Genomic DNA, 144,179 nt, shown 5'->3' on the forward strand with positions numbered 1-144,179 from the left:
TACATACTCTGTGTACAGAACAACTCCATGTAGCCATATTGCAATGCATTCTAAGAAAAATTACAATGGCTGCAGATTTAAAAGGAAAGGTAATTTTTAATAACATTCAATTACAATATGATTAGTGTCACAATTATATGTGCTATATTATTATTTCTTTATTTGCTATTTTTTTCCCCCCACAAAAGCGGAGCTCCAGTCCCCGGATTCCGATAAGCCCCCCGCCCGCAGACCCCGACAACCAATGACCAGGGTTGTCGGGAAGAGGCCCTTGTCCTCATCAACATGGGGACAAGGTGCTTTGGGGTGGGGGGGGGCGCTCGTCCCCACCCCCTTTCCTGGCCGGCCGGGTAGCGTGCTCGGATAAGGGTCTGGTGTGGATCTGGGGGGGACCCCCACGCCGTTTTTTTTGGCGTAGGGGGTTCCCCTTGGAATCCATGCCAGACCTAAGGGCCTGGTATGCTCTTGGAGGGGGAACCCACGCCACATTTTTTTCATAAATTTGCCGTGGAGTTCCCTCTTCAGAGCTCATTGGCCACGGCAAAAGTCGCCTGGCCTGGGGCGACTTGTAAGTCGCCCCAGGTCATGTCTAAAAGTTGCGTTCAAGTCATCTCCAAGTTGCCTCACAAAGTCGTCCTGAAGTCGTGTCGCCCCTGTGTGAACCGAGCCTTAGGGCTTACAATCTAAAAGGGAGGGTATAATGAGCACATACAGTATATATTATAAAATTATACAAATACAGTAAATGTCTTAAAGTCCACCTGGGATTTGCCAAATTCACCAGAATATGTGCTTTACAGAGTAAAAGTCCATGTATAAGCATTCCTAATCCAGGCCTATATAGTTAAAAGGTAAGTGCTTAGTGTACTTACCCTTAGTGGGCCCCAAGGACCGTCCCTGGCAGCCGGGTCCTCCTGAAAGCTACAAATCTGACCTACAGACTTATCTTCAGTCTTGTTGTACAGCTCCTCTCTCTGTACTAAACATGATTACTTTGATTTCCACTGCACACTGTGAGCTGTGACCATGTGAGCTAGTGTGCATTAGAAGCATCAGAAAATGAGAAAGAGGCTGCCTCATTTTCTGGCAGGAAATGTCCATCATCATCCAGCCCCCTTCCTCCCCCGCTAAACTGCCCCTAGCCCAATTTTTTTTTTTTTTGCATTTCAGTTCTTTCAAAAATAGAAGCTCATCATTACATGTGGCAATTACCTAAGACAGTCTGCATGCAAATGCAACTTGCCTAGGATCACCCACTACTCCAAACATACCTCCACCCATTAAGACATTTGGATATTTTCCAAACTCTTCCCAAATGTCACACTTCTGTACACATCGATGCAGAGCTTTTGTCTCCTGTCTGAGTTTCTCTGGTTCCTGCCTATTGCGCCCTAAGTCTGTGCACCTGTGTGTTAGTGTTTGAACAACGTGTCTTCACATGGAAGCCGGACCCCTCTGTTCCTGTGTTTTTTGCCGCCGCCTGAATATTCCCATATTCTGTGTGTTGTTTGATCCTGTCTTTGTTCTCAGTGTTTTCCCCCTGGCTGTGCAGTTATTTGTCCTTGGTTTCTGTCAGTGGATCTCTTTATTTCCTGTTGGTGTGTGTGTCTTACTCAGCATTGCTTCTTGTTGTTTGCTTGCAGCCCTTTACAGCTTGCTGAGTCTCTCTCTCTCTCTCTCTTTATGCACCGTTCCTCAGCATCCCCTTCTCTCCTACACTGCATGGTTGTGCTAGAGAGCTGCAACTTGTTGGCTGCCTTGCAACACAACATCCACACCTCCAGTGGCTCTTGGGAAGACTGGGCGGCTGCATGCAGTCACACTACTCCTGCATCTGTGAGGACCAGGTAACCTGTTCAGTTGTCTCATTGGCCTGTAAGATCTTGAGTTTACAGTCCCAGGTGGTCTTACCCTCTGATTGTGACACCAAGAACCAGTCCACTTGTTGCATAAGACTTAAGAGAAGGGCTGAGGCAGGATTCTCTGATGTTTTCAGGAAGCTATGTACAGCACCCTGAAGCCACCCTCACCTCCTCCCCTCACAAGCCATAATCTGCTTGAATTGCATAAAGAAGCAGAGCAATGAAATGATGACATCACCGAATCTCAAATAAGATATGCAATGAAAGCAGAAAGTATTTTTCAAAAAATGGCATGAGCATGAGGACTTCATGCACATAGGAACCAATGATGGACATGTCCTAAACGTGCTCTGCACCTCTCTGGAACCATAAGGGTCATATACCACATCGGATGCATTATCTCACTCCCAAACCACCGTCACTACCTACCCATACTATCTGACACTGCACTATACCTTTCCAAGAGGTGATGCCAGCCTACTGTAAAGTTTCTTCTCAGAGATGATGATGCTGAAAGCAGATCAGGTTTTCCATTTCCCAAGTGGTAATCCACAGCACACTAAGAGCTCCTGCGGAGAATCAATCATGTGCTGCACAAATCCCTGCAAGCTACATCAAAACAAATTACTGACAATCTTACCTGGGAAATACTCAAACTAGGCCAAACAACTGCCAAACAAATCTAGAACCCAGCATGGATGACAACTCAACAGTGATGGAGGGCCATGACAAAGACAATGAAGCCCTTAAAGACAATAACAAAACACAATTTGCTAAATTTGAGGACCTGGATAACAGATACCAGTGGTTGAATTTCTGCATTTGAAGGATCCCCAGATGTTTCTGTGAAATAACTGGAATTGGGACAAAACCCAAAAGGCCACCTTTGTTTAAAGCAAAGCCTTGCAGCAAGAAAAAAGTTTGGTATTAACTCGATGGCAGCTAAAAGAGCCTGCTAACCTCAAATCAATCAGAAAATGAAAATAAAGACCAAAACGACCCCAGTACTAGGAACTAATAATCATAATTACAGTTTCTTAACAGACCCTAATCTCTGCCAATGCAGTTTGTCCACTATGTTTTCCATACATACATCAGCTTCCAATTCACTGGCACTGTGGTTGCCCTGTACTCCCCATCCTCTTGGTATAGTAAGAAGGCTGGCTTCACCAAAAGCTCTCTATTTGACACTTATAAGCCTGCCGGCCATAGTAAAAATACGTTTAGTACATTATAGTTTAAAAAAAAAATCATCTTGGGTGACTCTGCACATAAATACACCAATTTAAAACCAACATGATTTGCTTAAAAAACCCATAGTAGCAGCAAATCCAAACCATATTCCATATTCCTAACTTTATTAAATACGGAAAAAATAAACAAAACCAATAAACATTCTCTTTAACAATTGATATTCAAAATAAAATGTGCCTAATTTGGCTTCTTCCTGTTGTACATATAACATCAAAGTCAAAGATTGTTGATTGTCAGCCCCAAAGATATTAAACCACTATGCACTGTTGTTACTTACCTAAGCAATATATTTATGTGCAACATTTTATTTGCAATACAAAACATAAAATCAATGGCAATGTTAATCACAACATGTAGCAACTAAAGATACCTTATTGTATTAACATATGAAACAATCCTTCATCAAGAATGAACATAGCCTGTCCCTGAAGAAAAGTAATATTCTTTTCTCACTTCAGTCTAAGGATGCCCATAAATTTAAAAATGCTGTTCAATGATATGCTGGCTACATAGATACCTTCAGTTTCTACAACTAAGTTCTAGTGTACATGCACACAGCAACTGTTCAATGATTAGATTGGAACCATGGACCAGTCAATGTGAAGTACCAAAGTTTCAGAGCAGTTGACAACTACAGAAAAGCTTGTTCTTTAATGATTCACCCAGACATAATTAAACACGGAGTGTGCAAATGTTTAATTAACTTGGAGCTATGTGTCCTTTATTGTTCTCTTACCAGATTTTACTGATAGTAACCCAGAGGGAAATTCTAAATCATTGGTTGAATAATATTTAATTTAATGTTTTTCATTTCATCAACTTTTTATTGTTATAATTTTATTTCCCAGACTGGCAAATCATTCACACATTATCTAATTGTTAAAAAAGAAAATGGTAAAGGGACACAATGAAAAGGTAATCAGACAGAGATTTCACAGATTAACTATATTTAAATTGTATTAAGTGAAATGGAATCTTCATGATACTAAACAAGCTTGTCACACATGTCTGTCCATTTGAGTCATGTTCTTGATAATAAATGCTGTGCTTGCTTCTTCTTTCATAACTGTTCATTATCATGACAAAAATATTTTTATGAATTAAAATATATGTATAGTCAAAACTTTATTTTAGTTTTGGATACACTAGAAAAGATCACATCCACCTGTCAAGTTCAATCTGTCTATTTGTCTTGGTGACTACTGGCTGAGATAAAACATTTTAAGTTTTTTGCTAGAACAAGGGGTAGGGGCAAATCTTCCCTGTCTTACTTATTCTGGTGACCACTGTATCAGAGTAGAATTCCTTTCATGTGCAGAGATTTTCTTTCATATCCTGTTGCATCTATTATCAGACCAGGGCCGATCCTAGGGTCACCGACGCCTGAGTGCAGAAATATTTCTGGTGCCCCCACATGGGCGTGGTCATCTTACTGACTCCTCCCCATTACAAATTTTTCTATGTCAATGACTCAAACACAGATGTTCCCCTAAGCAGTCTTCTTTACCCTGGGATCCTTCCATGATCTCTTAACAATAAACAAATTACAGGAGGAGAGTACACTAATGGGACCTGGAGGGGGTCTCTCTAACAGACAAAGAGAGGACTTCTGTTAGAGAGTCTGGTAGAAAGAGCCAACAGACATACTACAGACATAGTACAGGAGATGGTCAGAGACTGCAGACATGAAAACAATAAATGGTCAGAGACTGCAGACATACTACGGGAGATGGCCAGAGACTACAGACATAATACAAGTAATGGTCAGAGACTGCAGACATACTACGGGAGATGGTCAGAGACTGCAGACATACTACGGGAGATGGTCAGAGACTGCAGACATGATGATACAAGAAATTGTCAGAGACTGCAGATATGATACAAGAGATTATCAGAGACTGCAGATATGATACAAGAGATGGTCAGAGACTGCATACATAGTACAGGAGATGGTCAGAGACTGCAGAAATGATACAAGAGATGGTCAGAGACTTCAAACTTAACCCAGGACTTTTTTTCTTCTCAGAGAATAGGTGCAGGTACTCACCCCCCATATAGCACAGAGCACAGGGTTCAGGGGTGTGCACAGGGCTTAGGATTATGCATTGCACAGGCTGCAGGGCACAGTAGTGCATATCGCACAGAGCACAGGAGTGTGTGTTTGAAGAATATTATTAATATCTAATATTCTAGTATCTCAAGGGCGTTTCCAGATAGCATTGATAGTCTGACTGACTTAAAACGAAGTGTGAGTTTATTGTCACACAGTTGGCATCATAAACACAGTGTAAAAAGTACAATAGTTCAGTTCAGTATTGGTAAAAATATATGAAATAGAATAAATAGTTATAAAGCTGTAATAAGCTTATGAAAGCATGTGTGCTTCATGGCTGCTGGCTTCTGTCTTCCGTCACCAAAAATAAGCAGGAAATTACATTCTGATAGAATTCAGCTGTCCCAACTTATCAGTCTCTTTGTGTGAATATGTCAGTTTCATCTCTGTATTAGGTGTGTGTGCCTGTCTCCTTTCAATATCGAAGCGTTGGCTTTATATGTTACATGTGAATGTCATAACCTCACAAAAACGTAGAACCAGGGGCGTAACTATAGGGGGTGCAGCAGTCGCGACCGCAACTGGGCCCTGTGATGCAGGTGGCCCATGCAGCCCCCTCTACATATGGCCGGCAGCAGCATAGGCACCATGCACACGGGTGGCTGGAGATGGAGGGTGACTAGCAGAGCTCCATGCTCGACTATCGCACTGGCTGCTCTTTAGTTGTGCATTCCCCACATGACCTGTGTCCTCGGCCGGCTCCTCAGAGTACCCCTCTCCTGCTCCATGCATTGCCTCTCAGTCCGATGTCTGTTCTCCCCAGCCAGAGTCCCCCCCCCCCCCCCCCCCGAGTCCGGCCCACACTGCACTGCATACTTCTCCCGGGTAAACAAACTTTAAGCACACAGATGCAGTGCAGCCCTATGAGAGACGGCTCCCCGGAGGACACTGCAGGCTTGTCTGCCAGCCCCCCTCCTCCCCCATCATACACAGATGATGAAAGGTCTTTTTGGTAGATATGCTTGATTGTCTGTCCAGGACACTGGATGGAGCCCATGCCAACATGGATGAGTGCGCGGCCTGCAGCTTGGTCATGGTGAGTGAGAGGACCCCACACACCATTGCATACCCCCTCCATCTCCCCCTGGGAACAGGGACCCCTTCTCACCTGGGGGTAGTAACTTCATTTGCCCTGGAGAAAGGACCTCATCTCTTCTGGGGACGGGGACCCCATCCTGCCTAGGGACAGTCCCCCAATGGGGCACCTAACATATTTTTTTTTAAATAATAAAAAAAAAACTACTGACACCAGTGGTGGAACTACAGGGCTCACAAAGGTCATACCTGTGACCACGCCCTGGAGTTCCACCGCCAGACTCGGAGGGAAGGGCCCTGGCTGGGGTTCAGGGGGGCCCTTCATGGTTTCTTGCATCGGGGCCCTGAAGGTTCTAGTTATGCCACTGCGTAGAACCTTGTATGACACACATTCATTTCTGCTAACTTCAGCAATATGCTATACAAAAGTAGATACTAACTCAGAGAGTCATATGGAGCTTGATTCACAAGCCCACATGTACTCACAGATGGCACAGGAGTGTAATACTTACAGACGGCACAGGAATATGATATTCACAGATGGCACAAGGGTTTGATAAGCACAGGCAGCACAGGAGTGCGATACTCACAGATGACCCAGGAGTGTGATACTCACAGATGGCACAGGAGTGCAATACACAGACAGCACGCTCGATACTCAGAGAGCACACTCACAGATAGCACAGGAGTGCGATACACACAGACAGCAGAGAATTCAGGAATGCGTATTGTATGGATGTTGGGCTGATGTTTAATTGTTTTCCTGGGCTGAGGAGTGCAAGGAGTAGAGGGTTCAAGTGTGTGTTTCAGACAGTGCTCAGGAGTGTGCTCAGGAGCCCACATGTACTAACAGATGGCACAGGAGTGTGATATTCACAGAAAGCACAGGAGTGTGATACTCACAGATGGCACAGGAGTGCAATAAGCACAGATGGCACAGGAGTACGATACTCACTGATGGCACAGGAGTGAGATACTCACAGATGGCACAGGAGTGCGATACTCACAGATGGCACAGAAGTGCAATAAGCACAGATGACACAGGACTGCGATACTCACAGATGGCACAGGAGTGTGATACTCACAGACGGCACAGGAGTGCGATACTCACAGATGGCACAGGAGTGCGATACAGACAGCACAGGAGTGTGATACGCACAGACAGCAAAGGGTTCAGGAATGCATATTGTATGGGTGTTGGGCTGAGGTTTGATTGTTTTGCTGGACTGAGGAGTGCATGGAGCAGAGGGTTCAAGTGTGTGTTTCAGACAGTGCTCAGGAGTGTGCCATGCACTTAGCACAGAGGTAACACACTGCCCAGTGTACAACAAATATTACCCCCCTCCCCATTCCCAGTACAGACTATCTCCTTAACCAGTTGCCGACCGCCGCACGCCGATGTACGTCGGTACAATGGCACGGGCAGGCATAAGGACATACATGTACGTCCCTTGCCTCCCGCGGGTCGGGGGCCCGATCGGGCCCCCGCCCGGTGCCTGCGGCGGTCGGTATTCGTACGGGAGCGATCCCGGACGAGGGGACGGCCATTCATTCATGGCCACCCCCTCGCGATCGCTCCCGACGAATAGAAATCCCCGGTGACATCACTTCCTCTCCTGTAATGTAAACACAGGAGAGGAAGTGATGTATTCTCTCCTCCGTGTCGGTATTTTTCGTTCCGACACGGAGGAGAGCGGATCAGTAAGTTGCACCAACACTCACACACACAGTAGAACATGCCAGGCACACTCACACCCCCCCTTTACCCCCCGATCACCCCCCCAATTACCCCTGCCCCCCAGTCACAGTGACACCAATGTCATTTTTTATTTTTTTTTGCATTGGTGTCATTTGTGACTGTAATAACTGTTAGGGCAGTTAGAGTTAGCCCCCTTTAGTTCTAATGTACCCCCCTAACCCCCCCAATAAAGGTTTAACCCCGTGATCACCCCCCGTCGCCAGTGTCACTAAGGCTGGGTTCACATTGCAGCGGTTTATGAGAACGAATGTGATTCGCACCGCACTGCAGTGCAAATCACATCCGATCTCTGTGCGATTCGAGTTCAGCCATTCGCCGCACCCGCCGCACCCGCCACACCCGCCGCACCCGCCGCAAATTCGCACGGGACCCTTTTTTTGGCCCGCAGCAGAATCGGATCGCATGGGTGTTCACACCATGCGATCCGAGTTTGCAGATCGCACTGCGATATGCGAACTGATCTGGGGGTGTCAGTAACATTTCACTGACACTCCCAGCAGTTCGCATAGGGCAGTGTGAACTGCCGCCGGGAGGCATGCGATGCGGGAACCCGCCGCGCATTCGTGGCGTTCCCGCATCGCTCCAGTGTGAACCCAGCCTAATAAGCGATCGTTTTTCTGATCGCCGTATTAGTGTCACAGGTGACGCTAGTTAGGCAGGTAGGTATTTAGGTTCGCTGCAGCTTTTTATAGCGCCAGGGACCCCCATATACTACCGCATAAAGCCCCCTAATTGCCCCCTAGTTAACCCTTTCACCAGTGATCACCATATAACTGTTACAGGTGACGCTGGTTGGTTAGTTATTTTTTTATAGTTTCAGGGCACCCGCCATTTATTACCTAGTCTCACTAGTGTACCCCTAAATTTAGGGGTGTCTACTTTCCAAAATGGGGTCATTTGGGGGGGGGTTTGTGCCATCTTGGCATTTTATGGCCTTCAAAACTGTAACGCCCTTAGAAAGCCTGAAGGCGGTGCTTGGTTTTCGGGGCCCCGTACGCGGCTAGGCTCCCAAAAAGTCCCACATATGTGGTATCCCCATACTCAGGAGAAGCAGCAGAATTTATTTTGGGGTGTCATTTCACATATGCCCATGGCATGCGTGAGCAATATATCATTTAGTGACAACTTTGTGAAAAAAAAAAAAGTTTGTAATTTTCCCGCAACTTGTGGCAAAATATAAAATATTCCATGAACTCAACATGCCTCTCAGCAAATAGCTTGGGGTGTCTACTTTCTAAAATGGGGTCATTTGTGGGGGTTTTGTGCCATCTTGGCATTTTATGGCCTTCAAAACTGTAATAGGTAGTGAGAAGTGAACTCAAAAATTTACGCCCTTAGAAAGCCTGAAGGCGGTGCTTGGTTTTCGGGGCCCCGTACGCGGCTAGGCTCCCAAAAAGTCCCACATATGTGGTATCCCCATACTCAGGAGAAGCAGCAGAATTTATTTTGGGGTGTCATTTCACATACGCCCATAGCATGTGTGAGCAATATATCATTTAGTGACAACTTTGTGTAAAAAAAAAAAAAAATTTTTTTTTTTGTCATTATTCAATCGCTTGAGGCAAAAAAATAAAATATTCAATGGGCTCAACATGCCTCTTATCAATTTCCTTAGGGGGTCTACTTTCCAAAATGGGGTCATTTGGGGGGGTTTTGTACTGCCCTGCCATTTTAGCACCTCAAGAAATGAGATAGGCAGTCGTAAACTAAAAGCTGCGTAAATTCCAGAAAACGTACCTTAGTTTGTAGATGTGACAACTTTTGCGCAAACCAATAAATATACAATTATTGACTTTTTTTTTACCAAAGACATGTGGCTGAATACATTTTGGCCTAAATGTATGACTAAAATTGAGTTTATTGGATTTTTCTAATAACAAAAAGTAGAAAATATCATTTTTTTTCAAAATTTGCGGTCTTTTTACGTTTATATCGCAAAAAATAAAAATCGCAGAGGCAATCAAATACCATCAAAAGAAAGCTCTATTTGTGGGAAGAAAAGGACGCAAATTTTGTTTGGGTACAACATTGCATGACCGCGCAATTACCAGTTAAAGCAGCGCAGTGCCAAAGTGTAAAAAGACCTCTGGTCATTTACCAGCAAAATGGTCCGGTCTGAAAGTGGTTAAATTACCCCAAAAGAGACCTTTCTCTACTCCTGGCTCTCCCTCAATACTGCAGAGATGGTATAGCATGCTGTGTGTGACTTACTTCTTAAACCCCAATGTCTGTAAGGGGGGAGTGTAAGGTGGACAAGCTGAGTGACTTGCTTATGTGTCAGCCTACTGCTCACCCCTTACAGACTTCTACATTAATGGTAAGGGTGACCAAGTCAGGGGGAAGTCAGTGAGGAGCTCAGGTATGTTCATTCTCCCCATCCCCTTTCATGTTCATGGACTGTTCTGAGCAGCCTGCAGTGTACACAGACATTCTATCCTGCTGCTGGCTGCTGCTAACTGATAACGTAACAGGCTCACTCACCTGTCCCTCCCCCTGCACATACCTGCAATCACTGGGCACAGCAGAGGAAGCCTCCCTTTACACTTTACAGACTTCTTTGCAGATTTTCCAGGATTACATGTCCCATGATGCACTGCTAGCATCATCTGATTGGCCCTCCACTGTGGTGAATGTGGACGGAAGCAAATCGAGCACCAAGCTGAGCAGCTAACAAGATGAGAGCTGCACTCTGTTGACAGGAGAAGGGGGGCGAATGGGTCGATATGCTGACATCCCACAGCTCGCCTCCCCCTTGTCACAGCACGGCCGCTTGTGTTCACTGGTGGACTGCACTGAGGCTGCCTTCCCTATAGCGACACTACTAAACAGAAGAAGGAGAGGAGGAGGGAGCCAGGAGGTGAGCACTCTGTCACTTCAGCGCCCCCCTTCTGCATCGCTCGGGTGCAGAGCACCCTGCGCACCCGCCCAGGATCAGCCCTGTGTCAGATTCACTTTTCGAAAGTGGAAACTTTTCCTCTGCTTTCTACCCCTTCTTCATTGACAGAAGCTGTACTATCAGTTACTGCAATACAAAGTGCTCTATGAATGGAGAACAGGCTTTTCATTCTGAAAACTGATAGCACAACTTCTGGAAATGAAGGGGTTTAAAGAGCAGACCTGCTTAGCACTTTTCATGAGTGCATATGATAGGTGGAGCCACTTATAATAACTCTGGCATGGTTGCAGGGGTACTTGGGGGTAGAGGAATGAACATTTCAAAGAACAGAGCAGCTACCAGTAGTGATGAGCTTCGAGTTCAAGTCGAACCCATGTTCGACTCAAACATTGGCTGTTTGACCATTCATCGAATTGCGAAAGTTATGGGCTGTTCGTGCCAAATTCGAGTGGCGCGTCATGGCCCATAATTCACTGTGGCATCACAGTGCATTGCTGGCTGATGACTGGCCAAGCATGCACTGGCCAATAACAGCACCATCTGTACAGTGAGCTGTAATTGGCCAAAGCAAATTTCCCTGCCCCAGCTGCTGCACCGCTGAAAGAAGTTCACTCCCAGCCATCCACATGCTCAGCGGTTGAATGCTAGCTTGGCTAAATTGCCACTTCAACTGCTGTCTTTTCAGTTGGTAGACTCTGCCCCCTTCCGTGAGTTTGTGGAATGTGCGGTTCCTCAGTGGCAGGTTCCCAAATGCCACTTTTTCGCACTGAAGGCAATTCCGGCTCTCTACCGACATGTGGAAGGCAATGTCTTGGCCTCACTGGACAGGCCGGTCAGTGGTAAGGTGCATATTACCGCTGACTCACGGTCCAGCAGGCATGGACAGGGATGTTACCTATCTTTCATGGAGCATTGGGTGACTCTGCTGGCAGCTGGGAAGGATGTAGGACAAGATGCAGTAGTGTTGGAGGTTGTTCCGCCACCACGGCTCCAAAATGCTACTACTGGTGATTCTAACCCACCTCTCTCCCTTATCCCTCCTCTTCTTCTTCCTTCATGGCCTCTTCCTGTGCTTTGTCCTCTGAACCAGCGGTTCTCCGTAGGCGTTCAAGGGGCTACGCAAGTACGTAGGCAAAAAGATGCCATGCCGTATTTGCTCTGGTGTGCTTGGGGGACAGGAACCACACTGGGGCAGAGATTCTGTCAGCTCTGCAGAGGCAGGCTGAGAGGTGGTTGACGCCATGCCAGCTTAAGCCAGGAATGGTGGTTTGCAACAATGGCACCAACTTCCTCTCCGCCCTCCGACAGGGACACCTGACCCATGTGCCCTGTTTGGCTCACGTCCTTAACTTGGTGGTGCGGCAGTTCTTGGGCAGGTATTCGGGCTTACAGGATGTCCTGAGGCAGGCCAGGAAAGTCTGTGTGCATTTCTGCCGGTCATATGATGTCAGTGCTCAGCTGGCTGACCTCCAAAAGGAATTTAACCTGCCCAAAAACCGCCTAATCTGTAACATGCCCGCCAGGTGGAACTCAACGTTGGCCATGCTGCAGCGGCTGCATACGCAGCAGAGGGCCATCAATGAGCATCTGTGTGACTATGGCACCAGGACAGGGTCAGGGGAGCTTGGTTTTTTCCCCACAAATGCCTCAGCTAACCTATGCTGCATGGCCTCCCTGATCCTGAAAAGCCTGCGGAAGGATCCTCGTATTCGTGGGATCAAGGAGGGGGATCATTACTGGCTGGCAAACCTCCTTGATCCACATTACAAGGGTAAGGTTGCAGACCTTTTCTTGCCATCGCAGAGGGAGCAGAGGATGAAACATCTTCGGGAGCCCTTGTAGAAAGCCTTCCAGAAAGGTCTGTACAACGCGTTTCCAGAGGCTGGGAGGTTACAAATTCCTGTTCCTGGACAATGTGTTGCTGAGGCTTCGGTCAGTCAAAAAAGGAGAGGTGGAGAAGGTGGCCTTCTGACCGATGCGTTCAGACAATGTTTTAGTCCGCAGCCCCAAGGTATGATCGGTTCTAGCAACTATCGTCAGCATCTTTTTTACAGATCTGTTTGGTGCAGGAATACCTAGGGGCAAGATCAGACTTGGACACCTTTCCCACCAAAAATCCTCTGGGTTACTGGGTCTTGAGGATGGATCACTGGCCAGAGCTTGCACAGTAAGCAATTGAGCTGCTGGCCTGTCCTGCATCCAGCGTTCTTTCGGAACACACATTCAGTGCTGCTGGAGGCTTTGTAACAGATCAGAGGGTGCGCCTGTCCACCGACTCGGTGGACCATCATAAAAATGAATCAGTCTTGGATCACCAGCAGCTACCAAGCACCTGATGCTCATGTAACCAAATAATTTTTTTGGAAATGTCAGATCCCTTCAAGACTGCTTATGCTGATGCCGAGTGACTATCCTGTTAGGCTGAGTGACTATCCTTTTCCTTCTCAATGATCATGCTTATAGCTTGTAAGAACATTTTTGGTTCTGGGCACCACCACCAGTGGCTAAGGCCCAATTTTTCAGCCCCTGTTTAACAGGGGTATGTAATTACAATTTTTGATGCAATACTTTGCAGCATGGCTCATTCCTGGGCTCCAACTAGAGTATCTGTGAAGGGTTGCAGTGTTGTGGAACCAGCACCAGTGCCTAAGGCCCAATTTTTCAGCCCCTGTTTAACAGGGGTGTGTAATTACTATTCTTGATATAATATTTCACAGCAGGGCCTGTTCCAGCGCCCACCAAGAGTAACTGTGAGCACTTACAGTGTTGTGGCACCAGCACCACCACCAAAGACCCAATTTTTTTACCACTGTTCAACAATGGCATGTAGTTACAATTCTAGATAGTTCTCATCAAGGCGTTCCAGCGCCCACCAAGAGTAACTGTGAGGGCTTATAGTGATGTGACAACGCCAACACCTTAGGCCCAAATTTCTGCAGAGCATATAGGGCAGGCCCCTACTTTCAAGCATCCAACTTACAAATGACTCCTACTTCCTACTTGCAAACGGAAGGAGACAGCAGGAAGTGAGATGAAATCTCCCCCTGGGAAGGGAAATTCTCTCCTGTAAGAGTTGATATAGGAAAAATGTGTCTCCTCTCCACTGATGCTTTACTGATGCTTTATCACCAATCCTTCTTTCACTAAAAATGTTCTAAAAACATTTGTCATTGTGACAGAAAGTCAGGTGAAATTTTCTGAAGCAGTGCACAGACAGCAAAACAAATGTTACAGGGGTGATAACCCTTCCCTATGTTTTCCTAAAAGCTTAAAAATAGATTTTTTGGCTGGAGCTACACTTTAAAAATATACCAGTTCAAAATTACAAACAGATTCTACTTAACAACAAACCTGCACAGTCCCTGCCTTGTTTGCACCGCCTGTATACTGCTGTTCAGAGTATATAGGGCCTAGGGGCCCCACGCCTTTCCTTTTTTCAATTTGGGTGCAGGGTTTCTCTTAATATCTATACAAGACCCAAAGGGCCTGGTAATGGACTGGGGGGGTACCCATGCCGTTTTTCTCACTGATTTTAATCCATATTGCCGGGACCAGACATTACATTAAAGCCGCCAGCAGTTTTAAATGACTTGTATTCCTTTAAAAATGTAATTTTGTGCAGGGACTGTTCTAAGCACGGGAAAAAAACACGTGCCACTTTACAGGCATACTATAGATAACCCCCAGGTACGATATTTAAAGGAATATTTCACTTTTTTTCACTTTAAGCATCATTAAAATCAGTGTTCCCAAAAAAAGTCAGTTTTTAAAACTTTTTTTTGCATTGACATATGTTCCCTGCAGAAGGACCTGGGTTCCCAAACCCTTTTTAGGACAATAACTTGCATATTAGCTTTTAAAATGAGCACTTTTGATTTTGAACGTTTGAATCCCATGGACAGGGTTCTAACGTTTGCGCAAATTTTCAGCCCGTTCGCAGGTTCTGGTGCAAACCAAACTGGGGGTGTTCAGCTCATCCCTAGCTACCAGCACTAGTAACATTATAGGTGGCACTGATAGGCGGCACTGATAGGTGGCACTGATGGTCACTGATTGGCAGCACTGATGGGCACTGAATGGCAGCACTGATGAGCACTGATTGGCAGCACTGGTGGGCACTGATTGGCAGCACTGTTGGGACTGCACTGATGAGGACACTTATACTCAGTGCCCTGGTTATTCGTGTCAATGTCAATTTAATACGAGTCAGTTATCATCTTACTTTTTCTCTCCTCAAGCTGTCAGCATGAGGAAAGAAAGAGACAATAACCGGTTTGTGTTTAGTTCCGTGACCAGCTGTCATTGGACACATCTGATCATGTGGTAAAGGGCCACTGTGATTGGTCCTGTACATCGATCTGTAAATAGCTGATTCCAAAGGATTCAGCAATCACAGAATGTTCCGCCCACGTGACACAAGGGGCGCACACAGGAAGCACGATCATGGGATGAAGTCCATGTATGTCCTGCCGCCAAACTAAGCCTGTGCCTTGTGCATCCTGTGCCTTGTCCATCTTTTTGCTATAGCGCAGGCGTGAACCTGTTCAATATTGATGCAGATACTTGCAGGCACCACAAGTGGCCTTTTTTTTGCCTACTTGCGAGCTCTTGGCATGTTGAACTTGAAAGAAAAGTGTATCATATTTTAAGCATATTCATATTTTGAGTATAGTGGTTCTGTACATAATTTTTTTTTTTTTTTTTTTTTTTTTTAAACATTTTATTGGGGGAAACAAGGGAAGTAACATAGGTATACAGGAAAGTACAGGACATTCCATCATATCTTATGGGAACACATATCTAGAGGCCGTAAAGCAACAAAAAAACATGAACAGTTATCAAAGTTAACAAATGAACACTTACATGCACAATCGAAACAAAAAAGAACAGACCTCAATTACCTAGTAGGTGCGGTGTAGCAAGATCATGTGTAGTACTCGGTGAGGGGAGAGTCTAATCTCCTTACGTAGTTGGAATATCTTCCCCAGACAACTTTCAAAGAACCCCTGGCTAATGGTGACGGGTAAAGAGTACATAGTATCATGGTATAGAGTACACTACCTAAACTACACCTGATAGGCTATCACCTTAGATTTCTTCAGACGTACTTAATATAGAAATGTATCCAGTTTCCGTATTTTCCACGGTAAGATGTACGTTTCCATATTCTCAGGAACGACCAAGTGTGGGATAGGTGAAGGGAGGGGGTAAGCAAGGGATTGGAGGTAGAAGAGGGGAGAAAAGAGAAGAGGGGGAAAAAAAAAAAAAAAAAAAGGGAAGGGGGAGGGAGGAGGCCTGCACGCACTCAGGGGTAAACATAAAAAAGTAGGATGTTACAACCTTAAATTGTGGAGGAGAATGTCGCTTTCTGCTACACCATCAATTCTGCCACTTCCCCCATCCCAGAGGCTGCTTTGATAAGTTCGTGGAATAAACCAAGAAATGGAACCTAATTATAATCTTATTGGTGCCATAACTTCAGTGTATCTTGGGGTGGAAGTGAAATGTTTCCAGCAGGACCAGATCATGTTAAATTTTGGAGTTGTATCTCTGGAGATGTGAATCAGTTCTTCCATATTGGCAATTTTGTTGATCTTATTAAACCAGTCTTTCAGTGTGGGAACCCTAGGGGAGCCCCATAGTATGGGAATGCATTGTTTCGCAGCATTAAGCATAAACATTGCCAGTGATTTATGGTATGTGCGATGTGATAGGGGTGTCAGGTGAAGCAAACATTGGGCTGGAGTAGCGTCTATCTGGTATGTCGTCACCTGGGAAGTAATTTGACAAATATCTTTCCAGAAAGCCTGGATCAACGGACACTCCCACCAAATGTGCAGAAAGGTTCCAATGTCGTTCCGGCATCTCCAGCAGGTGTCAGAGGCCGAAGGGTAAAATTTTTTAATGAGAGCGGGCGTGCGATACCACCGAACCTGAATCTTGAACCCGTTTTCTTGCGTGTTCACATTGAGTGAACCTGAGTGTATATGCTTAAATATGTGTTCCCATTGATCATCCGTCACCGTTATAGAAAGATCATAATTTTGTACTTTCCTTACTATGGGCAGCATAAAAAATACCACTTTTAAATATGAAATACTGTTTATTCATTTTTTAATTTTCCTTTTGAATGAGTAAATTTAACTATGGGATCCTTTTTACTTATTCAGTATCTTTGTTTGATATTTTGATTAGGATCAAGTGTTGGATGTGACCTAAAGAGATGCACCACTTCTTGAGTTTCCTGTATGTGAATCATCAAGGGGCAAGTGACTGATGCTGTGTTTAAATAACTCAGCTGACACCTCCATGCCTGATGCTGGAGCTATGGCAGGAATAGCTGTGGACAAGGAGGCAGGTTTAGCCACTCTGGCAGCTGCAGTGGACTGCGCACTAGTCTTGGGTGATGGAGGATGAGGAGGATGAGGATGGTATAGTAAGCCAGTCCACTGCCTCCTCTGCATGCTGTGGCATGCTGTGGCTGGATAGCACAGGCAACATAAGTAAACAGAGGAAATGATGCCCCGCCATAGGACTGACCACGTCCACCTTTGCCTGTGGACACATATGGTGCTGGCCCCCTCATAGTGCCATCAGAACATCTGCCTCTCCTTGTTGTCCTTCCAGACATGATGGGGGTTGCTTATTAACAAAATATAATAAAGTTGTGGAAATGTGTTCGTGGATGCACTTTAATCAATGGAAAGTGGTGCTTGTGCACTTTAACTTGAGTAATCACTACACAGACACACTCCAATAACACTATAATATACTGCAGAAAAACGGATGCACTGCAATATACTGCATCAAACATGCAGTAACTCACAGAAATATACCGCATTTAACTTGCAGTAACACACTGAAATATACGTTGTTAAACTTGCAGTAATACACTGAAATATGCTGCATTAAATGTACACGAACGCACAGGAATATACTGCGTTAAATTGCACTAATATAAATATATGGTGTTAAACTTGCAGTGGCACAATGAAATATACAGCCTTAAACTTGCAGGAACACACTGAAATATACTACGTTAAATGCACACTAAAGCACAGAAATATACTACATTAAATGGCAAATAACGCGCTGAAATATACCGTTGTAAACTTGCAGTAACGCACTGAAATATGATGTGTTAAAAGGTCACTAAACTCACACTGCCTGAACTATCACTAGATTAACCTCCCTAGCGGTAGTCCCGAGTCTGGCTCGGGTTGGGATTTCACTAACAGGAGAGGTAACCCCGAGCCAGACTCGGGATCGTATCGCTGGATGCAGGGGAGGACACAGGGAGAGTTACTTACCTTGTCCCCTGGATCCAGCGATGTCCCCCGCGCTGTGTGAGCGAGCTGTCCTCCGCTCGATTCACAGTGCCGAATGCCACTGAGCTCCGTTCCCTGCGACGTTACGGCGCACGGGAGCGGAGAACGGCGGCAAATTAAAAAAAGTAAAAAGACACAAAACACACACAGTACTGTAATCTTACAGATTACAGTGCTGTATTAAAAAATGATACACACCCTTTGTCCCTAGTGGTCTGTGCAGTGCCCTGCATGCACTTTTATATTATAAATACTGTTTTTTCTGCCTGGAATTTGGAGATTGTCCATAGCAACCAAAAAGTGTCCCTTTTTCAGTGTTTTAGGATTTGATTACATTATTGAATAATTTTTATTATTCTTTATTATATTATAAACTTTATCATACCCGGGATGTCTGCTAGACTCTGGTTTGAAGAGATTTAAGAGCGTTTTTCCTAAGAATTACAGGACTACAATATAAAACGCCAGATTTCCATGCAAAATAATTGTACCGCTTTTAGCACCTAATTCCAGACTGAATCATACCGCCAGGGAGGTTAAAACATTGTGTCGTCCTAAAGTCAAAATGAATGGTCACTCATTACACTCATTGACTGAACTGACTGAACAGATCTTAATGTAAAGATGAATGGTAGTAGTCACAAAAACTTATATTCTACACGGACAATAGAATCATAATAGCACAGTATAGTACACTAACTGTCCAATAGCACTGAACAGAGCCCTGTTCTATCTCTCTCAATGCCAATATCACACTACAAATGTCCGTTATTGAAAGAATACTCTTTCTTTAGTGTGGGGTGGGACTAAAAGCAATGAGCCATGATTGGATAGAGTCATCATGACAGTGTCCAATCTTGGCTCTGACAGTGTTCTGTGCCCTGATTGGGCAAAGCTTTCATTGCTTCAGTCAATCAGGGATTCCAATGCACTATGCAATGGCTCAATGCATTGTGGTCATTCGGCAGGCCGAACAAATGGTTAAACTCCCCGATAATTTGGCTGTTCATCGAATGGGTGAACAGCCAATGGTCAGCCCAAACTCATGCTCGGGCCAAACCATTCGCCCATCCCTAATTGTAAAGCCTCATTTTTTTTTCAATAAAAATAATAAACATGTTATACTTACCTTCTCTGTGCGGTGGATTTGCACAGAACAGCCGGGATCCTCCTCTTATCAGTTCCTGTTCTGTGCTCCTGGCCCCTCCCTCCTGTCGAGTGCCCCCACAGCAAGCAGCTTGCTTTGGGGACACCCGAGACAAGTCACAGCTCCCTGTATCCATTTAGATACGGAGCTGCGACTTGGCCCTGCTGCCTCTCTCTCCTGATTTGCTGACTGACTTTGACAGCAGTGGCAGCCAAGGGCACCACTGTTGTCTCTCAGCCAATCAGGAGGGAGAGTCTTGGACACTTGTGGACATCGCTGGACAGAGATGGGGCTCAGGTAAATATTAGGGGGCACTGGGGAGGCTGCTACACACAGAAGGCTGTTTATCTTAATGCATAGTACGCATTAAGATAAAAAAAAAAAACATTCTGACTTTACAACCCCTTTAACAAATATTGGCATAAGATGTCCACTACAGATTAATGAATGAGTACATGGTCGTCGCCTGACTTAAACATTTGTATGTGCACCTATGACATCACCTGGCATAACAATCAACACATCACAGCAAATCCAATCTAAGGTTAAGTCCACACAAACTTCTGTGCTCCAGCTGAAGACAACTGAGGTATGTTAAGATTTATGTAAAGTTTTGCTTTTTTTTCAGAACCTCTACAAAGAACAATAGCCATTTTATTTTCAATGAGCCCTTACTTTTATTTAAAACCATGTTTTTCTTCAGTAAAAGTCTCTAGCACAGCCTTGTACTGTCTCCCTATTCTGTCTAAACAGATTAATATGATGACCTTGTTTTAATCATACTAGTCTATCTTTGATATCATTCAGAGCTAATTATTTGTTATGCAAAGGGCACATTTATATTCTATAGCACATTTACAGTCACTTACAGTTTACTGAAAAATGAATAAATATCCCAAATAATCACCAAAGAGAACCACTGTCTCCTGGAATAAGTAATTAATGGGTAGATTATCCAGATGTACTAACACATTACAAGAGCCTTCACTTAATCTCTTGTCTTAAAGTAAAAAGTATAAATGAGGCCTTTAGGACCATTAAGTAGAATTATCACATGTTGTTTTCCCTAAATGAATCAGGTTTGCTTCTGATGGTTTTATTATTGGGTTGGCCTTGTACTATAAAAAGTTACAGTACTTTTTTCCAACCATAATACATTATATAAAACTGTAATGGTAACAATGGTAACACGTCCACTCAAACCCAGCTGTGTCAAGCTCATTAGCAATAACATGACTTAAAGAGGAAGTAAAGTCTTCCTTTTTAATTGTACCTGCAGGTAAGCCTATAATAAGGCTTACCTATAGGTACTATAAATATAGCCTAAACTTGCAACGCGTAGGAGATATTTACTATATGCCCTGACACCAATGTCATTGGCGCATGCTCTCTGAAGAAACGACCGCCATGCCGTTTCTTCTGGGCACTGTGCTATGGCCAGTGGCTCCTGTGTGCATGCGTGGCAGTGATGTAATGATTTTGGCCAATCACAGCGCCGGAGCCCGCAAACCTGGAAGAAACTCTGGGGAAAATGTCAGTCAGAGAGGTGTTCTCTTCACAGATAAATCCCGGTTTTCACTGTACAGGGCAGATGGCAGACAGCACTGTGTGGGTGAGCGGTTTGCTGATGTCAATGCTGATGGAATTTTGAAAGCACAGAGATATCGTGACGAGATCCTGAGGCCCATTGTTGGGCCATTCATCCACGACCATCACCTCATGTTGCAGTTTGTTAATGCAGAGCCCCATGTTGCAAGGATCTGTACACAATTCCTGGAGCTGAAAACATCCCAGTTCTTGCATAACCAGCATGCTCACTGAACATGTCACCCATTAAGCATGTTTGGGATGCTCTGGATCGGCAGATATGACAGTGTGTTCCAGTTCCTGGCAATATCCAGCAACTTTGTACAGCCATTGAAGAGGAATGGACCAACATTCCACATACCACAATCAACAACCCGATCAACTCTATGTGAAGTAGATGTGCTGAACTGCGTGAGGAAAATGGTGGTCACACCACATACTGACTGGTTTTTGGACCCCCTAATACAGTAAAACTGCACATTTTAGAGTGGCCTTTTATTGTGGCCAGCCTAAGACCCCTTTCACACCGAGCTGCCCCGGGCATCAGTGGTAAAGCTGCCCTATTTTAGGTCCCGCTTTACCGTCGTTTTAGCGGCGTTATTCGGCTGCTAGCGGGGCAGTTTTAACCCCCTGCTAGCGGCTGAAAAGGAGTTAAATATGCCCACAAAATGGGCTTTCACACTGGAGTGCATGGAGTAGCTGTTTTGGGGCAGTTTGCAGGTACTATTTTTAATGCTATGGCACCTGCAAAATGATCCAGTGTGAAAGGGGTCTAAGGTACACCTGTGCAATAATCAAGCTGTTTAATCAGCATCTTGATATTACACACCTGTGAGGTGGATGGATTATCTTGGCAAAGGAGAAGTGCTCACTACCACAGATTTGGACATATTTGTGAACAATATTTGAGATAAATAGGCTTTTTGTGTATACAGAAAAAGTTGTAGATCTTTAAGTTTAGCTCATGATAAATAGGGGCAAACACAAAAGTGTTGCGTTAATAATTTTGCTCAGTGTATATGCAGTTTTGCCCAGGGTCATTTTTTTAAAAACCACAATGCACTGTATGGCTTTTAAACTATCACGAGCATGCTTAGAGGGACCTTGGAAGGCAGTTTTATATCAGGCCAGCCTCCTCACTATAAATGGAGGGCACAGCATAGCCATACTGTCAGGGAATAGGAAGTTGTTGTATTTCATGCTAAATATGCTTTCTAACAAAATTTACCGCCACAAATGGATTCTCAGTTCTCATATTGTTTCTGGCAATACAAAATCTATGGCCAGTCCATACTCTGCTCTGCAAACTGTAAATGCTCCAGTGGATAGAGTGCCAATATGCAGATAGGCACCAAGTTGCAGGAGAGCTACAAGGTTCAGGTCTGGCCACTGACCTGCACTGCAATTAAAGTAGGATATACAGTACCTGTGCTCAAATCCCAATAGCTTCTACATGTATATTTAAGCACTAAAGGGGTGTGACCACATGTTAATAGCAAAATTCTGGAAGAAACGTTATATACCGTATTTATCGTGTATACCACGCACTTTTTTCCCCCTAAAATCAGGGGGAAATCGGGGGTGCGTGTTATACACCGATCCGCCGCTGTTTCTAAACCTTTCTGCCGTTCTCTGCGGCTTCCGGATATTTTCGGCCGCACTCGGTCATTCTCGGCTATCTTCGGCCATTCACGGCTATTTTCAGCCGCACTCGACCGTTCTCGGTGGCTTTTGGAAGCCGAAAGCTGCCGTGAACGACCGAGTGTGCCCGCAGAGAATGGCTGATAAATAGCCGAAAACGGCCGAGTGCGGCCGAAAATACCCGAAAGCCGTCCAAGAATGGCCGAAAACTACCGAGCACCGCTGAGATACACAGGACATCTGCTCTGTATCTCGGTGGTGCCATTTTTAAATGGAAAAGACGCTGACAAGGCTGCAAATGATTATCAAAGCTAAATGGAAGGCTGCAAATGACTGACAAGGCTAAATGGAAGGCTGCAAATGACTGACAAGGGTAAATGGAAGGCTGCAAGTGACTGACAAGGCTAAATGGAAGGCTGCAAATGACTGACAAGGCTGCAATGCAAGGCTGCAAATGACACTGATAAGGCTGCATTGATGGGCATTTAAATGTAAGTTTTTTTCCTTAAACTTCCCTCCTAAAAGTTTCTTTCTTTTAAATTCCCTCCTAAACTTGGGGTGCGTGTTATACACCGATAAATACGGTACATTGCCTTCAAAAAGTATTCATACTCCTTGAAATGTTCCACATTTTGTCATGTTACAACCAAAAACCTAAATGTATGTTATTGGGATTTTATGTGATAGACCAACATAAATGGTTTTCTATTTTTGTTTACAAATCAATATCTGTAAAGTGTGGCGTGCATTAGCATTCGGCCCCCTTTACTCTGATACCCCTAACTAAAATCTAGTGGAACGAATTGCCTTCAGAAATCACCTAATGATTAAATAGAGTCCACCTGTGTGTAATTTAATCTCAGTAAAAATACAGCTGTTCTGTGAAGCCCTCAGAGGATTGTTAAAGGACCTTAGTGAACAAACAGCATTATGAAGACCAATAAACACACCAGACGGGTCAGGGATAAAGTTGTGGAGAAGTTTAAAGCAGGGTTATGTTATAAAAAAATATCCCAAGCTTTGAACATCTCACAGCGCACTGTTTAATCCATCATCTGAAAATAGAAAGAGTATGGCACAACTGCAAATCTACCAAGACATGGCTGTCGATCTAAACTTGACAGGCCGTCAAGGAGAGCATTAATCAGAGAAGTAGCCAAGAGGCCCGCTGTAACTCTGGAGGAGCTGCGGAGATGCACAGCTCAGGTGGGAGAATCTGTCCAACTATCGTGCACTTCATAAATCTGGCCTTTATGGAAGAGTGGCAAGAAGAAAGCCATTGTTGAAAGAAAGCCATAAGAAGTCCTGTTTGCAGTTTGCAAGAAACTATGTGGGGAACACAGCAAACATGTGGAAGAAAGTGCACTGGTCAAATGAGAACAACATAAAATTTTTGGGCCTAAAAGAAAAATGATATGTGTGTCAGAAAATGAACACTGTGCATTACCCTGAACACACCATGCCCACCATGAAACATGGTGGTGGCAACATCATGTTGTGTGGATGCTTTTCTTCAGCGGGGACAGGGAAGCTGGTCAGAGTTGATGCTAAGATGGATGGAGCCAAGTACCGAGCAATCTTAGAAAAAAACCTTTTAGATTCTGCAAAAGACTTGAGACTGGGGTGGAGGTTCACCTTCCAGCAGGACAGTGACCCTAAACATACAGCCAGAGCTAAAATGGAATGATTTAAATCAAAGCATATTCATGTGTTAGAATAGCCCAGTCAAAATCCAGACCTAAATCCAATTGAGAATCGGTGGCAAGACTTGAAAATGTCTGTTAACAGACGCTCTCCATCCAATCTGACAGACCTTGAGCTAATTTGCAAAGAGGAACTGCAAAAATGTCACATCTAGATATGCAAACCTGGTAGAGACATCCCCAAAAAGACTTGCAGCTGTAATTGCAGTGAAAGGTGGTTCTACAAAGTATCGACTCGGGGGGGGGGGGGGGGGGCTGAATACAAATGCATCCCACACTTTTCACATATTTCTTTGTAAAAAGTGTTGAAAACCATTTAGCATTTTCCTTCCACTTTTATGTGCCACGTTGTGTTGGTCTATCACATAAAATCCAACAAATTTACATTTTGGTTGCAATATGACAAAATGGGATATAAATACTGCTTTAATGCACTGTTGCAGTATGCAGAGGGTTGATCCAGGATTGTTAGTGTTAACATGTGGTCACAACCCTTTAGCACCTAATAGATTATATACATGTAGAAGGTGTTGGGATTTGAGCAAAGGTATATCTTTTTTAACTTCTATGTGCCATATACTGTATATGCATCAATCGCAACCAGGTCTTCTATGCTGAGAGGGTATTTTGTGTGTTCCCAGCACAGTGACCAGTAATTGGGAACTGGCAGGATTGGCTCACAATTTTGTGACCACTGTGACAGTAAAACACAATGATTACGGGTTCAGGCAGCCCTTTTTCTCCTACTGATGTTAAAACCCATCTAAACGTCTGCTGGGGGCAGTGGAAAGGGGTTAAAGAATGCAAATAACATGGTATATTAGGAATATTTATGTAACATGTAGTATTTTGTGATGTTGCATTTTTTAAGGTTTCTTTGCAATAAAAACAAATATTTTTATATTTTATTTTTAGTGATTTACTGGTTTTGTAAGTACCATAAAAAAGATTTCTATACTAGTAAAAAAATGTCTGTACGTAAGTAAAATAAACTGGTTAAAGTACAAAAGGCAAAAGATGTAAAAGAAACTAGCTCAAAACAGGCTAAAGTTAGCAATTATTTATCACAGGGATTGGTGTTGGGCCCTGTTCCTTTCAGTCTTTAATAATGATCTGGAGGATGAAACAGAATATGCTACTATTTTTGCTGATGACACAAATTATGTAGAAGTATAAATATCCAGAAGAATGTACAGACGGATTTTAAAATATGAGCTGTTTAATGGCAATTCTAGAAAATGACATGTCGTCCAACTAAGCCATAGTAGCACAGTAATAGTAATGGCAGTAATCCAATTTAAATTAAAAAACAAAAAAAAAAAAAACTGAGGATTTCCTTAAAATTAGTTATTTGAGAATATCTTTTAATCAGAAATCTGATGTATTTGTCCCCCAACCCTCCAGGCCATGGACCAATACCAATGGCCTGTTAGACATGGAGCTGCACAGCAGGAGCAAAGAGGCTTGTTGTTTTTATATTACAGCAGCACTTGGCAGGGATCAGAGAGGCTTGTTGTTTATTACAGTGGCACTCGCATCACCGACTCCTGTTAGCCCCTGTGAGGGTCTGCCTCCTGTTTGATCAGTGGCGCATTCGATTCTCATGGGTGGAGAGCCCTACTGTCCACAATGCAATTGTAGGTTTCCCGATTCTTTAAAATCTAATGCCAGAAGCTTTCTGATCTGAGGGCTGGGGCAGTAGCACTGGGGAAAGGCTACATAGACATATACAGACATAGAGGTTTCTGCATAAAGAAAATCCTGACAAAACTGCATCTGATGGTAGGCCATAGTGGTAAGTGATAAGCTGCATCTGGTGGCAGGCTACAGTGGTAGGCGACAAGCTGCATCTGGTGGCAGGCTATAGAGGCAAGTGACATGCTTCATCTAGTGCCAGTCTTGAGTGGTAACTGATAAGCTGCATCTAGTGACAGGCTAGAGTGGTACATTATAAGCTGCATCTGCTGGCAATCTAGAGTGGTAAGTGATAAGCTGCATCTGGTGCCAGGCTAGAGTGGTATGTGATAAGCTGCATCTGATGGCAAGCTAGAGTGGTAAGTCATAAACTGCATCTGGTGGCAGGCTACAGTGACAAAGCTGCATCTAATGGAAAACAAGCTCCCACTGATTCTGCATTATGGTTAGCTGAATTATTTCATTATATACTGCATTACAATGCAATTACAATGCAATAATGGGAATATTAGAAATAATAGAAATAATGTAATGCACTTCAATAATCCCGACACCATACACCATATCATCAACAATACCCCCTCGCCATTACTTTTTATTGGTAACGTGTAATGTTTGAAGAATTTTATGCTATAGTTCCATAAATTGTAAATAAAACACTATTGACTAAACCCCATGATACACAGGCCCTCTGTGCAGGACATCCAAGTACTGATTAATATTTCAGGCATTTGTCAAATCAGATTGATTTGTGTTCTAAATATTAATTGTCTTTGTGGGGACATGACGGAGTTAGGCCCCTTTTACACATGCGGACCGTTCAGGTCTGCATGTCAGTTTTTTCAGGCGGACCTGAACGGACATTCCATGCATCTCAATGTCCGCTGACATCCGTTCCGATCCACTAAATCTAGACGGATGGTAGTCCTATTTTCCATCCGTCTGGCAGATCGTATTTAAAAACGAACAGGTGGTCCATTTTCGGACCTCTCCATAGAGGAGAGCAGAGATCTGACAGGTCCATCTCTGCACAGTGAGTGGAGACAGAGATCAGCGGAGATGGACCTGTCATCCGCCGGCTCAGCGGTGATCAGTGGAGAGATCCCTGTCGAGCAAGCGAAGTCCGTGAGAATGGATCCGCATATGTGAAAGGGGTCTAAGACAAAAATAGTTCAGATTTACCCTGGGAATTTGTATTATATTCCTCTGGGTCTGAAATTCTGCAGTTGTGAAACACTGAATTTGATGTAAGATATCTATTGTAATTGTATTGTAAAAGGGACAATTTTATGTAGTTTTGGCTGATATTTAATTACATTTTTTTCTTTTTTTCTTTTTTTATTATTGTAATGTATTTAAAGTGCACCTGTGTTCAGAATAAAGACATAAAACAACTTACATATTCTTAATAAGCAGTAAAAAACAAACTATAAAACAAGCCATCCCTGACCTTCTATTTTTTTCTTTTTTTGACAATGCCTATAGACATATAAATAAATGAGGGCTTGTTTTAAAGTGCTTATATTGCTTTTTCAGAATATGTAAATACTTGTGCACATGATTTGGGCAAGTGTTCACTTCACATGCAGTTTTTCTAGTGTTTTACTTCTTTGTTTTACGAATAAAGATTTAGAGCCACACATAGGCATGGCACTGAGAAACAGAATTTTGAGTAAAGAGAGAGTGCTGCAGTAATTGTCTGATTTTTGATTGTTTTTAAGTCTTGTATGGCGCCAAAGAGAGAGGTAAATGAAAAAAGTAATTATGAGTGGCCTGATAAACAAACACACAGTCTAGTGCTCCACTCACGGGCTGAGAATCATAAACATAATTCATAAATACCAATAATGACATTTTTTTTAAATTAATTTTTTAGTCCTCAACAAAATAAATAAAAAATTACCCAAATACACAATATATTACTTTTAAGTATGTAATTATGTGTGACCCATGGCAATTATGTTCTTTCATTCTTTCAGTGGTTAAGTGTGTTAAAATGATGATGATCCAAGCTCTGAGAATTGTTTTATTTCATTATAGTCACAGTGATCGATGTTCATCCCTACCTTAGAGGGTTCCCCAAGACTTCTTTTCATTACCTGGGAGTAATCCATTCTATACAAATAGTGGCCTCATGCTGGTGTGGATGTCCAAACTACTTGGGAAACAAATAAAGTGCCAAAAATAACATAGGACACTTTTCAGCCAAGATGGTCTAAGATAAAACCTCTCTCTGAAATAATCTGGCCATGTATGGGCAACTGTATGATGGTGGCATAGTACTTTAAATCTGAGCAAGTTATTCATATAGGGAGTATAAAATGTTGTTAAATAAATATTTTTATAACTAAGCCAAGGACTTTATTTGTCCTGTCCAATGGTTCTATGATAACCCTTTATAATGTGTCATTCATAGTGTTCAGACAGCATGGACATAACATAATTTAGTCTGTTCCTACTTACACAATTACACTTCATAGTCAGTCTCTGAATATTTCCCTGTAATTGCTGTTCTGGAACATTTCATACATTGGGGCTGGCTCCAGCACAAGTAAAACTTTCTGTCCTCTCAGTTTTGGTTTGGTGGTTGCAAAGGGTGGAGGAGCATTTGGGGCTAGCTGGAGACGCATAAATCCTCTCCTTTGCACTTTTTCTGACATAATCCTTGTTTAAAGTCTTAAAATGATCAATTTACTGTCTGTCCTGAGAAATGCAAGCTTAAGGTATTTATTTGGAGATTTAAGTCACTTCAAAGATTTTTTTTCCCAAATGTCCAATGTCAGAGATTTCAAAGGTTGTGTGATAGACCGCACAAAAAATCCTTTAGCATCTAAATGATTGTGTCTTAAAAAGGGTCAGGGCAAACATTTTAGCTGTGACTTGAAACACTGCAAGCTTATAGACACAGTCCCTGAAAGTTAAAATGCGGCTTTTAGACTGAAAAAAAATAAACTATACAAATGTCAGGGGCAGTTGTCACAGACAGGGAAAATGGGAAACTTTGTGATACAGTATTGTACATATCTACCATAGCACACGAGAGCAGGTCTAATACTATATATACTTATTTATGTATTTTGTTCACAGGAAATTATTGATTAGAAAGCATAGAGAAGCCCTGAGCAACAATAGAAGTTCACATTCTGTATACTTAAATGCTGATATATATACAGTGGTGTGAAAAAGTGTTTGCCCCCTTCCTCATTTCCTGTTCCTTTGCATGTTTGTCACACTTAAGTGTTTCGGAACATCAAACCAATTTAAACAATAGTCAAGGACAACACAAGTAAACACAAAATGCAATTTGTAAATGAAGGTGTTTATTATTAAAGGTGAAAAAAAATCCAAACCATCATGGCCCTGTGTGAAAAAGTGATTGCCCCCCTTGTTAAAACATACTATAACTGTGGTTGTCCACACCTGAGTTCAATTTCTCTAGCCACACCCAGGCCTGATTATTGCCACACCTGTTCACAATCAAGGCATCACTTAAATAGGAGCTGCTTGACACAGTAAGGTCCACCAGAAGATCCTTAAAAGCTACACATCATGCCGAGACCCAAAGAAATTCAGGAACAATTGAGAAAGAAAGTAATTGAGATCTATCAGTCTGGAAAGGGTTATAAAGCCATTTCCAAAGCTTTGGGAATCCAGCGAACCACAGTGAGAGCCATTATCCACAAATGGCGAAGACATGGAACAGTGGTGAACCTTCCCAGGAGTGGCCAGCCGCCCAAAATTACCCCAAGAGCGCAGCGACGACTCATCCAAGAGGTCACAAAAGACCCCACAACAATGTCCAAGGAACTGCAGGCCTCACTTGCCTCAGTTAAGGTCAGCGTTCATGCCTCCACCATCAGGAAAAGACTGGGCAAAAATGGCCTGCATGGCAGAGTTCCAAGGAGAAAACCACTGCTGAGCAAAAAGAACATCAAAGCTCGTCTCAATTTCTCCACAACACATCTTGATGATCCCCAAGACTTTTGGGACAACATTCTGTGGACCGATGAGACAAAAGTGGAACTCTTTGGAAGGTGTGTGTCCAAGTATATCTGGCGTAGAAGGAACACTGCATTTCATAAAAAGAACATTATACCAACAGTAAAATATGGTGGTGGTAGTGTGATGGTCTGGGGCTGTTTTGCTGCTTCAGGACCTGGAAGACTTGCCGTGATAAAAGGAACTATGAATTCTGCTGTCTACCAAGAGATCCTGAAGGAGAATGTCCGACCATCTGTTCGTGTACTCAAGCTGAAACGAACTTGGGTTCTGCAGCAGGACAATGATCCTAAACACACCAGCAAGTCCACCACCGAATGGCTGAAGAAAAACAAAATGAAGACTTTGGAGTGGCCTAGCCAAAGTCCTGACCTGAATCCTATTGAGATGTTGTGGTATGACCTTAAAAAGGCCGTTCATGCTCGAAAACCCTCTAATGTAACTGAATTAGGACAATTCTGCAAAGATGAGTGGGCCAAAATTCCTCCAGGACGCTGTAAAAGCCTCATTGCACGTTATCGCAAACGCTTGGTTGCAGTTGTTGCTGCTAAGGGTGGCCCAACCAGTTATTAGGTTTAGGGGGCAATCACTTTTTCACACAGGGCCATGATGGTTTGGATTTTTTTTCACCTTTAATAATAAACACCTTCATTTACAAATTGCATTTTGTGTTTACTTGTGTTGTCCTTGACTATTGTTTAAATTGGTTTGATGTTCCGAAACACTTAAGTGTGACAAACATGCAAAGGAACAGGAAATGAGGAAGGGGGCAAACACTTTTTCACACCACTGTATATATATATATATATATATATATACTGTATATATATATACAGTACATAGTATAACTATAAAAAATATAAATACTGTATAAATGTCTGCAACTCTTTGCCACAGTCCTGCTGCCTTCTGACTGAATATCTAGTAGGGATGGGTCAAATGGACCCCTGTTCGGTCCGCACCAGAACTTCCGAACACTGCAAAAGTTCAGACCCAAATAACGAACCCTGTTAAAGTCAATGGGACCTGAATGTCAAAAATCAAAAGTGCCCATTTTGAAGGCTGATATGCAAGTAATTGGGCATTCAATGGTTATAGGGATCTGGGTCCTGCCCTAGGGGACATGTATCAATAAAAAAACATAATCTTTAAATGGGCAGTGATTTTTGATTTTTAAAGTGAAAGCATAAAAATGAAAAATTCCTTCCAATATAGTGCCTGGGGGGTCCCCTTAGTCTACCTGTAAAGTGGCAGATCTGTACCATGTCTAGAATCTGCTGCAGCAATAATTGCATTTATAAAGCTAAAAAAAATTGCATTTTCCCTGCAAGCTGCCTTTATTTTGCTCAGCTGGGGAGCCAGTGTGTATGATAAGGCCACAATGTAGTGCACTGGGCACAAGATTAGAGATTTTTTGGATACATTCTGGTGTCACTTTGACTTTGAATAGAAGTACTGGGTGCGTAAAAATTGGTCTTTGGGTGTCGGTGGCGCCTTCCCATTGTAACCCTACAGAGGTCATCTTGATAAAAGCAAGAATTGGTCTTGCTGTAAAAAAAACTGCAAAGATATGTACCTGTCAAACAGGTGCAGAAATATTACTCTTTGGGTGTCGGGGGCGCCTTCCCACTGTAACCCTACAGAGGTCATCTTGATGAAAGCAAGAATTGGCCTTGCTGTAAAAAATTGCAATGATATGCACCTGTCAAACAGGTGCAGAAAAATTGGTCTTTGGGTGTTGGTGCTGCCTTCCCACCGTAACCATATAGAGGTACTCTTGATGAAAACAAGAATTGGCCTTGCTGTAAAGAATTGCAACTATATGCACATGTCAAACAGGTGCAGAAAAGTTACTCTTTGGGTGTTGGTGGTGCCTTCCCACCGTAACACTATAGAGGTACTCTTGATGTCAAATAGGTGCTCAAGGGTTGCCAACCAGTAATCATCCTTCTCCTTTATGCTACGTATTCTTAGGTCCTTTTGCAGGCTTTGAAGCATGAGGTTGCCCATGAGCCTCAAATTTGCTGAGGCTTGAGACGCAGACTCCTCAGGATCACTTAGGATGACAACATCTGGAACTTCCTCCTGCCAGCCATGTGCTACTCCCAAGGGTCCTGGGGTTGGAAATCCATCACTTTCAAATTGACGCATATCTTCCTCTTCTTTGAAGCCTATGAAAGTTCCAGAATCCTCCTCCTCATCCTCCTCCCCTCTCTCCTCCTGTGTGTTCTGTGATATAGGAATGATGGTGTCTGGATAAAGTGAGCCTTGAGAGGAAAGGAAGTCCTCTTCTTCCTCCAGCTGCTCTGCCTCCAGTGCCCTGTCCATAATGCCACGCAGAGTCTGCTCCAGCAGGAACACAACAGGGATTGGGTCACTGATGCATGCACTGTCATGGCTCAACATCCTTGTGACCTCCTGAAATGGTGACAATACAGTGCATGCATCCTTAAAGATCAGCCATTGGTGTGGGGAAAAAAAGCAGAGGAGTCCTGAGCCGTCGTGCCATACTGGCACAGGTACTCGTTGATGGCCCTCTGCTGCATGTATAACATTCCCTTCTATGTGATGGTAGAGAGATGGAACGGCTTTACATGAAAAGTAGTAGCCACTGGGAACCTGCCATTGTGGTACAGCACATTGTGCGAATTCACGGAAGGGGACTGAATCCACCAGGCTGAAAGGCAGACGTTGGAGAGCCAACAGCTTTGACAAGCTTGCATTCAGACGCTGGGCATGTGGGTGGCAGAACTGTATTTTCTTTTCTGCTGCAGCAGATGGGGCAGATACATTTTCTGGCTACAGTCTACAGCTGGTGGTGTGCTGCTGGCAGATGTGCTGCTAGGACCTGGGACACCATGTACTATACCATCATCCCCGTCAGTGGAGGTTGTTGAGAGGTAATGACTTGGTATCGCAGGGGCAGACTGAAGTGGGTAAGAAGGAGGAGGAGGGACAGATTTGTGCCCCTTTTGTGTGGCTTTTAGGTGCTCTTGCCAATGGGCTGAGTGGTTGGACGTTAAATGCCTTGTTAAGCATGTGGTACCCAAATGGTTGGTGTTTTTGCCACGTTTGATGTACTTGAGACACGGTTTGCAGATAGCAACAGTGCGTTCTGCTACAGATGTGCTGAAAAGGGCCCAGACAGCTAAGCTTTGGGAAGTGGGCTGGGAGATGACAGCTGCAGAATGTGATGGAATAGGGTGGCTGCCCTCTACTCTTTCTTGATGTTGGCCTCCTTGGGGTTGTTCCACCTCACCTTCAGTTTCCTCCTCTGCTCTATCTGGCACCCAAGTGGCATCAGTGACCTCATCATCATCATCTCCATCTCCTTCATCATTACCACCGGAGACAGCTTGGCAATATGCTGCGCTTTGGGGAACATGAATGTAAATTTGTCTACCAGTGTTCCTCTCTCTAGGCTCATGTTCCTGTCATCCTCAACCTCAGAACCAACAACTGAATCCAGTAATGGCTGGGAATCATCAAGGTCCAAATGGCTGATGCTGTGGTTAAATAACTCCTCAATGGCTGATGTTGGGGCTATGGCAGGAATAGATGTGGGCAAGGAGGCAGTTTTATCCACTCTGGCAACCGCAGGGGACTGGAGACTTGTCTCTGCTTGTGTGACAGAGGAGGATGAAGAAGGTTTAGTAAGCCAGTCCACCAAATCCTCTGCATGCTGTGGCTGGATAGCATGGGCAAACTCACAAAACAGAGACGCACAGAACTATATGGCATTGAACTGGCAGTAACACACACAAAACGATATAGTGTTAAACTGGCAGTAACGCACACAGAACTATATGAGGTTAAACTGGCAGTAACGCACACAAAACGATATGGCATTAAACTGGCAGTAAAGTACACAGAAGTAAATGGCATTAAACTGGCAGTAACACACAAAACTATATGGCGTTAAACTTGCATTAATGCACACAGAACTGTATGGCGTTAAACTGGCAGTAACGCACACAAAACAATATGGTGTTAAACTGGCAGAAACGCGTACAGAAGTAAATGGCGTTAAACTTGCAGTAACGCATAAAACTATATGGCGTTAAACTGGCAGTAATGCACACAGAAGTAAATGGCATTAAACTGGCAGTAACGCACAAAACTATATGGTGTTAAACTGGCAGTAAAGCACAAAGAACTATATGGCGTTAATCTGGCAGTATCACATGCACAGAACTATATGGCGTTAAACTGCCAGTAATGCACACAAAACGATATGGTGTTAAACTGCCAGAGAGAAGTAAATGGAGTTAAGGTGGCAGTAATGCACACATAAGTAAATAGCGTTAAACTGGCAGTAACGCAGTCAAATAGACGGTGGTTAACCGTCACTACATCACTACGTCACTAGCTATACACTAATGTCAAGATTACTGACATGGTCTCACTACACTACACTGAAACTATGTGAGCTGTCTCTACTCTACACTAATGTATGTATGAATGACATGGTCTCACTATACTACAGTGAAACTATCTGAGCTGTCCCTACTGTAGCTGCACACTATGCAAAGCTGAATGATGGTCCTCCTCACTACACTCACACTATCCCTAGACTGATACTAAACTAATATTCTACACTGACAATTGAAGCAAAATAGAACAATATAGCACACTAACTAACTAATAACACTGAACAGAGCCCTGTTCTATCCCTCTCCACACAGACATCACACTGAAAATGGCTGCCATTGAAAGAATACTTTTATACTGTGGGGCGCGATTGAGCCATGATTGGATAGAGTCATGATGACAGTGTCCAATCATGACTCTGACAGTGCTCTGTGCCCTGATTGGCTGAAGTTTCACTGCTTCAGCCAATCAGGGATTGCAATGCACTGTTCAACACCGCAATGCATTGTGGTTGTTTTTGGGGGGCAAACAAATGATCAAATGACCCGTTTGTTTGGCAGTTCGCCGAACGGTGGAACAATGAAAGTTATGGCTGAACTTATGCTTGGGCCTAACTGTTTCGCCCATCTCTAATATCTAGTACTGGCAACAGCAATCCTGAATATTTTTTTCTTCCTCAAACTCATGTAAGTGTATGGGTGTATTCCATAAAAGCCTTGCTTTTTTAAAGTGTTTTGATGTTTTTCATGGTCTCTTCTAGAATATGGCACACAGGGATTTTCTGTGTCATATTATCTGCCTGAGACTGTTGAATGTGCTCTAGAATTCTGCGATGGGGTGCGATACAGGAAGTTCTGCCTGTCTTGTGCATTTGTCAACCCCTGGTAAATGCGTCACCAGTGGCTTGGGCCAGTTTTAAAAAAAACAGCTGGGGCTTATTCTAGAAGTGTCCTTAGCTGAGGGAAGTTTTCCTAGTGATCAGGCTGTCTGCTTTTTAGGAGGCCCCAGTGCTGGGGCCCAGGCCTACAGGGTTTTCGCTCTTGCAGGCTTTCTGCCTAGTGTAGATAACCTGGATTAGTCATATACTAATGTGAAAGGGCTGAAACAGAGTAACAGAATAACCTCTTGATTTGTAGCTGCATTGCTCAAGTGGTAGCTGTAAACTAATGGATACTGGATGCTGGGACCTTCCCAGCAACCTTTAGCCAGAGAAGCTGTAGAAGCCCTTTATTAACCACTTGCTGACCAGCGCACGATGATGTACGTCGACAGAATGGCACGGGCAGGCAAATGGGCGTACATGTATGTCCCTTTAAATTTGCAGCCCTCCCGCGCTGGTCGGGACCCCCGTAAGTCCGGTTGCGGGACCCGCTGACTCGATCGCCGCGGGCATCCCCGCGATCGTCTCACGGAGCGGCCGAATGGAGAAGTGCCGTTGTAAACAACATTTCTCCATTCTGCCTAGCAACTAGTGACGCTGATCTCTGCTCCATGTGATTGGAGCAGAGATCAGTGTTCACTAAATGAAAGCCCAACCCCCCCACAGTTAGTAACACGCCCCTAGGAACACTTAACCCCCTACACTGCCACCCACTGGTTAACCCCTTCACTGCCAGTGTCATTTACACAGGAATCACTGCATTTATATAGCAGTGATTACTGTATAAATGACAATGGTCCCAAAAATGTGTCAAAAATGTCCGATGGGTCCCCCACAATGTCGCAGTCACAATAAAAATCGCTGATCGCGGCCATTACTAGTAAAAAACAAATAATAAAAAATTATTAATAAAAATGCTATAAAACTATCCCTATTTTGTAAACGCTATAACTTTTGCGTAAACCAATCAATAATCGCTTATTGCGATTTTTTTTACCAAAAATATGTAGAAGAATACGTATCGGCCTAAACTGAGGGAAAAAAATGTTTTTTTTATATATTTTTGGGGGATATTTATTATAACAAAAGGTAAAAAATAATGCGTTTTTTTCAAAATTGTCGCTCTATTTTTGTTTATAGCGCAAAAAATAAAAACCGCAGGGGTGATAAAATACCACCAAAAGAAAGCTCTATTTGTGGGAAAAAAAGGACGTCAATTTTGTTTGGGAGCCACGTCGCACGACCGCGCAATTGTCAGTTAAAGCGACGCAGTGCCGAATCGCAAAAAGTGGTCTGGTCTTTGACCAGCAAATTGGTCCGGTCTGAAAGTGGTTAAAGCATTTTCAACACAATAAAGGACTGAGCTTGCCTTTACTACTTTCCATAATTAAGTAGTAATGCCTGGGGTCAAGGTGTTCATAGAACGGAGCCCCACTTGCAAGCTTAAGGCCCTTCTACATGGAAGCATTAGAGTGTTATAAAAACCCAAAACAGGAAAATCTTCCACAGTCCCCAATCCATCTGCTGGTAGACCAGAGTCTTGGGAACACTCTCAGTTTGGTGTGTATTGCAAGAGAGTTTTTTTATTTTCTTGTGAGAGTGCATGTGATTAGCACAGAGCCAATCAGCACTGTCTAGACAGAGGGTCATAGGAAAGTCAGAATAGAATGAAAACTCCTCCTACAAGCTTTAACCATTCACTGAGAGAAGTCATAAGACTGCTATATACTGCTGATGAGAAAAGGTATTTAGCAACTTATATTTACTAAAATAATATAATTTTTGTGTACCGTTTATGGTGGTAGACCAGATATAGTGAATGCAGGGTCCTGGGTTTAGTAACACAGAAAATCAACATGATACCCCAAGCTCCCATTTAAAGGGGGTTTAATTTTTTTCCAGTTACCTAGATGCTACAAAGTGAGTGGATCTAAATGCTGCCAGGAGATGGTCATTTCATATGAAACACCGAAACACCCTTACATAAGTGTTGTCCTCTGCTGCTCAGTCAAAACACTCTTTATGCAAGCTTAATTTCACCTTTAAGATGTTATATGGAAACATGGTATAAACATTTCTAACAGCTACATAAGGTGAACTGAAACATTATACCATAGGCTTTTAAAGGAATGCATAGGCAAAATAAGATTGCTTTTAATTGCCCACATTTCCTTTTAACTTTTTTTGTGCGAATATACAGTACATGTTTTGCACAAAATTGCCATTTCAGGTATGCTGAAAAGCTGTTGAAGATACCTGCCAGCAACACATCTGTTCTCGGCCAATGAAATTACTTTGACAATCTGCTGAGTAGGCACTTCAGCACTAATAAGTTTAAATGCTTTGAGTTGTTGTATATGTTTTGATTATAATTGCTCTTAAGTATAATGGCACCTTTTAGATTAGTATAAATTAGCTGAAAATACCTCCTTTTTCTAAGAAGGCAAGATGTATTTTTTAATTTGTTGATCTGCTTTTCCACTTACAAGTCCAGGAAGAATCTTTTGTTGACAACTGGACATATAGCAAACAGTTATAATCTGACTTTGAAGCTATTTTTTTAATCTATGATACTCTGGACATTGGTAAGGCTGTTGAGGAGACTCCTTGTTCCAGTGTGACCTGTTTTAATTTGGACCATTCATTTTAACTTATTTTTTCATTTATTTTATCATGTCCATTGACACTTATAACATTCCGCTGTTCAGTTCCTGAGCCCATGCTTCCCTAGTTTTATTATAAGAAATACTCCAAAATAGGAAAGCACACCACTGTAAATTGAATAATAACTTGTGCTCCCTCTTGTCTGTCTTCTTCCTCATTCTTTGCCTAGCTCTAATTAATTGCAATCAATCTCTACTATGATATTACTACTGAACAAAAGGTTTTATTATTGTGGAGGGATTTCAGTACTTATTAATGCTATATGTAATGACTGATATGAATCACTAAGGTGGATAGATGATGGATATGTAATGGTTTAGCACTGTGTGTGAATTTTGTGCATATTGATTTTTCTGCTTTCGGTGATGTTCACAGATTCTGTAGATCCCACCATTGGACAAATTAAATTACATGACAATACGTTCTCATATTGTATATTGTATTTAAAGAGACTCTAGGCTCAATTTGCAGATCACATGTAACACACCAAGATAAGTTTCCTTATTTTCAGAAAAGTGACAGTTATTTTCATTTGAGTCCCGTTTGAGTTTGTAAATTGAGCATTTTGTCACTAGATTAAAAACAGAAAAACTGAACATACCTGCGGCAGTTTTATAAACCTACAGATATGGCTGAATGTTGGGCTGTTTCAATAGGCAAAGCTCTGATGCTTCCTTATATTTTCTAAGCTTGCCTGCCACTTCCTGCAGTCAAACCAATAGTAATGGGAGGGGGGCTAGCAAGCTTTGACACTACACAGATGTGTCAGAGCTTTTCTCCCTATTTGTCTGCAAGATTTCTTCAGGAACAAAATATATATTAGAATAAACTACTAAAAGTTCTATGGAATGAAACCAGCATTTAAAGAAACTGAATAAACACTCTGAGATTAAGGGCACTTTCACACTGGGGCAGCGGTAAAGCGCCGCTATTTTTAGTGGCGTTTTTACCGTTGCTTTTGCAGCACTTTTTGCCCGCTAGCGGGGCCCTTTTAACCTCCACTAATGGCTGAAAAAGGGTTAAAAGTGCCAGAAAAGTGCCAGCAAATCGCCGCTGCAGCATCACTGCCCATTGATTTCAAAGTGCAGGGGAGCTTTAGGAGCGGTGTTTTCACTGTTCATACAGCGCACCGCTTTTTGCGCATTCTGCCAACGCACTCAGGTTTTCACACTGGAGTGAGAGGAGAGGCACTTTGTAGGTGATATTTTTAGCACTATAGCACCTGTAAAGTGCCCCAGTGTGAAAGTAGCCTTAAAGTGTTATTAAACTCAGGACCCTGGATTTACTATATATGGTCTCCCACAGTACACAGAACATGGAAATATAATAGTTTTAATAAATATAAACTGCTAAATACCTTTTCTCATCAGCAGATAGGTTAAAGTGGATGTAAACCCTCATATATTCCCAGTGAAGTGAACAGCCTCAGATGAAACTTGGAGATGAAACAAATCTCTCTGAATGTATATCTGCTGTCTTCAGCTTTCTACATTCTTTAGAAAGTGCACATCATGTTAGAAATGGTTCTTTCTGTTTCGGCAGTGGCAGGGGAGTCTGGGCATACACTGTGTGAGAGCTGATTGGAGGTAAGTCACACCTTACTCTGTGCTGATCACATGCACTCTCGCAAGTAAAAAAACTTTCTAGCAATACACACCAAACTGAGCATGACCAGGCTCTGTTCTATGAGGAGATGGTTTGGGAACTGTGGAAGTAGTAGAGTTACAAAGAAGACAGAATCAAACAGCCTTTTTACACGATGCAGAAGATTAACCCCTTAGGTTCCACAGTGAGTATAACAAGCATGCTTTACTGCATATACAGACTGATTTTACTGTTGTGGGTTTAGTAACACTTTAACCACTTCAGCCCCGGAAGAATTTGCCCCCTTAATGTCCAGAACATTTTTTGCGATACGGCACCGCGTCTCTTTAACTGACAATTGTGCAGTCATACGATGCTGAATCCAAACAAAATTGACGTCCTTTTTTTCCACAAATAGAGCTATCTTTTGGTGGTATTTGATCACATCTGTGGTTTTTATTTTTTGCGCTATAAACAAAAAAAGCAACAATTTTGAAAAAAATATATTTTTTTTACTTTCTGCCATAATACATATCCAAAATAAAAATATAAAAAAACTGAGTTTTAATCATCAGTTTAGGCCGATATATATTTTTCTACATATTTTTGGTAAAAAAAAATTGCAATAAGCATATTTTGATTGGTTTGCGCAAAAGTTATCATGTCCACAAACAATGGGATCGATTTAGGGACTTTTATTTATTTTTTATTGCTTTTACTGGTAATGGCAGTGAGCTGTGATTTTTTGCAGGGCTGTGACATTGCGGCGGACAAATTTGACCCCAAATTATACTTTGTGGACCAGTGACATTATTACATTTATGAATGCTATAAAAATGCACTAATCAATGTAAAAATGACACTGGCAGAGAAGGGGTTAACTCTAGGGGCAATCAAGGGGGTTAAGTGTGTTCCCTCAGCGTGCTCTAACTGTCAGGGGATGGGCTTACTGAAACATGACAGAGATCGCTGTTCCCGATCACTGGGAGCAGTAGATCCCTGTCATGTCACTAGGCAGAAAGTGTAAATGGTTTGTTTACATAGGCAGTTCCCCATTCTGCCACCGGCGGACATCGAGTCCACAGGACCCGTGGGCACGCTCTCACAGTGCATGCGCAAGAGAGCTGCCAACAGCGCGCAAGTGCCTCGCTATACTGCTTTTTTGGACTGACGTACAGGTGCATCAGTTTGCGCAGGAGAGACATTCTGCCGACCTATAGCTAGTCGGCAAGTGGTTAAAGCCTACATTTACCTACATTTAGCAAAAAAAAAAAGGATATTGGTTACTATAAATGTAATGTGGCACTTGTACTGCTGGCTGGGGCCTTAGTTAAATCCTAACTTTTCTGATCCCCCCTCCTGAAGAATATTTTGGTGGGGTTTAATAGAACTGAGGGACCTGAAGAATATACTCCATATCAAAGCACACTTGTTAGCAAATTCAGTACACTATAGCTTGCAAATGCATGTTGCTATTCATTGCAGGTGCATAGCAAATGCTGTGAAAATATAATTTAGTTGTCCATCAATAGTAACGAGGAGTACCTTTGGCACATTGGGCCCATTGAGGTTGGGTTACTAAAGGAGTATCATCTGTTCACTAAGCAAAGTGATGTTTTACTTTCCTTAGTGAATGAAATAAAGTTTAACCTTTTAATCATATGGGAGCAAAACCTTTTATCTGTTTTTATTTAGATATTTGTAAAATTGATGCTGTGTGTTTGTAAGTGTGTATACAGTAAAGGTGTATAGTTTACACACAGGCCGAATGTCGGGAGACATTTGCGGTTTAAAAAAAGTCTGACATTCAGCCCGTGTGTATGTCGGACAGTCATGCTGAAAAAACAGCAACCAACCGACTCCTAACCAGCACTCTCAGCAAATGGCAGAGAGCACTGATTGGCCGGTTCTTGCGGGGGGGGGGGGGGGGTTGGGTGGTTCCCCTGTTAGAACACAACAGCTTAGCAGTGGAGATAGATGTACTTACTTTGCATAGTGAGTACATCGGCTCAGATCGGAGGTTACAGTTTGTTCTATTCAAAACAAAAAAAAACAAATAGTGTGTATCAGGCTTTAGAACTCAGTATAAAAGACAGAAAGTATAGTACCATAGAAAATGAATGCCAGTTTACCAAAATAAATATTAGTTTACCAATTTTTATCTGAAATTTTTTTTTCTATGTTAGCAATTGCATAAATGTCTTTTTTTAAATATGTAATAGTGAAAAAACAAGACTTATGATTTAACCTAACTCTCTCATCTGAATTTTGATTTGGTTAAATGTACAGAATTTCTATGAAAGCAATGTTAAAATGGAATTTGGTGTAAAGTGACACTTCTATATTAATCTATATTACCACCATGAAAGCGTTTTCAGATGTTAAGCACCTGGGATTTATTAAACATTGTCTATATTTATGACTTAAAAAATTCTCTGTAATTACAACCAAATTAAATGAACTCCCCAAAGTCTAATAATGCTGAAAATTGTGGGAACATATCTGGCATGGATAAATGGATGAGAATGAAAGACCAAGAATTTTCTGCGGTAGACATAAAGAGCCTTTGCGTTGGTTCAGAGACTGCTTAATTCATTTTTCTTTTTTCTTTTTTTTTTTACAATAGCAGTCTGGTTTGAAATAATTAGTTTTCTTTTAAAAATATTCTTCATAAACAAAATGACAAACACTAGAAAGCAGCAGAAGGTAGGACGCAGAGATGGCATTGAAGGAGGAGGTAATTATCATGTGAGCAATGCTATGTCAAGAAAACAATGTTTTGTAAAAGTGTGTAATGAACTCTTTGTTCCTGCTCTTCAAATCTCAAGTGGGACAATTGACCTAAGCTGACTATTAGGGCTGATACAGCTTTGGTTGAATGAGTTCTATCTTGGCTCTCTAGTGACAGCAATGCCAAGAAATAACAAGGACTAAAATGTGCACGGACAGCCATTTCAACACATGTCCTCTTCAGCTGACTTAAATATGAACTGCAGTAAACAACAGGATGGACATCTTATGCGGATTTATGCACTTTCAGTCAACAGTGAAGCCTTCTGGGTTTGTATGTTTTCCTATCTGACTTGTTTAGCAGAAGAAAGGACATGGAAACAACCAGGGAAAGAATGCAGATTCTATAGACATGATCACTATGTTGCAAACATAGGAGATGCCAAGGCTGATGGCAATAAATGAACTGTATAGCATTATGCAATGAATCCATCTATTCCAAAATGCATCTGATAAACACTGCAAAAATAAGCTTTTAGGAAGCATTTTATTTTTTATTTAGAAACATTTACAATATACAGTGCATTTTCATCTGCCATTTATAAACATACAGCTTGTTCTTATACACAGTGGCATTTCGCTGTTCGTATTTGACGGCAACGTTTATAAAACTGTCCCCCTCTAAAAAAAAGTCAAGTTCAAATGCTTTCTCTCACTATGCTCACTGCAATTGGACATCCTTTTCAGAAAAATTGTCAGTACAAATACTTTTCTACTTCTGTATAGAAACAACGCTAACCATAGGGTCTGATTTTTGTGGCAGTGTTGTCAGTCCACTGTGTACACCTATAATCTGACTACAGGATACCACTCCGACACACTGTGGTCCAGTGAATTCAGCCCGTGACATTATAGGCAGCCATGTCTTTTGGCTCACACAAGATTTTTGACAGTGGTCCTTGCAGACCAAGCTTGAGAATGAAGCTTTGATACAGGTGAAGAGACGGGCAGAGGAAATAGTCTTTGCCCACAAATAGGGATGCACCGATACCATTTTTTTTACAACAAATACGAGTACTGATACTTTTGTTTTAGTACTTGCCGATACCAATTACCGATACCTACTGCAACTGTTTGGTTTTCACTTCAGCTGTCAGCAATGGTACACAATTGAAAAGTTATTTACAAATGAAATACATTTTTTTTGTGCTTTTTCAATGTTAAATGTGTAAATATATGTTAATATATGTGTAAAAATATTCACTAACAAAGCAAATAAAAAAAGTTTTAATTGTTTATAATTTATAAAATAGACGTGAAAAAAAAAGCAGCAAAATAATAATTAAATGGAGGAGAATAGGGAGTTAATTAACCAGTTCCTGCCCGGGGCACACGGATGTATGTCAACAGAATGGCATGGCTGGGCAAATGGGCGTACCTGTATGTCCCTTTAAATTTGCCGCTATGCCATCACGTGCGTGCCGCCGGCGGCACGTGCATGTGCCAGTCCGGACCTCTAGTCGGGTCGCGGGTCCCACGATCGTCTCATGGTGAGGAAGAATGGGGAGATGCTAATGTAAACAAGCATCTCCCCATTCTGCCTAGTGACAGTGCCACTGATCTCTGCTCCCTGTGATCAGGAGCAGAGATCAGTGACGTGTCACACCTAGCCACACCCCCCACAGTTAGAATCACTCCCCAGGATATACTTAACCCTTACACTGCCCCCTAGTAGTTAACCCCTTCACTACCGGTGGAATTTACACAGGAATCAGTGCATTTATATAGCACTGATTGCTGTATAAATGACAATGGTCCCAAAAATATGTCAAAAATGTCCGATGCGTCCGTCATAATGTTGCAGTCACAATAAAATTCACTGATCACCACCATTACTAGTAAAAAAAAATTATTGTTAAAAAGGCCATAAAACTATCCCCTATTTTGTAAACGCTATAACTTTTGCACAAACCAACCAGTAAATGTGCTTATTGTGATTTTTTTTTTTTACCAAAATATGTAGACGAATACGTATTGGCCTAAACTGACGCAAACAAATGTTTTTTATTTTTTTTGGGGGATATTTATTTTAGCAAAATGTAAAAAATAATGCGTTTTTTTTTTCAAAATGTATGCATTTTTTTGTTTATAGTGCAAAAAATAGAAACCGCAGGGGTGATCAAATACCACCAAAATAAAACTCTATTTGTGGTGAAAAAAGGACATCAATTTTGTTTTGGAGCCATGTCGCACGACTGCGCAATTGTCAGTTAAACGATGGAGTGCCGAATCGCAAAAAGTGCTCTGGTCTGTGGCCAGCAAAATGGTCCGGGGTTTAAGTGGTTAAGGCTGATTAGAGTATATTAAGGGTTAATAAGGAGTTAAACAGAGGAACATTTGTTCATCCCTTTGATCTGCAGATGAAGAAACAGAAAGAAACAAAAGAAACAATGTTTCTTTTTATTTTAGTGTTGTTAATAAACATTTTTGGATACTTTTTTTTTTTTTGGACAGCTCCAATTACCAAACTTCTTTAACACTTAAGCTGTCAACAGGGGAGACCTGTTGACAGCTCAAAGATCCGAGCCTGAAAGTATCGGCTTCAGGTATCAGTGCATTTGCACGAATACCGATACTTGTGCAAATACTCGGTATCGGCACCGATACCGATACTAGTATCAGTGCAACCTTACCCACAAACATCAGAGTCCTGTTTCTGCATGGTCTGTTGTTTATACCATTAGAACCATGTTGTTACTGTATACCTGTGTGAAAAAAAAAATATTGATCTTGATGGAAATCCAGAGCTCCCCTATGTCCATTTAACACTTCCTGTATTATCTTAAAGAACCCTACCAGCTCTTATCTTGGACTAAAGAATGATAAGCCTTTATTTCATAGAGATATGAGAGCAGGAGTGGTTGAGTAGTTTAGCAAAAGACCTTAGCGACTATTCAGCCAAATCCCATTACTGTGCACTGCCACTCAAAATTTAAGCAGTCCTAATGGGGAACTAGTCTCTCAGTTCCCTACCAGGCTACACCAACTCTGTTATAAATAATTCCAGCCAAATATGCTTATTCAGGGCCGTCTTTAAGGCAGGGCAAAAGGGGCAGCTGCCCTGGGCCCTGTCATTGTTGTGGGGCCCAAAGCAGCTGCCTCATACTTGCCAAATACCCCAGTTTAAAATTCCCTTGTCCCTTGAAGTTTTAGTCCTGTGCTGTGTCCCGATATCTCAGTGTGAAATGCTGCTACTAATGCTGCCCAGCTCTGCCCTATTGTTGTGTACAGATGACTCACCTGCAAACCCTGTGTTTACATGTAAATAACCGTCATTCATATGTAAATAGCAACAGCATTTTTATGTAAAAGATTGAGGCTGGCTGCATTGATATGTAAATACAGGCAGCATTCATATGTATATCATGCCCCTCTGCAGTGAGGAGATGATGTTCTGTAAACTCTAGCAACCAATCAGTGAGCAGTATTACTGTGCAGTAATCTCTAGCAATCAATCAACAAGCAGAAATCATGTGCTGCAACCTCTTGCAACCAGGCAGTAAGAGGTAATGATATGCTGTAACCTCTGGCAACCCATTACAATCGCTGCCTGATCTGATACAGTAAATTGATTTTAAGTCTAGCTGATATTTATTGCATGTCTCAGAGCATGTGGAGAGTGAAATTGCATGGGGGGGAGGGGGGGGGGGGGCAAGAAAATTTTTGCCCAGGGTCCAATCATTATTAAAGAAGCCCCTGTGCTTATTGGCCATATTTTAATAATGGCATCAGCTTTATCCCTGGCCTTATTGCTTACATTTATCTTTTGGCTGGAGAATCTCCTGCAGGTGGCTAGCAGTTAATTGGGTCAGGGGATGCAGCCTTGTGTAGGAAGCAGTCACATACACACATAACATCTTCCCAGCATAGTCATGCCTGTTCTGAGCACTGGCATACCTCTGTATGCCACATCATAGTTGGTCTTAAGTACCGCCAGTTTTCTAACTGGAGAACTGGCCGTAAATATTTAGGAATTTGTTGCTACCAATGCGATAGATTGTTAAAGGGGCGGTAGTATGAAGTATTTGAATTTGCAGCATGTGTAGGTAATGTTACCAATGCTGGTGCAAAAGCTTGCTTGAATTAAGTGAAAGTAGTTATTTTCAGAATCATTGGGTTGAGTTCAGAATCATTGGGCCATTAATGGCATAGTTTCCATATTTTAATAAAGCCTGACAGTAGTGATGAGTAAAGTGGGCAAAGTTTAATTTGCTGTTTGTTTGACAACCCAAACCCTGAACATAGTGTCAAACACTACTGAAGGCTTTAGGAGCAGTATCTTGAATTTTTTGTCCTTTTTCAAGGCTAAATTATATGTTTTTTAACCACTTCAGCCTCGGAAGAATTTATCTCCTTCCTGACCAAGTAATTGTTTCCGATACGCACTGCAAAGCTTTAACTGACAATTGCACAATCGTGTGACACTGTATATATACGGCGATTTGCGCAGCATGCCCATTCTGCTTGCCCTATATATACAGGAGACAGTTGGGAAGCGGTTAATAAAGGTCACGGATAGCTAAGTCTGGGTTCACACTTGATGCAGCCTCAGCTCACACCAGGGTTCCGGTGCGTCCCTGTTCACTGATTCAGGTGCGAATCAGGTCCGAATTTTTGCATGAATTCGCACCTGATTCGGAGCCAAAGACACACAGGACCCTTTCCAAATGCGGACCGTGGCTGCCCCAGAGGCGTGTGAACTGGCTCCATTGACAGCCAGGTCACACTCTGCTGTCATGGGAATTGGATGCGGGGAAACAGCATCCAATTCACATAACGGTGAACCCAGCCTTAATATATCTCCTGTAGACAAGTTAAGGTACTGTAGTTTGTTGCCTTATCACACATGCAGTTTTAAGGCTTGACATGCAATAAAACAAACTTTATAATATTTTTTATTGAAAATATACCATAGTTTAGATAAACAGCAGCAATAATATTATGTGAAATATAAAAATTACAACTGAATTAATTTTCTTTTACAGAAATTCTGCTTTCAGAAAATACATATTATTTGGAGGGGGGGGGGGATGTAGTCTTTAAACCCAAAATGTGGGTTTTTACATTACATACAGTATGTTCAAAACATGAACAATTGTCTCTGAACTAAAGGGCTTCATCATTCAGGCATGCTCATGTTCTAAATGTACACCATATTACCAAAAGTATTGTGATCTCTGCCTTTACACACACATGAACTTTAATGGCATCCCAGTCTTAGTCCGCAGGGTTCAATATTGAGTTGGCCCACCCTTTGCAGCTATACCAGCTTCAACTCTTCTGGGAAGGCTGTCCACAAGGTTTAGGAGTGTGTCTATGGGAATGTTCGGTCATTCTTCCAGAAGCACATTTGTGTGGTCAGGCATTGATGTGGGGAGAAGGTCTGGCTTGCAGTCTATGCTCTAATTCATCCCAAACATGTTCCATCAGGTTGAGGTCCTCCATTCCAGAATCGCTCATCCATGTCTTTTTGGACTTTGCTTTGTGCACTGGTGTGTGTGTGTTCATACCAGGCCCTTATCTCAGAATGCAGCCTTGTAGACCAGAAATGCAATGGTGTGAATGAGTGTGTATTCTCCCCCCTGAAATATACCAGGACAAGTACCCCTTCCACGCAACCCTGGCAGGATAAGAACTTTTTTTTTTTTTTTTTAAGATAATCCTCATGCTGTTTTTTTATGGGGGTGCCCCAATAGCATCTAAATCAGACCCTCATCTAGCATAAGGGGTGATATAGAGGAATAGAATCCCTGGTCGGTTTGCAAACAGAAAATTACCAAAGCTGTAATCAGCCTGCAATTTAAAGTCATTTTCCTTGTAAATGTCAGTTTTGCTGTTGTTGAATGTATACAGCCTACAGTTGTGCCACGTCACAGGCAGGTTAAGGGCACCCCCAGGCATGTAATTCAAAGGAATTTCACATTTTAAAAGTTGCCTTAAAGCACTAAAACAATAAGTAGCTCCTCCTTACCAAACTTAATTTGTAAAACTTTTTTCCTTCGCTACGTGTTCCTTGGGGAAGTACCCCCAAGAAAAATGCCATTTTTTTTAGAACTCTTTGCCTATTAACCTAAAAAATGGCCATTACTGGGTTTTTTTTGTTTTTTTATTAACATTTGGCTCTTGCTGACTAAAATGGGATTTGGTTTTGGCACCCAGACCTTACTCGTGTTCTGTAAACCTGCCTCGGACCAAACTGAGGTATTTTTGGTTCATACCTACTAAGGATGAGCTCAGAGTTCGGTCCGAACATAAGTGGTGACAAATAGCATAAACTGGCTGTTTAGGGCATTCCGCATGGGTGAACATTATGGCTTCCAGCTGTCAATGGTTGCTAAGGAAGCAGCAGGAGCTTGCATCTGCCATGTCCTTACCAACCAGTAATATTACCAGGCCCACTCACTTAAATGGCTGGGAATCCCAAACTACAAAAGCAAATGGGCAGGAAATGGAGAGGGTTACATCACTGTCTAAATATGGCCACAAGGCTTTATAATACAATACATAACAGACCCTTAGGGATCTGTATTTTGGGGGACCTTTGGGATCTGCGTGCCATTTTTTCTTTTAAAATAAAGGTTCTGCACCCATTGATTTTAATGGGGTTCAGATTCAGCATCCAGCACCCAAACCCTATTCGAACCAAACCCAGGGAAATTCGGCTCATCACTAATACCTTGTTAATCCTTATCACCTTTTGCATTAAGCACATTTCATATTATCTAAATGCTATCTTTTCTCATCTCTTCCTCAGCATTAGAGGGAGGTGATTTGTAAACATTGTTACATTAGGGAAATAACTTAAACCCAAAAGCACATTTATTATATTGCAGCTTACTGATTTTTAGATGTTATGTCTGCATTAGAACTCCTGTTTCTTACACCTCTAGACATAATGAGCATTTAATGTTTGCAGTTCAAAGGTAGGTTTTACTGAAAGGGTGGATTTTCCTGGATTGAGCTTTAAATATGTACCCCAATGAGAACTCCAGTCCTGCATTTGTGCCCACAATTGCTAAACTTGTGACCACAGTTTAAAGTGTATTTATTTTTTTGTAGCCAAGTTGGGATAACATCTACTTTTTTAGATGCTCTATTCTTCCCTTACTTTTGGCTCCAGCAAGGTCCCTCCAGAAAGCCCCCAAAGCCTGTCCCACGATCTAGTGGTGCACTTACCCGCGCTGTGTTCTCCCCGTTTCCTCCCTCAGTGGTGCTGGCATCTCTTCTATGGGCACCCGGCTGTGACAGCTTGCGGCTTCACAGCTGGGTGCCCACTGCGCATGCGCAAACAGTGCTGTGCTCTTTACTGGTCCCGAAATCTTCTAGGACCTGTCATGTGTCCCAGAAGACTTTGGGAAGGAGAACTTCTGCTTCCGATCACGTAAAGCCTGTCAAAATTGGGTATCTGCACCCCCCTCCTCCCCAAAGGCTCAGTTTCACAAGCAGGAGCCGGGGAGGAGGCCTTAAAGCAGAAGTTCCACAGGCTTTAAGCTGTGACTAGCTCTGATTGCACTCAAGCCTCCTTAGTGTACAATACATGGTTAATGTCCTTGTAATGTATTTGGTGACAAGGAAGTTCCACCCACAGACTGGAGCTTCTAGACAGAGGCTGGCACCTTAGCTTGGTAAAAGTGAAAAAGCCTGCACTATGCGCCCCTAGACATGACAAGCATTTAACTTTTGCAGTGCAGGAGTGGAGATGGGCAAAGCAAAGGTGCATTTTTTTAAATGTCTGGAGTTAGGCTTAACACCTTCATTACTACATCCCTGAATATCTTCTGGTGTTCAGAGCCTTATTGATTATCCTGTTTAAAATGCTGTCTATGGTGTCTTTTATACCAAGTTTCCAAAATCAAATCCATTTGTGAGGCGAAGCCAACTCTCCCTGCACACTAGGGTATCCGAGACCAAGTGGGATTGCAGTCATGTGAAAAGTCATACATTGAGGCAGTTCCCCGACTTATGCCCCATACACACTATCAGTTTTTCTGCTGAGTTTTTCCATCAGATTTACCAAAACCATGTAGTACAAAGGCCTGCCTGATTGCATACAATTGGAAACTCCTAAGGTTTGACCTCATATTATATGGTTTTGGTAAATCTGAAGGAAAAACTCAGCAGAAAAACTGATAGTGTGTATGGAGCTTTAGAAATGTGTCTTCACACTGTGTGCAGTAAAAGTGCAGAATTCATCTGAAAAAGTACTGTCCCATGTCACTACTCACTGTAACTTGTTGCATTAGGAGGGATGCTGCTGAGCCTGTGCCCTCTTCACCAGTCCAGCGTACCTCTGTTTCCTCACTTGCAGTAACAGAATGGCATCCCGTCATGCACCTGGTGCATACTTGATACATGCACTTGCACTTGTTAACGTCTTCCTTCCTGTACCTATGTGACCAGGCAACGTATTTCCGTTACGTAGGTTTGGCTCTGGTTGCTACTGGAAAATGACTAATAGGGAGGGAGCCAGAACATTCGGAAAGGGGAGAGGGGAAAATGTTGGGACTTTAAATGACACGCACAGACAATATGTGTCTCCATTAGGAAACGTAAGTTCAACTCGAACATCAGGTGTTCACCTGTTCACCCAATTTAGAACATTATTGGGCACTCGCAGGAAATTCAAGCGCTCGTGGAATGCCCCATAATGAACTGCGAGACTATCAATGAATTGCGAGATCGCAGTGCATTGATGGCTGCTGACTGGCCAAAGCATGCACCTGACCTGCACTGCTCTGCTGTGAGCCATGATTGGCCATTCATGGCTCAGGGGGCTGAGTCCATGCCCCACACTATGAAAGGCTGCTTACATAGCGGCCTTACATAGTGTTATGAATGAGAGAAGCAATATTACATTTGTAAAGGAAAATGTTTTTCATTCAAAACCGCTTCTGACTGTAATGTATTGTCGGATCCCAGCAATACCCATAAAAATCATTGAAAAAAAACAGCATGAGTCCCTCCCCCCCCAGTCCATTACCAGGCCCTTTGGATCTGGTATAGATTTTAAGGGCAACCCCACACCAGAATTAAAGAAAAAATGGCGTGGGGGTCCCCCAAAATCCATACCAGACTCTTATCTGAGCACACAACCTGGCAGGCTGCAGGAAAAGGGGGTAAGAAAGAGTGCCCCCCCTTTTGAGCCGTACCAGGCCACATGCCCTCAACATGGGGAGGGTGCTTTGGGGTCCCCCAAAGCACCTTGTCCCCATGTTGATGGGGACAACGGCCTCATCCCCACAAACCTTTCTGGGTGGTTGTGAGGGTCTGCAGGCATGGGGCTTATCAGAATCTGGAAGCCCCCTTTAACAAGGGGACCATTTGGGACAATTAATTTGTTAAAAAACAAAAGTCCCGCAATGTCCAGTCATCTTCAATCACAATGCTAATGGTCCAGAGAAAAAAAATAGAAAACTCTGCCTCGATGGGAGACGTCCCCGCGTTTGCACCATTTTTGTGATGATAGCTGTTATATAGCTGAGGGCAGAGCCACCCGGTGATGTCATATTATGTCACATGACATCAGAAGGGGGTGGGGTCATCCACTTACATCATCAGGTGTTTTTTTTTCTAGGGTCGTCGTCGCTGTGATCAGAGATGGATGGATGGATGATGGATGGACATTTTTTTTCTTTTTTATATAAAGGAATTGTCCAAAACTGTCTGCTGTCGTTTTTAAATTTTTGACACTTTTTTTGGTCAATGTGTAGGTACAATGTACCCGATACCCATTCACATAGGGGAGTGAGATCTGGGGGTACCCATGTTAAGGGGGATTCCAGATTCCGATAAGCCCCCGCCCGCAAACCACAAAAACGACTGGGCCAGGGTTGTGTCGAAGAGGCCCTTGTCCCCATCAACATGGGGACAAGGTGTTTTGGGGAGACCCCAAAGCACCCTCCCCATGTTGAGGGCATGTGGCCTGGTACAGTTCAGGAGGGGAGGCTCTCTCGTCCCCCTTCTTATTCCTGCAGCCTGCCAGGTTGCGTGCTCGGATAAGGGCCTGGTATGGATTTTGGAGGGGACCCCATGCCATTTTTTTTTTAAGTTTGGCACAGGGTTCCCCTTAATATCCATGCCAGACCTGAAGAGCAGTTTTAAATTACATTTTTTCCTTTAGAAATGTTTTTTGCTGAGGTACTGTTCTAAACATTGGAAAGATGCACTACTTAACAGACAGACTAAGGAGATCCCCCAGGCATGATATTTAAAGGAATATTTTGTTTTTATTGTTTCACTTTAAGCACTATTAAAATCATTGCTCCCGAAAAAACATCCCTTTTTAAAACCTTTTTTTACATTGATACATGTCCCCTGGGGCAGGACCCAGGTCCACAAACACTTTTTATGGCAATAATTTGCATATAAGCCTTTAAAATTAGCACTTTTGATTTTTCATGTTTGTGTCCCATAGATTTTAATGGTGCTCATATATATATATATATATATATATATATATATATATATATATATATATATATATATATATATATATATATATATAAGAAAATGGCTGGGACTTTAAATGAGGCATAAACAGTAGGGCTAAGAAATTATTCATTTGAAAAATGTATATAAATGTATTATCCATTCAATACATATTTTCATATAAACATACATGAATTTACAAATGATGTGTTGTCAATCATGCTCAGAGAAAAAAATCCTATCATAGCACAATACATTATGTGGTGTGGGGCAGTGTTCTCCAAAATTCTAATATCGATCGAAAGAGAAGATGGTACAATGACATAAAAATAATTGAGAAATGTAAAAACATCCATATGGAAACAAGATGCATCCTGGTATGCCCGACATGTTTCATGGCTCAACAAATTCCTCAGGGGCGGGAGCGTACATATCTATACGAAAGTATAAAGGTAAAGCCTGTGTAGTCTAATGGATAACCACAGATTGGGAAAAATTATATTCATAATATATGGAACAATCTAAGAATCCTAGTAGATGATAGGCGCAGCGATGGCATGCAATGCCAAGCTGCTGCTTACAAAGCAAACAGAATATGGGCATGCATTAAAAAGGAGATCAACTCCAGAGATAAAATGATAATTCTCCCGCTCTACAAGACTCTGGTCCGGCCGCACCTAAAGTATGCTGTCCAGTTCTGGGCATGCTGTCCAGTTCTGGGCACCGGAAGGATATACTGGAAATGGAGCGAGTACAAAGAAAGGCAACAAAGCTAATAAAGGGTCTGGAGGATATTAGTTATGAGGAAAGGTTGCGAGCACTGAACTTATTCTCTCTGAAGAAGAGACTCTTGAGAGGGGATATGATTTCAATATACAAATACCATACTGGTGACCCCACAATAGGGATAACATTTTTTTGCAGAAGGGAGTTTAACAAGAATACATGAAACGCACGGACAATATGCGTCTCCATCCCTGTTGCAATATATATGGAAGAAAACGGTTGGGACTTTAAATGAGGCATAAACAGTAGGGCTAAGAAATTAGTAATTTGGAAAATATAAATAAATGTATTATCCATACATTACATATTGCCATAAAAACATACAATAATTTACAAATGACGTGTTGTCAATCATGCTTAGAGAACAAATTTCTAATATCATAGCACAATACGTTATGTGATGTGCGCCAGAGTCCTCCAAAATTCTAATATTGATTGAAATAGAAGATGGTACAATGACATAAAAATAATTGAGAAACTTAAACACATCCATATGGAAACAAGATGCATCCTGGTATGCCCGACATGTTTCGTGGATCAACCACTTTCTCGGGGGCGGGTGCATCCATATCTATAAGAAAGTATAAAGGTAAAGCCAGTGTGGTCTAATGGATAACTGTAGATTGGGAAAAATGATAGGGAAGCATCCATTCTTCATATATTCACATTTCAGCGCAGTATAAAGGCTGTGAAACTGGAACCTGAGAATTGTCTCTCCCAGGAGCTGTGGGAGAGTTAACATTACATTTCATGTAATTATTTTATGGTCCCTTCCTTCAGATGTCTACCATACTCCTCTCACTATTTTTTTCATTTTTATTTTTCACTTATTTTTATTATTTTTTACTTTTATTTTTATTTCTATCTTTATTTAGATTTTTATTATTGTGTTGGCTCCTAGTCTTGTACTAACACCCCCACCCCCCATTATCATAGGGTTTACTCATAGTTGTTTTACTTTTTGAATTCCATAGAAATGGAGTCCACACAGATCTTAATTTTGGATATTTTGTTTTTCCCTTGATCTGGGAATTACCCTTGTGCGCCCTTGATCTGGGAATTACCCTTGTGCGCCCTTGATCTGGGAATTACCCTTGTGCGCTAGTTTTCTCTGGTTAACCCACCTACAGCTCCTGGGAGAGACCTCTCAGACAGCTCTCAGGTTCCAGCTTCACAAGTTTTAGCCCTTGTACACACGGTCGGAGAATCCGTCGGAATGTGTCCTATCGGACCGTGTTGTCGGATAATCCGACTGTGTGTGGTATGCATCGGACTGATTCCGTCGGAATATCCGTTGGACCCAATTTTCCAACTTGTTGGAAATATTTCCCGACCAACTGGGCCGATCGGACATACTCCGATCATGTGTAGAGAACTTTGATCGGACCAAGTGCCACGCATGCTCAGATCAAATTCCTACATCAAAGCTATTGGCTACTAGCCTGAATGTAGTCCCATCGTAACTAAATTACGCCATCACGTTCTGAAAGATCGGATTTTTCGACAACTTTGTCTGACCGTGTGTATGCAACAGTTTCGGACAAGATCCGACGGACAAAATCTGACGGATTTGGTTGTCGAAATCTCCGACCGTGTGTACAGGGGCTTAGACTGTGCTGAAATGTAAGTATATAAAGAATGGATGCTTCCCTTCTTCCATATATTATAAGTATAATTTTTCCCAATCTACGGTTATCCATTAGACCACACTGGCTTTACCTTTAAACTTTCGTATAGATTTAAATGCACCTACCCCTGGGGAAGTGATTGATCCACAATAAACATGTCAGGCATACCAGAATGCATCTTGTTTCCATATGGTTGTTTTTAAGTTTCTCAATTATTTTTATGTCATTGTACCATCTTCTCTTTCAAGCGACTTTAGAATTTTGGAGGAAATTGTTCCACACCACATAATGTATTGTGCTATGATGTTAGGAATTTTTTCTCTAAGCATGATTGACAACATGTCATTTTTGAAAATTCATGTATGTTTATATGGCATTATGTATTGTATGGATAAAACATTTATATACATTTTCCAAATGACTAATTTCTTAGCCCTGCTGTTAATGCCTCATTTAAAATCCCAACCGTTTTCTTTTATATATATGAGCCAGAACATCGCTCCTTGAGGTGAGCTGGCAACTCACCTGGTGGTGAAGGTAGTGGCACTTATCACTGAAAAGTTTTTTTGGAGAAGCACTTTAAGAAGCTTTAAAATTATCAAGCCATTAAAAGGACTATTTTCTTTATGGGACTTTGTTTTATTTCACTTTATTTATTCATTTTCCTTCAAATTAAGGTTGATATGTCACGTGTATGTACTACGTTACTTTGGAATAAGCACACCATTCTTTAATTATTAAGACATTGTAGTGCAAGATCACTTTTTAAATGGTGCGGCTGTTCTGGTTGTTTTTAAACACGTTTTATCTAAGACACATAGCAGCGCTTCAGTGACCTATATATTATTACACAACAAGGCATATGTCCATGATGATCGAAGAAAAAGCCAATCCCTTTAATAAAGTAGATATACACAAAAAGTCCCAAGAAAATGGTTAATTATAATAAAAATTACCCCATAAATACTCAAATGAGAACCAACAAGCCAGGAAAAAAATATTAAAGGAAACTTTGATGGGTTTCCAATAAAGGGTGAAACTACCAATTCAACTGGAACATAGAGAGACCCCATCCAAAATGAAGGAGAGTAAAAAAATCTTCCTAGAAAAAACATAGTAAAAATAATACAGTAAATACAACTTACTTGTCTGTGGCCCATTGTAGATGCTGGTGCTTAAAAAAGAAAAGTGCAATCGTTTAAGCTGCTGCCCTACAAAGAAGCATAGAGGATCATCTTCCCCACAGCCACCCTAAATAGTCCCACAAAGACCAGGTCTCACCCCTCCAGCGTTAAGCAATGGGCACCAGAACCAGCAACCCAATCGGCCATCATACACGAGGCAAGATGCCGTCTGCCTCCAAGGTGGACTCGGATGAACAGTGGGCATGCGAGGGGACGTGATGATGTGTTGCACCAAACACATGCAGAGATGTCAGCACATGCACTGGAACTCGCCAGGAAGAAGAAAACCATCTTAAACCAGGAATTCCCATATGACCCCGTTGTCACCGATCACAAAGCTGCAACAACAACAGAGGTGCTAAAATTCTCAACACAAACCCAGGACCATAAAAAATGGGGACAAATTCACATTAAACCAATGAAGACACACAGCACACAACCAATATACAACACAAGACAAATACATACCACACAAACAATTCAAATCAAACAGAACAAAAGACAACAACAAATGAGGACAATGTAGTTCTACCGAAGGAGCTGCTTGATAATTTGAGGTTTCTATTCCATGCTTCGACTCCAAGAACAATCTCAGCTCCTCTGATGCACTTTCTGCAAGCACAAGTAACACCCCAAATGTAAAATACCCTTCACCTAGCTGTAAGGTATTGCCAGTAGAAAAAAACACACACACCAGGTTAGAGATAACTTGCGTAATTTATTAATGCAGATTAGCATAATTGCCAATTTCAACAGAATTAAACGACAGATCAGGCAAATTCAGACACAGACTGCTAAAAAGGGTAAAATGACTATACCCAAATAAAAAATTGGAAAGGAGAAAAAAAACACAGCACACTTTTAAAACATTAGCTAAAAGCAATATATAATAACTCTAAATGTGTTCAGATTGATAGCAGTTCTATACTAGTTCTGAGTGCACTCATATGAATAGACAGGGGAAAGACACTGCCTTAACTGGCCAGCAGATAGAACTTCAAGGTAGTTACAATCAGTGGCAGTTCTTAGTCCTACGTTTCATGGGAGCTCATTGACATGCATTGCGGCCATCAGTAAGGCCTCCAGGCAGTATTAGAGCTATGGGGTCCCTGGTTAAGTAGCTCCTAGTGGCTTTATTCCCTAGCAGTGGTAGCAAGTAGTGGCCGTGAGGCCCATTCATCAGTCCCGGGAACACTGTTAGTTGCCCCTCCACTCAGATGTCCACTCGCTTAGGTTTCTTAGGGTGACTCTGGCAGGCAGCATGCTTTCTGGTCCCAGAACTGCTTTCCCACACTGTAGTAACTTCCAATGGCAATGCCTGCCTCCATCTCTGGACTCTGTAGATGACATCCCATACCCAGTCCTCTCACTACTATGGCTCAGATAACTTGCTGCATACTCAGGAGATTCCCCAAATAGTTGGGGGTTTCTGACGACTCAGGTTCTCTCTTTCTCTGACTGACAATCTTGGGCACAGTTGTTCACTCTGTCTTTGCGCTGTCCTGTCACTGCCCTTTTTTTTCTGGGCTCCTAGACTCTCTCTCTTCCTCTGAAATCACCTCAGCCCCTTCAGCCCTTCCTGAAACTTCCCTTTTTCCCAGTGTCCTCTGTCTCTCAGTTTTCTTGAAGTAGCAGTCAACAGCTCCCTATCTCCATCTTGTGGCCAAAAAGGAGAAATTGTATGACCAATAGTCTTCCATTGCTTCATGACAAAAATGCTTGTTACAATAACAAAAACAATTCACAACACAAAAACAAACAAAACAAAGGACCAATGACAAAAACAATACAACATGAACCCACACAACACAAACTCAGCACAACAAAAACACTGGAAACCGACAAACCACAAAACGGCCACAGGGGCTTGGAAGGGTTAAGTATTTAAAAAAGGAGAATAATTCTCAATCAAAAAATGAAAACGTGTATGGCTTAGAATGGGCAAGGACAAGGAAGAATGAGCCACAAACCCTCCCTTCTCCCATATTTGAATTACTGGAGAGTAAGCTAGATCTAAAAAGCCCAGTAACTGAACACACACACTTAAGACCCCTTTCACACCAGGGCGTTTTGCAGGCGCTATAGCATTAGAAATAGCGCCTGCAATCCGCCCTAAAAAAGCTGCACCATTGTCTGTAGTGTGAAATCCTGAGGGCTTTCACACTACAGCGGTGCGCTGGCAGGACATCAGGGAAAAGTCCTGCCAGCAGCTTCTTTGGAGCGGTGAAGGAGCAGTGTGTTTACCGCTCCTCAACCGCTGCTCCCCATTGAAATAAATGGGGCAGCACTGTAATACCGCCGGCAAAACGCTGCTATTGCGGTGTATTGCTGGCGGTTTTAACCCTTCCTCGGCCGCTAGCGGGGGTAAAAGCGCCCCGCTAGCGACCGAAATGCGGCGCAAATTTTTAGCGGCGTTTTACCGCAGACGCTATGGATGGTGTGGTGTGAAAGGGGTCTAACTCTTTTTCCCCATAATACCCGGTACTCCCAATCAGAAAAACGTACGAAAAATACCACTTTTAAATCGATCGTATGATAATTGGATCGTTAGTATAGAGCTTTCGAGAGCCAATCAGGACATTTCATCTGATATTAGTTGATCGGACATGCACAACATTTTTTTCGTATGATGTCAGATCGTACGATTTTCTTTTAATCAATACAGCTGTCGCTCAAAAATGCAATACAAATGCATTACAACACATGACATCACTTCTGAATTTTTATTCTGTCGTACAATAATTTTCATGACTAAAGTAAACTCAGATTCAATCTGAGATTAGCATGCAAAAAAAATATAAAAAATGGACGATCATTCGTCCGATAATCTCATGGTGTGTACTGGGCATTAGCCTAGGCCAGGCACTAACTAACTAACACACCTGTAGGCAACCTGCCTACAGGTTTATTTAGTGACAGTAGTACATATTAGCAAGCGCTTGACCCATCTCTTCTGCCCTACAAAAATTCTCTCTCTCTTTGCCCTAATAATTTTTCATCCCCTGTGTACACTGTACAGCACATGCAGTGGCCCGCGGGAAGCTCCATGAGTCGGGATACCTGCGATCGCCTCACGGAGAGGAAGAACGGGGAGATGCTAAAGTAAACAAGCATCTCCCCGTTCTGCCTAGCAACAGCATCACTGATCTCTGCTCCCTATAATTGGAGCAGAGATCAGTGATGTGTAAAATACAGCCACGCCCCCCACAGTTAGCAACACGCCCCTAGGATACACTTAACCCCTACACTGCCACCTAGTGGTTAACCCCTTCACTACCACTGTCATTTACACAGGAATCAGTGCATTTGTATAGCACTGATTGATGTATAAATGACAGTGGTCCAAAAATGTGTCAAAAATGTCCAATGTATCTGCCATAATGTTGCAGTCATGATTAAAATCGCTGATTGCCGCCATTTAAAAAAAAAATTATTAATAAAAATGCCATAAAACTATCCCTTATTTTGTAAACACTATAACTTTTGCGCAAACCAATCACTAATCACTCTTTTTTTTACAAAAAAATATGTAGAAAAATACATATCGGCCTAAACTGAGGAAAAACATTTTTTTTAGATATTTTTGGGTGATATTTATTATAGCAAAAAGTAAAAAACTAATGCTTTTTTTTACAAAATTGTCACTCTTTTTTTGTTTATAGCACAAAAAATAAAAACCACAGGGGTAATCATATACCACCAAAAGAAAGCTCTATTTGTGGGAAAGAATTCTTTATATGTTCATTTATATATAATTACTGAGCATGTTTTGGTAATTACAGACATATTTTTAAGTTTTATTATCCTGATAAATGGTATTTCATCAAAAAAAAGGAAATGCAGTGTATACTGTATATATATATATATATATATACACACACACAGTATATACATAAAATCCCAAGGGTAGCCATGGCACTCTATATTTGAAATAAATGCCCAGGTGTTCACCCACAAAAAGATCTATGCAAATCCAAAAAATAGTATAGTCACTCGTGACCTGTCAGTTCCTCTATATTACTTTTAAATTTACAGTATTTTTTTTTTGTGACAAAATATTGATAATTTTGTAAGATAAATTACAAAATCAGGATAGCTTTTATTAAGTGTACAAATTAAAATGAGCATGCCGTTAAACAATAACGAAAGGAAAGGGACAAAGATCACGGTACCTGGATTTTTTTCACTGCTCTTGTGTTTAACTAGGAATAGAAATAATATTTCATTTTGTTTTCTGAAACCTGTAGTGGCATTTTAACCTTTAAGGGTTAAAAGGTTTAATCAATGTCAAATGTCTCATCTTCTGAAGGTGCTAAAGAACAGTCTGTCGAGCGATACCCAACAGAACATCACTTTGTCAAGGCACAGAGCGGCCTAAAGGTTGTCAAATAAGTTACCAGTAGCCTCTCAGTGCGGTTAAAACTGAACTGCTTCCTGCTTGACCTATTATTTGATATTTGACCACTTGGTTGCAAGACACTTGCTCTTTCCAGCTGAAATGTCACTGGGGCATCTTGTCAGCCCTCCGACATCTCGGCCTGACATACAATTTTAGTTTTGTGTGCTACAAGGCAGAAAAAAAATCAGGGCAATGGCTTTGCTGAAATCCTGTCAACATCAAAGATGGGCATCACTCTCGAGTCTCACCAATAGCAGCAGGGGAAAATTAATCCAAGAAAAAAAAAAAAGATGAAATAATGTTATGCTGTTTTGAAGGTTGATTCTTTGTTTATATACTTCAACCCCATATACAATAACTGTAACCTGCAACAACGGTTGGGAAAAAATATAGTAGTAAATGCGTGAACGTAGTAGAGGAAAAGCATCCTCCCCCACTCAATGAATGAAACACACCAGCAGCAGTTAAGGAGATTGCATTGTCTGGGTCTGCTGGGAACACATTCAGCAGTTAACTTGTTTGAACGGGCAAGTGGTAATGTAGTTTTACAAGGAGCACCCTGACCTTCTCACATTGACCCAGAGTGACATTATTGTGTGGGAGGGGAATCAGTCACATCATTTCTGTTTTGCACAACCTGCTTAAAGTTTGCAACTAAATGCTTGTCTTCAGCTAAGCTGACAAGAGAGAAAGAGGGGGCTCAGTGAACCATGGCCGGGCTGCCATGAAATGACAGGAATCATTGGCATACATTTCAAAGAACTCTCTCAATCCCATTAAAGTATTGCAGCCCTGTTGTAAAATGGACAAGTATGAAACAACTTTGATAGAGAGAAACTAAAATTGGCTTATTGATTTTTTTTTTTTTTTCAAAGTCTGTGTGTAAAATTTTCTCAAATGTTAAATTCTTCTCACATTTTGCATACTGTACAAGATGAATAACGGCCGTAATACATGCTTTATGCATTCTGGATGAGAAACCTAAACTGAGACTCAGGGGCTAATTATGACATACTAAAATTAAACTGCTATTTCTATTCATTTATACTAAAAAATGTTAAAACGGTTAACAAAATGTAGCAGATCTAGCATGTTTCATGGAAATCAGTTATGGTTGATGTAAACTTTTAGCAATTCTAGAAAAAAGGTCCAAAATATAGCTACAAATAAGACTCCTTTTCATAGAGGGGAAAAACACAAGCCCTTCAAGGTCATTTGTAGACATTGAAAAAATCTCAAAGGCAAAGTGCAGGCAAAAACTTTATTGGAGAATTAGCTAGTTGCCAACAAGATACATTTAATGATGTGTTTTAAAAGAGGAAAAAAAAATGCACTTATAAAACTTGAAAGGTAGAATACAGAAAGCAAAAATGAAATGAAATAAAACCCATGTAAATGTGAGCTGCAACTCTACTGCGTGATATAAGCACATGCACACATAATCATACAGTATATTAACAGAGTCGCGCTAACAGTTAACAATTTTTTGTATGAAAACATAGTAGAGGTCATAAAACATGTATTAAAATGAGTCCAAACATAAAATTCCAAAGAATACTGCAAAGATTAGTTGTTGAGATAAAGTCCTCCACATATGTGACCCAAGTGTGAAAACATACAGTCATCATCCATCACCATGTATTTAAAGGTCCACAAAAGATACCGCACCTTGGTATGGTAAAATTGCCTGCTTACAATGGGAGAATTTGATGGCACAGTGGGAGCAATTTGATGGCACATTGGGAGCATTTGATGGCACAGTGGGAGAATTTTATGGCACAGTGGCAGCATTTGATGGGCAGAGTGGTAGCATTTGATGGCACAGAGCCTGCATTTTATAGCACAGTGGCTGCGTTTGATGGGCACAGTGGCTGCGTTTGATAGTACAGTGAGGCTGCAATTGATTTTTTTTTTTCAGTTTGCGCCCCCCCCAAAAATGTTGATCACCAGCTGCCACTGCTACTTACTAGAGGTGAGCCGAACAGCTCCCAGTTCGGTTCAGAACAGAACCTGCGAACAGACTGAAAATTTGCGCGAACTTTAGAACCCCATTAAAGTCTATTGGACTCAAACGTTCAAAATCAAAAGTGCTAATTTTAAAGGCTAATATGCAAGTTATTTTCCTAAATAGGGTTTGGGGACCTGGCTCCTGCCCCATGGGACATGTATCAATGCAAAAAAAGTTTTAAAAACTGCTGTTTTTTCAGGAGCACTAATTTTCATGACCCTTAACATGAAAAAAAGTGAAATATTCCTTTAAATATCGTTCCTGGGGGGTGTCTATAGTATGCCTGTGAAGTGGCACGTGTTTCCTGTGTTTAGAACAGTCCCTGCACAAAATGACATTTCTAACAGAAAAAAAGTAATTTAAAGCTGCTTGCGGTTTTAATGTAATGTCTGGTCCCATCAATATGGATAAAAATCATTGAGAAAAATGGCATGGGTACCCCTCCCCTGCCCATTACCAGCCCCTTTGGGTCTTGTACAGATATTAAGGGTAATCCTGTACCTAAATTTAAAAAAAGGATAGACATGGGGCCCCCAGGCCCTATGTACTCAGAACAGCAGTATACAGGTGGTGCAAACAAGACAGGGACTGTGTAGGTTTGTTGTTAAGTAGAATCCGTTTGTAATTTTGAACTGGTACACTTTTAAAGTGTAGCTCCAGTCAAAAAATCTATTTTTAAGCTTTTTGGAAAACATAGGGAAGGGTTATCACCCCTGTAACTTTTTTTTTTCCATCTGTGTACCTTTTCAGAAGATTTCACCTCACTTTCTGTCCCAATGACCAATGTTTTTCGAAAATTTGGGGTTTTTAGTAAAACAAGGATTGGGATAAAGCATCAGTGGAGAGTTGACACGTTTTCCCATATCAACTCTTACAGGAGAGAATTTCCCTTCCTAGGTGTAGATTTCATCACACTTCCTATTGTCTCCTTCCGTTGGCAAGTAGGAGACGTTTGTAAGTTGGATGTTTGAAAGTAGGGGCCTGCCCTATATGCTCTGCAGAAATTTGGGCCTAAGGTGTTGGTGTTGCCACAACACTGTAAGCCCTCAAAGTGACTCTTGGAGGGCACTGGAATGCCCTGCTGTGAACTATTATATCAAGAATTGTAATTACATGCCATTGTTGAACAGTGGTAGAAAAATTGGGCCTGTGGTGGTGGTGATGCTGGTGCCACAACACTGTATGTCCTCACAGTTACTCTTGGTGGGCTCTGGAACGGGCCCTGCTGTGAAATATCATATCAAGAATTGTAATTACATGCACCTGTTGAACAGGGGCAGAAAAATTGGGCCTTAAGCACTGGTGCTGGTGCCATGACACTGCAACCCCTCACAGATACTCTAGTTGGAGCACAGGAATGAGCCCTGCTGCAAAGTATTGCATCAAAAATGGTAATTACAAGCCACTGTTAAACGGACTGAAAAACTGGGCCTTAGGCGCTGGTGCCACAACACTGCAACCACTAACAAATATTGTAGTTGAGCTCAGCAACAAACCCTCCTGTAAAATACTGCATCAAAAATTGTAATTACACGGCCCTGTTAAACAGGGGCTGAAAAATTGGGCCTTATACATTGGTGCTGGTGCCACAAAACTGCAACCACTCACAAATATTATAGAGGAGTGCAGCAACGAACCTTCCTTCAAAATATTGCATCAAAAATTGTAATTACACGCCCCTGTTAAACAAGGGCTGAAAAATGGTGCCTTAGGCACTGGTGTTGGTTCCACAACACTGCAAACCCTCACAGATACTCTAGTTGGAGCACAGGAATTAGCCCTACTGCAAAGCGTTGCATCAAAAAGTGTAATTACACGCCCCTGTTAAACAGGGGCTGAAAAATTGGGCCTTAGGCACTGGTGCTGGTGCCACAACACTGCAACCCCTCACAGATACTCTAGCTGGAGTGCAGGAATGAGCCCTGCTGCAAAGTTTTGCGTCAAAAATTGTAATTACACGCCCCTGCTAAACAGGGGCTGAAAAATTGGGCCTTAGACACGGGTGGCGGCGCCCAGAACCAAAAATGTTCTTCCAAGCTATCAGCAGGATCATTGAGGAGGAAGAGGGTAGTCACTCAGCATAACAGGATAGTCACTCAGCATCAGGATATGCAGTCTTGAAGGGATCTGACATTTCAAAAAAAATTATTTGGTTACATCAGCTTCAGGTGCTTGGTAGCTGGCGGTGATCCAAAACTGATTAATTTTTATGAAGGTCAGTTAATCAACCAAGTCGGTGGACAGGCGCACCCTGTGACCGGTTACAAAGCCTCCAGCAGCACTGAATGTGCGTTCCGAAAGAACACTGGATGCAGGACAGGCCAGTAGCTCAATTGCATACTGTGCAAGCTCTGGCCAGCGACCCATCCTCAAGACCCAGTAACCCAGAGGATTTTCGGTGGGAAAGGTGTCCAAGTCTGATCTTGCCCTTAGGTATTCCTGCACCATGTAAATCAGACGCTGGCGATGGTTGCTAGAAACGATCATACCTTTGGGCTGCGGACTAAAAAATTGTCTGAACGCATCGGTCAGATGGCCACCTTCTCCATCACTCCTTCTGTGACTGACCGAAGCCTCAGCAACACGTTGTCCAGGACGAAGAATTTGTAACCTCCCAATCTCTGGGAACGCATTGCACAGACCTATCTGCAAGGCTCCCCGAAGATGTTTCTTCTTCTGCACCCTCTGCGACGGCAAGATGAGGTCCGCAACCTTACCCTTGTACCGTGGATCAAGGAGAGTTGCCATCCAGTAATGATCCCTCTCCTTGATCCAATGAATATGAGGATCTTTCCGCAGGCTTTGCAGGATCAGGGAGGCCATGCAGGGTAGGTTAGCTGAGGCATTCGGTCCGGAGTCCTCTGGGTCACTAAGGACAACATGATCCACAGCCACCTCCTCCCATCCACGTACAAGTCCACGGGTTTCTTGGGACTGTAAATCATCCCTAAAAGACTGCTGCTGATGCTGAGTGCCAGGTTCCACCTCCATGCTGACACAATCCTCCTCCTCCTCCTCTTCCTGTGTGATTGGCGGGCCAGCAGAAACACTGTCTGGATAAAGGGGGCCTTGAGAGGCAAGGAAGTCCTCCTCTTCCTGCCTCTGTTCTGCCTCAAGTGCCCTGTCCATTATTCCATGCAGCGTGTGCTCCATCAGGTGGACAAGAGGGACAATGTCACTGATGCATGCACAGTCCCTGCTCACCATCCTCGTGGCCTCCTCAAATGGTGACAGGACAGTGCATGCATCCCTGATCATGGCCCACTGAGTAACTGCATCCCTGCCATTGAGTAACTGCACATTGCATAAACTCACAGAAGGGGCGAGTCTACCAACTGAAAAGGCAGCAGTTGAAGTGCTAGCAATATAGCCAAGCTAGCATTCAACCGCTGGGCATGTGGATGGCTGGGAGTGAACTTCTGTTGACGGTCCAGCAGCTGGGGCAGGGAAATTTGCCTGCTACAATCGGACGTCGGTGTACCGATAGCAGATTGCCCGCAAGTACTTGGCTGTGACACACCTAATTCTACACACTTCATTCCACTCAGTTCAGGTTTCAGAGAGGACTGAAGGTATAGTGGGGTTGGAGATCCCAGCTGATGAGGAGCAAGGAGAGGTCCGCTTTGTTCTTTGGTGTGGGTCTTTTAGGTATGCTTGCCAATGAACTGCATGGCAGGTCGACATATGTCTGGTCAAGCATGTGGTGCCCAAGCGGCTGATGTTTTAGCCACGCGACATACGCTTGAGACATATATTGCAAATAGCAGCGGTGCGATCTGATGCACTCGTCTCAAAAAAGGCCCACACCAAAGAACTTTTGGAGTAACGTGCAGAGGCAGCGCCCTGCACATGTGGAGCTCTGCGGTGTGATGCAGTCGGTGTGCTCCCCTTAAGCTGGCCCCTGGAGGGCATCCTGCCTCATTGGAGATTTGCCTCCTCCTCCTTCTCTCTCCTATCAGGCACCCACTTGGAGTCAGTGACCTCATCATCCCCTTCCTCCTCCTCACTGGAGCAAACCTGGCAGTATGCTGCAGCTGGGGGAACATGACTGCCAGATTGCTGTCCTTTTTGGGCATCCATCACCTCTCTCTGGGCTCATGTTACTGCCTTCCTCTAGCTAGGTATCATCATCAGAGCCTTCAAAACGCTGGGCATCTTCATGGAGAATGTACCCAACACTGTGCTCAAACAGTTCGGGGGACTCCTCAGGTGACCCCCACACCTATGTCCAGGTAGAACATAATACAGTCCAGCCAAACTGATGCTGAGACCATAATTTACTGTAATTAACCCTAAACCCCAACTATGGTCTTAGGAACATTTAAATCCCTATTTAAATAAGGGACAAAAACATAAAGCGTGCTCTTCAGGAGCCCGGCGCTACATTATATATATATATATATATATATATATATATATATATATATATATATATATATATATACTGTCCCCTCAAAATAACTCAACACATAGCCATCAATGTCTAAACCGCAGGCAACAAAAGTGAGTACACCCCTAAGTTACAAATTTCCAAATTGGGTCCAAAGTGTCAATATTTTGTGTGGCCACCATTATGTTCCAGTACTGCCTAACCCTCTTGGGCATGGAGTTCACCAGAATTTCACAGGTTGCCGCTGGAATCCTCTTTCACTCCTCCATAACAACATCACGGAGCTGGTGGATGTTAGAGACCTTGCATTCCTCCACCTTACATTTGAGAATGCCCCACAGATGCTCAATATGGTTTAGGTCTGGAGACAAGCTTGGCCAGTCCATCATCTTTACCCTCAGCTTCTTTAGCAAGGCAATGGTTGTCTTGGGGGTGTGTTTGGGGCCATTATCATATCAGAATACGGCCCTGCAGCCCTGTTTCCAAAGAGAGGGGATCATGCTCTGCTTCAGTATGTCACAGTGCATGTTGGCTAGGGATGAGCTTGATGTTCCGGTCGAACATAAGTTCGACTCGCACATCAGGTATTTGCTGAACAGCGAATATTATGGGGCGTTCGGGGAAAATTCGAGCACCGCGGAATGCCCCCATAATGCACTGCAAAATCGCAGTGCATTGCTGTATAATGATTGGCCAAAGCATGCACCTGACCTGCATGCTTTGACCAATCTCAGAGCGCTCTGCTAAGAGAACCAAAATTGTCAAAAGGCAGAGTGCCTTTGGCCAATCATGACTCAGGGGACTAAGTCCACGCCCCACACTATATAAGGCTGCCGTGTGTAGTGTTGTTGGTGTGGAGAAAGCTTGAGTTAGATTAAGCAGGCAGATTATTCAGTTAGTGGCAGTGTATTTGATAAATAGATAGATAGATAGATAGATAGAAATACTCTGCATCCAGTGTAGCCTATATCTACAGTGTATTCTGTGGTGTACTGTTTCTAATACAGTGCAGACAATGTACATGGTATCTAATACAGCGTGTAATTTCTAATACACTTCAGGCGGTGTAATACAGTGTAGTTTGATGTTGCAAAACAAAAAAATACATCATGTCCGGAAGGCCACCAAGGAGAGACAGATGCTCACAGGCCATTAAAAGAGGGCAAGCAGCCTCTGTGTCTACAGTCAACAGTGGTGGTCATGGACATGGTGCATCCTCTGCAGGTGGCCGTGGGGCATGCTTGTCCTTTTTTTCTGCTGCTGGCTGTGTTATTGAGCCAGAACATGCAGAAGAGTTGGTGGAGTGGATAACAAAGCCGTCCTCATCATCCCCTGTCACCCAGGCTCAGAGTTTGCTTTCCAACACAGCTGCCAAAGTGGCCAATTCCACCGTCTCCTTGTCCACAGTCACTCCTTCCACAGCCCCACCATCATGCATGGGGGAGTTCCAGAATTATTCAACCACAGTGTCGGGTACATGTTGCTGGAGGATGCGCAATGATTTGAAGGCTCCTATGTTTGTTCCCAGGTTGAGAAAGGGAGTAACGTGAGCCTAGAGAGAGCACAAGAAACAGTCATGCTAGTCATGTTCCCCCAGCGGCAGCATACTGCCAAGTTTTCTCCAGTGATGAGGAGGGAGAGGATGATGAGGTCACTGACTGTACTTAGGTGCCTGAGAGAAGAGAGGAGGAGGAGGTACAACTTCAATTAGTCATGATGTCCTCTAGGGGACAGCTTAACCAGTTGCCGACCGCCGCACGCCGATGTACGTCGGTAGAATGGCACGGGCAGGCATAAGGACATACATGTACGTCCCTTGCCTCCCGCGGGTCGGGGGCCCGATCGGGCCCCCGCCCGGTGCCTGCGGCGGTCGGTTTTCGTCCGGGAGCGATCCGGGACGAGGGGGCGGCCATTCATTCATGGCCACCCCCTCGCGATCGCTCCCGACGAATAGAAATCCCCGGTGACATCACTTCCTCTCCTGTAATGTAAACACAGGAGAGGAAGTGATGTATTCTCTCCTCCGTGTCGGTATTTTTCGTTCCGACACGGAGGAGAGCGGATCGGTGAGTTGCACCAACACTCTACACACACAGTAGAACATGCCAGGCACACTCACACCCCCCCTTTACCCCCCGATCACCCCCCCAATTACCCCTGCCCCCCAGTCACAGTGACACCAATGTCATTTTTTTTTTTTTTTTGCATTGGTGTCATTTGTGACTGTAATAACTGTTAGGGCAGTTAGAGTTAGCCCCCTTTAGTTCTAATGTACCCCCCTAACCCCCCCAATAAAGGTTTAACCCCGTGATCACCCCCCGTCGCCAGTGTCACTAAGGCTGGGTTCACATTGCAGCGGTTTATGAGAACGAATGTGATTCGCACCGCACTGCAGTGCAAATCACATCCGATCTCTGTGCGATTCGAGTTCAGCCATTCGCCGCACCCGCCGCACCCGCCGCACCCGCCGCAAATTCGCACGGGACCCTTTTTTTGGCCCGCAGCAGAATCGGATCGCATGGGTGTTCACACCATGCGATCCGAGTTTGCAGATCGCACTGCGATATGCGAACTGATCTGGGGGTGTCAGTAACATTTCACTGACACTCCCAGCAGTTCGCATAGGGCAGTGTGAACTGCCGCCGGGAGGCATGCGATGCGGGAACCCGCCGCGGATTCGCGGCGTTTCCGCATCGCTCCAGTGTGAACCCAGCCTAATAAGCGATCATTTTTCTGATCGCCGTATTAGTGTCACAGGTGACGCTAGTTAGGCAGGTAGGTATTTAGGTTCGCCGCAGCTTTTTATAGCGCCAGGGACCCCCATATACTACCGCATAAAGCCCCCTGATTGCCCCCTAGTTAACCCTTTCACCAGTGATCACCATATAACTGTTACAGGTGACGCTGGTTGGTTAGTTATTTTTTTATAGTTTCAGGGCACCCGCCATTTATTACCTAATAAAGGTTTAACCCCCTGATCACCCGGCGGGTGTCATTTGTGACTAATAACTGTTAGGGCAGTTAGGGTTAGCCCCCTTTAGTTCTAAGGTACCCCCCTAACCCCCCCAATAAAGGTTTAACCCCGTGATCACCCCCCGTCGCCAGTGTCACTAAGGCTGGGTTCACATTGCAGCAGTTTATGAGAACGGATGTGATTCGCACCGCACTGCAGTGCAAATCACATCCGATCTCTGTGCGATTCGAGTTCAGCCATTTGCCGCACCCGCCGCACCCGCCGCAAATTCGCACGGGACCCTTTTTTTGGCCCGCAGCAGAATCGGATCGCATGGGTGTTCACACCATGCGATCCGAGTTTGCAGATCGCACTGCGATATGCGAACTGATCTGGGGGTGTCAGTAACATTTCACTGACACTCCCAGCAGTTCGCATAGGGCAGTGTGAACTGCCGCCGGGAGGCATGCGATGCGGGAACCCGCCGCGCATTCGTGGCGTTCCCGCATCGCTCCAGTGTGAACCCAGCCTAATAAGCGATCGTTTTTCTGATCGCTGTATTAGTGTCACAGGTGACGCTAGTTAGGCAGGTAGGTATTTAGGTTCGCTGCAGCTTTTTATAGCGCCAGGGACCCCCATATACTACCGCATAAAGCCCCCTAATTGCCCCCTAGTTAACCCTTTCACCAGTGATCACCATATAACTGTTACAGGTGACGCTGGTTGGTTAGTTATTTTTTTTATAGTTTCAGGGCACCCGCCATTTATTACCTAGTCTCACTAGTGTACCCCTAAATTTAGGGGTGTCTACTTTCCAAAATGGGGTCATTTGGGGGGGGTTTGTGCCATCTTGGCATTTTATGGCCTTCAAAACTGTAACGCCCTTAGAAAGCCTGAAGGCGGTGCTTGGTTTTCGGGGCCCCGTACGCGGCTAGGCTCCCAAAAAGTCCCACATATGTGGTATCCCCGTACTCAGGAGAAGCAGCAGAATTTATTTTGGGGTGTCATTTCACATATGCCCATGGCATGCGTGAGCAATATATCATTTAGTGACAACTTTGTGAAAAAAAAAAAAAAAAAAAAAGTTTGTAATTTTCCCGCAACTTGTGGCAAAATATAAAATATTCCATGGACTCAACATGCCTCTCAGCAAATAGCTTGGGGTGTCTACTTTCTAAAATGGGGTCATTTGTGGGGGTTTTGTGCCATCTTGGCATTTTATGGCCTTCAAAACTGTAATAGGTAGTGAGAAGTGAACTCAAAAATTTACGCCCTTAGAAAGCCTGAAGGCGGTGCTTGGTTTTCGGGGCCCCGTACGCGGCTAGGCTCCCAAAAAGTCCCACATATGTGGTATCCCCGTACTCAGGAGAAGCAGCAGAATTTATTTTGGGGTGTCATTTCACATATGCCCATGGCATGCATGAGCAATATATCATTTAGTGACAACTTTGTTAAAAAAAAAAAAAAAAAAAAAAAGTTTGTAATTTTCCCGCAACTTGTGGCAAAATATAAAATATTCCATGAACTCAACATGCCTCTCAGCAAATAGCTTGGGGTGTCTACTTTCTAAAATGGGGTCATTTGTGGGGGTTTTGTGCCATCTTGGCATTTTATGGCCTTCAAAACTGTAATAGGTAGTGAGGCGTGAAATCAAAAATTTACGCCCTTAGAAAGCCTGAAGGCGGTGCTTGGTTTTATGTGGCAGTATGTGGCACTGATGACACGTGGCACTGATGACAGATGGCACTTATACGTGGCACTGATGACAGATGGCACTGGGGACAAATGGCACTGACAACAGGTGGCACTGGGGACAGATGACACTAACAGGTGGCACTGGGGGCAGGTGGCACTGGGGGCAGGTATCACTGGGGTGGATGGCACTGGGGCGGATGGCACTGGGGCGGATGGCACTGGGGCAGGATGGCACTGGGGCAGGATAGCACTGGGGCAGGATGGCACTGGGGGAGGATGGCACTGGGGGAGGATGGCACTTTTTTTTTACACTTTTTTTTTTACTTTTTTTTTTTTCACTGACGGCCGCTGCAGCTGTTCATCTCTCCCCTCTCACACTGTCTGTGTGAGGAGGGAGAGCGGCGCTGAGAGATGATCTCATATGTTTACATATGAGATCATCTCCCATTGGACACTCCGATCGCGCTGTAAATGGCCGCTGTGATTGGCCGTTTACAGCGATCTGTGTTTGTCTGTCCCCGGGGTGACGCTGGTTGGTTGGTTATTTTTTTATAGTTTCAGGGCACCCGCCATTGATTACCTAATAAAGGTTTAACCCCCTGATCACCCGGCGGGTGATATAAGTTTGAGGGTCAGATAGGGTCTGCGTCGCCCCAGGCAGCATCAGGTTAGTGCCAGTAACGCTAACACCCAGGCGCAAAGCATACACCTCCCTTAGTAATATGGTATCTGAACAGATCAATATCTGATCTGATCAGATCTATATTAGTGCGCCAGCAGTTTAGGTTTCCCAAAAACGCATTGTTAGCGGGATCAGCCCAGATACCTGCTAGCACCTGCGTTTAGCCCCTCCGCCAAGCCCAGCCCACCCCACCCAAGTGCAGTATCGATCGATCACTGTCACTTACAAAACACAACACACATAACTGCAGCATTCACAGAGTCAGGCTTGATCCCTGCGATCGCTAACAGTTTTTTTTGTAGCGTTTTGATACAGTCACTGACAGCCTAGGTGCTTTTTTACCTGTGAGTCTCACAAGTGTACCCCTAAATTTAGAGCCCAACATGGCAAAGCGAAGGTACACTAGTGAAGAGGCCTACACGTTTCTGAGCATGACAGATAGTGAAGAGAAAGTCACTCATCTGTCAGATTCAGGCTCAGAATACGATCCTGTAGAGGACAGCGGCTCCATGACAGATAGCTCTGACGATGGAGATGAGGTCCCTGTTAAGGGCAGGCGTACCCGATCCCGAACTTCTGTTGTTGAGGTGCAAGAATCGCAGGTCCCTCGTATGGAGCAGAGACGTACTAGAGCCGCTCATCCTTCTGGTGAACTGGCAAGCACCAGCGGCCTAGTACACCTTGGACGTACATCCAGCACTGCAGTAGCACGTGGTGACGTGGCGAGTCCCATAAGTGCAGTTCAAGCTGGCGAGGTGGCAAGCACAAGTAGTGTCCTGCTGCCACCAAGACGAAGACAAAGACAGGCCCGTCGTACCCATAGTGCCCTTCCTGCAGAATTCGCCAAACCTGATTGGGTGCCCACCACTTCTGCAGAACCCGTACTTCCCCCATTCACTGGCCAACCTGGCATTAACGTGGAAACCGTTGATTTTACGCCACTTGATTTTTACTCACTGTTTTTCACCAAAGATCTCTATAGATCTATTGTGGACCAAAGCAATTTGTACGCTGGTCAACACATCGCCACTATTCCCCGGTCCGCCCTTGCCAGACATTGGAAACCAATTACGGTTTCCGAATTTAAGATCTTTCTGGGCCTCTCCCTCAACATGGGCATAACCAAAAAGAGTGAGTTGCGGTCATATTGGTCCACTGACCCAATTCACCATATGCATGTGTTCTCTGCTTCCATGTCCAGGGCACGATACGAGCAGATTTTGCAGGTTCATGCACTTCAGCGACAATGACCTCCGTCGTCCTCGTGGAGACCCTGCATACGACCTTAGAAAGCCTAAAGGTGGTGCTTTCGGGGCCCCGTACGCAGCTAGGCTCCCAAAAAATCCCACACATGTGGTATCCCTGTATTCAGGAGAAGCAGCAAAAACAATTTTGGGGTGTAATTTCACATATGCCCATAGCATGTGTGAGCAATATTTCATTTAGTGACAACTTTGTGAAAAATAAATAAAAATAAATAAAGTTTGTAATTTTCCCGCAACTTGTGGCAAAATATTAAATATTCCATGGACTCAACATGCCTCTCAGCAAATAGCTTGGGGTGTCTACTTTCTAAAATGGGGTCATTTGTGGGGGTTTTGTGCCATCTTGGCATTTTATGGCCTTCAAAACTGTGATAGGTAGTGAGGAGTGAAATTACAAATGTATGTCCTTAGAAATCCTGAAGGCGGTGCTTGGTTTTCGGGGCCCCGTACGCGGCTAGGCTCCCAAAAAGTCCCACATATGTGGTATCCCCATACTCAGGAGAAGCAGCAGAATTTATTTTGGGGTGTCATTTCACATACGCCCATAGCATGTGTGAGCAATATATCATTTAGTGACAACTTTGTGTAAAAAAAAAAAAAAATTTTTTTTTTTGTCATTATTCAATCGCTTGAGGCAAAAAAATTAAATATTCAATGGGCTCAACATGCCTCTTATCAATTTCCTTAGGGGGTCTACTTTCCAAAATGGGGTCATTTGGGGGGGTTTTGTACTGCCCTGCCATTTTAGCACCTCAAGAAATGAGATAGGCAGTCGTAAACTAAAAGCTGCGTAAATTCCAGAAAACGTACCTTAGTTTGTAGATGTGACAACTTTTGCGCAAACCAATAAATATACAATTATTGACTTTTTTTTTACCAAAGACATGTGGCTGAATACATTTTGGCCTAAATGTATGACTAAAATTGAGTTTATTGGATTTTTCTAATAACAAAAAGTAGAAAATATCATTTTTTTTCAAAATTTGCGGTCTTTTTACGTTTATATCGCAAAAAATAAAAATCGCAGAGGCAATCAAATACCATCAAAAGAAAGCTCTATTTGTGGGAAGAAAAGGACGCAAATTTTGTTTGGGTACAACATTGCATGACCGCGCAATTACCAGTTAAAGCAGCGCAGTGCCAAAGTGTAAAAAGACCTCTGGTCATTTACCAGCAAAATGGTCCGGTCTGAAAGTGGTTAAGGGCATCCACCCTATTCCATCACACTGCAGAGCTCTGCAGGTGCAGTGTGCTGCTGACTCTTAAAAATTCATCGGTGTGGGCCTTTTTTGACACGTGTGCAGCAGATCATACAGTCGCTGTTTGCAACCTATGTCTGAAGCGGATCAAGCGTGGCCAGAACAGCAGCCGCTTAGGCCCCACAAGCTTGACCAGACATATGAGGACCTGCTATGCAATCCATTGGCAACAGCACTTGAAAGACCCACATCAAAGAAAAAGGCAGACTTTTCCTTGCTTCTCACCTGGGATCTCTAACCCTACTATACCTCCAGTCTTCTCAAAAACCTGCACTGAGAGGAATGAAGGTATAGCAATAGGTGTCCCAAGTACTTGCAGTCAATCTGCTACCAGTACACCACCATCTGGTTTTAGCAGGCAAATTTCCCGACCCCAGTTGCTGAACTGTAAAAAGAAATTTAATCCCAGCCATCCACATGCTCAGCGTCTAAATGTTAGCTTGGTCAAATTGCTAGCACTGCAACTGCTGCCTTTTCAGCTGGTAGACTGCCCCCTTTCGTGAATTTGTGGAATGTGTTGACCCTCAGTGGCAGGTTCCAAAACGCCATTTATTTTCATGAAAGGCCATTCTGGCTCTCTATTGGCATGTGGAAGGCAATATTTTGGCCTCTTTGGATAGGGCAGTCAGCAGTAAGGTTCATATTACCGCTAGTGATGGACGAACTTCCGACGGGACGTTTCGCGAACGCGAAACGCGAACGGGCACAAACGTTCGCGAAAACGACCGTTCGCCGCGGGCTCCATTGACTTCAATGGGAGGCGAATTTCGCAAACCTTTAGGTCGAATTTGCGGCCACGGGGTAATTATTAGGGGGTAGCACGTAGTCCCACCACCTGGACAATAGCATAATACATGTATGAGGTGAATTTGGGATCGATAACTACAAGCATTTTTTTTTTATTTGGGAAATTGTTCTGACAATTCAGGACTATGGAGCTAATGAAGGCAATGGAGGAGAGGGAAGGTCAGGGACCAGGGTAGGCAAACAAGAGGGTGCAGGAGATACAGAGCACTGACAGCAGCACCGTAATACAGAGCACTGACATCAGCACCGTGACATACAGCGCTGACAGCAGCTCCGTGACATACAGCGCTGACAGCAGCTCCGTGACATACAGCGCTGACAGCAGCTCCGTGACATACAGCGCTGACAGCAGCTCCGTGACATACAGCGCTGACAGCAGCTCCGTGACATACAGCGCTGACAGCAGCTCCGTGACATACAGCGCTGACAGCAGCTCCGTGACATACAGCGCTGACAGCAGCTCCGTGACATACAGCGCTGACAGCAGCACCGTGACATACAGCGCTGACAGCAGCTCCGTGACATACAGCGCTGACAGCAGCTCCGTGACATACAGCGCTGACAGCAGCTCCGTGACATACAGCACTGACAGCAGCTCCGTGACATACAGCGCTGACAGCAGCTCCGTGACATACAGCGCTGACAGCAGCACCGTGACATACAGCGCTGACAGCAGCTCCGTGACATACAGCGCTGACAGCAGCTCCGTGACATACAGCGCTGACAGCAGCTCCGTGACATACAGCGCTGACAGCAGCTCCGTGACATACAGCGCTGACAGCAGCTCCGTGACATACAGCGCTGACAGCAGCTCCGTGACATACAGCGCTGACAGCAGCTCCGTGACATACAGCGCTGACAGCAGCTCCGTGACATACAGCGCTGACAGCAGCTCCGTGACATACAGCGCTGACAGCAGCACCGTGACATACAGCGCTGACAGCAGCTCCGTGACATACAGCGCTGACAGCAGCTCCGTGACATACAGCGCTGACAGCAGCTCCGTGACATACAGCGCTGACAGCAGCTCCGTGACATACAGCGCTGACAGCAGCTCCGTGACATACAGCGCTGACAGCAGCTCCGTGACATACAGCGCTGACAGCAGCTCCGTGACATACAGCGCTGACAGCAGCTCCGTGACATACAGCGCTGACAGCAGCTCCGTGACATACAGCGCTGACAGCAGCTCCGTGACATACAGCGCTGACAGCAGCTCCGTGACATACAGCGCTGACAGCAGCTCCGTGACATACAGCGCTGACAGCAGCACCGTAAGCAGCCCCAGGAGGAAGTCAGCACAGCACAGGGATGGTGTGATCCCCTCATAATAAGAACCCCCAGGAGGAAGTCAGCACAGCACAGGGATGGTGTGATCCCCTCATAATAAGAACACCCAGGAGGAAGTCAGCACAGCACAGGGATGGTGGGAACCCCTCATAATAAGCAGCCCCAGTAGAAATATGACACCGCTCAACCTCTTCAAAGAGGAGGGTAGGGGCATATAGTACGGTGTGCTTTTTTGGGTCAGGGAAGTGAGCCAAATGAATTAAGAAGGTCTGTGTGCTTGATTCCAAAAATTGTTTATAGACATATACATGGTCTACTGATCACATGTGTTGAATTCCTCCGAGATCCATGCCTCATTCATTTTTAGAAATGTGAGGTAGTTAACACTGTGGTGAGCTAGGCGAGTACGCTTATCGGTCACAATCCCCCCTGCTGCGCTGAACGTCCTTTCGGACAGGACACTGGATGAGGGGCAAGCCAACAGTTCGATTGCAAATTGGGCAAGCTCTGGCCAGAGGTCAAGCCTGCCCACCCAGTAGTCTAGGGGTTCATCACTCCTCAGAGCGTCCACATCGGCCGTTAACCCAATGTAGTCGGACACCTGACGGTCTAGGCGTTCCCTGATGCTGGATCCGGATGACACCTGTCGATGGGTCGGCTGAAAGAATGACCTCATATCCGAAGTCACCAACACATCTTCAAACCGGCCTCTTCTTGCAGGCGCTGTTGGATTGGTACCCGCAAATCCTTCTCTGGGAGTGGGAATTGCTCCTCTGCCAGCGCACGCAAAAGCAGAATGCAGCATTTCTCGAAGCAAGGCCTGGAAGTGCTGCATTCTGACAGCCCTCTGCGACGGCGGTAACATTTCCGCCATTTTGTGTTTGTACCGGGGGTCTAAGTACGTTGCCACCCAGTACTGGTCCTTGACCCTCATGCTTTTTATACGGGGGTCCCTATTAAAACACTGGAGCATGAAGGCCCCCATTTGCACTAAAGTGGAAGCGGTGTGGTGGCCTGGCTCCTGCTCATCATCCAGGATAATGTCGTCCTCTTCATTCTCCTCTCCCCATCCTCGCACAACAGGGATCCCAGAAAGGTTTAAAGCATGCTCTTCTTGCTCCTGCTCATCCGCCCCGGCACCATCCTCCTCTGACTCCTCATCAGACTCCTGTTGTTGACTTGTCTCAGATAGAGTAGCCCCCCCTGGGAATTCATCCAGCATTGCGACTTCCTCATCTTCCCGCTCCTGCTCCTCCACAGCCTGATCAATGACACGACGCAATGCACGCTCCAGAAAGAAGGCATAAGGTACCATGTCACTGATGGCGCCATGGCTGCGACTGACCAGTTTGGTGATCTCCTCAAATGGCCGCAGAAGTCTGCATGTGTCGCGCATGAGCAGCCACTGGCGCGGTGAAAAAAAACCCAGCTCCCCAGAACCGTTTCTTTCGCAGAGTTCATACAGGTAGACGTTAACTGCACGTTTCTGCTGGAGCAGCCTATCAAGCATATAGAAGGTTGAGTTCCATCGCGTCGGGCAATCGCAAATAAGACGTCTGACCGGCAGATGGTGTCGCCGCTGAATGTCAGCAAGGCGAGCCATGGCCGTGTAAGATCTTCTGAAATGGGCCGAGATTTTCCTTGCCTGCCGCAAGATGTCCTGGACCCCAGGGTATTTGACAAGGAATCGCTGCACGACCAAGTTTAAGACGTGTGCCATGCACGGCACGTGCGTGATTTTGCCCTGTTTCAATGCGCTAAGCAGATTGGCACCGTTGTCACACACCACTTTACCAACTGTCAAATTGAGCGGTGTTAGCCACTCATCTGCCTGTGAACGCAAAGCTGAAAGGAGTGCCGGGCCAGTGTGGCTCTTTGCTTCCAGGCACAACAGACGCAGCACGGCATGGCAACGTCTCACCTGGCATGTGGAATAGGTTCTGGGGAGCTTGGGCGGTGCAGTGGAAGAGACGCTAGCAGCGGAAAAGGAGGAGGCAGCTGAGGAGGAGAGGGAGGAGGATGGAGTAGGAGGAGGAGAAGAAGAGTCAGGCCTGCATGCAATCCGTGGCGGTAAAACCAAATCTACACGGGTGCCACGGGTTACATGCTTGACGGCCGTCAGAAGGTTCACCCAGTGGGCAGTAAAACTGATATACCTTCCCTGCCCGTGTTTGCTAGACCACGTGTCTGTGGTCAGATGTATCTTGGCACCGACACTGTGTGCCAGAGATACATTCACTTGCCGCTGAACATGGCCATATAGCTCTGGGATGCCCTTCTCTGAGAAATACTTCCTTCCTGGGACCTTCCATTGTGGTGTTCCAATGGCCACAAATTTGCGAAAGGCCTCCGAGTCCACCAGTTTATATGGCAGTAGTTGGCGGGCTATGAGTTCTGACAAGCCAGCCGCCAACCGTTGGGCAAGAGGGTTATCCGGCGTCATCATTTTTTTACGCTCAAACATTAGGCCCACGGAAGCCTGCCTTTTTGCAGAAAAATGTGAGCTTGGCGTGATGGAAGGTGGAGTGGAGGACAATTGTGAGGAGAGAGGAGAAGGAGAAGTAGAAGACGAGGCTGGACGGTGAGAGCCTGCAGTGTGGCTTTGTGTGTTCCGTTGCTCCCACTGGGCTCGGTGATGGCTGCTCATGTGCCTTCTTAAGGCGGTCGTCCCTAGGTGAGTATTGGGCTTACCGCGACTAACGCGTTGACTGCAAAGATTGCAGATGGCAACGCTATTGTCAGCAGCGGACACGTTAAAAAAAGCCCACACTGCGGAGCCATGTGCCGGTGTCCTGGGAGCGCCAGATGTGACCGTACATGGTCGATGACTCGCTCCTGATACATTTGCAGTCTGCTTTGTCCCTGCTGTGCAATGTAAGTCATTGCTGCTTCTCCTCCCTATCTGCTGGTCCATATCTCCCTCTGAACTCCCCTCCTCTTCCTCTCTTGTGGGCACCCACGTGACATCACTAGACACGTCATCATCAACGTCACCTTCCCCACCGCTATAAGTAGAGTAGGCAGCAACACCGGGGACCAACCTCCTCCTTGGGCTGATCTGGGTACTGGCGTCAGACTGCTGAGTAGCGCTTGTTGCTACCTCCTCTTCCTGATCCAATACCAAGAGTGGCTGCGCATCAGAAATGTCCTCTTGATATGGATCGGAAAATAATTCCAGTGACTCAAGCGGAAGGTATGTGGTGGTGGTGGTGGTGGTCGTGTTGTTGGTGGTAGTGTCTTTGGGGGTGCACATAGCAGAGAGTGAAGAAGAGGGTGCAGATCGAGAGGATGAGGAGGGTGCAGAAGAGTAAGGCTGAGCGAGCCACTCAACCAAGTCTGGTGCATCCTTTAAAGTAATTGAACGCACCTTCTGCAACTTCCCACTTTGGCTCAAGCCTGTTGCTCCTGCCCTACCCCTACCACCCCTGCGGAAGGGCCTGCCTCTTCCTCTGCATGTCATTTTTTAAATGACCCTGTGACAAAACTCTTAGTCCCTATACCGCTGAAGGACTGCTGCAGTATAGGTGAGCGGTCAGCAGTGGTGCACGTCAACCCTATCTATTGTGGACCTATAGCGGTCCTTACAGAACAGCAGACTGTACCGCACTCAAGCCTATGTACCGTAGCACCCTATACCAAGTTACCAGTCCTTATAAGAACTTTTGTGGACCAAGCAGGTTGTGTGTTAGTGATTAGCAGACTGTACGTCAGTCCCTATACCAATGAAGGACTGCTGCAGTATAGGGCAGCGGTCAGCAGTAGTGCACGGCAACCCTATGTATTGTGGACCGATAGCGGTCCTTACAGAACAGCAGACTGTACCGCACTCAAGCCTATGTACCGTAGCACCCTATACCAAGTTACCAGTCCTTATAAGAACTTTTGTGGACCAAGCAGGTTGTGTATTAGTGATTAGCAGACTGTACGTCAGTCCCTATACCGCTGAAGGACTGCTGCAGTATAGGTGAGCGGTCAGCAGTGGTGCACGTCAACCCTATCTATTGTGGACCGATAGCGGTCCTTACAGAACAGCAGACTGTAACGCACTCAGGCCTATGTACCGTAGCACCCTATACCAAGTTACCAGTCCTTATAAGAACTTTTGTGGACCAAGCAGGTTGTGTGTTAGTGATTAGCAGACTGTACGTCAGTCCCTATACCAATGAAGGACTGCTGCAGTATAGGGCAGCGGTCAGCAGTAGTGCACGGCAACCCTATGTATTGTGGACCGATAGCGGTCCTTACAGAACAGCAGACTGTAACGCACTCAGGCCTATGTACCGTAGCACCCTATACCAAGTTACCAGTCCTTATAAGAACTTTTGTGGACCAAGCAGGTTGTGTGTTAGTGATTAGCAGACTGTACGTCAGTCCCTATACCAATGAAGGACTGCTGCAGTATAGGGCAGCGGTCAGCAGTAGTGCACGGCAACCCTATGTATTGTGGACCGATAGCGGTCCTTACAGAACAGCAGACTGTACTGCACTCAGGCCTATGTACCGTAGCACCCTATACCAAGTTACCAGTCCTTATAAAAACTTTTGTGGACCAAGCAGGTTGTGTATTAGTGTTTAGCAGACTGTACGTCAGTCCCTATACCGCTGAAGGACTGCTGCAGTATAGGGCAGCGGTCAGCAGTAGTGCACGGCAACCCTATGTATTGTGGACCGATAGCGGTCCTTACAGAACAGCAGACTGTAACGCACTCAGGCCTATGTACCGTAGCACCCTATACCAAGTTACCAGTCCTTATAAGAACTTTTGTGGACCAAGCAGGTTGTGTGTTAGTGATTAGCAGACTGTACGTCAGTCCCTATACCAATGAAGGACTGCTGCAGTATAGGGCAGCGGTCAGCAGTAGTGCACGGCAACCCTATGTATTGTGGACCGATAGCGGTCCTTACAGAACAGCAGACTGTACTGCACTCAGGCCTATGTACCGTAGCACCCTATACCAAGTTACCAGTCCTTATAAGAACTTTTGTGGAACAAGCAGGTTGTGTGTTAGTGATTAGCAGACTGTACGTCAGTCCCTATACCGCTGAAGGACTGCTGCAGTATAGGTGAGCGGTCAGCAGTGGTGCACGTCAACCCTATCTATTGTGGACCGATAGCGGTCCTTACAGAACAGCAGACTGTAACGCACTCAGGCCTATGTACCGTAGCACCCTATACCAAGTTACCAGTCCTTATAAGAACTTTTGTGGACCAAGCAGGTTGTGTGTTAGTGATTAGCAGACTGTACGTCAGTCCCTATACCAATGAAGGACTGCTGCAGTATAGGGCAGCGGTCAGCAGTAGTGCACGGCAACCCTATGTATTGTGGACCGATAGCGGTCCTTACAGAACAGCAGACTGTACTGCACTCAGGCCTATGTACCGTAGCACCCTATACCAAGTTACCAGTCCTTATAAGAACTTTTGTGGAACAAGCAGGTTGTGTGTTAGTGATTAGCAGACTGTACGTCAGTCCCTATACCGCTGAAGGACTGCTGCAGTATAGGTGAGCGGTCAGCAGTGGTGCACGTCAACCCTATCTATTGTGGACCGATAGCGGTCCTTACAGAACAGCAGACTGTAACGCACTCAGGCCTATGTACCGTAGCACCCTATACCAAGTTACCAGTCCTTATAAGAACTTTTGTGGACCAAGCAGGTTGTGTGTTAGTGATTAGCAGACTGTACGTCAGTCCCTATACCAATGAAGGACTGCTGCAGTATAGGGCAGCGGTCAGCAGTAGTGCACGGCAACCCTATGTATTGTGGACCGATAGCGGTCCTTACAGAACAGCAGACTGTAACGCACTCAGGCCTATGTACCGTAGCACCCTATACCAAGTTACCAGTCCTTATAAGAACTTTTGTGGACCAAGCAGGTTGTGTGTTAGTGATTAGCAGACTGTACGTCAGTCCCTATACCAATGAAGGACTGCTGCAGTATAGGGCAGCGGTCAGCAGTAGTGCACGGCAACCCTATGTATTGTGGACCGATAGCGGTCCTTACAGAACAGCAGACTGTACCGCACTCAAGCCTATGTACCGTAGCACCCTATACCAAGTTACCAGTCCTTATAAGAACTTTTGTGGACCAAGCAGGTTGTGTATTAGTGTTTAGCAGACTGTACGTCAGTCCCTATACCGCTGAAGGACTGCTGCAGTATAGGGCAGCGGTCAGCAGTAGTGCACGGCAACCCTATGTATTGTGGACCGATAGCGGTCCTTACAGAACAGCAGACTGTAACGCACTCAGGCCTATGTACCGTAGCACCCTATACCAAGTTACCAGTCCTTATAAGAACTTTTGTGGACCAAGCAGGTTGTGTGTTAGTGATTAGCAGACTGTACGTCAGTCCCTATACCAATGAAGGACTGCTGCAGTATAGGGCAGCGGTCAGCAGTAGTGCACGGCAACCCTATGTATTGTGGACCGATAGCGGTCCTTACAGAACAGCAGACTGTAACGCACTCAGGCCTATGTACCGTAGCACCCTATACCAAGTTACCAGTCCTTATAAGAACTTTTGTGGACCAAGCAGGTTGTGTGTTAGTGATTAGCAGACTGTACGTCAGTCCCTATACCAATGAAGGACTGCTGCAGTATAGGGCAGCGGTCAGCAGTAGTGCACGGCAACCCTATGTATTGTGGACCGATAGCGGTCCTTACAGAACAGCAGACTGTACTGCACTCAGGCCTATGTACCGTAGCACCCTATACCAAGTTACCAGTCCTTATAAGAACTTTTGTGGACCAAGCAGGTTGTGTATTAGTGTTTAGCAGACTGTGCGTCAGTCCCTATACCGCTGAAGGACTGCTGCAGTATAGGGCAGCGGTCAGCAGTAGTGCACGGCAACCCTATGTATTGTGGACCGATAGCGGTCCTTACAGAACAGCAGACTGTACCGCACCCAAGCCTATGTACCGTAGCACCCTAGACAGACCAAGTTACCAGTCCTGATAAAGAGCTTTGTGGAACAAGTGAGTTGTGAATGATTAGCAGACTGCAGCAGAAGGGCAGCAGTCAAGTATAATATTCTTTCTATATTTGGAAGAAAGAATATTATACGTGTACAAGCCTATTACCGTACCACTGATACCAGTCCTGAAAAGAACCTTTGTGGAACTAATAGTAACAGCAAGTCTTTAAAATTATCCTCACTGCCTGACACACTGCTTCCTGCCTGTCCCTATACAAATTGGCAAAAAAGAGTAGGCTGGAACGATTAGCTGGAACAGCTCTTTTGTGGACCTGATAGTAACAGCTAATGATGATGATGATGATGATGATGAAGAAAGACTAATCTGGCTGAGCTGTCCCTAAAATAGCAGCATACAGCGCTCTGTCCCTTTATCTAAACTGACAAAAGAAACTCAGGCTGCTGACCTAACACCTATACCAGTCCTGAAAAGAACTTTTGTGTACCAAATAGCTAGCGTTTTCTCTGTCCCTACTCCACACAGGATCCTTTCCCTACAGTGACAGAAGAAAGAATGTAAAATGGCCACCGGATCGGGTGTATTTATAGGTTAGGGGGAATGTCCAAGTGTCCATGAGCTGTCATGTCTCAATTGGTTGTCCTGTAACACATGATAAACGTGTCACGAAAGGTTAAAGTTCTTGTATACATTAAACACGTAAGTCCGCCGGGGCGAACGACGGAAAAAGGCGTTCGAACCCGCGGACGGCGAAAGTCGGAAATTCGCCGCGAAACGACCGCCGGGCGAACCGTTCGGCCATCACTAATTACCGCTGACTCATGCCCCAGCAGGCATGGGCAGGGACGTTACCTTTCCTTCACGGCACACTGGTTAACTCTGCTGGCAGCTGGGAAGGATGCAGGATAGGATTCAGTGTTGTTGGAGCTTGTTTTGCCATGCCTCAAAAATGCTAATGGTGATTCTGCCACAGCTCTCTCCTTCTGTAGATTTATCCTCTGTACCAGCGGTGCTCTGTAAGCATTCAAAAGGGCTAGGCAAGCAGTCAGGCTAAAAGATGCCATGTGGTGCTTAAGTTGTTCTGCCTAGGGGACAGGAGCCACACTGGGGAAGAGATTCTGTCAGCTCTGCAGGGGCAGGCTCGGAGGTGGTTGACACCATGCCAGCTTCAGCCAGGAATGGTTGTATGTGACAATGGCACCAACCTTCTCTCCACCCTCCGATAGGGACACTTGACCCATGTTCCATGTTTGGCACATGTCCTAAATTTGTAGGTTCAGCAGTTCTTGAGCAGGTACCCAGGCTTACAGGATCTCCTGAGTCCGGCCAGAAAAGTCTGTGGTCATTTCTGCCGGTTATACAATGCCAGTGCTCGGCTAACTGACATGCAAAGGGAATGCAACCTGCCCACCAACCACCTCATTTGTGACATGCCCACCAGGTAGAATTCAATGTTGGCAATGCTGCAGAGGCTGCACACACAGCAGTGGGCCATCAATGAGTACCTGTGCGAGTTATGGCACCAGGACAGGGACAAGGGAGCTTGGCTTCTTTTCGCCATGCCAGTGGCTACTGATCAAGGATGCATGCACTGTCCTGTCACCATTTGAGGAGGCCACAAGGATGGTGAGCAGTGACAATGCATACATCAGTGACACTGTCCCTCTAGTCTTCCTATTGGAACACACGCTTTGTGGAATCATGGACAGGGCACTTGAGGCAGAACAGCGGGAGGAAGAGGAGGGCTTCCTTACCTCTGAAGGCCCCGTTTATCCAGATAGAATTTCTTCAGGCCCGCCAAACACACAGGAAGAAGAGGAGGAGGATTGTATCAGCATGGATGTAGATGATAATGCTCATCAGCAGTCTTCAAGGGATGATTTTCAGTCCCCAGAAACCCATGGTGTTGTACAGGGCTGGGAGGAGGTAGTTCCTGACAATGTCATCCTCAGTGACCCAGAGGACTCAGAATCGAATGCCTCTGCAAACTTACGCTGCATGTGCTCCCTGATTCTGCAAAGTCTGCGAAAGGACCCTAGGATTCGTGGTATCAAGGAGAGGGATCATAACATAACCTTCTTGATCCACGTTACAAGGGTAAGGATGCAGAACTCATCTTGCCTTCGCAGAGGGAGCAGAAGATGAAACATCTTCAGGAGGCCTTGAAGAAAGGTTTGTGCAAGGCATTTCCAGACCCTGGGAGGTTACAATTTCCTGGTGCCGGACAACATGTTGCTGAGGCTTTGTTCAGTCAGAAGAAGAGCGGTGGAGAAGGTGGCCGGCTGACCGATGCCTTTAAACAATTTTTCGGCGCCAAAGTCTGATCAGTTTAAGCAATAGTGATGGACAAACTTCCGACAGGACGTTTCGCGAACGCGAACCACGAACACAGGCAAAAGTTCCCCATTGACTTTAATGGCAGGCGAACCTTAAAAACCTACAGGTCATAATTTCAGCTACAAAATACTAGCTGTGCACACATAGTCCCACAACATGGACACTGACATAACAAAAGTATTAAGTGAATCTGGGATCAACGACGACAAGCATTATTTTTTTATCTGTGAAATTTTGACAATTCAGGAGCGCATGAAGGCCATGGAGGAGAGGCAAGGTCAGTGCAGGCTATGAAGGGGGTGCAGGAGATGATCAGTGCCACAGTCAGGGCAGAGCAGTCCTGTGCCAGTGTCCCAGTGTGCCAACCTGTGCTCGAGCCCCTCCCTCTGCCCGGCCCTTACCCCCACCTAAGCAGGGCTCCACTGCGGTGGTCCGGAGGTGCCAGTCCAGTGCTGATCCTCAGCCATGGTGCTGGAACTGCCTGCTGATTGGCTTCTCTGCTGCTATCTCCCTCACTGTTTGAAACCAGCACCGCTATAGAGACTGAGCACTGACACCAGCACCATGATAGAGAGCACTGACACCAGCACCGAGATAGAGAGCACTGACACCATCACCAAGATAGAGAGCACTGACACAAGCACTGTGATAGAGAGCACTGACACCAGCACTGTGATAGAGAGCACTGACACCAGCACCATGATAGAGAGCACTGACACCCACACCGACATAGAGAGCACTGACACCAGCACCGAGATAGAGAGCACTGACACCACACCAGCACCGCGATAGAGAGCACTGAAACCAGTACCGAGATAGAGAGCACTGACACCAGCACCGAGATAGAGAGCACTGACACCAGCACCATGATAGAGAGCACTGACACCCGCACCGACATAGAGAGCACTGACACCAGCACTGAGGTAGAGAGCACTGACACCAGCACCGAGATAGAGAGCACTGACACCACACCAGCACCGTGATAGAGAGCACTGACACCAGCACTGAGATAGAGAGTACTGACACCACACCAACACTGCGATAGAGAGCACTGACACCAGCACCGAGATAGAGAGCACTGACACCAGCACCGTGATAGAGAGCACTGACACCAGCACCGAGATAGAGAGCACTGACGCCAGCACCGAGATAGAGAGCACTGACACCAGCACCGAGATAGAGAGCACTGACACCACACCAGCACCGTGATAGAGAGCACTGACACCAGCACCGTGATAGAGAGCACTGAGACCACACCAGCACCGAGATAGAGGACACTGAGACCACACCAGCACCAAGATAGAGGGCACTGAGACCACACCAGCACCAAGATAGAGGGCACTGAGACCACACCAGCACCGAGATAAAGAGCACTGAGACCACACCAGCACCTTGATAGAGAGCACTGACACCAGCACCGAGATAGAGGGCACTGACACCACACCAGCACCACGATAGAGAGCACTGACACCAGCACCGAGATAGAGAGCACTGACACCAGCACCGAGATAGAGGGCACTGACACCACACCAGCACCACGATAGAGAGCACTGACACCAGCACCGAGATAGAGAGCACTGACACCAGCACCGTGATAGAGAGCACTGACACCAGAACCGTGATAGAGAGCACTGACACCAGCACCGTGATAGAGAGCACTGACACCAGCACCGAGATAGAGAGCACTGACATCAGCACCGTGATAGAAAGCACTGACACCAGCACCGTGATAGAGAGCACGGACACCAGCACCGAGATATAGAGCACTGACATCAGCACCGTGATAGAAAGCACTGACACCAGCACCGTGATAGAGAGCACTGGCACCAGCACCGTGATAGAGAGCACTGACACCAGCACCGTGATAGAGAGCACTGACACCATCACCGTGATAGAGAGCACTGACACCAGCACCGAGATAGAGAGCACTGACACCAGCACCATGATAGAGAGCACTGACACCCGCACCGACATAGAGAGCACTGACACCAGCACTGAGGTAGAGAGCACTGACACCAGCACCGAGATAGAGAGCACTGACACCACACCAGCACCGTGATAGGAGAGCACTGACACCAGCACTGAGATAGAGAGTACTGACACCACACCAACACTGCGATAGAGAGCACTGACACCAGCACCGAGATAGAGAGCACTGACACCAGCACCGTGATAGAGAGCACTGACACCAGCACCGTGATAGAGAGCACTGACACCAGCACCGAGATAGAGAGCACTGACACCAGCACCGAGATAGAGAGCACTGACACCAGCACCGTGATAGAGAGCACTGACACCAGCACCATGATAGAGAGCACTGACACCAGCACCGTGATAGAGAGTACTGACACCAGCACCGTGATAGAGAGCACTGACACCAGCACCGTGATAGAGAGCACTGACACCAGCACCGAGATAGAGAGCACTGACACCAGCATTGTGATAGAGAGCACTGATACTAGCACCGTGATAGAGAGCACTGACATCAGCACAGCGATAGAGAGCACTGACACCAGCACCGAGATAGAGAGCACTGACACCACAACAGCACCGTGATAGAGAGCACTGACACCAGCACCGTGATAGAGAGCACTGAGACCACACCAGCACCAAGATAGAGGACACTGAGACCACACCAGCACCGAGATAGAGGGCACTGAGACCACACCAGCACTGAGATAGAGGGCACTGAGACCACACCAGCACTGAGATAGAGAGCGCTGAGACCACACCAGCACCGAGATAGAGAGCACTGAGACCACACCAGCACCGAGATAGAGAGCAATGACACCAGCACCAAGATAGAGAGCACTGACACCACACCAGCACCACGACAGAGAGCACTGACACCAGCACCATGATAGAGAGCACTGACACCAGCACCGTGATAGAGAGCATTGACACCAGCACCGAGATAGAGAGCACTGACACCAGCATTGTGATAGAGAGCACTGATACTAGCACCGTGATAGAGAGCACTGACATCAGCACAAAGATAGAGAGCACTGACACCAGCAACGTGATAGAAAGCACTGACACCAGCACCGTTATAGAGAGCACTGACACCAGAACCGTGATAGAGAGCACTGACACCAGCACCGTGATAGAGAGCACTGACACCAGCACTGAGATATAGAGCACTAACACCAGCACCGTGATAGAGAGCACTGCCACCAGCACCGTGATAGAGAGCACTGACATCAGCACCGAGATAGAGAGCAGTGACACCAGCACCAAGATAGAGAGCACTGACATCAGCACCGTGATAGAGAGCACTGACATCAGCACCGTGATAGAGAGCACTGACATCAGCACCGAGATAGAGAGCACTGACACCAGCACCGTGATAGAGAGCACTGACACCAGCACCGTGATAGAGAGCACTGACACCAGAACCGTGATAGAGAGCACTGACACCAGCACCATGATAGAGAGCACTGACACCAGCACCGTGATAGAGAGCACTGACACCAGCACCGAGATAGAGAGCACTGACACCAGCATTGTGATAGAGAGCACTGATACTAGCACCGTGATAGAGAGCACTGACATCAGCACCAAGATAGAGAGCACTGACATCAGCACAAAGATAGAGAGCACTGACACCAGCAACGTGATAGAAAGCACTGACACCAGCACCGTTATAGAGAGCACTGACACCAGAACCGTGATAGAGAGCACTGACACCAGCACCGTGATAGAGAGCACTGACACCAGCACTGAGATATAGAGCACTAACACCAGCACCGTGATAGAGAGCACTGCCACCAGCACCGTGATAGAGAGCACTGACATCAGCACCGAGATAGAGAGCAGTGACACCAGCACCAAGATAGAGAGCACTGACATCAGCACCGTGATAGAGAGCACTGACATCAGCACCGAGATAGAGAGCACTGACACCAGCACCGTGATAGAGAGCACTGACACCAGCACCGTGATAGAGAGCACTGACACCAGAACCGTGATAGAGAGCACTGACACCAGCACCGTGATAGAGAGCACTGACACCAGCACCGTGATAGAGAGCACTGACACCAGCACCGAGATAGAGAGCACTGACATCAGCACCGTGATAGAGAGCACTGACACCCGCACCGTGATAGAGAGCACTGACACCAGCAACGTGATAGAGAGCACTGACACCAGCACCGAGATAGAGAGCACTGACACCAGCACCGTGATAGAGAACACTGACACCAGCACCGAGATAGAGAGCACTGACACCACAACAGCACCAAGATAGAGAGCACTGACACAAGCACTGTGATAGAGAGCACTGACATCAGCACCGTGATAGAGAGCACTGACACCCGCACCGTGATAGAGAGCACTGACACCAGCAACGTGATAGAGAGCACTGACACCAGCACCGAGATAGAGAGCACTGACACCAGCACCGTGATAGAGAACACTGACACCAGCACCGAGATAGAGAGCACTGACACCACAACAGCACCAAGATAGAGAGCACTGACACAAGCACTGTGATAGAGAGCACTGACACCAGCACTGTGATAGAGAGCACTGACACCAGCACAGAGATAGAGAGCACTGACACCACACCAGCACCGCGATAGAGAGCACTGACACCAGTACCGAGATAGAGAGCACTGACACCAGCACCGAGATAGAGAGCACTGACACCAGCACCGAGATAGAGAGCACTGACACCAGCACCGAGATAGAGAGCACTGACACCACACCAGCACCGTGATAGAGAGCACTGAGACCACACCCACACTGCGATAGAGAGCACTGACACCAGCACCGAGATAGAGAGCACTGACACCAGCACTGAGATAGAGAGCACTGACACCAGCACTGAGATAGAGAGCACTGACACCACACCAGCACCGTGATAGAGAGCACTGAGACCACACCAACCCCCCAAATAGAGGACACTGAGACCACACCAGCACTGAGATAGAGGGCACTGAGACCACACCAGCACCGAGATAGAGGGCACTGAGACCACACCAGCACTGAGATAGAGAGCACTGAGACCACACCAGCACCGAGATAGAGAGCACTGAGACCACACCAGCACCGAGATAGAGAGCAATGACACCAGCACCAAGATAGAGAGCACTGACACCACACCAGCACCACGGTAGAGAGCACTGACACCAGCCCCGAGATAGAGAGCACTGACATCAGAACCGTGATAGAGAGCACTGACACCAGCAACGTGATAGAGAGCACTGACACCAGCACCATGATAGAGAGCACTGACACCAGAACCGTGATAGAGAGCACTGACACCAGCACCGAGATAGAGAGCACTGACACCTGCACCGAGATAGAGAGCACTGACACCTGCACCGAGATAGAGAGCACTGACATCAGCACCGTGATAGAGAGCACTGACACCAGCACCGTGATAGAGAGCACTGACACCAGCACCGTGATAGAGAGCACTGACACCAGCACCGTGATAGAGAGCACTGACACCAGCACCGTGATAGAGAGCACTGACACCAGCACTGAGATAGAGAGCACTGACACCAGCACCGAGATAGAGAGCACTGACACTACACCAGCAGCGTGATAGAGAGCACTGACACCAGCACCGAGATAGAGAGCACTGACACCAGCATTGTGATAGAGAGCACTGATACCAGCACCGTGATAGAGAGCACTGACATCAGCACAGCGATAGAGAGCACTGACACCAGCACAGAGATAGAGAGCACTGACACCACAACAGCAGCGTGATAGAGAGCACTGACACCAGCACCATGATAGAGAGCACTGAGACCACACCAGCACCGAGATAGAGGGCACTGAGACCACACCAGAACTGAGATAGAGAGCACTGAGACCACACCAGCACCGAGATAGAGAGCACTGAGACCACACCAGCACCAAGATAGAAGGCACTGACACCACACCAGCACCGTGATAGAGAGCACTGACACCAGCACCGTGATAGAGAGCACTGAGACCACACCAGCACTGAGATAGAGGGTACTGAGACCACACCAGCACCGAGATAGAGAGCACTGAGACCACACCAGCACCAAGATAGAGAGCACTGACACCACACCAGCACTGTGATAGAGAGCACTGACACCAGCACCATCATAGAGAGCACTGAGACCACACCAGCACCGAGATAGAGGGCACTGAGACCACACCAGCACCGAGATAGAGGGCACTGACACCATCACCGAGATAGAGAGAGAGCACTGACACCAGCACCGAGATAGAGAGCACTGACAGCAGCACTGATACCAGCAACTCACTGCGGGACCCAAAAATATGACATTGCTCAACCTCTTCAAACAGGAGGGTACGGGCAAAGGTAGAAAAAAGGTCCATGTGCTCGATTAAATTAATTGTTTATAGAGTTATGCATATACATGATCTACTGGTCACATGTGTTGAATTCCTCCGAAATCCATGCCTCATTCATTTTAAAAAATGTGAGGTAGTCAACACTGTCATGAGCTAGGCGAGTGCGCTTATCGGTCACGATCCCCCCTGCTGCGCTGAAAGTCCTTTCGGACAGGACACTGGATGAGGGCCAAGCCAACAGTTCCATTGCAAATTGGGCAAGCTCTGGCTAGAGGTCAAGCCTGCCCACCCAGTAGTCCAGGGGTTCATCACTCCTCAGAGCGTCCACATCGGCCGTTAACCCAATGTAGTTGGACACCTATCGGTCTAGGCTTTCCCTGATGCTGGATCCGGATGAGACCTGTTGATGGGTCGGCTGAAAGAATGACCTCATATCAGAAGTCACTAACACATCTTCAAACCGCCCTCTTCTTGCAGGCGCTGTTGGATTGGTACCCGCAACTCTTTCTCTGGGAGTGGGAATTCCTCCTCTGCCAGTGCACGCAAAAGCAGAATGCAGCAGTTGTCGAAGCAAGGTCTGTAAGTGCTCCATTCGGACAGCCCTCTGTGATAGTGGTAACATTTCCACCATTTTGTGTTTGTACCGGGGGTCTAAGTACGTTGCCACCCAGTATTGGTCCTTGACTCTTATGCTTTTTATACGGGGGTCCCTGTTACAACACTGGAGCATGAAGGCCCCCATTTGCCCTAAACTGGAAACGGTGTGGTGGCCTGACTCCTGCTCATCATCCAGGATAATGTCGTCCTCCTCGTTCTCCTCTCCCCATCCACGCACAACAACAGGGATCCCAGAAAGGTTTAAAGCATGCTCTTCTTGCTCCTCCTCATCCGCCCCGGCACCATCCTCCTCTGACTCCTCTTCAGACTCCTGTTGTTGAATTGTCTCAGATAGAGTAGCCCCCCCCCCCCTGGGAATTCATCCAGCATTTACGACTTCCTCATCTTCCTGCTCCTGCTCCTCCATGGCAAGATCAATGACACGATGCAATGCACGCTCCATAAAGAAGGCATAAGGTACGATGTCACTGATGGCGCCATGGCTGTGACTTACCAGTTTGGTGATCTCATCAAATGGCCGCAGAAGTCTGCATGCATCGCGCATGAGCAGCCACTGGGGCGGTGAAAAAAAAACCAAGCTCCCCAGAACCTGTTCTACCGCTAAGTTCGCACAGGTAGTCGTTAACTGCACGTTTCTGCTGGAGCAGCCTATCAAGCATATAGAAGGTTGAGTTCCATCGCGTTGGGCAATCGCAAATAAGACGTCTGACTGACAAATTGCATTGCCGCTGAATGTCAGCAAAGCGAGCCATGGGCGTGTAAGATCTTCTGAAATGGGCCGAGATTTTCCTTACCAGATGTCCTGGGCCCCAGGGTATTGGACAACTAATCGTTGCACGACCAAGTGTAAGACGTGTGCCATACATGGCATGTGCGTAATTTTGCCCTGTTTCAATGCACTAAGCAGATTGGCACCGTTGTCACACACCACATTACCAACTGTCAAATTGAGCGGTGTTAGCCACTGATCTGCCTGTGAACACAAAGGGCCAGTGTGGCTCTTGGCTTCCAGGCACAACAGACGCAGCACAGCATGGCAACGTCTCACCTGGCATGTCGATTAGTTTCTGGGGAGCTTGGGCAGCGCAGCAGAAGAGATGCTATCAGCGGAAAAGGAGGAGTCAGCCAAGGAGGAGAGAGAGGATGATGGAGTAGGAGGAGGAGGAGAAGAGCCAGGCCTGCATGCCATCCATAGCGGTAAAACCAAATCTACACGGGTGCCACGGGTTACATACTTGACGGCCGTCAGAAGGTTCACCCAGTGGGCAGTAAAAGTGATATACCTTCTAGACCACGTGTCTGTGGTCAGACGTATCTTGGCACCGACACTGTGTGCCAGAGATACATTCACTTGCCACTGAACATGGCCATATAGCTCTGGGATGCCCTTCTGTGAGAAATACTTCCTTCCTGGGACCTTCTATTGTGGTGTTCCAATGGCCACAAATTTTCAAAAGGCCTCCGAGTCCACCAGTTTATATGGCAGCTATCAGTTCTGACAAGCCAACCGTCAACCGTTGGGCAAGAGGGTTATCTGGCGTCATCATTTTTTTACGCTCGAACATTTGGCCCACGGAAGCCTGCCTTTTTCCAGAAAAACGTGAGGATGGCATGATGGAAGGTGGAGTGGAGGACAATTGTGAGGAGAGAGGAGAAAGAGAGGTAGAAGACAAGGCTGGATGGTGAGAGCCTGGAGTGTGGCTTTGTGGGATCTGTTGCTCCCACTGGGCTCGGTGTTGGCAGCTCATGTGCCTTTTTAAGACGGTCGTCCCTAGGTGAGTGTTGGGCTTACCACGACTTATGCGCTGACTGCAAAGGCTGCAGATGGCAACACTATTGTCAGCAGCAGACACGTTAAAAAAAGCCCACACAGCGGAGCCATGTGCCGGCATCCTGGGAGCGCCAGATGTGACCGTACATGGTTGATGCCTAGCTCCTGATACATTAGCAGTCTGCTTTGTCCCTCCTGTGCAATCTAAGTTCTGCCTGCTTCTCCTCCCTATCTGCTGGTCCATATCTCCCGGTCCATATCTCCCTCTGAACTCCCTTCCTCTTCCTCTCTTGTGGGCACCCACGTGACATCACTAGACACGTCATCATCAAAGTCACCTTCCTCACCGCTATAATTAGAGATCTCGGGGTATGCAGCAACACTGGGGACCAACCTCCTCCTTGGGCTGATCTGGGTACTGTCGTCAGACTGCTGCGTGGCGGTTGTTGCTACCTCCTCTTCCTGATCCAATGCCAAGAGTGGCTGCGCATCGGCAATGTCTTGTGATGGATCGATAAATAATTCCTGTGACTCAAACGGAAGGTATATGGTGGTGGTGGTGTTGGTGGTAGTGTCTTTGGGGGTGTACACAGCAGAGAGTGAAGAAGAGGGTGCAGATCGAGAGGATGAGGAGGGTGCAGAAGAGTAAGGCTGAGTGAGCCACTCAACCAAGTCTGGTGCGTCCTTTGACGTAATCGCACGCGCCTTCTGCAATTTGCCACTTTGGCTTAAGTCTGTTGCTCCTGCCCTACCCCTACCACCCCTGCAGAAGGGCCTGCCTCTTCCTCTGCCTGTCATTTTTTAAATGACCCTGTGACAAAAGTCTCTAGAGAAGTGCAGTATGTATGTGGAAAGTATATTATACGTGTACCAGCCTATATACCTACACCTATAAAAGAGGGATTTGCAGACTGTCCCTGCTCAGAACACCAAACTGTCCCTCAGTCCTTACACTGATAAAAGACAGCTGCAGAATCGGGCAGCACTCAGCAGCACAGCAGTCAGCAGTGCACCATAATATACTTTGTATATTTGAAAGAAAGTATATTATACGTGCACAACCCTATATACTGTACACCTATAAAAGGACCTGTGTGGACCTAGTAGCAAGTGATTTGCAGACTGTCCCTGCTCAGAACACCAAACTGTCCCTCAGTCCCTACACTGATAAAAGACAGCTGCAGAATCGGGCAGCACTCAGCAGCACAGTGGTCAGCAGTGCACCATAATATACTTTGGATATTTGAAAGAAAGTATATTATATGTGTACAACCCTATATACTGTACACCTATAAAAGGACCTTTGTGGACCTAGTAGCTAGTGATTTGCAGACTGTCCCTGCTCAGAACACCAAACTGTCCCTCAGTCCCTACACTGATAAAAGACAGCTGCAGAATCGGGCAGCACACAGTAGCACAGCAGTCAGCAGTGCACCACAATATACTTTGTATATTTGAAAGAAAGTATATTATACGTGTACAACCCTATATAATGTACACCTATACCAGTCCTTAAAAGGACCTTTGTGGACCTAATAGTAATAGCTAGTGATTAAACTGACTGTCCCTGCTCCACACAGCGTCCTGTCCCTACACTGACAAAAGACAGCTGCAGAATCGGTCAGCAGTGCACTCAGCAATCACCAGCACAGCAGTCAGCAGCAGTGCACCAGAACCCTATATACTGTACACCTATACCAGTCCTTAAAAGAACTTTTGTGGACCTAATAGCTAGCGATTTGTGTCACTACAGTCTGTCCCTGCTCCACACAGCAACCTCTCCCTACTCTGACAAAAGACCGAATGTAAAATGGCCGCCAGATCAGGTCTATTTATAAAGTAGGGGGAATGTTCAATTGTCCATGTGCTGAAATGTCTCAATTGGCTGTCCTGTACCCCATGATGGATGTGTCATCATGGGTCGAAGTTCTTTCACAATGTAAACGCATATGTCCGCCGAGCGAACAGTGGCAGAAGTCCGCTATTTTGGCGAATTGCGAACGAGCAAAATTTCCCGCGATCCAACCGCCGGGTGAACCGCAAGGCCATCTCTATTAAGCAACCATTGCCAGCGTCTGCATTACATGGTGCAGGAATATCTAAGGGTAAGAACAAACTTGGAGATCTTTCCAACAGAGCATCTACTGGGTTACTGGGTCTTGAGGATGGACCACTGGCCAGAACTTGCTCAATATACAATTGAGCTAATGACCTGTCCTGCATCCAGCGTGCTTTCTGAATACACTGTCATAAACCGTATGTGACCAGAACTGTGTGACTGCGACAGAGTAAACCAAACATAAGTAGGTGAAAGTAAGTGATTTTGTTAAGATAAATGCATATAATGTGAATACACCACTAATACCAAACAGAGTGAGAAAACCGAATAACAGTGACAACCGACCAGTATATATAACAAAGGGGATTCCAGAATCGCAGTCAAGCCAGGCCAGGATCATAAACAGGAGGTCAGTAGATGGGGGGGGACAAGGAGAAAGGAATCAGGTAGCAGGACAAGGTTCCAGGGATGCAGGAATGGACAGGATTAGGTACAACAGAATCAGGATGCAGGAATCAAGGTTCAGGATCAGGGTAACAGGTAACAGGATGCAGGTCAGGGCTCAAGGACAAAACCAAGGCAAACATGTGAGTGCTTGCCGGCTATTTATAGGCCTGTGATTGGCCTCAAGTGACACCTGATTACAGGAGCTGCTGTCTGCTCCACACTGCCAGGATCCATCCGCTGGTGGATGCTAGTACTGCAGTCCAAAGATGACATAACATCAGCAGGGAAAAGCTCTCCTGACAGTTCCAAACTGCCAGGAGACACCTGCTGGTGGACTTCAGTACTGCACGCCAAAAGACAGATATTATCAGCGGATGGAACATTTTCTGACAGTACCCCCCCTCAAAGGAGCGACCTCCAGACGCTAAAACTGGATGTAATTGTCCATAGTCTATGGTATCAAGCAGAACAATGGATAGGAGTACATCAGACTGGGCAACAGGCATTCAAGCTGGGCATCAGGCACTTCAGGGCAAATAGCGGGTTCTGGGTCATCGAGCTGGGTGGCAGGCTCCGGGTCATCGAGCTGGGTGGCAGTCACCTTGAACTGGGCAACAGGCACATCAGGCTGGGCAGCTGGCACGGGCACATCAGGCGGGGCAGCAAGCACATCAAGCGGGGCAGCCGGCGTGGGTACATCAAGCTGGGTAGCAGGCGCAGGCACATAAAGCTGGGCAGCAGGCACATCAAGTGGGGCAGCAGGCACTGCAAGCTGGGCAGCAGGCACGGGCAATTCAAGCTGGGCAGTAGGCGCATCAAATGGGGCAGCAGGTACATCACGCTGGGCAGCGGGCACTTCAAGCTGGGCAGCGGGCACGGGCACTTCAAGCTGGGCAGTGGGCACTTCAAGCTGGGCAGCAGGCACGGGCACTTCAAGCTGGGCAGCAGGCGCATCAAATGGGGCAGCAGGTACATCACGCTGGGCAGCAGGCACTTCAAGCTGGGCAGCGGGCACGGGTACTTCAAGCTGGGCAGCGGATAGAGGCTCATCATGTAGGGCAGCAGACAGTGGCACATCAGGCTGGGCAGCGGGCATGGGCACTTCAAGCTGGGCAGCGGATAGAGGCTCATCATGTAGGGCAGCAGACAGTGGCACATTAGGCTGGGCAGCAGACAGTGGCACATCAGGCTGGGCAGCAGACAGAGGCACATCAGCTTGGGCAGCAGACAGAGGCACATCAGGCCGGGCAGCAGACAGTGGCACATCTGGCTGGGCAGCAGACAGTGGCACATCAGGCTCCGGGTCATTGGGCCGGGCAGCAAGCTCCGGGTCATCAGGCTGGGCAGCAGGCTCTGGATAATCAGGCTGGGCAGCAGGCTCCGGGTCATCAGGCTGATCAGCAGGCTCCGGGTCATCGGGCTGATCAGCAGGCTTCGGGTCATCAGGCTGATCAGCAGGCTTCGGGTCATCAGGCTGATCAGCAGGCTCCAGATCATCAGGCTGATCAGCAGGCTCCGGGTCATCAGGCTGGGCAGCAGGCTCCGAATCATCAGGCTGATCAGCAGGCTCCGGGTCATCAGGCTGATCAGCAGGCTCCGGGTCATCAAGCTGATCAGCAGGCTCTGGGTCATCAGGCTGGGCAGCAGGCTCCAGGTCATCAGGCTGGGCAGCAGGCTCCAGGTCATCAGGCTGGGCAGCAGGCTCCAGATCATTAGGCTGGGCAGCAGGCTCCAGATCATTAGGCTGGGCAGCAGGCTCCGGGTCATCAGGCTGGGCAGCAGGCTCCAGTTCATCGGGCTGGGCAGCCAGCTCTGGGTCATCGGGCTGGGCAGTGAGCTCTGGGTCATCGGGCTGGGCAGCAGGTTCTGGGTCATCGGGCTGGGCAGCAGGTTCTGGGTCATCGGGCTGGGCAGCAGGCTCCGGGTCACCGGGCTGGAATGCTGGATCTTCAGGCTGGAACGTTGGCTCTGGCTCTTCAGGCTGGAACGCTGGCTCTGGCTCTTCAGGCTGGAATGCTGGCTCTGGCTCTTCAGGCTGGAATGCTGGCTCTGGCTCTTCAGGCTGGAACGCTGGCTCTGGCTCTTCAGGCTGGAACGCTGGCTCTGGCTCTTCAGGCTGGAACACTGTCTCTGGCTCTTCAGGCTGGAACACTGGCTCTGGCTCTTCCGGCTGGAACGCTGGCTCTGGCACCTCCGGCTGGAACGCTGGCTCTGGCACCTCCGGCTGGAACGCTGGCTCTGGCACCTCCGGCTGGAACTCTGGCACCTCCAGCTGGAACAGATTGGTGGGTGTGGAGGCAGGTTGGGTTAATGGCAGGATCATTTTGGTTGGGAAAAACTTTAGTTTTTTTCTTTGTCTTAGTCACTAAAGCTCTGTAGGTGGGGGTGCAGCAGACTGGAAAGGAGACTTGGGATGTAGCAGAGAGGAGGTAACAGCAGCTGGGAGAAGTTCTTGTGGATTAGTAGGCAGCTGAGAAGAGGCAGGTGTATGCAGGATAGGTACAGGGAGCAGAGGCATATATGAGTATTTGGTTGGAAGAAATTAATACTGGGCTGCTACTGGGTTTGGCATAGGTGATAGGGAAACAGACTTTTGGGCAGGCACGTGTCTGATGGCAGAAGTGGTTTGTTGTTGGTTGGTTGGGGCTGGTTGTAACATATCAGACCATGCTGAGAGTATTGGTTGGACAAAGAACGGATCACATGCTGCCTGTCTAACAAGGGTCTGTACTGAGTGACTACATTCCATAAGCTTCTGCTTGGGACAAACAGAATAGTGCTCAAAAAGCATGCAGAATCATCCTCTAACAGCCACACCAGATACTCCACCTGATCAGCACTGAAAGGGGGAGAAAAATCATCACTGGTCTTTGGAACACAGGATAGGGCTACCTCAGCACATATTTGGATCAAAGGCTGCACATCCTTAAACAACATACAGCCCTGGTCAACCAGGGAGTGGGCCAAACGGATGATCTCAAGCAGCTGGTCATTGGTCCACTCTTTCAGTGTCTGGCGGAGATACCATTCTCTGAAGCCAGCAGAGCATAATGAGAAATCACATTAGGATTCATTCCAGCAAAGCCAACAGAACCAAGATGGTTCCTCTGTGCAGCCACTTCTGCTCAGGGATGGCCTTGGTTTCTGTCATAAACTGAATGTGACCAGAACTGTGTGACTGCGACAGAGTAAACCAAACATAAGTAGCTGAAAGTAAGTGATTTTATTAAGATAAATGCATATAATGTGAATACACCACAAATACCAAACAGAGTGAGAAAACCGAATAACAGTGACAACCAACCAGTATATATAACAAAGGGGATTCCAGAATCGTAGTCAAGCCAGGCCAGGGTCATAAACAGGAGGTCAGCAGATGGATGGGACAAGGAGAAAGGGATCCGTTAGCAGGACAAGGTTCCAGGGTTGCAGGAATGGACAGGATCAGGTACAACAGGATCAGGATGCAGGCATCAAGGTTCAGGATCAGGGTAACAGGATACAGGACACAGGACACAGGACACAGGACACAGGACACAGGACACAGGACACAGGACACAGGACACAGGACACAGGACACAGGACACAGGACACAGGACACAGGACACAGGTCAGGGCTCAAGGACAAAACCAAGGCAAACATCTGAGTGCTTGCTGGCTATTTATAGGCCTGTGATTGGCCTCAAGTGACACCTGATTTCAGGAGGTGCTGTCTTCTCCACACTGCCAGGATCCATCCTCTGGTGGACGCCAGTACGGCAGCCCAAAGATGACATAACATCAGCAGGGAAAAGCTCTCCTGACAGTTCCAAACTGCCAGGAGACACCTGCTGGTGGACCTCAGTACTGCACACCAAAAGACAGATATTATCAGTGGATGGAACATTTCCTGACACACACATTCAATACTGCTGGAGGGTTTGTACGGGTCAAAGAGGGTGCCTGTCCACAGACTCCGTTGATAGGCTCACATTTATAAAAATGAATCAGTCTTGGATAACAGGGGCAACAGGGGCATGTAATTAAAATTTTTGATATAATATTTAAACGCAAGATCCATTCTTGCATCCAACAAGAGTACCTGTAAGGGCTTAGAGTGTTGAGGCAGTGCCACCACTGTCCAAGGCCCAACTTTTCTGCCCCTGTTTAACAGGGGCATGTAATTACATATTATTTCACAGCAGGGCCAGTTCCTGTGCTCAACAAGAGTATCTGTGAGGGGTAACAGTGTTGTGGCACCACCACCACCGCCCAAGTCCCAATTTTTCTGCCCCTGTTTAACAGGGGCATGTAATTAAAATTTTCAATATAATCTTTCAACGCAGGGCCCATTCCTGCGCCCAACAAGAGTAACTGTGACGGCTTACAGTGCTGTGGCACCACCACCAAAGGCCCAATTTTTCTGCTCCTGTATAACAGGGTATGTAATTCTTGATATAATACGTCTATATAATATAATATAATATATATAATATATAATAATATATAATATAATATATAATATATAATAATGTATAATACAGTGGTGTGAAAAAGTGTTTGCCCCCTTCCTCATTTCCTGTTCCTTTGCATGTTTGTCACACTTAAGTGTTTCGGAACATCAAACCAATTTAAACAATAGTCAAGGACAACACAAGTAAGTAAACACAAAATGCAATTTGTAAATAAAGGTGTTTATTATTAACCACTTTCAGACCGGACCATTTTGCTGGTAAATGACCAGAGGTCTTTTTACACTTTGGCACTGCGCTGCTTTAACTGGTAATTGCGCGGTTATGCAATGTTGTACCCAAACAAAATTTGCGTCCTTTTCTTCCCACAAATAGAGCTTTCTTTTGATGGTATTTGATTGCCTCTGCGATTTTTATTTTTTGCGATATAAACGTAAAAAGACCGCAAATTTTGAAAAAAAATGATATTTTCTACTTTTTGTTATTAGAAAAATCCAATAAACTCAATTTTAGTCATACATTTAGGCCAAAATGTATTCAGCCACATGTCTTTGGTAAAAAAAAAGTCAATAATTGTATATTTATTGGTTTGCGCAAAAGTTGTCACATCTACAAACTAAGGTACGTTTTCTGGAATTTACGCAGCTTTTAGTTTACGACTGCCTATCTCATTTCTTGAGGTGCTAAAATGGCAGGGCAGTACAAAACCCCCCCAAATGACCCCATTTTGGAAAGTAGACCCCCTAAGGAAATTGATAAGAGGCATGTTGAGCCCATTGAATATTTTATTTTTTTGCCTCAAGCGATTGAATAATGACAAAAAAAAATTTTTTTTTTTTTTTTACACAAAGTTGTCACTAAATGATATATTGCTCACACATGCTATGGGCGTATGTGAAATGACACCCCAAAATAAATTCTGCTGCTTCTCCTGAGTACGGGGATACCACATATGTGGGACTTTTTGGGAGCCTAGCCGCGTACGGGGCCCCGAAAACCAAGCACCGCCTTCAGGCTTTCTAAGGGCGTAAATTTTTGAGTTCACTTCTCACTACCTATTACAGTTTTGAAGGCCATAAAATGCCAAGATGGCACAAAACCCCCACAAATGACCCCATTTTAGAAAGTAGACACCCCAAGCTATTTGCTGAGAGGCATGTTGAGTCCATGGAATATTTTATATTTTGCCACAAGTTGCGGGAAAATTACAAACTTTTTTTTTTTTTTTTTTTTTTCACAAAGTTGTCACTAAATGATATATTGCTCACGCATGCCATGGGCATATGTGAAATGACACCCCAAAATAAATTCTGCTGCTTCTCCTGAGTACGGGGATACCACATATGTGGGACTTTTTGGGAGCCTAGCCGCGTACGGGGCCCCGAAAACCAAGCACCGCCTTCAGGCTTTCTAAGGGCGTTACAGTTTTGAAGGCCATAAAATGCCAAGATGGCACAAACCCCCCCCAAATGACCCCATTTTGGAAAGTAGACACCCCTAAATTTAGGGGTACACTAGTGAGACTAGGTAATAAATGGCGGGTGCCCTGAAACTATAAAAAAATAACTAACCAACCAGCGTCACCTGTAACAGTTATATGGTGATCACTGGTGAAAGGGTTAACTAGGGGGCAATCAGGGGGCTTTATGCGGTAGTATATGGGGGTCCCTGGCGCTATAAAAAGCTGCGGCGAACCTAAATACCTACCTGCCTAACTAGCGTCACCTGTGACACTAATACAGCGATCAGAAAAACGATCGCTTATTAGGCTGGGTTCATACTGGAGCGATGCGGGAACGCCACGAATGCGCGGCGGGTTCCCGCATCGCATGCCTCCCGGCGGCAGTTCACACTGCCCTATGCGAACTGCTGGGAGTGTCAGTGAAATGTTACTGACACCCCCAGATCAGTTCGCATATCGCAGTGCGATCTGCAAACTCGGATCGCATGGTGTGAACACCCATGCGATCCGATTCTGCTGCGGGCCAAAAAAAGGGTCCCGTGCGAATTTGCGGCGGGTGCGGCGGGTGCGGCAAATGGCTGAACTCGAATCGCACAGAGATCGGATGTGATTTGCACTGCAGTGCGGTGCGAATCACATCCGTTCTCAAACCGCTGCAATGTGAACCCAGCCTTAGTGACACTGGCGACGGGGGGTGATCACGGGGTTAAACCTTTATTGGGGGGGTTAGGGGGGTACCTTAGAACTAAAGGGGGCTAACCCTAACTGCCCTAACAGTTATTAGTCACAAATGACACCCGCCGGGTGATCAGGGGGTTAAACCTTTATTAGGTAATAAATGGCGGGTGCCCTGAAACTATAAAAAAATAACTAACCAACCAGCGTCACCTGTAACAGTTATATGGTGATCACAGGTGAAAGGGTTAACTAGGGGGCAATCAGGGGGCTTTATGCGGTAGTATATGGGGGTCCCTGGCGCTATAAAAAGCTGCGGCGAACCTAAATACCTACCTGCCTAACTAGCGTCACCTGTGACACTAATACGGCGATCAGAAAAATGATCGCTTATTAGGCTGGGTTCACACTGGAGCGATGCGGAAACGCCGCGAATCCGCGGCGGGTTCCCGCATCGCATGCCTCCCGGCGGCAGTTCACACTGCCCTATGCGAACTGCTGGGAGTGTCAGTGAAATGTTACTGACACCCCCAGATCAGTTCGCATATCGCAGTGCGATCTGCAAACTCGGATCGCATGGTGTGAACACCCATGCGATCCGATTCTGCTGCGGGCCAAAAAAAGGGTCCCGTGCGAATTTGCGGCGGGTGCGGCGGGTGTGGCGGGTGCGGCGGGTGCGGCGAATGGCTGAACTCGAATCGCACAGAGATCGGATGTGATTTGCACTGCAGTGCGGTGCGAATCACATTCGTTCTCATAAACCGCTGCAATGTGAACCCAGCCTTAGTGACACTGGCGACGGGGGGTGATCACGGGGTTAAACCTTTATTGGGGGGGTTAGGGGGGTACATTAGAACTAAAGGGGGCTAACTCTAACTGCCCTAACAGTTATTACAGTCACAAATGACACCAATGCAAAAAAAAAAAAAAAAAAAAAAAATGACATTGGTGTCACTGTGACTGGGGGGCAGGGGTAATTGGGGGGGTGATCGGGGGGTAAAGGAGGGGTGTGAGTGTGCCTGGCATGTTCTACTGTGTGTGTAGAGTGTTGGTGCAACTTACTGATCCGCTCTCCTCCGTGTCGGAACGAAAAATACCGACACGGAGGAGAGAATACATCACTTCCTCTCCTGTGTTTACATTACAGGAGAGGAAGTGATGTCACCGGGGATTTCTATTCGTCGGGAGCGATCGCGAGGGGGTGGCCATGAATGAATGGCCGTCCCCTTGTCCGGGATCGCTCCCGAACGAATACCGACCGCCGCAGGCACCGGGCGGGGGCCCGATCGGGCCCCCGACCCGCGGGAGGCAAGGGACGTACATGTATGTCCTTATGCCTGCCCGTGCCATTGTACCGACGTACATCGGCGTGCGGAGGTCGGCAACTGGTTAAAGGTGAAAAAAAAATCCAAACCATCATGGCCCTGTGTGAAAAAGTGATTGCCCCCTAAACCTAATAACTGGTTGGGCCACCCTTAGCAGCAACAACTGCAACCAAGCGTTTGCGATAACGTGCAATGAGGCTTTTACAGCGTCCTGGAGGAATTTTGGCCCACTCATCTTTGCAGAATTGTCCTAATTCAGTTACATTAGAGGGTTTTCGAGCATGAACGGCCTTTTTAAGGTCATACCACAACATCTCAATAGGATTCAGGTCAGGACTTTGGCTAGGCCACTCCAAAGTCTTCATTTTGTTTTTCTTCAGCCATTCGGTGGTGGACTTGCTGGTGTGTTTAGGATCATTGTCCTGCTGCAGAACCCAAGTTCGTTTCAGCTTGAGTACACGAACAGATGGTCGGACATTCTCCTTCGGGATCTCTTGGTAGACAGCAGAATTCATAGTTCCTTTTATCACGGCAAGTCTTCCAGGTCCTGAAGCAGCAAAACAGCCCCAGACCATCACACTACCACCACCATATTTTACTGTTGGTATAATGTTCTTTTTATGAAATGCAGTGTTCCTTCTACGCCAGATATACTTGGACACACACCTTCCAAAGAGTTCCACTTTTGTCTCATCGGTCCACAGAATGTTGTCCCAAAAGTCTTGGGGATCATCAAGATGTGTTGTGGAGAAATTGAGACGAGCTTTGATGTTCTTTTTGCTCAGCAGTGGTTTTCTCCTTGGAACTCTGCCATGCAGGCCATTTTTGCCCAGTCTTTTCCTGATGGTGGAGGCATGAACGCTGACCTTAACTGAGGCAAGTGAGGCCTGCAGTTCCTTGGACGTTGTTGTGGGGTCTTTTGTGACCTCTTGGATGAGTCGTCGCTGCGCTCTTGGGGTAATTTTGGGCGGCCGGCCACTCCTGGGAAGGTTCACCACTGTTCCATGTCTTCGCCATTTGTGGATAATGGCTCTCACTGTGGTTCGCTGGATTCCCAAAGCTTTGGAAATGGCTTTATAACCCTTTCCAGACTGATAGATCTCAATTACTTTCTTTCTCAATTGTTCCTGAATTTCTTTGGGTCTCGGCATGATGTGTAGCTTTTAACCACTTGAGATCCGCGCTATAGTAAAATGACGTGTATAGCGCGGATCTCAATTTCCGGGACTACGTCTATTGACGTAGTCCCCTTTAAGAGTTCCCCGCGCGCTCCCGGGAGCGCGCATCGGGGAAAATCTGTGTTGGCCGTGTCCGCTGGACACAGCCAATCACAGATCGCTGTAAACGGCCAATCACAGCGGCCGTTTACAGCGCGATCGCCTCCTCCAATGGGTGATGATCTCAAATGTAAACAAATGAGATCATCACCCATTGCCGAACGTGTCTCCTCACACAGCGATAGCGTGTGAGGAGACCGAAGGTGCTTGTGAGTTAAAAAAGACAGTAAAGTGATAAAAAAACCCACCTGTGCCCAGATCTACCCTGCCAGTGCCCATATCTACCCTGCCAGTGCCCTGCCAGTGCTCAGATCTACCCTGCCAGTGCCCACCTGTGCCCACCTGTGCCCACCTGTGCCCACCTGTGGCCACCTGTGCCCACCTGTGCCCACCTGTGCACCGCCAGTGCCCACCTGTGCCCACCTGTGCCCACCTGTGCCCACCTGTGCACCGCCAGTGCCCACCTGTGCACCGCCAGTACTCCATCTGTGCACCACCAGTGCCCGCCAGTGCCCGCCAGTGCCCGCCAGTGCCCATCTGTACCCATCGGTGCCCATCTGTGCCCATCTGTGCCTCAGCAGTGCCCATCTGTGCCGCCTAAGCAGTGCCCATCTGTGCCGCCTCAGCAGTGCCCATCTGTGCCGCCTAAGCAGTGCCCATCTGTGCCGCCTAAGCAGTGCCCATCTGTGCCGCCTAAGCAGTGCCCATCTGTGCCCATCTGCTGCCTTATCAGTGCACATCCGTGCAATAGATCAGTGCACATCTGTGCCGACCTATCAGTGCCCATCTGCCGACTCAGCAGTGCCCATCTGTGCCGATTCAGCAGTGCCCATCTCTGCCGCCTCAGCAGTGCCCATCTGCCGCCTCAGCAGTGCCCATCTGCCGCCTCAGCAGTGCCCATCTGCCACCTCAGCAGTGCACATCCGTGCAATAAATCAGTGCACATCCGTGCAATAAATCAGTGCACATCTGTGCCGACCCATCAGTGCCCATCTGCCGCCTCAGCAGTGCCCATCTGTGCCGCCTCAGCAGTGCCCATCTGTGCCGCCTCAGCAGTGCCCATCTGTGCCGCCTCAGCAGTGCCCATCTGCCGCCTCAGCAGTGCCCATCTGCCGCCTCATCAGTGCACATCCGTGCAACAAATCTGCACATCTGTGCAATAAATCAGTGCACATCTGTGCCGACCCATCAGTGTCCATTTGTGCCACCTCAAAAGCGCCCATCTGTGCCACCTCAAAAACGCCCATCTGTGCCACCTCATCAGTGCCCATCAGTGCTACAATGGCTAAACGCGTCTTTTCCGCTGAGGAGGCGTACCAAATTATTTCCGCGGCCGACGAGAGCAACGGGGAGCTCTCCTCTTCCGATTCCTTTTCGGATTCGGATTCTGAAGCCGACGTAACTTATGAGCCAGTCCTCAGCAGTGAAACACTGACTGATGAATCCGAGGAGGAAGATATCCGGCCCATCAAGCGAAGGCGTTCTAGTGAGGCAGTGCCGTCCACCAGCACCGCAGTGCCGTCCACCAGCACCGCAATGCCGTCCACCAGCACCGCAATGCCGTCCACCAGCACCGCAGTGCCCCAGCAAGAAAGGCCAAGTACCAGTGGGGTGTCATCTCAGCCCCAAAGGGTTAGGAGCCATGCTGGCCTTCCCTATGCCCTTCAGAACCCCTTGTGGCTTCCTCCTAATTCAGGAGAGGCCAATGTTCCCCCTTTCACCGCCCAGCCAGGAGTCCAGGTGGACACGGAGAATTTTAGCCCCATCGATTTTTTTAATTTAATTTTTACGGAGGACATGTTGGCGTCAATTGTGGCCCAGTGCAACCTGTATGCACAACAATTTATTTTTCAAAATCCGACCTCCTATTATGCCCGTCCCTACGAATGGAGAGACCTAACGGTGGAGGAGTTCAAGCTTTTTTTAGGCCTCACATTTAATATGGGACTCAACAAAAAAAAACAATTACGTACCTACTGGTCAACCCACCCCCTCCACCACTCACCGCTCTTCTCCGCGGTAATGTCCAGAACCAGGTATCAGATGATCCTGAGGTTCTTACATTTCAGTGACAATTCCCAATGTCTTCCACGAAATGATCCAAATTATGACCGCCTTTACAAAATTCGACCAATACTAAATTATTTTTCTGAAATATTCCCCAAATTGTTTACCCCGGACCAACACATATGTGTGGATGAGTCCCTTATTAAATTTAGTGGCAGGCTTAGGATGAAGCAATTTATGCCCAGCAAAAGGGCCCGCTATGGGGTGAAGGTCTACAAATTATGTGACCGAGCCACAGGGTACACATATTCCTTCAAGGTGTACGAAGGGAAGGACACCCAGCTACAGCCCCCTAATTGTCCGGATTATTTGGGATCCAGCGGAAAAATTGTTTGGGACCTCATATACCCCCTACTGGATAAAGGCTACCACCTCTATGTAGACAACTTCTACACATCTCTGCCCCTGTTCCACAACCTTCACTGGAAGAAGACGCCAGCATGTGGCACTGTAAAAAAGAACCGGAAGGGCTTTCCTCAAAGTCTGGTGAACAAGAAGCTGCGGAAAGGAGAAACTGCAAGTCTAAGAAACAAGGAGGTTCTGGCAGTGAAGTGGAGGGACAGAAGAGATGTGTACATGTTATCTTCTATCCACAACGATACCTTCGTAGAAATCCCCAGAAGGAATGGCCCCGTAAAGAAACCCAAATGTATTTCAGAGTATAATTTGTTCATGGGAGGAGTCGACTTCAACGACCAAATGATGGAACCATATCTGGTCTCAAGACGGACATATCATTGGTACAAAAAAGTAGTAATTTATTTTTTTCAATTGGCCATTTACAATTCATATGTAATTTACAGCAAAGCCACCCAAAACCCCAAACGTTTCTTTGGCTACCAGGAGGAAGTTTTCACAGCCCTTTTATTCCCAAACGGCCCACCAGAAAATATCCGATCAGACGTTGTAAGTCGACTCTCCGAGCGCCACTTTCCGGATAAAATTCCCCCCACACCAGCAGGCAAAAGACGCCAAAAAAGATGTAAGGCGTGTACCAAAGCAGGAGTCAGAAAAGACACATCTTATTATTGTGCACAATGTCCTTCCCAACCAGGCCTCTGTATAGGCGACTGTTTTCGGCGTTACCATACTTCAATAAATTTTTAGTGAAGTATGGTAAACATAATCCTCAGTTCCTGCCTTCATACACCTTCACACCCCTTATGCCACTGCCTGCTCTGTAACGGACCCTGGCTTGTTATTTGACCACTCTTATGCCTGCCGATTCTGTACATACCGCTGCCTGATCTGGAACTGACCCTGGACTGTTATTCGACCACGCTTCTGCCTAACGATTCTGTACATACCTCTGCCTCATCTGGAACTGACCCTGGACTGTTATTCGACCATGCTTCTGTCTAACGATTCTGTATATATCTCTGCCTGATCTGGAACTGACCTTGGACTGTTTGACCACGATATTTGCCTGCCTCTTGGACTGATCTTGTATTCTGCAACTGGACTAGTGGGATTCAACACGGGGTCTCACATATGTGAGGGGCTCCAGTATAGTTTTTCTGGAAGAAGAAAACAATTTTCTTTGTTTTCTTATTCCTAGATTAGGGTCTGGAGACTCGGAGGCTTCAAAGAGATTTGGGAGGGAGAAGCCTCTACCCCTATCCCCATTCTGTCCTGAACGAGGCTCTACTTTTGTCTGCTGCCTGTAGGACTTACTGCCATCATGCCGCACTGACCACACCACAAGGACCTGCCTACTACCAGGACCAATATTTTTGGCACTGCTGACATCTCTGCACTAACCCTGGACTGTAATATGGACAGTATCCCTGCCTGCTGCCTGAAAAACTGTGTTCGCTGTTGCTGACCAAGTCCCTGCCTGCTGCCTGGACCAGTGATATCCTCCTGTGGACAACTGCACTTCTAAAACCACAGGTAATCTTTTCTTTACCCTTTGCTCAGCATAATGTATTTGGGGGTGTAATTCTTGGTATGTGCAGGCTATGTGTCCCTGGAACGCCGACGGTGTTTCTTGCATGTTGCGCCTCTGTATTTGGTCAGGCTGTGTAAAAGTCTCACACATGTGGTATCGTTATACTCAGGAGGAGTAGTAGAACGTATTTTGGGGTGTTATTTTTGCTATGTAAATGCTATGCGTTGGAAATATCTTATAAACGGACAACTTTGTGTAAAAAAAAATGCGTTTTCATTTTTTTCCACATTTTCCGAAAACTTCTGGAAAAAAATGAACCATTGAAAAGACTCATTATGCCTCATAGATTATACGTTGGGGTGTTAGCTTTCCAAAATGGGGTCATTTTCTGGACGTTTCCATTGCCCTGGTGTTCCAGGGCTTTCAAAACTGTAATAGGTGGTTGAGAAATGAAATGTGTAATTTATGCTCCTAGAATGCCTGAAGGTGCTACTTCAAAATTAGGCCTCTGTATGTGGTCAGGCTGTGTAAAAGTCTCACACATGTGGTATCGTTATACTCAGGAGGAGTAGTAGAACGTATTTTGGGGTGTTATTATTGCTATGTAAATGCTATGCGTTGGAAATATCTTATAAACGGACAACTTTGTGTAAAAAAAAATGCGTTTTCATTTTTTTCCACATTTTCCGAAAACTTCTGGAAAAAAATGAACCATTGAAAAGACTCATTATGCCTCATAGATTATACGTTGGGGTGTTAGCTTTCCAAAATGGGGTCATTTTCTGGACGTTTCCATTGCCCTGGTGTTCCAGGGCCTTCAAAACTGTAATAGGTGATTGAGAAATGAAATGTGTAATTTATGCTCTTAGAATGCCTGAAGGTGCTACTTCAAAATTAGGCCTCTGTATGTGGTCAGGCTGTGTAAAAGTCTCACACATTTGGTATCGTTATACTCAGGAGGAGTAGTAGAACGTATTTTGGGGTGTTATTTTTGCTATGTAAATGCTATGCGTTGGAAATATCTTATAAACGGACAACTTTGTGTAAAAAAAAATGCGTTTTCATTTTTTTCCACATTTTCCGAAAACTTCTGGAAAAAAATGAACCATTGAAAAGACTCATTATGCCTCATAGATTATACGTTGGGGTGTTAGCTTTCCAAAATGGGGTCATTTTCTGGACTTTTCTATTGCCCTGGTGTTCCAGGGCCTTCAAAACTGTAATAGGTGGTTGAGAAATGAAATGTGTAATTTATGCTCCTAGAATGCCTGAAGGTGCTACTTCAAAATTAGGCCTCTGTATGTGGTCAGGCTGTGTAAAAGTCTCACACATTTGGTATCGTTATACTCAGGAGGAGTAGTAGAACGTATTTTGGGGTGTTATTTTTGCTATGTAAATGCTATGCGTTGGAAATATCTTATAAACGGACAACTTTGTGTAAAAAAAAATGCGTTTTCATTTTTTTCCACATTTTCCGAAAACTTCTGGAAAAAAATGAACCATTGAAAAGACTCATTATGCCTCATAGATTATACGTTGGGGTGTTAGCTTTCCAAAATGGGGTCATTTTCTGGACGTTTCCATTGCCCTGGTGTTCCAGGGCCTTCAAAACTGTAATAGGTGGTTGAGAAATGAAATGTGTAATTTATGCTCCTAGAATGCCTGAAGGTGCTACTTCAAAATTAGGCCTCTGTATGTGGTCAGGCTGTGTAAAAGTCTCACACATTTGGTATCGTTATACTCAGGAGGAGTAGTAGAACGTATTTTGGGGTGTTATTTTTGCTATGTAAATGCTATGCGTTGGAAATATCTTATAAACGGACAACTTTGTGTAAAAAAAAATGCGTTTTCATTTTTTTCCACATTTTCCGAAAACTTCTGGAAAAAAATGAACCATTGAAAAGACTCATTATGCCTCATAGATTATACGTTGGGGTGTTAGCTTTCCAAAATGGGGTCATTTTCTGGACGTTTCCATTGCCCTGGTGTTCCAGGGCCTTCAAAACTGTAATAGGTGGTTGAGAAATGAAATGTGTAATTTATGCTCCTAGAATGCCTGAAGGTGCTACTTCAAAATTAGGCCTCTGTATGTGGTCAGGCTGTGTAAAAGTCTCACACATTTGGTATCGTTATACTCAGGAGGAGTAGTAGAACGTATTTTGGGGTGTTATTTGTGGTATGCACATTCCGTGTGGGAGAAATAAGCTATTACAATGAAAATTTTGTGAAAAAAAAAAAAAAAAATCGTAATTTTGCAAAGAATTATGGGAAAAAATGACAACTTAAAATAACTAACCATGCCTCTTACTAAATACATTGGAATGTCTACTTTCCAAAAAGGGGTCATTTGGGGGGCATTTGTACTTTCCTGGCTTGTTAGGGTCTCAAGAATGGAGATAGGCCTTAGTACATCAGATGTGATCTTTTTTTGCAAATCTTTATGATTTGCACCATAGCTTGTAGACTCTATAAATTTCACACAGATCATATAATATGCAAAAATTTGGGTTATTTTTACCAAAGATGTGTAGTAGTATAAATTGTGGCCAAAATTTATGAAGAAAAATTGCTAATTTGCTAAATTTTGTCACAGAAACTAAGAAAAATTCATTTTTTTTCAAAATTTTCGGTCTTTTTTCATTTATAGCGCAGAAAATAAAAAACCGAGAGGTGATCAAATACCACCAAAAGAAAGCTCTATTGGTATGAAGAAAAGGACAAAAAAATCATTTGGTTACAGTGTTGCATGACTGAGTAATTGTCATTCAAAATGTGAGAGCACTGAAAGCTGAAAATTGGTCTGGGACTGAGGGGGGTTTAAGTGCCCAGTAAGCAAGTGGTTAAGGATCTTCTGGTGGACCTTACTGTGTCAATCAGCTCCTATTTAAGTGATGCCTTGATTGTGAACAGGTGTGGCAATAATCAGGCCTGGGTGTGGCTAGAGAAATTGAACTCAGGTGTGGACAACCACAGTTATAGTATGTTTTAACAAGGGGGGCAATCACTTTTTCACACAGGGCCATGATGGTTTGGATTTTTTTTCACCTTTAATAATAAACACCTTTATTTACAAACTGCATTTTGTGTTTACTTGTGTTGTCCTTGACTATTGTTTAAATTGGTTTGATGTTCCGAAACACTTAAGTGTGACAAACATGCAAAGGAACAGGAAATGAGGAAGGGGGCAAACACTTTTTCACACCACTGTATAATACAATTCTTGATATAATACGTCAACACAGGTCCCGTTCCTGCACCCAGCAAGAATAACTGTGAGGGCTTACAGTGTTGTGTCACCACCACTGCCAAAGTCCCAATTTTTCTGTCGCTGTTTAATAGGGGCATGTAATTACATTTTTTTAAATATAATAATTCACAGCAGGGCCAGTTCCTGCGCCCAACAAGAGTATCTGTAAGGGGTTACAGTGTTGTGGCACCACTACCTTTCCAAGGCCCAATTTTTCTGACCCTGTTTAACAAGGGCATGTAATTACAATTCCGTTATAATATTTCAACACATGGCCCGTTCCTGCGCCAAACAAAGGTAACTGTGAGGCCGCGTACACACGTGGGGACTGTCTGCCGAAACTAAGTTCGTCAAACAGTCCACTCAAACTTTTGAATGAACGAACACGCCCACACACGGCACTTTTTGAGCGGAAAAATACGGCAAACTTTGTTCGTCGTACTAAGTCCGCGCAACTTTTGAAATGAACGGACTCGCCCACACACGAGGCAACAGTCCGCTCATTTCGAGCGCGTGTGCAGGTAGGCGGGGCCCGCGACGGAGACGTCGCGGGCTCCGCCACCTGGAATGTACTTAAAGGGGAACCCCAACGCCGAAGAAAATCGGCGTGGGGGTCCCCCCAAAGTCCACAACAGACCCTTGTCCGAGCACGCTACCCGGCCGGCCAGGAAAGGGGGGCGAGCGAGCGCGCCCCCCCTCCCGAGCCGTACCAGGCCGCGTGCCCTCAACATGGGGGGTGCCTTGGGGAAGGGGGGGCCGCGCGGCCCCCCCACCCCAAAGCACCTTGTCCCCATGTTGATGAGGACAAGGGCCTCTTCCCGACAACCCTGGCCGTTGGTTGTCGGGGTCTGCGGGCGGGGGGCTTATCGGAATCTGGGAGCCCCCTTTAATAAGGGGGCCCCCGGATACCGGCCCCCCACCCTATGTGAATGAGTATGGGGTACAATGTACCCCTACCCATTCACCTGTAAAATAAAAGTACCCCAAAAAAAAACACAACACACGAGATAAAATACTTTATTGCACAGCTCCGGGGGTCTTCCGTCTTCGGGGGTCTTCTCGCCGGACTCTTCCGCTATCTTCTTGTAGCTCTTTTGCTAGCGGAGGAGTCCGGCTTTCTTCCTCCCCGCCGCCGGCCTCTTCTCCCGACTTTGGCGGTCTTGTCCCCCTCTTCGGTTCTTCTGCCGGGCCACCGCGCCTTCTTATAGCTCTTTTGCAGGCGGTGGCCCGGTCTTCTGTCGCCGCTGTCGCCTTCCGTTCTTCTGCCGGGCCACCGCTCCTTCTTATAGCTCTTTTAGAGGCGGCGGCCCGGTCTTCTGTTGCCGCTGTCGCCTTCCGGTCGCCTTCCGTTCTTCTTCTTGTTCTTCTTCTTCTTCTTCTCCAGGAGATGTTGACACGTCGCTCTCTCCGGCCGGAATGCCAGAGCCGCGCTGTGCGGCCACTTATATAGTGACAATGGGGCGGTGTCACATGGTATATGTCACATGGGTTGGTCACATGGTGACCCCGCCCCCTTACGATGTCATAGTCCCCATGTGACATCAACCCATGTGACCAACCCATGTGACATATACCATGTGACACCGCCCCATTGTCACTATATAAGTGGCCGCACAGCGCGGCTCTGGCATTCCGGCCGGAGAGCGCGACGTGTCAACATCTCCTGGAGAAGAAGAAGAAGAAGAACAAGAAGAAGAACGGAAGGCGACCGGAAGGCGACAGCGGCGACAGAAGACCAGGCCACCGCCTCTAAAAGAGCTATAAGAAGGCGCGGTGGCCCGGCAGAAGAACGGAAGGCGACAGCGGCGACAGAAGGCCGGGCCACCGCCTGCAAAAGAGCTATAAGAAGGCGCGGTGGCCCGGCAGAAGAACCGAAGAGGGGGACAAGACCCCCGAAGTCGGGAGAAGAGGCCGGCGGCGGGGAGGAAGAAAGCCGGACTCCTCCGCTAGCAAAAGAGCTACAAGAAGATAGCGGAAGAGTCCGGCGAGAAGACCCCCGAAGACGGAAGACCCCCGGAGCTGTGCAATAAAGTATTTTATCTCGTGTGTTGTGTTTTTTTTGGGGTACTTTTATTTTACAGGTGAATGGGTAGGGGTACATTGTACCCCATACTCATTCACATAGGGTGGGAGGCCGGTATCCAACGGCCAGGGTTGTCGGGAAGAGGCCCTTGTCCTCATCAACATGGGGACAAGGTGCTTTGGGGTGGGGGGGGCGCGCGGCCCCCCCTTCCCCAAGGCACCCCCCATGTTGAGGGCACGCGGCCTGGTACGGCTCGGGAGGGGGAGCGCTCGCTCGCCCCCCTTTCCTGGCCGGCCGGGTAGCGTGCTCGGACAAGGGTCTGTTGTGGACTTTGGGGGGACCCCCACGCCGATTTTTTTCGGCGTTGGGGTTCCCCTTTAAGTCCATACCAGGCGGCGGGGCCCGCGACGTCTCCTTCGCGGGCCCCGCCTACCTGGAGACACGCTCGAAATGAGCAGACTTTCCTCCGAGCGGGAACAGTTTGCTCATTTCGAAAGTGGCCTACACACGGGCGGACTGTCCGCTCAAACCAAGTTTCAGCGGACAGTTTTTTGGAATTTCCGAAAAACTTTGTTCGTCAAACTGTCCACTGAAACTGTCCGCTGAAGCCCCACACACGAGCGGACTGTCCGCTGAAACACTGTTCAGCGGACAAAGTTGAGCGAACAGTCCGCCCGTGTGTACGCGGCCTGAGGGATTACAGTGTTGTGGCACCACCACCAAAGGCCCAATTTTTCTGCTCCTGTTTAACAGGGCATGTAATTATAATTCTTGATATAATTACTTTACAGGACACCTCCCAGGCACGATATTTAAAGGAATATTTCATTTTTATTGTTTCACTTTAAGCATTATTAAAATCACTGCTCCCGAAAAAACAGCAGTTTTGAAAACTTTTTTTTGCATTAATACATGTCCCCTGGGGCAGGACCTGGGTCTCCAAACATTTTTACGGCAATAACTTGCATATAAGCCTTTAAAATTTGCATTTTTGATTGTTTACATTTGTGTCCTATAGACTTTAACAGTGTTTACGCGTTCGAACAAATTTTTGGCCTGTTCGCATTTTCTTCTGCAAACTGAACAGGGGGGGTGTTCGGCTCATCCCTAATGTTGGCATTCATGGTTCCCTCAATGAACTGTAGGTCCCCAGTGCCAGCAGCATTCATGCAGCCCCACACCATGTAACTCCCACCACTATACTTAATGTGGAGAACAGCGGTGCTCATCTGAGTGCAGTATATTAAAATAATTATTGATAAATTTATTAAAATAAAACATTTAAATAAGAATTAAAAAGGGGAGGCTCGCTGTGTAGTCCTGATCCACATAGCCAGCGGTGTGGGGTGCTGATGCTGTCTCACTAGCTGCAGGGGTTTCCAAGGCTCCGAGTCAAGCTGGCAGTCGTCTCCCCATCGGCTGTGTTGTCACTGAATGTGGGGCACAGGGCCATCAGGTGCGAATTCACCTACACCGTGCTTGACTATAGCAAGGCACACTTGTCTTGATTAGGGATGGGCTGTCTGTTAGAACGTGAGAACAATTTGGTGTGTTCGCGGCAAATTCGAAAGCCACGGAACACCCTTTAAAAGTGGAAGAAGGGGGCGCATGCGCGGCGGGAAACGAGGCAGCAGCTAGGTCTCTGAGCTCCCGGGGCTACGGAGAAGTTATATCACTCCCCAGGACGATTGGGCCCGACTTTTGGTCCACAAATAACGGGAATCGCCTGCGGGACCACTTGTGCATGCCGACATCTAAGAAAAGCAAGCGGAAGACCGCTCAACGCTCTCTTACGGCCTACCTTCTACGGACCTCGGACGGACCAGACATGTCCCAAGATGGCGCCCATTCCCCCAAGGCCGATGCAGCCTCGCGTCCAGCGTGCCCGCTCCACGGCATGGGTGACGCTCTCACTAAGGCGGATTTGGAGGACAGCCTGTCCTCTATGTACGATAGGCTGGCGAAGAAATTCCAAGCGGAGCTGCATAAATCCACGAGCTTGATTTCTCAGGAAATGGCGGCCCTGGGCAATAGGACAGACCTCCTGGAAGTTAAGCACGACGAACTGCACCTTGCCTATTCGGACTTACGAAGGGATCATGAGCTGCTCGGTGACACGGTCGTTCAACTTCAAAACCACTTAGAGGACCTTGACAACCGCAACAGGAGGAATAACGTTCGTGTGCGAGGTATCCCCGAGTCGGTGACCGACCTCCCGGCCACGATCGTTCGTCTGTTTCAACTTCTACTTCCGAACCAGTCTACCGAAGCCTTTACATGCGATCGTCTACATCGCGCTCTAAGACCCAAACCTCCTCCCGATAAGCCGCCCAGAGATATAGTAATGTGTCTCAAGGACTACCTTATAAAGGAGGAAATCCTTCGTGCCTCACGAAACATGCCTCGGATCCAACTGGACGGAGCTTCTGTCCAGATCTACCCGGATATTTCACCGGCAACACTAGAGAAGCGAAGGAAGATGAAGGAGATTACCTCCTCCTTGCAGTCTGCCCACATACGGTACCGCTGGGGTTTCCCGTTCAAACTGATTGTGCCTCATAACGGTTCTACCTACATAGCCTCTACGATATCCGAAGGCAAAGATATTTTGGTGAAGCTGGGTCTTCTGGAACGACAACATTCGCCTCGCCACCCACCGACCCCGCGACCATCCCCTATCTGGGCTACACCATCGCCTCAAAGGGACAGAAGGTCTCGCAGACTCCAGCCTCTTCCGGGTGTTTGAGGTCTGTTTCTCCATACCGTGACCTCTTCGGAATTCCTCCCTTCGTCTGTCCTTGTATCTCCCAATGCCCCCATTTTCTAATGCTCAACAGGTGCTCGGCTACTACATCATCTGTTTTCTCCATGTCCCGGGAGGCTGAGGAAATTGACTTTGTTTTTTCGTTACCTCCCTGTGGCCTCACCCTCTCTGACATTCGTAGCTGCGCTTCCCCCCTTCCATACCTGCACACCATTCCTCACGTATCCTTAGTCCCAGAGACCTGAGTATCAGGCTTTTTGGACACACTCATCTTGTTATAGTCTCCCAGTTGACTAACGATTTTCACCCACTGTGGGACATGTGTGTAGCAGGTGGCAGTTGGGCCGTAAGGCCTAGTATTTACACAATTTTCTTGGTCCGGCTGGACTTTCCAACCAGACCCCATAGAGTGTTAAGTTTTATTTTTATGTTTATGTTTATTTGCTTTGCTGACTTCACGACGGAATGTATTTTCTTTGCCTATAAACTCGGGGCTGATGGATCTCCGATTCATGTCGGACCTCCTGATGGCCCCATAGGTACTAGATTGGGCCTGATATTGGCTCATGCGGGCCCCTCTGGTTTTGGACTCAACCATTTTAACCCCAATTCTCCCCGCGGACCACCCGCACCTTTGCGGTTGAACACTGGCTGATATGGGTCTCCGTGTTATCTCACATAATGTGAGAGGTTTTAACTCCCCTCACAAACGGAGGAAAGCCTTCCGATACTATAAACGTATTGGGGCGGATATCATCTTACTACAGGAGACGCACTTCTCCTCGGGGGCCTGCCCCACATTTTTTGATAAGTCATATAAATTACATTACACTACTACATTTGATTCCAGGACCAGAGGAGTGGCAATTTATATTCGTAATTCTGTTTCATTTGAACCCTCACATGTGTTTAAAGATCAGGATAGCAGGTTTCTAATTGTTCAGGGTACATTGCAGGGTAAGGAGGTAACGATTGCTAATCTGTACGCCCCTAATAATGCACAGAGTGCCTTCTATCACCTTTTCCTACGTACTCTCGACAGATACATCTCCCCCCACCTGATAGTAGGTGGAGACTTCAACTTAGTGGCTAATCATGCGGAGGATAGAAGCCGAACGTCACACAGTGCTAGGGTTTTCCCTAAATTTCTCTCTAAAGCATTGGATGGTTTGCAGCTTATTGACACCTGGAGGGCCCTTAACATTGGAGCTCGTGAATATACACACTACTCTCACCCTCACGATAGCTACGCTAGGCTTGATTATATTTTTGCTTCCCCGGTTCTTTTGGCCAATTCCACACACACTACTATCCACCCGTGCCCATGGTCTGACCATCAGATTGTAGCCTTTCATACCTCCCACGTGGGCCTCTCCCCCTCTCTTGCCTCCTGGCGATTGAATGATTCCTTACTCTCAGACCCCACTACCCATACTCAGATTGAGAGCCACCTAGCAGACTACTTCGCGATCAATGACACCCCGGACATCTCACCCCAGGTTCTTTGGACCGCTCATAAAGCGGTTCTCCGTGGTCGTTTGATTGAAATAGCAGTCACTAGGAAGAAACAATGTAATGCTAAGATTCAGGCCCTCACACGTGAGCTGCGTGCTCTCTACCAGTCCCACGTACAGGCACATTCCCCTGATGTCCTTCTGTTGATTAATCAAAAGCGTACCGAACTAGACAATATCCTCTCGGAACGTACCGAGAAATCACTTCGGTGGTCAAAAGCTAGATTTCTGCTACATAGTAACACGGCTTCCAAGATGTTTTCGCGTAAACTACACCAATCTTTACAACCTACTCATGTTTATAAATTGAAAAATGACAAAGGCACTCTGGTTTCACACCCTAATGAGGTGCTCAAAATTTTCTCATCCTTCTACCGAGATCTTTTATCTTCCCCCTCGCATCCAATGCCGGATAATGTAGATGAGTGGCTGAACTCGCTCCCCCTTCCATCCCTCTCCGATGCACAGCGGGCCACACTTAACGCCCCCTGCACCGAACAGGAGGTGTTGGACACTATTAAGACACTCAAATCCTCTACAGCCCCTGGCCCGGATGGCTACACCTCCACGTATTACAAGAAATTTTCACAGATCCTGGCCCCTAAATTGTCCAGACTCATTAATCAGACGCTGCAAGGACAGACTCTCCCTGACGAGATGCTGCATGCTAATATGACCCTGATCCCCAAACCCCATAAAGACCACTCCCTACCCCAGAATTTTAGGCCCATTTCGGTGTTAAATAATGACATTAAAATACTAGGAAAGATATTGGCAAATAGATTGGCCCCTATTGTAGGTGCCCTTGTGTCACCGGAGCAGACTGGTTTTATCCCCAATAGGCAGATCACTGATAACATTTGTTTGGCAACGAATATCATTCAAGATGCGAACCTTTTCTCCCGTAAAGTTTTGATTTTCGGGTTGGATATCCAAAAAGCGTTCGACAGTGTCCTCTGGCCCTATCTAGACCGGGTCTTGGCCAGGTTTGGATTTGGGGGCGAATTTATTAATGGTTTTAAAGCACTGTATCATAGACCCCATACTAGGATCAAACTCCCCGGTAGTTCCTCCGAATTTTTCCCTATAAGTCGGGGCACCCGCCAGGGCTGTCCCCTGTCCCCACTTATATTTGCCTTGGCTCTGGAGCCCCTTGCCAGGGCCATTGTTACTAATCCAAACATAGGTGGTTACTTGAAAGAGGAAGGGGAGTACAAGCTTAGCCTTTACGCGGACGATGTCCTATTGTTTTTACCCAATCCTTTGATAGCTCTTCCCAATCTTCTGGAGCTCTTGGGCACCTTTCACAAGCTTTCGGGCTTGGGGGTGAATATAGCTAAGTGTGCTGCCCTTCCTATCAACTTTACCCCTGCAGAAGTTTCTAATTTGAGCTCATATTTTGGTCTCTCTCTCTCTAAAAACACCATTTTATACCTAGGGGTCCAGCTAGCTCCTTCCTTACCAGAAATCTATAGCGCCAACTATCCTCCGGCCTTTACAATGGTTCGGAGGTGGCTACGTTTGTGGTCAACTTTTCGTATCCCTTTGATTGGGAGGGTGGTAGCGGTTAAAATGTCTATTGTGCCGAAACTTTTATACTACTTCAGGGCTCTCCCTATCTATGTGTCACGCCAAGCCCTCACCTCGCTACAACGCGATATTAACACTTTTCTATGGCTGGGAAAGAGGCCCAGGCTAGGGAGACATCTGACGCATCGCTCACTTTTACAGGGCGGCTTGGGACTCCCAGATGTATGGCTATATTACTTAGCGGCCAGGTTGGCCCAGACAGCTCAATGGCATGCTCCAACGGTTGGTATACCGTGGTTGCAATTTGAAACTCAGTCTTTGCGACCTTATTTCCTCCCGGGTGTCCTGTGGCAGGAGAATCTCCGTCCAAGGGACTTAGCCCCTCTCAATAACATAGTGAGTAGCTCCTTATACCTCTGGTCACTGTATAAGACTAAATTTCGACTGCGACCTAACAGGCCTACTTTGGCATCGTTTTTGGGCGATAGGAGATTCCCCCTGGCGTTTGGGTCTCCTGTTGTCTTCAGATGGTGGATCCAAAGGTCTTTGGTCACTCTGCGGGACCTTTCTGGTAGACGAGGTGCCTTCACCTCCTTTTCACAACTCCAATCACAACATGAGGTGCCAAGGGCCGAATTCTACAAATATCTCCAGATTAGACATTTTTTTCAGACACATTATAGTTCTTTAGGTGACATCTCTAATACCCAATTTGAATCTTAATGCTATAGACACTCCAGAGACAGGGGTATTATTTCTACGGTGTACAAACACCTTCTGGAATCACAAATGCCAGAGAAAACTAGGGCGATGTGCCTCTGGGAGGCTGATTTAGACACAGAGTTCACGCCTGAGGAATGGAGTGTGATGCTTGTGAATATGCATAAGTGTGCTAGATCTATGGCGGTGAGGGACACCGTTGTGAAGCTTCATACTCGGTGGTACCTCACCCCGGATAGGATTCACAGGTTTTACCCCACGGTTCCTGATCGCTGTTTTAGGGGTTGCCCGGATACAGGCTCTCTGATCCATATTTTCTGGAGCTGTCCCCAGCTCCAGGGGGTTTGGGATCAGGTACGCACCACGGTGTCCTCGATTGTGGGATCCGTGGTTGATTTGTCACCTGCACACTGTCTGTTGTTCGCTCCTATAGCAGGGGTTTCCCGCCCCACCCAAAGGTTGATCAATACACTGTTCTGTGCTGTCCACTGGACGATAGCGCTACATTGGCGCTCGCAAGTTACCTCCTGGTCGGGGGTTCTTGGTAGGATGGACGCTATCCGTCTAATGGAACGGGTACATCACACCATTATGGACACCATGCATATCCATACTGCCAAATGGTTCGAATGGCCGGAGTGTTCCGGTCCTATGGGGGTTCCCTCCCCGCATATCCCTTAGTAGGTGTTACACCGGTGTCCGGGCGATCCCATTGCATTTGTATATTGATACCATTTTGTTGGTTTATTCTCCTATATCTTTGATCCGGACCGGAGACTAGCGCCAGCTTGTAAACAGTAATGTAGTGTATTAGCTATCTGTCGGTGAAGTCAATAGCAATGATTATTGCAAGGTTAACTTTTTGTTTTTGTTTCTTTTATTTCCCCTTGTTTTACTAACTCTCTATTATGTACATCTTTGCACTTGATAAGCATCGTCTGGTGCATACGTTCCAGGCTGTGTACGTTAATCACTTTTTTAAATGTTCCTTGTTGAGCTTGGACCGCTGCTGTGCCAGCAACATTTGTATGATGTGTATATCCATTATGCTCTCCATTGATGCTGTCATGTACTTGTGTCTGTTGATCTAATTATGCTTTTTTTACCACCAATAAAAACGTTTGTAATCAAAAAAATAAAAGTGGAAGAAATCAAAAGTGCTAATTTTAAAGGCTAATATGCAAGTTATTGTCATAAAAAGTATTTGGGAACCTGGGTCCTGCCCCAGAGGACATGTATCAATGCAATTTTTTTTTTTAAACTGAAATTTTTTCGGGAGCAGTGATTTTAATAATGCTTAAAGTGAAACAATAAAAGTATAATATTCCTTGAAATTTTGTACCTGGGGGGTGTCTATAGTATGCCTGTAAAGGGGCACATGTTTCCCGTGTTTAAAACAGTCTGACAGCAAAATTACATTTCTAAAGGGAAAAAAACGAATTTAAAACTACTCGCGACTACAATGAATTGTCGGGTCCATGCATATAACAGTTCATTGATAAAAAACAGCATGGGGATTTCCCCACAGGAGAACCCCGAACCAAAATTAAGAAAAACCCAGAAATTCCATACCAGGCCCTTCAGGTCTGGTATGGATATTAAGGGGAACCCTGTACAAAATGTTAAAAAAATGGCGTGGGGCCCCCCTCAAAATCCCCATGTTGATGGGGACAAGGGCCTCATCCCCACAACCCTTGCTCGGTGGTTGTGGGTGTCTGTGGGCGGGGGACTTATCGGAATCTGGAGGCCCCCTTTAGGGGACCCCCAGATCCCACCCCTCTGTGTGAAATGGTAATGGGGTACAAAAGTACCCCTACCATTTCACAAAAAAAGTGTAAAAAATTGTAAAAATTACAAGAGACAGTTTTTGACAATACCTTTATTTAAAGTCTTCTTCTTTCCATTTTCTTTGGGTCTTCTTCCTTCCTTCTTCCTTCGGTTTCTTCCTCCATCTTATTCTTCCTCTGCTTCTTCCTCCGATCCTCTGTTTCTTGCTCCGGTGTTCTGTGTCGGGTGAGTGATCCAGGGAGGGCTGGTATGACTCAGCAGGTAGCATCTCTGGTACCTCCCCATACCTCTCCATACTTCTGGAACGTCCAGAAGAATGGGAGGGAGGTTAGGGATAGCTGCCTGGAGTATTGATGAGGGCCATGGCCAATCCCCAACAGATGGGTTGGCAGGGACAGGCCCCCTCAAATACTCAGGATCAGCCCAGCTGGGGAGGGGAGTTTGGGTGGAAGTTGGAGATGGAGTGCTAGGAAGCTGTCGGTGGGCCCTTGAGGGTTATTCCCTAGTCTGGGGCGGTGACCTTGGACCTGGGAGCTCACATGCAGGAGGGATTCTCCCATATCCCAAGGAGGAAACCTGTCCAGTGGCATGGGTGCAGACTTGAGGACAGCAGGAGCCATTGAATACATATGAGGATCTCAAAGGAGCAGACAACCAGATGGGCTGGTGGGTGTTACAGTCGGGCAGGACTGTAGAAGCTTAGCCAAGAGGGCTAGAGAAAGGGGCAGCTGCAGCCAGGTGGCCTGCCAGTGCCTGAAGAGGTGGTACTGGGATCAGTAGCTACAGAAGGACATCTGGGCACCCAGACTTTTCTACACAACCAAGGGGCTTGAGGTCCCTGGCTGTAAAGGGTATTTGGTACAATCTGACACAGCCCTATTGTCAGATCACCTAACACTGGACTGTTTCCTGACTCCAGAGGGCTGCAAAAATTCTGTGTGCCTGGCTGTGCAGGGATTCCTATTCACCAGCAGCTCCTGCTGGGGTAGCGCTACAAGATCTGTCTGAAAAAATCTGATGGATTTTGTTGTCAGAATGTCCGACCGTGTGTACAAGGTATTAGAGTTACATGTGGAAATCCCTTTTGTAAGATAAAGGAAAATATCTTGCAAAATTATTACTTATTTTTTTGGTGACTAGGAGAAATTCTTCACCCATAAAACTGGCTATCAGGCAGAATATATGCAACATTTTTTCAGCAGTAATGCTGGCTACCAGGGGATCTATTGCTGCTGCTAGGGATCTATTGTCCCTGGTGATCTATTGTTTCAGGGGGTATATTGTTGCTGGTGGGAGAGCTATTGTCGCTGGTGGGTAATATAGTTGCTAAGGGGTCAACCATTTCTGGGAGGGATCTACCGTTGAGGGAAGGATCTCCTGATTATGGCTTCTGAGAGATCTATTGTTACTGGTGGGGGATGCATTTTTGCAGGGGGGTCTATTGTTGTGGGGGGGGGGGTCTATTCTTGCTGGCTGCAGTGAATGTATTTTACTTTAATAATACATTCTATACAAATTTCTTAGTAAAATGATACATGGATCTGTATTCTCTAAAAATGGGGATACTTGGAAGAGGGCAGGGGGTGTAACAAAGACCAAGGGAGAGTGCTCAGCGTTCAGTAGGGGGTGGAGGCAAGGGTTGACTCAGAATAGGGAGTACCTGCATCTATTCTTGGAGGGAAAAAAAGTGTGTGTATATTATATATATATATATATATATATATATATATATATATATATATATATATATATATATATATATATATATATATATATATATATATATATATATATATACACACATATATATATATACACACACACACACACATATATATATATACATATGTGCATTATTTTCTATACATAACATTTTGTTTACATTATTGTATATTACCTCTAGAAGGTTACATTTTGGAAGTTGTTTGGTTAGGTGGACATTTTTTTGCTATCATATTTTGTAATTGTTATTATTATTGTAATTATTGCCTACTTTATTTAATGCTTGGTTTCTTTCCTATTTTGTATTTTAAAACAAGCGTATCAAACTCCAACATCTTAACAAGGTGTTATTTTCTGTCATGCCAACACTGCATCCCCTAACTCCCTTTAGTCTTCATGTTGTCAGTGTTCTGCGTCAGGTTATATGCACCTCTGTATACAAGATGCAGCTAGCGTGAAACGCTATTACACTGAATAACTTTAAGCAAAATAAATTGTTCTTTGCTTTGAGTGGTTTGGTAGCAGTGTAACAAGGGAAACAAACATGTTCACTGAGCTATATAATGTAGATGCCACAAAAAGCAATTTATACTCTAAAAAAGTATTTTTAGATACGTGCACATTCTAGAGTTTCACATGGGAATGACAGGAAAAATATGTCAGAAAAGTCTGTCTGCAAGAATTATTTCAAACATTTTTATAGTGTAACAGAGTGCCCATTTACGCAATATGCACAAATGCAGGTGCAGTCCCCTTTAACTTCTTTTCTCATAACTTCCTGAGTTCCTAGACAAGCCCAGGGAGATACGTTTCTCTACTTCTCTTCATCAGCAGTTCAGAGAAGCCACATTTGATGAGGCAGAGGTAGCTCGGCAAGTGATCTGTAGCCAAATGATAAGCCCTCCACTCTTAGAGCTGGTGTGTGAGTAGCTGGGCAAGAGGCTAATAGCATGCAGTTTCTTCAAAAGACCCAGATACTGTTGGGAGCCTCTCTCTGACTAACAGAGTACTCTGTTTCCAGTGAGGTGGCCCTTTATCCTTCATGAGTAGTTCCAGAGTTATCTTGGACCTCGCTGAGCGGGATGCTCTTTATCAGGATAAGCATAAGTAAGGTCCCTTTCACACTGGCGCCTGCAAAGTGCCATGAAATAGCCGCTGCTGTCTCTCCAGTGTGAAAGACCAGGTGCGCTTGCAAGATGGTCAAAAAAGTCCTGCAAGCCGCATCTTTGGAGTGGTGTAGGTGCGGTGTATATACCGCTCATAAAGCACCCCTTCACATAGAAAACAGTGGCGCTTTGCGGGCGGTTTTAACCCTTTTTCGGGCACTAGCAGGGATTAAATCTGCCCCACTTGCAGCACTAAAACAACGGTAAAGTCTTTACCGCCAGCGCCCGCAATGCCCCAGTGGGAAAGTAGACTAATTGCTCTGAAATATTTTACTGAAATAGTGATTCACAGCTAGACTCTCTGTTGTTATAAAGTCTTTGCTATGCAGACACATATTACCTTGATTATGTCACAAGGACATTGCTGTGAATAGTTTATTTTGTGCAGCTTTCATCAGTTTGTGCAGCTTTCATTATTTTCAAGGTATGCATGTTTTTGGCATCCTAAACCTGTTTTGCATTAACACCGGTATGTGTGTATTGCAATAAATCAATGGGTACCCTATGCACACTAGAATTATAATCCCATCATAAGCAAATGTCTGAACATCAGAGCAAATTAATTAATAATCATGGCTGTTAAGCTTAAGTAACAATATCTAATACATATAATATACATTATTTGGTACTCAGTGTAAACCAGTATATTATAGCACACTCTAGTGACTAAGAATGAGCCGAACACCCCCTGGTTCGGTTCGCACCAGAACCTGCGAACAGACCTAAACTTCATGTGAGCTTTAGAACCCTATTAAAGTATATGGCACTCGAACGTTCAAAATATAAAGTGCTCATTTTAAAGGCTAATATGCAAGTTACTGTCCTAAAATATGTTTGGGGACCTGGGTCTTGCCCCAGGGGACATGTATCAATGCAAAAAAAAGTTTTAAAAACTGCCTTTTTTCAGGAGCACTGATTTTAATAATGATTAAAGTGAAACAATAAAAGTGTAATATTCCTTTAAATTTCATACCTGGGGGGTGTCTATAGTATGCCTGTGAAGGGGTGCATGTTTCCCATGCTTAGAACTGTCCCTGCACAAAGTGTCATTTCTGCAGAAAAAAATAAATAAAATCACTCGCGGCTATAATGAATTGTCGGCTCCCGTAATACAGAGAACACTCATTGAAAGTCATTGATAAAAAAAAGGCCCTTCAGGTCTGGTATGGATATTAAGGGGAAACCTGCATCAAATAAAAAAAAAATGGGCGTGGGGGTCCCCCTAAAAATCCATACCAGACCCTTTATCCGAGCACGCAACCTGGCAGGCCGCAGGAAAAGAGGGGGGGACGAGAGAGCGCCCCCTCTCCTAAACCATACCAGGCCACATGCCCTCAACATTGGGAGGATGCTTTGGGGGTCTGTGACCCCGCAATTGCTCGTCATCTGCTGCAGACATCGCGGGCACCCAGGACAGGTAAGTGTCCCTTTATTAAAAGTCAGCAGCTGCAGTATTTTTAGCTGCTGGCTTTTAATAATTTTTTAAGGTGGAACTCTGCTTAAAATGTCAAGATCTACACTGGAACATCTTACCCAATGCCCCCAGGGCTTCCATGCAAAATCACATAACCCCTTTACATGGTTTGGGTCTCTTGTTATTGTACTATAGCAAATATTGTTATAAAGCTTTGTTGATCTTGATATCTTCATATATTAATTAATTATACAAATGAAATTTTCTGAAAAGGAAAAATTCTTATCCAGTTAAATAGTTGCTAGAATTTTTTGTTGTTGACCTAAAAGTCAGACAGAATAAATTGACAAAAATTCCCAGCTCACCAGCCAGCCTGCAACAAAAAAATTGGCCCTGTCTATCAGTTCACATTTAAACAAGGGCTTAGTTTGAAAATATTTGCATACGCTGCAGACGCTTTGCTGCTATTGTTCAGTGTGTCCCTATACCTTTAAGGAAAAGTGGGCTATCTCTAGGCATACCTGCCCTTACTCTATCCCAGGGATATGCAATTAGCAGACCTCCAGCTGTTGTAGAATTACAAGTCCCATGAGGCATAGCAAGTCTCTGACAGCCACAAGCATGACACCCAGAGGCAGAGGCATGATGGGACTTGTAGTTTTGCAACAGCTGGAGGTCCGCTAATTGCATATCCCTGCTCTATCCATTATTATATATGTGTTCCAATTGAAGACTCTTAAAATGCATTAGTTACAGTAGGTCCGCAGTACACTGGGGTGCCGTGATGTGCATCTGCAGCTTACACATATATTTGCATATGTGTGCAAACGAAACCCCTTGTTTTAATGTGAACTGCTAGACAAGGTCAGTTAGGTTTGTTGTAGTCTGGCTGGTGCTCCTTGCTGCAAAGGCCAGTTATAGATAGGAGTGGTGCCATTTGTCATGTTAGATTAAATTGACAGCCTAAGACCTGCTATTTATTTCAGAATCACTTGAAAATATCCCTCTTTCACAGCGTTGGCTCTGTTCTTCTCAGGTAGGCTGACTCTCATCCTAACTGATGGATTACTAAGCCACATACTGGAGCTATGGCTTTATTGCCATAATAGGGGCCCTCCATCCATTATACTCAATAAAACTTGATGACTACTAGGTATATATAGTGATTTGAAGCATAGGGAATTAAAAAAGAAAAAAAGAAAAAAAAAATCTAAACCTGTCCACTGTGCCCCCAAAACGTGTCACCTTGGCAACAACTTGTAATCTGTCACAAGAAGTTTGTAAATTCACAGCCACCCCCCACATCATATACCTCGACCAAGTAGGGTTCACGCTAGGCAGACAAGCCCTAGATGCCACACAAAAAATACTAAATATCCTAAATTTTACTGAAAAACATAATATATCAACTCTATTCATTACCTTTGCGCAGAAAAAGGCATTTGATAGGATCCACAGGTTATTTGAAACACACTCTTGCCAAATTTGGATTTCACGGCAACATATTAATGGCCATTCTAGCCTTGTATTCTAACCCCAAAGCTCAAGTTCTCTCAGATGGGGTCTTTTAAGACCCTTTTATCATCAACAATGGAACAAGACAGGGATGCCCCCTGTCTCCATTGATTTTCACACTAATGATGGAACCCCTGGTTCAAAAAATCCGATCCTCAAACTCCATTTCAAACTCCATTTCAGGAATCAAAATTAAAGGTCAAGAATTTAAAATCACACTATTTGATGACATAATTCTCACTTTGACTGATCTGGCCTCTTTCCTGGTAAAGGTATGGGAAATCTTAAATACCTTCAACGCTTGTTATTTTTACAAGGTAAATGATTCCAAATCCAATGTCCTTGGCGTTCATATTGCTAAATCTACCAAATTGTGTCTACAAACTACAGTTTCTTTTCAATGGGTATCCTCCTCAATGCCTTATTTAGGCATATCCTTGACATCTCCATTCTCAAACGTATAGAGCTGCAACTACCTGCCATTTCTCCACACTTGCAGGAAAGATCTTCAAGAACTAAGCAAACATTATCTCTCCTGGGCTGGTAGAGCAGCAGCTTTTAAAATGATAACCCTTCCTAAACTCTTGTACCTATATAGAGCTCTACCAATACAGGTCCCCAAATGTTTTTTCCAAGCTATTAAAAGATTAGTGAGCGCGTCTATATAGCAAGGTAAGAAACCTCATTGTTCTTATGCCACTATTGTAAAACACAAAATTGCAGGAGGTATGAGCTTCCCAGACATGAAAGATTACGATATGGCAGTAATACTGGATCAAATCAGACATTGGTTTACGCCTCTGTTTCACAAACAATGGCAATTTATCGAGCAGTCATTTGTACCTGAAGGCAATTTAAACTATCCTCTGTTAGCTCAGAAAACTCACATAAAACCCCAAAAAAACAGATCACCCAACGATAGCAGCCACAGTTGATGCATGGCACTTCCTATTCCAAAGCACATCCATAACAGAACTCACCCAATCAGTATATCCCCCTGTGGAGGTATTCAACTTCTTGCTCCCTGATCTGTCTCTTAAACACTGGTCAAACATAAAAAGCCTCACACTGAAAGAACTAATACATAATGACCAACTCCTTCCATTCCAAACCCTTAAAACTAGATACCTAATACCATTGCAAGGTGCATACACATATAAACATATAGCCTCTTACCTGAAAAAAAATCCTGCCCCATCAGTCATAATTCCTACCAAGGCATGGCCCTTCTGGACTTCAAATTCCCCCAAAGCAAAATTAATAACCCTAATTTACAATTTCTTACAAAACAAAGACAAATGCATTAAGACATCAACTTACAAAAGATGTGAAAGGGATCTACAGACCTCTTTCTCAGATTCCCAATGGTGCTCAGCCATACATTATAACCAAAAACATCCACCTGTATTAATTATTGGTAACTATCGCAAAAAATCCACCATAGACGGTATCTTACTCCTGTACAAATGTAAAAATTCTCAAAACTTGAACAGTTGTTGGAGAGGATGCTCCTCCAAGGGTTCGCTAATACATATTCTCTTGGATTGTCCACATATTCACACATCTTGGAGAAAAATATTCTCTTTAATCTCAGACATCACTGGGATTATCACTATTCTCAGTATAGGACTAGAATCCTTCCCATATGGATTCAGAACCATAACAATGCATATTCTATTTGCTGCTAGGTTACTCATAATGTGCAAATGGAGAAGCACTTTAATTCCAAATGTTTCTGATGTTAAACACCAAATAAACTTGATCAAAAAATTATAAATACACTTCTGCCTTAAAACACAACTCTCTTGCTAAATTTACCAACGCCTGGAAGTGTGAGTAAGTAATGTACTTACTTCCTTGGTTTCTCTTCTGAGTTCTACCTTGCTTGGATTAACAGACTGTACCCCACTGTTTACTTCTAGATGTATACATGTACACATGTTATGTGTTCTACAACAATATGTTTCTTCCTTGTATATGAAAAAATGTAACAAAAATGATTTTGGAAAATTCACAGCCATCCACACTGACTTTCGGTTGTGGGCTCTGGCATGGAGTTCTGTTCCATGAGCGGGAGTGTTTCATCTTTTTCACAGCCTGAAAACACACTGGCTGCCGCACTGATCATCCCCAACTGTTCCCGGTGTCCTCCTCCTCTGGCCTCCTGTGTACTCCTCCTCTGTTCCCCCTCATCCTGTCAGGATGGAGAGCGGAGGAAGGGGCTGCTGAACATGCTCCTTTTTTTGAATTGTACACAGTGAGCGATTGCTACCGGTCGCTCCTGTGTCCTTTGATAACTGAGCAGAGTACAACAAGACAAAATTAGCTTAACACTTCCAGCGCTCAGTGGTCCTCAACAGAGGGATGGCCAAACCAGTAACACATGCATGCTAGGTCCCATGGCCAGTGGATGCAGCCCTATTCGAATAGGGGTATCCAGTGTGGAACTACATACACAAAAAAGGAAGGCACAAATCCCTGGTGCATTACCTGAGTAAAAATATATTTATTAAAATAAAAGGAAATGAATAACATGCATACTCATAAAACTAGATGTACAGCATGTAAATGGAAGGATAACATGAGGCAGAAAGAGCAAGTGCTTCTAAAACCTCAATCAAGCACGCTGTCATTTTTCGGGGGTGCACCCCCTTCTTCAGAGCTGCGCTGACCTGTGTTTACTCTGCTTTAGTTTATGAATGAAGAGGAGCCTCTGTCTCCTCTTCATTCATTTTTTTATTATTATTATTAATTTTTATTGAAGGTTTCCAAAGAATATACAGGGAATAAAACTGGAAAAAGGGTATAGATTATGTAAATAATCACAATAAACATCAGAAAGAACTAACAAAGCGAATCATCATGGTACATGACAAATAATCAGGGCTTTATTTATATTACATTGCTTATCACTAGTAAAACGATGCCCTTGTTGTGTATCTATAGGGTGCTACTAAAACAAAACATTCTATTTTTATTCTTCTTTTGTTGGGTGCACCGTCTTGATATTATAATGAATAGGACCCTTGCTAGTTTGTTTTCTGTGTATTAGTAGTATCCTTATTATTATTTTGTTATTTAAACTCCAGATTGTCTGCTATATTTGATCTTGGTTGTTGTATCCGATCTAGGCAATGATAATCACGATACAATTTTCCCACTGGCTATACCGGGTGGATCTGGCTTCCATCGGTATTTAGTTCCGATGGAAGTGTATTATGACGGGTGCATTTTGGGGTTTGCGCCATATTGTCCACTGAAAAATGGCAAGTTGAGCTTATTCCACCTTGGAGATTGTATATTCTTGTGAACTGTTAAAAATCTCAGAGTTATTTTGTGGGAAAATTCCCAATGGTTGACACAATTGGATGCCTTGTATATCGTGTTGAGAGCAGTTTGCCATTGTGATTGTATGAACGTTTTACCTAAATCATCTTCCCATTTCTGATAAGGGGTGGATTTAAAAAAGGTAAGCTTGCGCTGGAAGAGGTTGTAGAAGAGGGGGATGTCTTTAGTGGATGTAGATGGTGATGTATAGAATTTCCATGTTGAGCCCTGATGGGAAAAGACGATGGGTTTTAAGGGATTTTAGAAAGTGGGATATTTGTCAGTATTTATATCCATCTCTGGGCAGGAGGTTATATTTCGTTTAAAGGGAATGAAAGGTCTTAAGGCGTTCACTGTAGAATAAGTAAGCGATATATGTAATTCCTTTGTTGTGCCAGTCTGTAATTGTGATGTTGGGGATAGCTTTTGTTAGGATGTCGATAGGGATAGGGACTTCGGTCGTTTTAGTGGGTGAGAGAGTAGAACCGCAGAGGTCTCTCCAAGCCATTAGTGAGGCTTGAATGGTTAGGGGAAGATGTAGTAGGGGGAAATGTTTCCACCTATCAAGTAGCAACAAAGAAGGTAGGTCCTTAGTGGGGCTCAAAGTTTGCTCGATATTACGCCAGGGGGCATCTGATGTGCTTGTGTACCAAACTTTGAGTTGGGTAAGTAGGGATGCACGGTAGTAATCTTGCAGATCAGTGAAGCCCATTCCACCTGCAGATCTGTGTTTGGTTAGCAACGCTTTAAAACATCTGGGTCTTTTAGAGTTCCATACATAATGTTTTAGGAGGAGGGTTAATGATATAAGGTGTGTAGACCTAAGGGAAAAAGGGAGTGTACGAAATACGTACAAAATCTGAGGGAGTAAAGGCATTTTAAATGAGGCAAGGCAATCTGACCAAGGTTAATTCAACCTTGGCTAGGCATTTAGTCTCTTTGGGTAGTTTGTCTATTAATGGCAGATAGTTTGCATCAGCTAATTCGGATGGGTCTGCTGTTAGTTGGAGACCTAGGTAGGATATACTGTCTTTACTCCATGAGTAGGGAAAGGACACTTTCAAGTGAGATTGAAGGGAAGGAGGCAGGTTTATACATAGTATGATTGATTTTGTGTAGTTTATTTGTAGTATGAGATTCTATTGAAAAAGTTTAAGATGCTGTGGGCATGAGGGAGAGACTTGTATGGTGAGGTTATGAATAATATGATATCATCCGCAAACAGATTTATACTGTGGGATTCGTCTTGAAGGGAGAAGCCTTTGATGTCTGGGTGTGTACTAATTTTTTCCACTAAAGGTTCGATGAGGAGATTGAAGATTGAAGGGGACAGGAGGCACCCCTGTCTCGTCCCATTAGAAATATGAAAAGGTTGGGATAGACTATTTCATATGTAAACTTGTGCAGAGGGTAAAGAATAGAGGGCTAGAATAGTGGAAAGGATGGGTCCCTCAAAACCAAATTTACTGAGAGTGTGTGTCATGTAGCCCCAGTGTATCCTGTTGTATACCTTCTCCGCATCCAGAGAGAGGAGCAGAGAAGGGACTCAACAGGATTTTGCGTGGTGTATAATATTGATAACCCTACGCGTAGCATCAGATGCTTGTCTTACTGAAGTGAAGCCTGATTGGTCTGGGTTGATCAGAGTAGGTAGGATATGAAGAAGTCTATGGGCCAGGATTTTAACATAAAGCTTAACATCAGTATTTAAAAGTGAGATGGAGCGAAAGTAAGAGGGAGTGTCAGGAGCCTTGACAGGCTTGGGGATGGTAACCACATATGTTGTAAGCATCTCAGAGGAAAATGAGGCAGAGGATGCAGCCTGGGAGGAGACTGATTGTAATGTGGGGGATACAATAACGGAAAAGGTTTTATAGTAGTCATTTGGTAGACCATCAGGTCCTGAGAATTTGCCTCATGGAAGTGTCTTGATTGTTTTTTTTATTTTGGCCTGTGTGATGGGTGCGTTCAGGGTCATTAATTGCATTTGCGTCAATGGTTTAATGTCCACCAGGAAGGATTGAATAGCTTCATGTGTGGGTTGGGGGGTGCTGGGATAATTTTTTATATTATATAAACATGATTAATAGTCAGCAAAGGTGTCTATAATGTCTTTGGGACTAAATATTTTACTGTTGTCTGTCGTGCGGATTAGGTAAGGAATTTTTGTACGGGTTTTTTGCTCTTTTAGGCGATGGGCTAAAAACCTGACAGCTTTGTTAACATAGGAGTAGTGTGTTAATTTCAGTGAGCTAATATATTTATCATGTTGTTTTGGAGCCAAAATCTGAGGTCAGATCAGAGCTTAATCAGTTTGTTTGATAAGTCAGTACTAGGTGTGTCTTTGTTTTGTGTTTCCAGAGATTTAATGTCACCTAATAGGCAGTCTAATTTGAATGTGCTCTGTCTTTTAAGTCTTGAGCTGGTTTGTAATAGAATGCCCCTAATTAAGGCCTTGTAGGTGCACCATAGTGTAGCTGGGTCAGACACCGATTCAGTGTTTAATGCGAAGTACTCATTCAGGTGATTGGTTAAAGTGGAAGTAAACTCCCCTATCGGAAGCTGCCATCTTTGCCTCTGTTTAATCTTCAACTGCTATGGTGCTGCACATGTGATTCGTTATGACACCAGCCATTGGATGGTTTGATAGTTTGGCTGAGAGCACAGCCAATGTGTATTTAGCATTCCCGGCATGCCTTTTTTTTTTAACTGTTTAAATCCATGGGTTTACTTCCACTTTAAGGAGGTCACATGAACCGGTGTCTGAAACAAACTAGAATTAGCTCTCCATATGTAAGCCAGGTCAGGGGCATTCTCCTCCTCCACTGTGATAGAGGCAGGTGCGTGGTCTGACCATGAGATGTCATGGATGGTGGAGGAGGATACCACCTGCAGCAAGGTTCTGTCTACAAGAATCATATCTATACGAGAGTACAGGTTGTGTCTGGAGGAGTGGAAGGTGTAATCACACTTGTTAGAGTGCTGACACCTTCAGACATCATAGAGATCCTCCGCTTGGAGAATTGACTGCAGCGTAGGCAGGGGGCGTTTAGATTTAGTGGTAGTGTCCATTGTAATCAACTGTGATATTGTAGTCCCCACAAATGATTACAGCACCTTTCTTAACCCCTGGTTGAGTGTCCGTTTTATAAAACGTAATTAGAGAGTATTAGGTGCATATAGGTTCACTATCGTATAGGTATGGTTGTTAAAGTCTCCAACAAGGATTATATATCTACGAGTAGGGACTGCTATTACTTCTGAGAAGGCAACAGAGTCTCTGATGGTGAGGATCACTCCTTTTTGCTTTTGTGGAGCTGAGGCAAGAAATATGTGAGGTTAGTTTTTGTGCTGGAAAGGAGGCGGGTTAGAGGCTAAGAAGACTGACACCTGTATGCACAATATGTCTGCGTGTAACTTTTGGGCTTCTTTCCACAGTGTGGACCTCTTTGCTGGGTGGTTTAGCCCAGGGACATTAAATGTAATTATGTTAAGCACTATGGATGAGTGATGAGAATGATAATAACAATACCTCAGGGCGGTCAAGATGTTGCAGGTCTGGATGAGGTCTCGGAAGTTGCCTTTGAAGACGCGTCTCATGTAGCACTTTGTTTGTAGAATCAGAGTTCATCTCAGATAGGACAAATAGGAAAAAGAAAAGACAAAAACAAAAACAATAATAGTAACAATAAGAACAAATCAAGTAATTTGGTTTGATCCAACAAGGTAAAAAAGGAGATTCAACTGTGAACCTGATGGCAGTATTACTGCGCATGTCTCAGGGGAGGGGAAATTTGAGCACGAAAAGTCTCATGATTTTATAGGAATTTTGTAGATTAAAGAGGAGCTGCACCTTTAAAAAATATATTAAAAGCCAGCAGCTACCAATATTGCAGCTGCTGACTTTTAATAAATGGACACTTACCTGTCCCAGGGTCCAGCGATGTCGGCGGCAGATGACTAGCAATTGCTCATCTCTCGGCTGCCCCCGCCGCCATCCTCTGTCAGGGAATTGGGAAGTGAAGCATTGCGGCTTCACTGCCTGGTTCCCTACTGCGCATGCGCGAGTCATGTTGCGCCTCTCCAATGGTCCCCGTTGTGTCCTTGGAACTGTGCATTTCCCAGAACACAACGGGGGGGGGGGGGGGCATCTGCGGATAGCTGCGGATAGCTTGTCCCGGAAGTGGGTGCAGATACCTGGATTATCCAGGTATCTGCACTCCCCTCCTCCCTGAAAGGTGCCAATTGTGGCACCGGAGGGGGGGAGGGATCAGATGAGCGGATCTTCCACTTCAGGGTGGAGGTCCGCTTTAAGGTAGTTGGGAAGCCAAGATTTGTGATCATCATGCGTGACAGTCAGTTTGGCTGGGTACCCCCAGCGATAGGCTATATCCTGATTGCATAATGCCTTTGTGGCGTCTAAAAGGGATTTGCGTCGCTTCATGGTGAATTGAAAGAGATCAGCAAAGAGTTGAATGGAGGAATATTGTGGAAGGTCCTCATAAAGCGCTCCTTAACCTGGAAAAAATTAACCTGCATCAAAACATCTCTTGGGATGTTATCAGGCAGGTGAGAAAACTTAGGGAGGTGATGGATCCTGTCTATTACTAGGTCTGAGTCAAACAGGTCAGGCAGAAAAGCTTTCATGAGGTCCTGGGCGTATTGTTGTAACTGCGCAGGAAGTGTAGATTCAGGGACACCTAAGATGTTTACATTTTTTCTTGACCTGTGTTCAAGGTCTGCCACTTTAGTTTTCAGCCATGCCACCTTGTCAGATTGGTCATTGTGGGCATCTATCTACTAATGAACTGTAAGAGAAGCAAATTCACCCATTTTCTGCTCCACATGATCTACTCTTTCTCCATTTCATGCACTTCAGCTTTAAAACCCCTCATGCACTCCAGCATATCAGCATGAAGGAAGCTGCATAGCGAGACAAGCATATCCTTCAGCATGGTGTCAGATATGGGTTGATTGGCCGTGGGGAAGGAGTTGATTGTCCCAGACAGCTTCCTAGTGTCATCCATGGAGTCCTGACATGTGCTCACCATATCATCGCTGATATCTGACGCCATGCGGGGCTTAGACTTAGCTGGGCTGTGAGACAGCGGCGTGGAGGCATCTTGGGAGCTGTGGGTAGGGTGTCCCTTTGAGCCCGGACTCGCATTGCAGAGTTGGAGCCGATGGATGAGGCTGGCAAGGCACCACTGTTGCCATCTTGGACAGGGCTGCGAGTCAACGGCGGGAAGAAATGTGGCAGTTTTTGAGGCTGTGATGAGCCTTTGCACTTCAGAGGCATCCCAGTGAGGTGGCCAGCCCTGTGGAGGCAGTCTGTGGTGGTGTGAGCCATTCGGAAATCCCTGGGCACATTACGATTCCTAAAGCAGGCTCCTCTTCATTCATTTTCAATGCTGAGGCTGCTGCTGCCCGTTCTCTGTCTCAAATGAGAAATGTCAGGGGTCTGTTTAGACTCCTAATATCTCAGCAAACAGGGCTGATAAAAAAATTGCAATAAATACATAAAAATAAAATTGTAAAAAAAAATAGAAAATGAAAAAATAATATAAAACCCTCCCCCTATCAACACTGTTCACTGCCCAAACCCCCTCCACCCCAAAAAGCATTGTGAAATAAAATGTAAATAAAAATAAATTGTAAAAAAATAAATACATAAAAAGAATATACTGACACCATCCACTGCTCTACTGACACTGTTTACTGCCCTACTAACACCATCCACTGCCCCACAGTGGACACTGTTTACTGCCCTACTGACACCATCCAATGTCTTCTCCTGCATATACTACCCACTGACATACATTCTGCACTCCTCTACTGCACATACTACCCACCTCCTTACAATCCGCACTCCTCTCCTGCACATACTACCCACCACCGTACACTCCACACTGAACATTATTTAACACTACCACATTCTGCACTAAGACGACTATGTAAGTCATCTCAGAATTTATGACACTCCCTTAAGTCACGCCCAATATTTAGTGCTATTTAAGCCACACCCACATTTATGTTTTTTTTTAAATAACATAATGCCTAAGGCTTACTTTTTATCTTGCACATGGGCCCACTGATTTCATGATATGCTTCTGCTAAGGCTGTTCGTTTTATCTTAATAAAGTTTTTAACTGATCTAAATTTGACAATTACCTTTTTTTTTTCACATATTACCTTGTGTATGTTGCATCCAGGGACAGCTGCCAGAGTATCTATGTGCATAGGAAGAGCCTGCACGTGGGCTGTTTTCCTTGTGGACAAAAGGGATATGCCACAGAAATGTTAAGTGTTTTTTCTGCATTTAATATTGCATAAGAACTATGGGTTCCATTGACACATAGGGGTTGATTTACTAAAACTGGAGAGTGCCTTCCACACCCAGGTAGCTCTAAATAATTTTATGATCATATTGGTTAGTAGCACCGTACTTTCGCTCTATTTTAATACATTTGTGCACCTGTATTTTACAGTCCTGTCTCTTGGAAACACACAATTTTCTTCCAGCTTGGTTGGGAACTGAGCAAAATTCAATCTCTGCTCGGTCTTGTCAGTTTCCAGAAACCTATAAGAAAGATCTTTTCCCAATCCAAGCAAGCATAAGTTTAAAAAAAAAGTGTCAGAAACCTTCCTGTGATGGGTTTGTTGCAGTCGGACCAGAATTAACAACTGGATATGCAAGTCAAACTTTGGTTGGAGTTGTCTAAAAACAACTGCTTGGGGAGAAAGAGCAAGGGTAAAAACCTACCATGGGTTCGCTCAGCCAGAAGCTCAGCTGTCTGATTTCCCATTTGTATTGTGGCCATGGCCAGCCATCAAGCATTTATCAAGAGCTGAGCCCTTCTCACTTCCTAGTTCCTAATCCTAAATTTGCCTTTAGTTTGCTGCTACATTTTCTCCTGTCTCCCTTGGGTCCTGTTTTCCTATATTTGTTTCACTGGTTGCTCTCTTTTGTGCCATTCTTTATTGCTTTTCCTGTACTGCAGGCCTCTTTCTGTGCCCTAACACAAGCAGTCACACCCTATTTATCACTTTAGCTGAGCTACACACATCTGCAGGTGTAGCTAGATGTGCTTCTCCTGATTATTCCACACACTTCATTAAAAGGACACCAAAGTCCGTACATATGCTTGGTGCCTAATGTTGAGTTAATATTGATTTCACTAGGATGTGCTTCTTTGTAATATGGGGAAGGAAAAGCATTACCAGTGAATGCATATAAAGTGTTATTGACAGCTCAGGAGTGCTACAAAAGTCGTCATCTTGTCTTTATAGAAACCTGATCCTTACACCAATCTTTCAGTGTCACATGGTGAGTGTGTGCAGTATTATATTCCTATAGAGAATACACTATATGGTACAGGACATATAAGTACTATATCATGGATTCTCCACAAAGACGAATAACACAATTCTGTAATTGCCAATAGAAGCTTGGCTCAAATACCAAGCAAAGCATTTAACAGCCATAATTGAAATGTAATGCCGCGTACACACGTAGCCGACTATCCGACGGACTTAGACGGGCGGACTTCCCGCCAGACTGTCCGTCGGACTTTCCGAATGGGCTACTTGCCCACACACGGCACTTTTTCAGCGGACTAATACGGCGTACTAAGTCCGCCGTACTATTCGCCCTACTTTTGAAATGAACGGACTCGCCCACACACGCGGAGGAAAATCCGCTCATTTCGAGCGCGTCTCCAGGTAGGCGGGGCCCACGAAGGAGACGCCGCTGGCCCCGCCACCTGATATGGACTTAAAGGGGAACCCCAATGCCGAAAAAAATCTGCGTGGGGGTCCCCTCAAGTCCACAACATACCCTTGTCCGAGAACGCTACCCGGCCGGCCAGGAAAGGAGGAGTGAGCCGTACCAGGCCACGTGCCCTCAACATGGGGGGTGCCTTGGAGAAGGGGGGGCCGCGCTGCCCCCCCACCCCAAAGCACCTTGTCCCCATGTTGATGAGGACAAGGGCCTCTTCCCGACAACCCTGGCCGTTGGTTGTCGGGGTCTGCAGGCGAGGGGCTTATCGGAATCCGGGAGCATAGGGTGGGGGCCGGTATCTGGGGCCCCCTTATTAAAGGGGGCTCCCGGATTCCGATAAGCCCCTCTCCCGCAGACCCCAACAACCAATGGCCAGGGTTGTCGGGAAGAGGCCATTGTCCTCATCAACATGGGGACAAGGTGATTTGGGGTGGGGGGGCCACGTGGCCCCCCCTTCCCCAAGGCACCCCCCATGTTGAGGGCACGCGGCCTGGTACGGCTCAGGAGGGGGGGCGCTCGCTCGTCCCCCCCTTTCCTGGCCGGCCGGGTAGCGTGCTCGGACAAGGGTCTGATGTGGACCTGGGGGGACCCCCACGCCGATTTTTTTCGGCGTTGGGGTTCCCCTTTAAGTCCATGCCAGGCGGCGGGGCCAGCGACGTCTCCTTCGCGGGCCCCGCCTACCTGGACACCCGCTCGAAATGAGCGGACTTTTCTCCGGCGGGAAAAGTCCGCTCATTTCAAAAGTACGGCGGACTGGCATACACACGGCCGGATTGTCCGCCGAAATGCGAGTCCGGCGGGAAGATTGGAGTGCAAAACTACTTTCTAAGTCCGCCGTACTTTCGGGTCAAAAAAGTATGCCGGAGGCTACACACGGGGGGATTGTCCGGCAGACTTCAGTTTGCCGGACTTTTCCACCCGCTTGTTTGAGCGTGTGTACGCGGCATTAGTGTATCTCCGGATACATGCTACAAAGAGGTGATTAAACCCTACTCACTACTACCTAAAATGGAAGAAAAAAGTTTTGTGTGCAATGAACTATTCTTTCTAACAAACATCATAATATTTTCATATAGCTGGGAAGGAATTTTTTACAAAATTTTATTTTTTGTATTTTTATGATTTTGTAAGAAGCATAGAGTTTACTCTGCTTGTCTGTATGTGCTTGCTGATGTTCTCTAAGGATGGAGTGAATAATTTCTTCTTGGCATGTTTTTTTCCTTCTAAGCTTTTGCCCAGTGAGCATGCAAATTTAGCATCTGACTTATCCTCGGTCCTATGGGCCAACAGAATTGGAGTGTTGGATCTCCCCCTCTGGAAGGAATCCTTGGTTGTTATAAATGTTCTAATTGGGTCTAGTGGAAGTAAACCACAGCTGTCCCCCACAATGAAGGGAGTGAGTGATGCACTGAGTGAAAAGTAACCTTTCTATGTTGTCCTTGAATACTAAGATTAAAATGACACAAAAACCTTAGTTGTCAAGGAGCCACACGTGAAGTTTAAAAGTACAGGCAGTATAGTCCTGTGAGAGAAGGACCTAGAAAGTTAAGAAACATGTGCAGAAGACCAAAGACTATGTTATACTTTGAAATTCTCAGGTATTATGTGCCATTTCCACCCTCCTCACTGTTCTCTGTGCACTAGCAATAAAACTACAAAAACTTTACATAAAGTTACTGGCACCCATCATCCGGAGACATGAATAATTACCTGAGATAAATGTGCTTGGGGCCTTTTTGCAAAAAAATAAAAAAAATTTGGGACATTCACAATGTAGTCACTGATGAGATGAAGATCAATATTTAGTAATTCATTTTGAAAATGCTTCTCCCTAGCAATATATATTTTCCTCAAATGTTATGGTTTTTCAATACTGCTCAATTATTACCCAATTTATATTAATATAGGAAAATACAAGAAGGAATAATAAAAGCAAAAGCAATAAAATCCTAATGAGCAGGAACAGCCTACACTAAGGAAGATCCTCAAAGCTGTTAATAAATGCGCTGCTTCGGTGGATAAACTTAAATCGCACCTGGGGTTTCTGTTGGAGGATGTTGCGTTGATTAGGCAAGACCTTCAGAAAAACAAAAAACGCCACAGAAAGTCGCATTAGTGACTTGGAAGATAAACTACCAACCCTTATGCGAGACTCACAGACCAGTAAGCAAATTGCAGGGGTGAACAGCTCAAGGGCAGAGGACCTGGAGAACCATTTGAGAAGAAATAATGTCTGCATCATTAGAAATCAGAGAAAACACAGAATTTATCGAATGCTGGTTCCTTGATATATTTGGTAAAGATGCCTTTACACCTCACTTTTTGAGCCAACACAGGCCCACCTAGGCCTGTGCTAGCCCCCTTACTCAACTATAGAGATGGACGTACTTCCGACGGGACGTTTTGCGAACCGCGAACGCGGCCAAAAGTTTGCGAACCGCAAAGTTTGCGGTGGGCCCCATTGACTTTAATGGCAGGCAAACCTTAAAAACCTACAGGTCATATTTTCAGCCAGAAAATACTTAATAGCTGTGCACACATAGTCCCACCACATGGCCACTGACATAACAAAATTATGAAGTGAACCTGGGATCAACAACAACAAGCATTCTTTTTTTATCTCTGAAATTTTGACAATGCAGGACTCAGGAGCGCATGAAGGCAATGGAGGAGAGGAAAGGTCAGGGTAGGCTATGAAGAGGGTGCAGGAGATGATCACCAGTACTGGGATAGAGAGCACTGACACCAGCACCGTGATAGAGAGCACTGACACCAGCACAGAGATAGAGAGAGAGCACTGACACCAGCACTGTGATAGAGAGCACTGGCACCACACCAGCACCGTGATAGAGAGCACTAAGACCACAACAGCACTGAGATAGAGAGAGAGCACTGACACCAGCACCGAGATAGAGAGAGAGAGCCCTGACACCAGCACCATGATAGAGAGCACTGACACCAGCACCGAGATA

Source organism: Lithobates pipiens, unplaced genomic scaffold (assembly GCF_037356315.1).
Source record: "Lithobates pipiens isolate NorthernLeopardFrog02 unplaced genomic scaffold, aLitPip1_a1.2 Scaffold_13, whole genome shotgun sequence".
NCBI classification, from domain to species: domain Eukaryota; kingdom Metazoa; phylum Chordata; class Amphibia; order Anura; family Ranidae; genus Lithobates; species Lithobates pipiens.